The 109,132-nt window shown below is 39.3% G+C and overlaps 2 protein-coding genes across 4 annotated transcripts; one reads left to right on the top strand and one right to left on the bottom strand.

Annotated features, from left to right (window-relative positions):
• Positions 1-2,282: 2,282 nt before the first annotated feature.
• Positions 2,283-13,472, top strand: RAB33A (RAB33A, member RAS oncogene family). Of its 2 annotated transcripts, none has more exons than XM_039250784.1 (2): positions 2,283-2,802; positions 12,884-13,472. In XM_039250784.1, exons 1-2 carry the CDS (start codon positions 2,533-2,535, stop codon positions 13,337-13,339), a joined length of 726 nt encoding a protein of 241 aa, XP_039106715.1. In that variant the 5' UTR covers positions 2,283-2,532; the 3' UTR covers positions 13,340-13,472. The 2 variants fall into 2 exon arrangements, with proteins under 2 accessions (XP_039106715.1, XP_039106716.1); XM_039250785.1 differs by having other exon boundaries at positions 2,285-2,790.
• A 17,171-nt stretch (positions 13,473-30,643) lies between these two features.
• On the bottom strand, positions 30,644-88,377 carry ZNF280C (zinc finger protein 280C). Of its 2 annotated transcripts, XM_039250811.1 has the most exons (20): positions 88,265-88,377; positions 81,153-81,198; positions 80,987-81,033; positions 75,489-75,635; positions 72,827-72,892; positions 72,590-72,726; positions 67,546-67,660; positions 64,044-64,214; positions 63,793-63,902; positions 58,605-58,819; positions 55,716-55,873; positions 54,932-55,032; positions 54,020-54,166; positions 47,293-47,424; positions 42,585-42,898; positions 41,967-42,107; positions 35,275-35,337; positions 31,479-31,597; positions 31,301-31,337; positions 30,644-31,176 (listed from the first exon to the last, which is right to left on the bottom strand). In XM_039250811.1, exons 3-20 carry the CDS (start codon positions 81,015-81,017, stop codon positions 31,167-31,169), a joined length of 2,214 nt encoding a protein of 737 aa, XP_039106742.1. In that variant the 5' UTR covers positions 81,018-81,033; positions 81,153-81,198; positions 88,265-88,377; the 3' UTR covers positions 30,644-31,166. The 2 variants fall into 2 exon arrangements, with proteins under 2 accessions (XP_039106742.1, XP_039106743.1); XM_039250812.1 differs by lacking the exon at positions 64,044-64,214.
• Positions 88,378-109,132: the final 20,755 nt, after the last annotated feature.

Genomic DNA, 109,132 nt, shown 5'->3' with positions numbered 1-109,132 from the left:
TCTCTTTAATTAAAAATTATATCTCATCATGTTTTTTGCAAAAGCAATATACACACAACAACCTTACTCCAAAAATATAAGTGGAATTTCCCCGAAATCTCTCCCTGCAGAGGTAGCAAACACTCTTTACTAGGGTATGGAGCCCATTTTGAGATACCGTATTTCCAGAAATCAATGTTTCTACCTTACAAATATATAAATATATAAACTCTCAGACTCAGTGACAAGTTTTTTCTGGAAGCATACATCTAAATAGTCTTGTGAGGCTGTAACATTTTTATATCCCTCAGGAAGTGAGCATTGATTCTGGCTGTGAGTTGGCAGAGCTTCCTTCCACTCTACCTACTGGATATGCCTAATTAATACTTACTCTCCTTCCCCCCTGCTTTATAGCTACTCTTCTGTAGATAATGATCACCAGGAGCATTACAAATACAGAAGAGAATGATGCAGCAAACTATTATTTAGATATCAGCCAACAAAAAAACCCAAAATACTGTACATGAAGATTGCTATTCATACTGTACAATAATAATTGGTATTCATAATGGTGACCTTGGATTAGTCAACTAAAATTAAATCCTCGAGATGGTTTTAATATTGAATAGTTTAATCTAGGGTTTTAGAAATTAGTGACTCATATATATGAGAAAAGAGTTAGCTATAAATATATCTGCTAACTCATCTAAGAAAGGTTATTAACTAGAAGACCCAAGTTTTCACAGCCATTTTGAGTAACTTGAACTTGGCTGAGCAATCACATTCCAGTTCGCATATAGATCTATCACTGATGCACCCAATTGATTTTTTTCATAGTAGGAATGGATTTAGTCACGTCTCTTCTGCAGCTCAGCTTCACACATAAGGGCAGCTCGTGTGTACTGCTGGAATCCCTTACTTTGAAGGCATTAGTAAATAACTCATATGTCAGTGCTATTGACATAGGTCAATATTGCCCTAGCCTATGAAATGTGTGAGAGGAGGGACAAAGTCTTAAAAGGAAACAAAATGAGTGTATTTTATTGTATGTAAATTGTACCTCAGTAAAGTTGGTTTCAAACAAGCAAATTCTGAACCTGCAGATCACTCTTGGGAGATGGAATATAGGTCTCCACCAAGATGTGTGATGCTTAGTAAGCTTTGGGAAGCTGCCCCCTAATACCGTAAGAAAGTTCTGTTCATTTATCATCTTCCAAGCATAATCTAGGCCTCTGGCAAATTAGACCCAACCACTTTGTTCTACATTCAGTTGCAGAGGGGTGAACCCTCCTAGGGGTTTCCAATTCCTTTTGCAACTCCACCATTCTGGAAGGACTTAACATTATATGGACATTATTTCAGATGGCAGATACTGTGAGCGTCATGCTATGTCCCAAGATCCCTCCACCTGGGTCAGTAAGGGTTAGACCCGGAAACAAGGTTCCCTTTTGCTGGAGCTGCCCCCACTAGCTTCCCCCCTTCTCCAACCCCCTGTATGGCCCTCTCCGGCGGCGGGCCTTCCCCATTGGCCAGCCAAACACAACCGACAGCGACAGCCAATGGGAGCCGCTCTCCTGAACATTCAGAGGATGGGTGCTTGTGGTGTGATGAGGGGAGGTTGGCGCCTGGCACGCACCCCCCCTACATCTGGCAAGTCGGTGACAGAAAGAGTAACTCCCCCTACACACGCACACCCCGCGCCCCCAGCTCCCTCCTGTCAGCTGCGCGAGCCCCCACAACCCAAGGCGTGTCTTAGCAGCACCCTCCCCAGCTCCTTGGGGCGCGCGAGTGCACCTGCTTACTCATAACACAGTGCATCCCTTTATCTCCAGGCTTGGGAGGGGGCCGAGGAGGCGCACTCTGGAGGTGAAAGAGGTGTCTCTGCCCTTCCCCGTCCCCGCTGGGTACTGTCGCTCCGAGGCCGAAGTGCGCCCGAGAAGCCTTAGGGTGCAGCTGTCTTTGTCCTCTCCAGCTGTGCTTCCTGCCCAGCGACCCCGCGCGCTCCGAGAATGCGGGGGTGGGGAGGCCGCAACCTATAAAATCAATGGGGGCGAGGAGAAAGGAAGACCTTCCCCGGGCGGCGTTCGCTGCTCTCCTCGCCCCCTCCCTTCCCTCCTCAGGCTTCCACCCTCCGGTGTGTCCCAGGGGTCCAGACAGGGGAGGTTCTAGGCGGCGGCCGCCTGGGGAGCGTCGTAGGACCGCCCGCACGAGCGTCCGGTCGGGGGGCACTGGCGGAAGGAGAAGGCTCGCGGCCGGCCCACTCCGTCTCTCTCCAGCTCGCCAGCTTTTGTGCCGGTGCCTCGGAGCTGCAAGGAGGGTGCGCTGGCGGAGGAGGGGGGCCTGGGGTGAGAGGCACCCCCTTCACGCGCGCGCGCACACGCCGCCGGCGCACGCACACACGCGCGGACATACACTCACAGACACGCACGCACACACACACACACACACACACACGCACGCACAAAGCTCACTCGCCTCGAGCGCACTAACGTGCCCGCTCTCTTTGTGTGGAGCCCTCGAGGGGGGTTGGGGCCCCGGTCCGGTCCGGGGGAGATGGCGCAGCCCATCCTGGGCCATGGGAGCCTGCAGCCTGCCTCTGCCGCTGGCCTGGCATCCCTGGAGCTCGACTCGTCGCTGGACCAGTACGTGCAGATTCGCATCTTCAAAATCATCGTGATTGGGGACTCCAACGTGGGCAAGACCTGCCTGACCTTCCGCTTCTGCGGGGGGACCTTCCCGGACAAGACTGAGGCCACCATTGGCGTGGACTTCAGGGAGAAGACCGTGGAAATCGAGGGCGAGAAGATCAAGGTGATCCAGACGGTCAGGTCCGGGAAGGGAGGGATCTGGGAGGGGGCTTCGCCTGAGGTATCGCTCTAGAGGTTGTAAACGTCCAGCGCGTGGCCGTGGCCGTGGACATGTCGCCGCGTGCCGAGGCCAAGACCCTCAGCACCTCCTCATTCCTTTTGCTTCTTTCGGTGGCCTGGTCCCCACCTCATCCGTTTTGTTAGGGCTGGTGGGAGTGGTTGCACTCCTGCCCTTTGCCCCTGCTTGCCACCTGCCACAGGAAAAGCATGTTTGATCCCATCCTTGACCCTGAGCAGTGGCACCTGTGGGCAGAGGGAGGTATAAGGCATCTCTTGGTCTCAGTCTGTGGGATGGATCCCAAAGCACTTTGCACATCCTGAGGTCTCTTCTACCTCTTGGGTGCCGATGAGCTGCAAAAACCCACTTGAGCTAAGCCCTGAGGCATCAGAGAAGGGGAAAAGGTGGAAATCCACAGTGTATGAAAACCGTTTTATTTTAAACTACAGCTGATGGTTAAGATCAGGGCTGAGGTGGAGCAGGGATGAAGTGGGGTGGTTCTGGCACAAAGCCATGAGCCCTTTTAAAGCAATTGAGGTAGGGTCACCCACCAGCCCTTCATAACAGACAAACTTGTTCTTTTGGAACAGTCTCTCCCTCAAATAGTATCTTCTTTATTTGCCTCGGATACCTAATGAATGAACTGCCTCATTACTCATTCTGTTGGTATTGTCTTCAGCAGGCTTCTGTAAAAATGCAGAGCAAGTTATCTGAGGGCCAAGGAAAGTGTCTTGCTCCTCCCCCACCCCATTAGTTTATTTATCAAATTGGCTAAGTACAGATATTCTCGTCTGATCATTTGTGCTTACACTGGTTCAGAAAAGGCAGAAACTTGATAGGACAGAAATATTTCTAGGTGCAGAGGGAGGACATGGCAAGGGCAGCTTCATGTGTCAGGGGATCAGAGGGGGCAGGATTATGGGCAGGAACACACCTCAAAAGGCACTGGGCACTAAAGACCAACCCCACTAGATCCACAGCTGGGCTTTCCTTGAGCCTATGGTCTGATGCTGGCTGTCAAGTGGAAGTCAGTTTCCCTCCTGCTGGTCATGAGCCCAAATGACCCTAGGGCACCTCTTCTGAGTAATGTGGAGAGAAGGGCTGAGTAATGGGGGAGAATGATGAAACAGTAAACTGTGCACAACTCCAGATTCCTTGATTATTAAAACGAATGTGTTTTAAAATGGCTTTGGAAACTGGGCCGAGGCACTAGATGTCAGGAGGATGGGCAGCTCAGTACTGGTAAGGGAGAGTTCTGGAGAGCAACTGAGCCCCAGGGTCAGGAAGATGGGACAATGTTTTCTAATAGTGACCTTGTTTGTCCCTTGCATTTTGGGGGGAGGATTGCTACATTTCCTTTTTAAAGTCAAGGTAGCTATCTGTCTGTATCTTTTTCTAGGGCTCTTATGTTGAGGTTTGCTTGGTTAGGACTTTCTCTTGTGTGTCTAACTTATTTAATGTAAGGTTGTAAGATTCTGGAATTTCTGGGCACCAGGGTGCCTCAGTCCATTGAGCGTCTGACTTTGGCTCAGGTCATGATCTTGCAGTTCGTGGGTTCGAGCACTGTGTCAGGCTCTGTGCTGACAGCTCAGAGCCTGGAGCCTGCTTCAGACTCTGTGTCCCTCTGTCTCTTTGCCCCTCTCTTGCTCGAGCTCTGTCTCTCTCAAAAATAAATAAACATTAAAAACAGATTCTGGAATTTCTGAAATATGGCTTTTTATTTTATTATTTTCGTTTTTTAAAATGTGTATTTATTTTTGAGGGGGGGAGGGAGGGGCAGGGAAAGAGGGGGACAGAGGATGCAAAGCAGGCTCTGTGCTGATATCAGTGAGCTTGATGTGGGGCTCGAACCCACCCACGAACTGCAAGCCACGAACTTGAGCTGAAGTTGGACGCTCAACCGACTGAGCCACCCACGCACCCCTATTTTATTTTTTTTAATTTTATTTAGTTAGAGAGAGAAAGAGAAAGTGGGGGAGGGGCAGAGAGAGAGAAAGAGAGAGGGAATCCCAAGCAGGCTCCACACCATCAGTACAGAGCCTGATGTGGGGCTCGAACTCATGAACCCATGAGATCATGACGTGCGCCGAAGTCAGGTGCTTAACTGACTGAGCCACCCAGAAACCCCCTGAAACATGCCTTTTTAAATCCAAAGTAGAAATATGGATGTGCTCTTAAACCCTTAAAGACCTTAAAATTTAATGCTATTGGTTGCTTAAAGTCAAGTGTCACATTGAGCCAAAGAGTTCTCTGGATTTCAAAGAGGGAGAATAAGTCCACCTGAAATTCAGATGGAGAAAAAAGAAAGTGTTTGGGAGTTTGGGGGAAGAGCAAGGTGAGAGAACAGGAGGAGAGGAGAGGAGAAAGCCAGACATGGGAAAAGGGAGGTGAAAACAAGTGGAAGAGGGTCACTGCCCAGTGGCCTTGGGGACGTTTTTAAAAGACTCCTTCCTTTCTAACACCCCAGTACTTAGCTAAACTAGATTTTACAGTCTTTGCCAAAATTTCCAGACTTTTACCCGTAGGGCAGAGCCTGTGACAGTGTGACTCACTAGAAACAGACCTCAGCACAACACCATGTGCCGATAAGTGCTTAATATGGGCTTTTTTGGGAAGATGATATTTTCGAGAGGGCAAAGCCTTGTGACACTGCTCATGGAGGAGCCCTCTGAGTGCAGATTCCGAAGGAGCCCACGGTGGGGTGTGGGAGCGGGGAGATGGTGACCCTGCCTCTTGTAAAGCTGCCGCAACTTTCAGGGCCAAAGGCAGCAGGCGAGACCAGCATGTCTGGGGGGAAGATGGCGGAGCAAGGCAGCTAGCACATGATCTAGATAGGAGGAGATTTTGCCCCACACTCTGGCTGGCCTGGAGTTTTTCAAGGAGCAAATGCCAAATCCACGCTAGGAAGTGACTGCCAAAGGCTTCTCCCTTGGGGGAAGGGAGAGAAGTCCAATGTGACAGGCTGAAGTGGACCTAGACCAAAGCCAGCAACAGAAGGCCATCAGGGTACAAATCCCGCCCTCACAGGAGGATGGCAGAGAGGTCTGCGCAAGCCCTTCTCTCAGTCCAGGGGTAGCGATTGGCCTCTCCTGGGCAGCCTCTCTGTGTCCCAGGGTAGCACATACATCAACCCTTACAGGGGGGTGACTGAGTTCTCAGATTTGGGGCTACTCTTTTCATTGCCAGGGCCATCTCTAGGGCTTTGAAGCCCCATTTGGTGTCTCCAATCAATGTGTCCCACCCCCTCTCCATCACAACACGTATAATCCAGTGTTTCCTGGTTCACATGAACATCAAGAAAAACTTCCAATGAGTAGGCAGTAATAATAATAATAATAATAATAATAATAACTTCTACATATTGACTAAACCAAGAGCCCTGGCTAGGTGCTTTACAGGCACTATCTTATTTGATCTCCACAGAAGCTCTATGCAATTTGGACTATTATTATAATTCTTATTTGATAGATACGGAGATCAAAGTTAGAGAGATTAAATAACTTGCCCAGAGACGCATGGATCTGAGCTTCATTCTTTGAGCCGTGAGCCCAAGCACTTGTCTCTCTCACTACCTCGTGTTTCCTGTGACAGGGTCAGGACTTTAATGTGGATTCAGAGCCCATGCTCTTTACTGCCACTCTCTGCTCTAGGGGGGCAATTTCTGGCCTGGGGGGTGGGGGTGCGGTGGGGAGTGTGCTCCGTGGGAGGTGGCAGGCTGGACAGCTGGCCTTGTGGTCTCTTCTAGGCCAGGGGTCCAGGGTTAGAGCCCTGGAACTTAGGAGCCTGCAAGATGTGTCCTTCAACTGCACCCCAGACATTGAGCTGAGTACCTGGGTTTTACTTTCCGCATCTTGACTGTCTCCCTTTGGACGTGAGAATCTAAGAATGTTCAGAGATGGAAGAGACCTTAAAGAATCTCTAATCCAGTGTGCTCATTTAACAGAAAGGAAACCGAGGCTTGGAGAGGGAAAGTGACTTGCCCAAGATCACACAGGGACAGGCCTATCACTCGGGTCTCCCGATTCCCTTGTGGGTGCTCTTCCCTAGCAATTTGGGCCAGTCCCATGGTGCGTCCAACACATGCAGTTAACTGTGACAGGGACACAGAAGGGCATCATATGGGAAAGCTGACGGCCTTTCCTGACATCAGCCTAGGAAGTGTGGAGGCCTTCCAGATCTTAAAGGAAGGGTGGAGTTTCCCTTAATGACATGATGTGTCTATCTCCTACAGGTTTAGCTAAATCATATTAAGCCTGCCTCAGTCTAAAAGCACTGGAAAATGCCAAATAGGAGTGGATGTGGGGTGGGATGGGGGAGGTAAGAGAGGAGAGGCTCAGAACTAATTTTTGAGCCATTCTTTGTAAATTTTCATGGAAGCACCCCTGCTCCTGTCTAGTTTGGTTCCCCTGACAGCTGGTACCCCTCTGCCCCAGCCCTCCTGACCAGGCAAACTGCAAGTCAGCCATGGCTGTGGGCAGGTGCTGCCCAGGATTGTAGACTGTCTTCCTCTGCTGATTGCTTGGACAGACACCTTCCTGTGTTACATTACTGAGTGGACAGAGGCTGAGCTAAGTATTCCCTCAGAAGCTGCCTGCAGTCAGAATGACATCATGTCTTCCTTAGGGCTTCTGAGCTTCCATCTTATGCCAGTTCACTTAATGGCTAATTATCCATCAGTGTGTGTTTCTCCATCTGCCCTGCTGCCTCTCTTTTCTGCGCGTGAGTTTCTCTTTGTCTCTGTCCTCCTTTGCCGTTCTGTGTCAGCCTTGTGTGTGACTGTGTGTGTATCTTAGACGCAGATGGGACAGTTCAGCTAGCCGAAAAAAGACTTGTTTTTGACTTTTCCCATCATCCACTCGGGCATCCTCCAAAGGTTGTATCTGTCTCCCTTTTTCCACTTCTACCCTCCCCCGCCAGCCTCCAACAAAACGACATTCACTCCTCATCTATAGAAAGATGCCAGATATGTTCCCTGGGGAAAAGAAATACCCATATCAGCTAGGAGCACGTGCAGGGGTGAGGGACTTGCTGAAACTTGCTCAGGCAGTGGGAGCGCCAGGAAAATGGTTTAAAAGCCTAGATTTATCTTTGGCAGCTCCCCCCACTGTGCCCCTCTACCCTCCTCTGACACCTCTGTCACTCTGAGCCTGCCCCCAGCCACCCATGGCACATTGCTGGCATTCCTTTATTTTCCCCCTCCCCACTGACTGCCTTGGTCTTGGCTCCATCTCATCATTAAGAAGCCAGGCTTTCTGTTCTTTCCAGGAGGAGAATCAATGCGTCCAAGGAGCAGTGCTACTAGGACAGCTGATGGGCCCTCTGACACAATGGCAACAACTAGCACTTGGAGAGTACTGAGAGTACTTCTATTTTGCAAAAGTTCTTTCTTGTGTGTTACTTTGCCTCATCATTTACTCTGCTAGTAAGTAGAGGAGCTGGAACCCAGGTTTCTCAATTCCATGGCTATTGCTGCTGCATCTCTGAAAGCACCTGCTCAATTAGTTGTTGGGCCAGACTTGATGGTGGAAGTTTGGGGCCAGGGAGGGAGAGTGTGTATTAGGCACTGTGTCATGTACTTATAAGAAATGCTAATCCTCACAGCGTCCCCATGAGATGGCTGAAGTTATCCTCAGCTTCCAGGGGAGGACACAGAAGACAGAGTAACTTGCCTAAAAGCACCTGACTAGTACCTGGTTGTGTTGAGGTTTGCACCCAGGTGGGTTTGACTCCGTGACGCCCTCACTAGCCCTTGGAGAGAAAAGAGGATCTGGGGAGCATGTATGTGGCTAAGGGGCAGTCAGCAGCCTTGGCTACCATGTGGATGAGGTGCCCACAAGAAGGGAAGAGTGGATGAGAGGAGGGCCAGCTGGAAAGCAGGAGGAGATGCTTTCACTGGCAAGGATCAGGAGTTCGTGGGGATGCTATGAACAGGGACACCAAACCTCCCAAACAAAATGAGGTCATTTGTGTGCAGTGAACTGACTGCTGCACTCTCCCTCTGTGATGGCTCTGAGGCCACATCATCCATTCTGACTTTGTGCTGTGAGCAGCCTGCTTCCGGGCTCACTGCTTGCCATACACAGGGGTGCAAAGAACTTAGAGTGGGGTTTATAAAAAGCTGGAATGGGAACAGTGCTGCAGTTTAAATTCTGAGCCTCCAAATAAAAGTGTCAAGGCTCCTTGTGGCACTGGAAAGGCAAGGGAGATCTACAGCAAGAAGTATCCTCCCTGCAGCTCTCGCAGTTCGGATGCTGTATACAATTCTGAAGTCAAAGAAAAGCCAAACAGCCAACCCACTCAGCCCCAAACATCTCACACACTCCCACCCATGTTCTTGCTGGTGGCAGGTATTTTTAGAGTTATGAGCTCATGGTGTTAAAGCATCTGCCACATGCCTGAGGGCTGGTAGGGATTCAGCCTTACTCAGAGGCAAGAGTTAAGACTACCGGAGGGTGGGGGTGGGGATCAGGAGCCAAGTGGTAATGATATTCTTGTGCTATACCTGCTCTCTTCCCAGTGACCTCCATTCCTCTCCTGGCCTGCTCTCCTTTCTTCCTGCTCAGAGCACTGGAGAGGTGGAAGAAGTGAAAATCTTTTCTGTCTTTGCTTTCAGAAGCAAATCAGTGTTCAAGGACTTACATTTTTCTGTGTAACCAAAGTTGAATGTTCTCTCTGAAATTGCCTTGGGAGATACGGAGGATGCCAGACTGCTGGTAGTTTTGGTGGCTCAGTATTGCCTTTTGATGATGATGACGATGACGATGATGACAACGATGGTGACAAGGGATCTGATGCAGAAAAAGGGTGCTTAGAAATTTGGCTGGAGAAATGCCAAGAGCACCGATGACACAAGTAGACAACAAATAATACATTCTAAATGGTGTGGTACAGACTCAAAGTGCAATAGGAAGTTAGAAGAAAAGAGAGTGGAAGAGAAGGTAGAGAAGAATGGAGTTTTAGGAAGAAGGCGGACATGAGCTGAGTCTTGAAGGATGGGTGACATTGGGATAGGGCAACGAGGGGGCGACCCATTCTGCAGGGGAAAGACGGACTCACAGGACCAAAGGCAAAGAAGAGGGAATGAACCAGGTGTAGCTGAGTAGTTTGAAACCACGCTGGGCAGGGCCGAATGATGTCAGAAACTTTTCCATTTCGATGCCACATGCAGAAGAGGGCTGTCATAATTTCCTGAAGAGGAGGGTGTCACGCTGATGCAAGCAGGGATTTAGGACAAGCAGGGGTTTAGGAAGGCTAGTTTGAATGCAGGAAGCACTGGAATGGAGACAGCTAGAACCCAAAAGACTCTGTTGTAGTCCAGGAGTGAGGAAAGGAGGGTCAGGCCTAGGGACATGAAAATCAAAATAGAAGAAGGGGTGTGAATCTGACAGTTGTGCCAAGGTAATGTGGCAGTCATACCAACAGAGGAGATGAAGGGGAGTCTAGACAATGAAAATTGATGTTCAGAATGATGACGACTCCGGGGCCCTGTAAGATCTTCACTCAGCAAAGAGATCCAATTATATTTACTAGATTATACTTACCAACTGCTAACTGCAAATAAAGTTTATACTTAGTTTTAAGAGCCATAGTAGTCAATTAGTGACCATTATCAAATTTTCTTTGATAACTGAGAATTGCATAGGGCCTCAGGGTCGTCATTCTGGGTATACATTTCTCTTGTCCAAGACTTTGGATGTGTAAAGGGAAATAGATGGGGTGATTGTGTGTCAAATCCAGAGTATCCTTGGGAATTGTGTCTTTGTATGTGTTACTGATAATCAGCATTTTTTCCTTCATAATTTGGCTTTTATCCCAAAAGCTGAGATGCGGAAGAAAAATCCAGTGAGCTAAATTGGATTTTTCATATCAAAGAAGTGAACTTAGAATAGATTGAGCTAAAAGGTGAGATTTTTTTTTTGAGAGAGAGAGAGAGAGCTAGAGAGCAGGGGAGGGGCGGGGGGGGGGGACAGGGGATCTGAAGGGGACTCCATGCTGACAGTAGCGAGCCCAGTGCCGGGGTCGAACTAATGAACTGTGAGATCATGACCTGAGCCAAAGTCAGACGCTCAATTGACTAAGCCACCCAGGCACTCCTTGCATGACTTTTCAAAGAAAAGGAAGTGTTTAGGGGCACCTGGGTGGCTCAGTCAGTTGAACATCTGACTTCGGCTCAGGTGATGATCTCATGGATCTTGAGTTCGAGCCCCATATCTAGCTCACTGCTATCAGCACGGGGCCTGCTTTGGATTCTCTGTCCCCCCCTCTTAAAAATAATAAATAAACATTTAAAAAATCATTTGTCTAAAGGGGCACCTGGGTGGCTCAGTCACTTTGGTGTCTGACTTCGGCTCAGGTCATGATTTCATGGTTTGTGAGTTCAAGCCCTGTGTTGGGCTCTGTGCTGAGAGCTCAGAGCCTGGAGCCTGCTTCAGATTCTGTGTCACCCTCTCTCTCTGCCCCTTCCCCGCTCATGCTCTGTCTCTCTCTGTCTCTCAAAAATAAATAAACATTAAAAAAATTTTTAGGGGCGCCTGGGTGGCTCAGACGGCTAAGTGTCTGACATCGGCTCAGGTCATGATCTCACAGTTCGTGAGTTTGAGCCCTGCGTCGGGCTCTGTGCTGATGGCTGGGAGCCTGGAGCCTGCTTTGGACTCTGTGTGTGTGTCTCTCTCTCTGCCCCTCTCCTGCTCACGATCTGTCTGTCTCACTCTCTCTTAAAAATAAACATTAAAAAATTAAAAAATTTAAAATTAAAAAAATCATTTGTCTAAAAAAATTAAAAGTCATGGAAAAATACAAGACAAAGTGATATGTGTTTAGAAAATTTATAATATACAAAAAAAAAGAAGGAAATAAATACCACCTATAAACCCACTGCACATAAATAACTATTAATGTCCTAGTGTATACACTTCCAGTCTCTGCTAGGCATATGTCTGTTTTTTTCAAGTTTATTTATTTTGAGAGAGAGGGAGGGAGAAATGCGTGTGCCTATGTGTGTGTTTGGGAGGGGTAGAGAACAAGGAAGAGAGAGGAAATCCCAAACAGGCTCTGCACTGTCAGCACAGAGCCTGACACGGGGCTCGAACTCACAAACTGTGAGATCATGACTGGAACCGAAATCAAGAGTCAAAGGCCTAACCAACTGAACCATCCAGGTGCCTCAGCATATATCTATTTTTAATATTAAAAAAATTAAGGCCATAGCATATGAACAATTTTGTATCCTGTTTTTTTCACTTCCTGATATTTTATGAGAATTTCCTCTACTATTTATTCTTTGAAAACATTATTTTTAATGGCTACATAATAGTTCATTTTATAGATGTGTACATACACTTTTGCTATTCTTCTCTTAGTGATCATTTAGGTTGTTTCCTGTTTTTAAAAAAGTATAAACACTGCTATTAAGATCTTTGTACAGGGAGTGCCTGGGTGGGTCAGTCAGTTAAGCATCTGACTCTTGATTTCAGCTCAGGTCATGATCTCATTGTTCATGGGTTTCAGCCCCGTGTCAGTCTCCACACTGACAGTGCAGAACCTGCTTGAGATTTTCTCTTTCTCTCTGCCCCAACTCCATCATGGGCATGCACTCTTTCTCTCTCAAAATAAATAAATAAACTTTTAAAAAATTAAAAAAGATCTTTGTACACAAATTTGACCACATCTCTGCTACTTTGTATGGATTTCTGGAAGTGAGATTATAGGCTTGGAGAGTTTTGAACATTTTCAAGGTTCTTGATAATATTGTTAAATAGTCTTCCAGAAAAGCTGACCAAATTTACATCCCAGTTTTTCAACTAAAAGCTTTAAGATTTTTCAACTCAAGATTTTCAACTCAAATTTTTGAGAAGAATGTTACAAACCCATAGAGAAACTTCTCTGTATACTTTGAGAAGTCCATTCTGCCAGTCTGTCAAAGAACCCCTTCCTGTGTCAGGCCTTTCACCCCATTTTTATAATATCACAGAACCATGTTTTCTCCTATCCATTCACATTACCTTTTCTGACTCAAGATATGGGTTTTTGTATCTTCCAGGTTCAAGTATGGGACACAGCAGGTCAGGAACGCTTCCGCAAAAGCATGGTGGAGCATTACTACCGAAATGTGCATGCAGTGGTCTTCGTCTATGACGTCACTAAGATGACATCCTTCACCAACCTCAAAATGTGGATCCAGGAATGCAATGGGCATGCTGTACCCCCACTAGTCCCGAAAGTGCTTGTGGGCAACAAGTGTGACTTGAGGGAACAGATCCAGGTGCCCTCCAACTTAGCCCTGAAGTTTGCTGATGCCCACAACATGCTCTTGTTTGAGACTTCAGCTAAGGACCCCAAAGAGAGCCAGAACGTGGAGTCAATTTTCATGTGCCTGGCTTGCCGATTAAAGGCTCAGAAATCCCTGCTCTATCGTGATGCTGAGAGGCAGCAGGGGAAGGTGCAGAAACTGGAGCTCCCACAGGAAGCTAACAGCAAAGCTTCCTGTCCTTGTTGAAACCAAATAGTGTAAATACAAGATCAATTATTACCAGAGTTTTTTCGTTCCCTTTTTGTTCCCGTGCCTGCAAAATGCTGACACCTGCTTGTTTCCATACAAATTGATATGAAAATAAAATTTGTATAGATTATCACATGCCTTCATGTCTTGTTTTCCTGCAAGAAGACGTTTGTGATTGTGAGGAGTGGAAGACGCTTTGCCAGGGCACACTCCCTACCAGCCTTCTATGCCACCTGAATCATTTGAGCCACTTCTTCAGGACTCATTCGTTCTGTCACTCAGTATCATTAGTGGGCAGAAACACCCAGAGGGGGTGGGATACAGACCAGATATGTGGAAGGATAAAGTCTTGAAAGGAGATGTTTACTCATAAATATTTCCTAGGTTCCCTGGATGTTGAGAGTAGGCTACTCTCTCCTTATTTTCCAAAGTTTAAAAATAAAAAGTATAGGTTGCCCAGTTGCTTCCAAAGTGGTTAAATCATGCCTCCCTTCCCCCCCCCCTTTTTTTTTTTTTTACCAAGAAGTCTCTGACAGCCAGAGTGGTATTTTCCTCCTACCCTTTCTTGACGAGGGCAGGGCTCAAGCTGACAAATATCTGTTATGCCCCCAGATTCTTGCTGGGTGTAACGGGGAAGCATAACAAGGGGAGGATTTGTCCCCTGTTTTCAAAGACCCTCTGATCTTGTTGTGGAAACAATGTACATACTGAAACTACTTGAGAACAAAAATTAAACAATATTACCAAGTTTGCAGCTGTGCTGTGGGAATTGAGAGCAGTTCTGTACTCCGCGTTAGGGAGGAGACCCTGAAGAATAACTGAACTTATTTTGTATGTCGGATAAAGTGTTCCATCTGGATTGATAGACAGGAGGGGAGTGGGCCAAAGTAGGGAGGCAGGAATGACCTTGGGGTTTGAATGAAAGGACAATAGCTGAGCAGCCCTAGTGGGGGAGGTGAGGATGGGGAGGCCTAGACAAAGAGGCAGGACAGTCTGTTGCTCTTTGATGCAGTGGGAGTTTTTGTGGTTTTTCCAGCAGGAATCCTTTATGTATTTCTTAAATGTCTGGTCCTATGGATGTGAAAGTCCCTTGTCCAATTGGTAAAGTAATTAAGAGTGGCTATAAAGGCATAGCTACAACAGCGTCAGATAGATTTGTTTCAGGGGTGCTTTTTAAGGCTGCTCTTTTGTCAGAAGCCCATGGGGCGAGGGTCCCAGGCAGACAGCCCCTGAGCACTTTCCTCTGGTAGGTGAATCCAGGTCTGTCCCCTATCGTCCTCTCCAACCCCACCCCAGCAAAAGATCATACATAGCAGATGCACCTCCCACCGAAACAAATAGCCTGTCTGGTCCTGACTAGTTGTTCCTATGGCCTCTTCCTCCAGAACTGACTGACTCCCCACCCCATCCCCATCCCACTCCCACCTGGCCTCAGGCTGAGTCCCAGTCACAGGTTTGGTTTTCATCACTTGGCTTCTACCTCAGTCCATCTTTGGAGGCTGCCTAGTGCCTCAGTTATGGCTGTGGTTTTTGTTTTGTTTTGTTTTGTTTTGTTTTACTAGTTGTCCCCACCCAACGCCCTGCCGAATCTCACCCAAGGGGCTGGGAGCCTGTTTTCTGTTGGTGAACTGCGTGCTGAAACCTCTGTTGCTATACTTGTCCCCAGCAGACTTGGGCCTTGGGCCTTGTCTCAGACTTCAGATGCTGATTCCTTACCCAGGACACGACCTGCTGTTGTGTGGTGTCTTTTGGCTCTTGACCTGGCTGCAGGGCTGGGTCTCTCTCAGTGGCTGCAAGGTACACTTGTCCATTCAGTCCATTTCAGTCTGGTTCCTGGCCTGCCTTGGTCAGGGCCCTTCTCTGCTGTAACAGGGTCAAGACAACAATATTCCAAGTCCTCTAATCAGGATTGCCTCTTCTAGACCGGAATTGCCTCTGACATCTTTCAGGCATTCAACAAACATTTACTGACCATCTACTATGTGCCACTATGCTAAGCCCTGGGGATGACGTAGGTGAACAATTTAAATCTTGTTCTCACAAAAGGAGATAGATACTATACAAGAATTTGAGAGCAATAAGGACTCTAAGGGTCATAAAACAGGGTAAATGGATAGAAAGTTAGGGAGGTGGGGGGAGGGCAAGCTATTACATACAGTGATCACAACAGGTATCTTTGAAGAGGTAACATTTGAGCTGAGGCCTGAATGAAGAGGAGCAACCAGGTATGAGGTCAGAAAAAGAACTCCAAGCAGAAACAACCAGCAAATGCCAAGGCCCTGAGGCAGAAGTGAGGTTGGTGTGTTTGAGAAACAGAAAGGGGGCTAGTGCGATCAAGGGAGAGCATGTAGGAGATGAGGTTGAGAAGTAGGTGAGGCCAGGTCTGTTGGGTTAGGGTTTTATTTAAGAGCAGAGGGAAACGAGTGGAAGGTTTTATCATCACCTAGACTCAGTACCCTTTGGAAAGATTCAGCAGGCTTGCTAACCAGCAAGAGGGAAAAGCCTCTACTTTTCTTAGCTCTTCTGAGAGGAATAGACACCCTTCCTGGGTGACTCCTGAGTGTAGGCCTCAGGACTGTCATTTCCATGCTGGCTGGCCCACAACTTAAACACCAGACTCTGAACTTCCCTAAGACGATCATCTTTTGTTCCTGCTGAGGCTCTGGTAATTTTGCTCTGAATAAAAGCTGCTCACCAATCGTACCTCTGTTCTGAGCCTCACCTGCGTGATCCTGTCCTTGCCTGCAGTAATGACATTGCCTCTCCCTCAGGTGCCTGGGAACCGCCAAGAAGTCCTGGGGCTCCCCACTGTGACCTCAGGAATCCTGAGAATCTCTGAGCTCCATCAAGTCTCCTGGCCCTAGAGTTTGCTGCTGGTATCAGCAGGGTGGCACAATGGTGCTCAGGCCTCCATTAGATGGAGCGAAAGGATTTGGGAATGGGCTGATCCCAGAATGCACCCAGAGGAAGGGGATTAAAGGAGGCCAGAGAATCATGACGCCTGTATTGCTGTGAGGGTGGTGAGGAACCAGGAGAAGCAAGTGAAATGAGGTGCTTCCAGACCTCTCGTGCAGCCTATGTCTCTGGACTGACCCATGACAGTCAGTATGTCTCCTCTACAGATCCACTTCATTTTTCTGAGCTATACCCTTGAGTCTTTCCCTGTGTAACAGAGACAGGACCCAGAGAAATAACTCCCAACAGTTGAATGCCTATTATTTGCCAGGCCCTGTGCTAACACACCACATTTCTTCACTAGCTCATTTAATGTTCCTTCCCTATGAGGTATGGATAATGATTCCGATTTTACACATATGAATATAGATGCACTGATTTAGTGACTTGTCCAATATAGTAAGTGGTGAGGCGAGATCGGTCTCCCTTCAAGTCTAGGCTCTTTCTATGATATTATACTATCATTCCAGCTAGTTCCAAGCTCCAGAAACTGCAGGGATTGCAGGTTCACTCAAGCTAGTCCCCCTAATCCATGGGGGTTTGGCAAGCAGGTGGTTCAATAGCCAGGAGGCCAGCCTGGGACATTCTTCCTTCAACGGGATGCTCTTGGCCAGATTCTTCCAAGAAGCCCAAGTGGCTGACAGAAGTATCAGCTCTGGGACAAAGGACTCCCTAAGATATCCTTGTCCTAGACAATAGCTGAGAGCCACACAGCCAGCTGGACACTGCTGCTCAGCCTTTAGAGCAATAGGATATTGTCACTGGGTCCCCCAGAACTACCCATCCCCCAGTATCTGTGCATTTGCTCAGGCCCCTGGATTCAGCCTGATGACTTGCTCTGACCAAGTTCATGAGGCAGAGGACTATCTCAGCAGGATCAGACAGCCCAGGACCAAATCCTGCTCTGAGCACCACCACCTAGAGCATTGCCCAGGAGGGACACCCAGCCCAGAATCGCTGGAGAAGCCCAGCCCCCAAGTGAAGCTGACTGCAGATCACCCTGAGTATGGGGTGGGGATGGAGGGCATGGAGATGTGCTGAGAGCTCCCTGGATAGCAAGACATGGCTTCTCTAGCAGATGCAGAAAGAGGTCAATGATTATTCTCCTGTAACCTCTGAGGGGACAGGGTTGCTGCCTTAACTTCTAGAGGTTCTCCTCTACTCGCCATCCCTCATCCCCCAACTGGGAGAGGCCTTGCTCTCTGGAAGGGCTGACCTAGGTGCCACTGGTTTCAAATCTTTTTTTTTTTAAGTTTTATTTATTTTGAGAGAGGGAGAGAGACACACAGAGAGAGAGAGAGAGAGAGAGAGCATGAGAAGGGGAGGGGCAGATAGGAGAGAGAGAGAATCCCAAGCAGGCTCCACACTGTCAGTGCAGAGCCTGATGTGAGGCTCGAACTCATGAACTGCGAGATCATGACCTGAACCAAAATCAGGAGTTGGATGCTTAACTGACTGAGCCACCCTGGCACCCCTCAAGTCTTGTTCTGACTCCAAGTCCCCTTGAATATGCACGACCCTAACGATGGTGGTGGGGCAGTAGTACTGAGATAGGATCCCAGAAATTCCCCTAAATTAGAGGTTTCCAAATGCTGGCTCATAGACAACTGCATGAAAACTGTTGGCAACCTGTTAAAATACAGATTTGCTGGGACATTAGCACCAGACACTCTGATCTACTACATCTCAAGCAGGGCTCAGAAATTTGTCTTTTTTAAGTTTAATTTAATTAATTTAGAGTGAGAGCATGGGGCAGGCACAGAGAGACAGGGAGGGAGGGAGGAGGAGGGAGAGGGAAGGAAGGGAGGGAGAGAGAGAGAGACAGAAAGAAAGAATCCCAAGTAGGCTCCATGCTATGTGGGTCTTGAGCTCGTGAACCATGAGATCATGACCTGAGCCTAAATCAAGAGTTGGACACTAAACTCACTGAGCTACTCAGGTGCCCTGGAATTTGTATTTTTAAAATGTCCACAGTTGATTCTCATGTGCCTCCAGGTCTCCTCTCTCTGGCTCTCTATCTCTGTGGGTAAGTAGGTATCCTCAGGCTTTCTGATGAACTCTAAGATCAGAAACTACTTTTCCCAAGCCAAGGCTTCAAAATTAGTGGTCTGAGCAACCGTGGAACCCAGCCTGATAAGGTGGATCCTTTCAGAATCCTTTATTAGGATAAATGAAAGTGTCTCAGTCATACCAAATGTCCTTGCACTGTTTGTCTGAAATTACTAGGCAAGAGCCTTCTAACCCTGAGAGACTACTAAAGAACTAACCCAGAGTACAAACACCTCTTCTCTGTGAGGACCATGCTGGATGCAAGACACAGATTAAGTCAATAGAGAGACTGCATGTCTGCTGTGTGCCCTCTGCTGGTTAAAATGAATAAAGGTTGGAAAGTGTTTACCAGTAGTTTTTCTGACTGGTACCAACCATACAGAAGGAGCTAATCCTGGTCCCAGTCTCGGCATTTAGACACCTGAAACTAGAAGGGTTACTATTTTTTTTAAAAGCAGCTTTATGAAGGTATAATTGATATATAAAAAACTGAATTTATTTAATTTATACAACTTGATGAGTTTGGACATAGGCATATGCCCATAAAGTCATTACCATAATCAAGGTAATAAACATATCCATCACCTCCAGAAGTTTGTTTGTGCTTTTTTACGTGTGCTTTGTTTGTTTGTTTAAGAACACTTACAATTTGTTAAGAGGGGAGAGCTCATGTTAAGGTTACTCTTCTGTGTAAGTTACCTCTACCAAATATCTGGGGCTCAACTCTCCTAAGCGAAATATGTGAACCCTGGTAGGAACTACTAGATTGGCAGCAGGGAGAGGAGACACTGAGAAGCAGCTCATCTGCCCATGGAGAGAGGTTTTGAAGCTGGGTGGGTAAGGAGCACTGAGAGCCTTAGGAAACACCATTGAAGGCACAAGAATGCTCCTCTATGCCATGACATGGTCTTGAAATAGACTGAGAAATGGACTGCATGACCTGAGCTAACTCTCTAGCTGTTACTTAATCCCTTCCCTGGTGACAAAGTATGTATGTGATCCTTTGCATTTAATCTTAAAGTACTGGAGGAAGCACCAGGTAAAAGGATAGGTAAGAAATCTGGCCTACCTGTTCCTTACCCACCAATCCTAGGTGGAAATCTCAATGCTTCAGATAAAGAGGATGGACCCCAGCTGTTGTTTCACTTATCCTTCCAGGGAGATCATTAGATGGGAAGAATATCAGACCTAGCCTAGTTTCCAACCTCTATACGTCCATCTGAAATAGCGACAATTATTGGTGGCAGCTAACACTGTTTACAATGCACCACTAAGTACTCTGTTATGTGCCTAACAGGAACTATTCGTGTATAATCCTCACAACCACCTCTGAGACACAGAATGATCAAAGTAGCTTTCCCAGGGTCACGATGCTGCCCAGTGTTAGAGCAGGGTATAGCCCAGGTCCATCTCTAACTGCACAGCTAGAGCGACAATGCTAACTTCTCTTATTCTTCTCTATTTCTCATAAGCCTGAGAGAAGGATGTGCTCCTGGGCCCGAGACTAAGGGCTCCACCCCTGCTGCATTTAGACCAAGTAATAGATGAGCTGGGAGTTAATGCTAGACACTGGGTCTTGAGCTGGTGAGATCACTGTTAGCTCAAGTATAGGCCCAGCACCTGGGGGCGGGGACTGAGCAGGAGCCAAGGATCAAACTGTCCTCCTAGCAGGGAGGGCAGGATAGGGAGATGGAAAGTCTAGGAATGGGCTGGCTGTAACAATTGGAACTGTTTTCAAAAGGAGCATTTTAGAAGAGCTTCTTTGCACCATTTGAGATGGGACCTCTAAGATTCTTTCCAGTTCTCCATTCCAATGAACAGTGTGATTATGCATTAGCTTTTTTTTTTCAAGGTCCACATAAACCTTTTATGAAGACAATGCAGTTTTAGGCCTCTGAATAAGGATTGCTTATTTGTCTACAGATCAGAAGTCAGCGCTGGGGCGCTTGGGTGGCTCAGTTGGTGGAGCATCCGAGTTCAGCTCAGATCATGTCTCACAGTTCCTGGGTTTGAGCCCCATGTTGGGCTTTGCACTGACAGCTCAGAGCCTGCTTCAGATTCTGTCTCCCCCTCTCTACCCCTTCCTTGCTCATGTGCGCGCGCTCTCTCTCTCTCTCTCTCAAAAATAAACATAAAAAATTTTAAAAAAAGAGGTCAGCTTTGAAATTGTGCATGTCTTTCATTAATGAAAATGCTCAGATCTGACTAAAACCAGGGCAGGGAGAATGATGTTTCTGTAGTACAAACAAGACGGAGTGCCTGGCTGGGTGGCTCAGTCAGCTAAGTGTAATACAAACAAGTCAGTACTTTTTGATACCCTTTTATTTTTAGAATGGCAAGTGAACTCAGTTTGCCTATCTGTAAAATGGGACTGAAAATCATCTTTACAAGACTTTTTTTGAAGATTTAACTAAGATAACATATGTGAAATGTAGTTTATGGAAAAACATTCATATATTATACTTATCCAATTTCCTGATACAAAGGGCACTGGGAAAAGATGAAAATGGAAGACCATTCAGGTTTTTCCTGATCATTCAGTTTTGAAAATAAAGTGGCATTCAATATATTCTTCTTTTAAGTTATTCAGAACTGAGATAATTTGACCACAAAGCCACTTGAAAGTCACCAAAAGAATGAAATAAACTTTGAAAATCACATCACACCATGGTCTTTAGGACATTCGATTCAATCAATAATAGGCAACTGGTTAAATAGCCTAGTTTTCTAAGCTTGAGATATTTACTGATTCACTCAAGAATTCTTATGCTCTGAGGCTCCAAAGATTTGCTAAATAGAATTACCTCATTCTATTCTCAACATTTTGTCAAGAAGAGAAACTTGTACAACTTAAAATGTTCCTTCTATAATGAATCTAGTCAGGTAGATATACTGGAGAATTGGAGAAGGGAGAAGGAGATAAGGGGCAAACAGAGCAATTCCAAGATTGAGTGACAATATTCTTTACCTCTGAAAAAAAGATACTTTTTAAAAAAATGTTAATTTTGAGAGAGTGAGCACAAAGGGGGGAGGAGCAGAGGGCGGACAGAGGAACCAAAGTGGGCTCTGTATCAATAGCAAGCCCAGTGTGGGGCTTAAACTCAATGAACTGTGAGATCATGACCTGAGCCAAACTCGGAAGCTCAACCAACTAAGCCACCCAGGTGCCCCTGACAAAAGGATACGTCTTAATCATTTCAGGAAAAAAAAAAAAAAAGGTACTGCTTAATCATTTCCAAGTTCTGCAAAAGGCAAGGCCACTTTACTTCTGGTATTTACAATTACACTTTTCCACAAAATTAATAGTATTGGTTAAGTAGCTGAGATTCCTGGAAATGAATTCCTGGTAATAATTAGTTAAAAGTTTCCTGCAAGGGGCGTCTGGGTGGCTTAGTCGGTTAAGCGTCCGACTTTCGCTTAGGTCATGATCTCGCGGTTTGTGGGTTCGAGCCCCGCGTCAGGCTCTGTGCTGACTGCCAGCTCAGAGCCTGGAGCCAATTTCAGAGTCTGTATCTCCCTCTCTCTCTGACCCTCCCCTGCTCACGCTGTCTCTCTCTCTCCTAGAAATAAATAAAAATATTTAAAAAAAAAGTTCCCTGCAAGGAAAGGATTCTCTAAGCACAAAAGAAATGTTTTCCTCCAAAGCAGACTGGGTTCTATACTGGTTTTCAACAAGACAGTGTTGTTTCATAACCTTTAGACAGAACTACACTCATTTCCAATGTTAGGGAATTATACCACATGTAATTGAAGCACTGTGATAAAAAAAAAAAAATCACCCACCCAGCAGTTTGGAGGAATGTATTACAAGACCTGGGAACTCTAAGACAAAGTTACAGATAACCACAGTGTTGATGGATTGCCACTAAAACTGTCAGTGAGAAGAGCCCACTTACGAGTAGCTTCCAGGGTCTTCTCTCAGCAGTGGTAATAGTAGCAACAACAATGAAAGCAATAACAGCAGCGGCAGCAGCAGCAGGAATAGCACTAACATTAGTGGTAGTAGTGTAAGCGGCAGCAGTTACTGGATGCCTACTTTTCATCAACACAGTGCCAGATCTGGGGCGCCTGGGTGGCTCAGTTGGTTAAGCGTCCAACTTCAGCTCAAATCATGATTTCATGGCTTTTGGGTTTGAGTCCCACATAGGGCTCTGTGCTGACAACTAGGAGCCTGGAGCCTGCTTCGGATTCTGTGTCTCCCCCTCCCTCTGCTCCCACCCTTGCACACTGTCCCTTTCTCTCAAATACAAATAAACCTTAAAAAATTTAAAAAGACAGTGCCAAATCTTACACACACACACACACACACACACACACCCTTATAGAAAATTTGTGAGGAAATTGTCATTACATACTTTTCAATGATTAGAAAGCTGGGGCTTGAGGTTGTTTATTTGAGGCTCCACAACTGGTTAGACACAAAACCAGGATTTAAACCTAGGACTGTCTTATTTCAAGCCTTAGCTCCATTTACACCACCATACATTATAGTGGTATAGATAAATACGTGTTTCAGCATGAAAAATTAAAAACAGTAGAAGAGATCCACAGTAGCCTGAGTTTATTGATGACAGCAAGCTCTTCTAGGTGGTCGAATAACAGAGTGACAGGAGTGAGGCTGCAGAAGGATCTCAGAATCGGAGAAGTGAGGAGTGGGAGTTTGTGTGAGGGAAACCGTGCTGTGGTCAAGGGTAAGGCAGTATAATTTAAGGAAAATACATCAATACTATTTAAAAAAGCAGTTATGACTCAGATGAATTTAAGAGTACTCATAGACATTCCATAAAAATAGAAGTCTGGTGTGTTTGCAACACCAAAAATCTAACGGCATGCCCACCCAGTACTATGTGCTTCAACAATGACTCTCAAGAAAGACACACTGGGTTAGGAAAAGAAGGTTATTAGAAATGATTGTAGAAAGGTCGTAATGAAAAATAGGGTGAAGATCTATCAGAATAAAGTGAAAACAAAAACAAAATCTTGAAGGGTGGTAATAAACTAACCATAATAGTAACAATGGAGACTTCTATTCCTCTGTGCCAATCACTGTTCTAAGTGTGTTTGCTCTGGGGTCGGGTATTGAAGCTCATAATCTTAATATCAAGGAAGATATCTTGGAGCTGTGTAAGCAGGAAGTAAACTTCACAGAGTAAGAAACTCCTTAACAGATAATAAATAGTAATGGTTGCAAGAAAACCATTAATAGGCTAAAAATAGTAATGGTTGCAAGAAAAGTAGGCAAGTGGGTAGATTGATAAGCTTAGCATAACAAGTTATAGAGAGAAGCTAGACATTATTATAAGAATCTGAAGCTTCTTGAGTTTGAAATAATTTAAAATGACCACACCTGACAACACAAATTACTGGTCTGTTACAGTTATGGATTTCTTAGTTTTTACATACATCATAATGAGCATATGATATAATTTCTTTTTTCTTTTCAAAAAAATATTTTTTCTTACAAATAGTTTATTGTCAAATTGGTTTCCACATAACACCCAGTGCTTATCCCCACAAGTGCCCTCCTCCATGCCCCTCCCCCCTCCCCCCCCGACATCCATCAGTCCTCAGTTTTTGTCAGCATTCAAGAGTCTCTCATGGTTTGCCTCTCTCCCTTTCCCCCACCATTTCTGCCCTTCTTCTCCCCCTTGTTCCTCCGTCAAGTTCCTCCTAATCCTCCTATACGTGCAAACGTATGGTATCTGTCCTTCTCTGCCTGACTTATTTTGCTCAGCATAACACCCTCAAGGTCCATCCATGTTGCTACACATGGCCAGATTTCATTGTTTCTCATTGCCATGTAGCATTCCATCGTATAGATAAACCATATCTTCTTGATCCATTCGTCCGTTGATGGACACTTAGGCTCTTTCCATGTTTTAGCTATTGTTGAGAGTGCTGCTATGAACTATGATAATTTCTAAGATTATGAAAATGGAAATTGCTAGCCTCTTGTTACATACTCCACCTTATAAATGATTTATGAATATGTATGAAATGTCTAGAAGTTCATCTTGGTCGGCAACCCCATTCAAGTATTTTTTATTTTCCAGTTCAGAAAATCTGACTAATAACTAATCCAGGTCAGCATTCTCCACACTGTACCTTATGGAGATGAATTTTTAGAAGTTATTACATATTGGGGGGTAGAAATTCCAGGGTCAAAATAAGTATTCACTGAATTCTCTTAGAACCAAACACATGTAGCATGAACAACCCAATAATAGTCTATACAACTGTAAACCAGTATTTCCTAAACTTATTTGACCATGGCACCTTTATGTTGCAGACCATTTATAAATTATGGACATTCACTCTAGATCTAGATACTTTCTTTTGCAAAAGTGAAAGAGTATTTTACAAAAGTCCATGTGGGGAGTTAACCATGCCTAGGACTAACAGGGGAGTTTTATTCTATTAATTTTGAAAGTGTACCTGTTTCTGCTATTGGGGATAGTGGTGAGTGGCATTCTGAATTCATTTTCTAAGAACAATTTATAAGTGATGTTTAGGTATAACGAAAATAGCATCATAGAATCCAAGGATGCTGTTACTCCCCTGGAGTTCCTCTCACACTACCTGCAACTCCTGAGTCTCTCCTCTGCTGATCCCCTCTCATCTCTTTAGCTTCTCGCTGTTGGAATGCCCTGGAGCTCCGTCTGTGGACCTTGTCCTTACTCTATCCCTATTCTATCCCTTGGTGATCTCATAGTCTTCTAACTCTTTAATAAATTTAAGTGTTATTGACAGTTTGTACTTCTTCCAAACCGCAAACTCACACATCAGGATGTCCATGACATCGACACTAGCATATCTAATAGGAAAATTTCAAACATGTCTCAAATCAGAATCCTCATCTTCACTTTCAAATCTACTCCTCCTTTAGTCTTCTCCATTTCACTTAACAACATGACCTTTCCTGTTGCTTAGGCTAATGTCTGTGCTGTCCTCCACAACACTTTTCCTCTCATACCACATACCCAAACCACCAACAAATTCTGTTGGCTCAACCTTCAAGATATAACCCCAATTGAGCCACTTATCACCTACACTTTCACCCATCCTAATTAAACCTCTATTATCTTCCATCTGGATTATTACAACGGCTTCCTAGCTGATCTCCCTGATTCTGCCCTTGGTCCCCTGTAGTTTATTTTCAAGACAGCAACTAGAGTGATCTTGTTAAGACTGTAATTAAGAATTTTTGTTTTTCTTTTTTCTATTTTTTAAAAGGACCTCTCTCTTTAAGTGTATTTATTTGAGAGAGAGAGAGAGCGCACAAAAGAGAGAGAGAGTTAGTTCTAAGCAGGCTCTGTACGGTCAGCACAGAGCCTGATGTGGGGCTTGAACTCATGAACCTTGAGATCGTGACCTGAACTGAAACCAAGAGTATGCTGCTTAACCAACAGAGCCACCTAGGTACCTCAGAATTTTTGTTTTTCATTGATGTATAAAAGACTTCTCCATTCAGAATCCACTAATGGCTTCCTATTTCTGAGTGAAAGCCAAATCCTTACAATTGCCTGTAAGTCTCTATACTACATGGTCCACATCACCTCACAGGCCCCATCTTCTACTACAAGCTCCCCTGTCCAACCCCCTCCACTGCAGCCCGATCAGTCCTGTTGCTGTCAGCACAGAGCCCGACGCGGGGCTCGAACCCACGAACCGCGAGATCATGACCTAAGCGAAAGTCGGACGCTTAACCAACTAAGCCACCCAGGCACCCCTAAGGGGACAAAAGTTTTAAGAGCAGTTAGAGCAATGAAATTAGAATAGGTTTGATAGGGGGGCATGATCTTACTTCAGGACTCATTATTTCACCTTGCATCACATTATGGTAGCTGATTTTTATTAGGTTTGGTTAAAAAGGCTTCCTTCATATTCCTAATTTGCTAAACTTGTTTGTTTTTGTAGAGGTGAGATTCACATATTTTAAAATCAGAATTTAAAAAGTCAACCATCTTGAAGTGAACAATTCAGTGCTGAATTGTTCGTTATGAATTTAGCTCATTCATAATGTTGTAGAACCATCTTTATTTAGTTTCTAAACATTTTCATCACATCCCAAAGTAAACCCTGTACCCATTAAGTAGCCACTGCCCATTCCCCCCTCTCCTCTCGGCCTCTGGCAACCACCAATCTGCTCTCCATCTCTATGGATGTATCTATTCTGGATATTACACATAAATGAAATATGTGATCTCTTGTGACTGGCTTTTCTCACCTGGCATGCTTTTTAAGTCCATCCACACAGGAGCACGAATCAGTACTTCATTCCTTTTTTATCCCGTTATATGACTAGACTACAATTTATTCCTTCATCTATTAATGGCACTTGGGCTGTTTCTATCTTTTAGCCATTGTGAAACAGTGCTACTATGAACATGCATGTACACATATCTGAGTCCCTGCTTTTGATTCTTTGGATATATACCTAGGAGCAGAACTGCTGGGTCATATGGTAATTCCATGTTTTAATTTCTTGAGGAACTGCTAACTGTTTTCCACAGTTGCTGAACCATTTTACATTCCCACCAGGAATGTATAGGGGTTCCAATGTTCTCTTCAGGGCTTTTGCATTTGCTATTCTCTCTCTGGATTGCTCTTCCAATAGATAATCAAGTGGCCGACTTCCTCAGTTCCTTCAGGTCTTTTTTACTCAAGGTCCTCTTCCCACAGAGCCCTATCCTGACCACCAGATTTAAAATGGCAACCTCTCAACCCCAGCCCATACTTATCATCCTCCTTGCCCACTTTATTTTTCTCCGTTGCACTGATCATCATCTAACATACTATTTAAATTCCTTATTTTTTATCGTCTTGTCTTCCGCCACTGAAATATAAGCTCCACCACGGAAGAGATTTCAGTCTGTTTTTTCCAGTACCTAGAATGTTGTTAGGCACATAGTAAGTGCTCAATAAGCACTTGCTGAACAAGGAGGTGTGGCCCAAAGAGATGTTTTGGCAAAGTGTGACAAAAAAGGACAAGAAGCTAAGTCTCTGTAGTTTGAAGATTATTTTTCTTTTTTTAAATGTTTAATTTATTTTTGAGATAAGAGACAGCGTGAGCAGGGGAGGGTGAGAGAGACAGGGAGACACAGAATCTGAAACAGGCTCCAGGCTCTGAGCTATTCCTCAGCACAGAGCCTGACACGGGGCTTGAACCCACGAACCGTGAGATCATGACCTGAGCCTAAGTCAGACACTTAACCGACTGAGCCACCCAGGTGCCCCTTGAAGGTTATTTTTCTAATAATGGTGATGGATTGAAGCTGAGCCAATCACACCTTTTATTCAGCTGTAACCTTTTAAAAAGGACACATGCAAGAGATGGCTATTTCTAAATCAAGTGAAAGAACTATTTAGAATACCCTGACGGTAATGGGATCAAAATATAGAGCTAAAACTCATTTGCACCAATTAACACTCAACTAACTGCCTGTAATAAGTAAGCTTAGTATTGACTGAAATGTTTTATTGAAACAAAGCAAAAAAAAAAAAAAAGGTGCTATACAACATAGAACCTTAAGAGTACTATACTTTAGGAAAATGAGCCTATACAAACTGTAGGAAACAGAATCCTACGGAAAAACAAAACGCTGTACCCTGCCCTAAAATATTGCTATAGCAACGAGGTTTATTATATTCTTGAACTATAACAGAGCCAGAGAAAATATCTGTATATAAAAAGAGAATCTATGTTGAAACCACAAATCAGGTATTTATAGGCAGAAGTTTAAAACTTAGTGTTTAATTTTTCACTTGAAGATGGTTAAGGTGGCAAAACTTATATGTTTTCATTACAATTTTTGAAAAGTAAAAAAAAAATGGAGATGGTGCATGAAAAAACATTCCAGAGTGACAGTCATGGAAATAAAGACTCGAATACTGTCAAATCTACTACTAAGAAACAAATAGTAGTAGAAACACTACAAAGAAACCACACTTTTGGAAATTTTGGAAAATCATTTACAGCAGAAATCAGTCTGGGGGGTGCCTGGGTGGCTCCGGTGGTTAGACGTCTGACTCTTGATTTTGGCTCAGGTCATGATCTCATGTTTCATGAGTTTGAGCCCCGTGTTGGGCTCTGTGCTGGCAACGCAGAGCCTGCTTGGGATTCTCTCTATCCCCCTCCCCTGCTCATGTTCCCTCTCTCAAAATAAATATATAAACATTAAAAATTTAAAAAAGAGAACTGTCTGGCAAATGAAAACTAATAGATTCAACGCTTTTGACTGAATTACAAGAAGTAGATTACATAAGTCATTGAAATTGGCTTTCAATGAGTTTCTGCTATAGGCTGAATATTTGAATGTGATGGCATTAGGAGGTGTGGCCTTTGGGAAATGACTGCATCATGAGGGTGGAGCCCTCATGAATGGGATTAGTAACCTTATAAATTAAAATGTTAATTTATTTTGAAAGAGAGAGTCTGCAAGCCAGCTGTGCACAGGGGAGGGTATAGAGAGAGGCAGAGAGAATCGCAAGCACTGATAGCACGGAGCCCAACACAATTCATGGGCTCATGACCTGAGCCAAAATCATGAGCTGGATGCCTCACTGACTGAGCCACCCAGGCGCCCCAATACCCTTATAAAGCAGACACCACAGAACTCTCTCCCCACTTTTGCCAGGAGGATACAGCAAAAACATGATGTTCTATGAACCAGGAAGTAGGTCCTCGCTAGATACTTAATCCACCAGTGTCTTGATCATGGACTTCCCAGCCTCCAGAACTATGAGAAATACGTCTCTGTTGCTTATAAGTTACCTACTGTATGATACTCTTACAGCAGCCTAAAGGGACTAGGACAGTTTCAAAGTGCCAAGTACAAAGTACAAGAAGTTCTGATGTCAAGATGAAAAAAACCACTCATGATAGAGTCTAACAACTTCAAAGCCTGACCACCTTAATGGTTATTGAGATTACAAAGGGACTTTGTCAGCCTCTAAAGTCCAAGAAATTAGTAAAGTATAAATAGTGAGCTTTTACCTGTGCTGGAAGAAAAACTGCAAGATGCACTTGGTGAAGGCTCTCAGTCTGTAGGCCAAGGAATCAGGCTTCCATCTAAGAAGCAAAACAATGCTCCTAGCTACCCGATAAAATATACAGCTTTTATATGAAGTTATTTATGAGAAAATGACTCCTGAGGCACTTTAACAATACAAATTTTATTAAAAAAATAAGTAATAACATCAAAACTGTTCAGCAAATCTATATTCAATGTAACCAAAATAAACAAACAACAAATTAAAAAAAATATACATCTATATATATATGGGCAAGAAACAAGTGCATTTTTTGGTCCCAATATTTTCTGAATATATTATCTTTATCCAAAGGAATTACATTAATGGCTAAGAAGATATTATGTATTAGATGTACAGAAACATAACTTTAAAATTTGTTTTAAGGTCTGTAGGAAGTGTTGGGGTTTTTTTTGGCCAATTGTTTATGTTTTTGAGCTCCTAATCACTAAGATAATTTTAATGATAGTCCCAAGATAGACAGAAGATGTAATCATGTCTAGTGGTCTGAACAATTACCAAATCTAGAAGCTATCAATAGGTAGCTACATGAAATTTGTAGAGAGATCTAAAGAATTTCTTGGAATTCTTACAAAACAAAACAAACACAAAACAAAAGTTTTAAAGAAAAGAGATAAAAGTAGACATAACAAAACACATATCAATAAATTTGGTGAAGAAAAACATAAAATTAAGATAAAATTAAACTTAAAAAAATTGAATATTAGTATTGCTGAAAACTCCTAGGATTAATACTGGATAAAATTTTAAATGACAGTACAAATAACTATAACTTTGGAACTGTAATTTTAGAAACTTGTTTTCCAAGAACATGAAAGTAACCTTGGTTCCCTACACAACCAGTTTTTATATTCCTTGGACTGCATGCATACTAGACGAAGATTAAAGGGCAGCAGCCAAAATGATTAAACTCCAACTTGGACGTTGAAGTATTGATTTGATGGGCCTTTCTTGGTCAGAAGGAACCCATAAGTGTAAGATCAAGAACCTAAGCCCCCAGTGGGAAGTTGTGCTCAATTTGGTGGGCCTTGAGGTCATCTCTGGCCAAATTAGCATCAGCCTTATGGGAGGCCAGTCATGAAGGAAGGGACTCTCCCCAAGATCTGATTTCTTAAGGCCACAATCTAGAGGAGGTCTCACAGTCAAATAATTCACATTCCTTGGAAAGAGAGAACAGGCATCAGTTGTGTCCATCGAAGGGGGACACTGACCAGGAGTATCCTGGACATTTTTTGAAATTTCTGTGTTGCTTCTGCATCTGAAAAATATGAAAAATAGAACAATGACAGACAGTAAAAGAAGAAAAGGACAGCTATCTGACCTAAAAATGTAAGACTTATAAGAAATTAACTAAGAAACCAGACAAAACAGACAAAGAAAATGAATAGCCATATCATTTGGAATGCAATATTCTGAAGGCAAGTACAGCAGAGAAAAACACAAATTATTTTAAGCAAAGCAAAAACGACCATGGCAACAAAAGTTATTTTTGGAGAGAGCCAACTGGAGAAAAAAGCTTATGTTAAGATATGTTAACCTGACACAAAGATAAGGTGGAATAAGAATCTAGTGCCATCTGAAAGCTGAAAAGAGCTGAATCAGAACTAGTGTCATGAACTGCTTAACCGCCTTCATGTGAGAAAACACTTCAGAAGTTTGAACTTAGGAAACTGCCTTTGTGTAAGAAAACACTTCAGAACTTTGAACTTAGGAAATTCCAACTTGTCTTGCACCAGGTTGCACGAGCTCCATAGAGCAGGAATCTATTTCAACAAGCGCTTTAAAAACAAAAACAAAAACAAAATACTTTAATATTTTTCATTTCTATTAATGGTACATTTAAAAATGCAACAGTGCTAAAATCCATCAAAGAAAAATGCACAAAATGGAAATTAAACTTACTCAGACAAGGGTTCAGAAGTTGAGGTACTTTCAGGAACTGAAATTAGAAGAGGTTTACATTTACAATAGTATAGGTGATGAGTGATCCTATCTAGTACGTAAGAGCCTATATTGTGGCTGACCAAAAATACTGGACTAAATATCAGAAATTCAAAGTAATACAATTATATATACATACCATTCTCTATTACAACTTGGCAAGTATGAGTTTTACGTTGACTTAGGTGTTTAGCCATACGATCTAAGCCAGAAGAATCAGTTAGGAAGTCACATTTAAGGCACACCAGAGTAATGCCCCTATGAAGAAAAAGGAAAGCAAAGGTTTTCATCTTTTATCAAAGTCCATAGGCATATTCAATAATTATTTTTCCACGTAATAACTTTTGATTTGCTTTTTATGTGTCATGACCATCAATTTCCAATTTTGTTATACAAGCCTGATTTATCTGAAATGGTACTCTAGAAAATGACATAGCCACATTTAAGTTATGGAAACATTTAGTGCTTTATAAACTGCTCCCTCTCATCCTGGTTGCTAAAGGACAAGAGTTAAGAGACCTAAAACCCAATTGTGGCTCCACTAACAATTTGTGTAGCTTGGGCAAGTCACATTCTTTCTGTGCCTTTGCCTATCTGGAAAGCAAGGATATAATACTCATTCAATACACACTTTCTGAGACCTTTTTTCCACACTCTACTGCAAACGTTGTGGATACACGAGTGAACAAAAGAGGGTAAACTCTGTGGAGACTATACTCTAGTGTCTTATTTTAGAAGTGATGAAATTAGAAAATAAAACGGAAGGCTTTAAAAGTAAATCATATAATTTAATTATTGTTATTATCAATTAAAGAGCATAAACATACTTTGTTCACTGGATGTTTTTAAGTATTTCAACTTGTCGAGGAATAAAAACCAGTAGCACACCTTAACTGATGGCCCCCCTGCGGTTCTAGTCTTAACAGCCTGCTGTATATGAATACCTGGCTGTCACGTTGGCACATCAAAAATGATCTTCATACACTGAAATTGTGCTTTCCTCCCCACCCCCAAAAACCATTCCTCCTAACTAATCTCTCTTATGATGTCATGCTCCCAACACAATGGCTCAAAATTACCTGATTCTCCTTTTTCTTAAAACAGTCAATATTTCAAATATTTTATATTATTTTAATTTTTAAAAAAACTTCTCATGTTTATTTATTTTTGAGAGAAAGAGAAAGAGAGAGAGAGACACACACACACACATACATAGTGCAAGCAGAGAAGGGGCAGAGAGAGGAGGAGACACAGAATCTGAAGCAGGCTCCAGGCTCTGAGATGTCAGCACAGAGCCCAGTGCGGGGCTCGAACTCACAAACCTTGAGATCGTGACCTGAGCCAACGTTGTATGCTTAACCAACTGAGCCACCCAGGCGCCTCTCAAATATTTTATATTATTAACAATTTATTGAGCATTTAACTCTGTGCCATGCTGAGGGCTTTAGATATCTCATCTAAATCCTATAACAAACCAAGGAGGTAGGTATTATAATTACTACTTTTTAAATAGAGGACTCAGTCAGGTTTAACAACCTATCAAGGCCAAGATTAGAATTGAAAGTGAGCCCTTTGATTTCAGAGCCCATGTCGTAAACAGTGTGATACTACTTCACCACCGTAACTCAGATTCTTATTAAGTCAATGTTGGCTACCATAATAATCTTAAACAGTCCATGTACCTCATGCAATTGAATCTTACCTTGTATACCCTCCAAAATGATCTTCCTTGATTCTACACAAAACACCAATAGTTTCCCCAGTGGGTCCAAACTCCCTGGCCTAGTTTTCAGGGATTCCACAATCTGGATCTCAGCTCAAAACTATTCTGCTTCAAAAGCCAAACTACACTGTATGTTACCTAAGTTGAATTTAAATAAAATAAATAAATTAAATTTAAAAAAAACCTAGTCCCCAAGACTATGACCTTAATACTATGTTACATAAACTACATGCTCTATCTAAATTGCACTGCTAGTCATTCTCTGTGGACACCTTTGCTCTCTCCATTCTGTACTTTTATTTATACGATTTCTTCTAATTAGAATGCCCTTGTGCCTCTTCTTATATGTAGAAATCTCTCCTTTGAAATCAATAACTCTCACTGCACTTTTATAAACATTCTTAAAATTTTTTAAAATGTTTTATTTATTTACTTTTGAGAAAGAGATAGAGAGCACACAAGCCAGGGACAGGGGCAGAGAGAGAGGGAGACACAGAATCTGAAGCAGGCTCCAGGCTCTGAGTTGTCAGCACAGAGCCCGACACAGGGCTCAAACTCACGAACTGGGAGATCATGACCTGAGCCGAAGTTGGATGCTCAACCAACTGAGCCACCCACATGCTCCTACAAACCTTCTTATGTTACTGTAGTTACTTATATTCACACCTTAACATATATTATACATTCCTTGAAGGTTGGACAAGCCTTCTTCATCAGTGTCATCTTTATGGGAACTGCTACAATGTGTTATACATAATAGGTGCACAATAAATAAAAAATGAGCATTGCATTTTAACAAAACAATAATTACAAAATTTATTGTTCTATAGAATTATAAATATGCTAAGTCTCATATACAGAAATTAATCAATTTTCTATTTAAATCTGAGGCCTATCCAAATTGAGAAAAAAGCATCTCAGATCTTTAAAGTCATAGAATCAATTTAAGAATCAACCATACAACTGAGCTTGATAAATAACAATGATGTAATAAATTAAACTCTTATCTTTAGAATTAATAAATCTTTTTTAATTCTTAAAAAATTTTTCAGTAAAATTCTATTTCCTTAAATTTAGTAATATTTTTTAAATAGCATGAATACATTTTTAAAATAGTAACAAACTTTCCTCGCTTATGAGCTGTTGGTCCAACACCATCCACACCATCCATATATGTAATTTTCAACATGTACATTAATTTACTCAAATATTTACAGAATGCCTACCATGTGTCAGGCACTATTCAATTCTCAGTAAACATACGGCATAGACAAATATCCAAACCACACACATTCTAGTGAGAAGACACAGTCAATAAATAAAAGAGTAAAGTATACAGTATGGTGGAATGTAAAAAGTGAAGAAAAATAAAGGGAGATAGGGAATGGTGGAGATGGGGCCTAGGGGAAAGAATGCTATTTTAAATGGAGTGCTCAAAGAAAGCTTCACACATTGGATTAGAGATTTGAAGGAAGTGAGGGAGCTAGCCATGCATATATCTGGGGAAGAGTGAACAAAGCAAGGAATAATGAACACAAAGATCCTGAGATGTATTATCTCCCCCTCCACCTTTCCATTAACCCAAAGAATCAAAACAAGTACTGGCTAAACTTAAGTCTATGTCTTAGCCATAAGACATCTTGATGCTACTAAAATCTTGGCACTGATATTTCAAATAGCAATGATAACATGAACAAAATAATTAAACAAAGGAAGATGAAGTAAAAAGAAAGCAGAAGAATGTGGAAAAAAATGGATGCATAGCGGATTCTGAGCCAAGTGTGTGTGGTATAATTAGGGTTAATATTCAATGCCTTTTGAAATGTTCATCAGCAATTCCTTTTGTAGAGTAAACAAGTTATGTACTTTTCTTTATTTCAAAGGGAAAAAAAAAACCCCTAAGAATTATGAAGGCTATATATTGCTCAAAACCAAGAAAGTGTTAGTCAATTTACTAAATATCTCAAACATCTTTCTAATCTTCTTTTATAATGCAAATCCATGAAAATTTCATCTTATTGCCTAACACCACTGAAATAAAGTTTAGTCAGAGAATACAGGCTAGTTCTACTTTGTTCTATGGTATAATGAAGAGAATTGTATTATGTCTAGTAGCAATCACTCCATTTTCCAAACAAGGTACTCAAGAATCAGGTTAAAGAAGTTAATACAATTTTTCAATAGAGAAAATGGAAAAAGATCAACTAGTTACCTGAGAATTCCAGAATGCTTCTTAAAGATATAAAACCGTTTACTTGGATTGTTGCTATGAGAGCTGAAAAACAAGACAGATGAGATGCTATTATACAGTAATTCATATCAATTTTATTGAACATATTTCAAGTGCATGTTTAGTTTCTTAGTTTTGAAAAAAAGATCATGAGCTAAGTTATTAAATTCTATTATTCATCTGTTTAATTCAAGACTAAAAAATGTTTATTTTGAGACGGGGGGAGGGAAAGAGCATACAGGTGAGGGATGGGCAGAGAGAGAGGGAAGAATCCTAAACAGGCTCAGTGCTAGCAGTGCAGAGTCTGATGTGGGTCTTGAACCCATGAACCGTGAGATCATGGCTCAATCCAAAACCAAGAGTCAGATGCTTAACTGACTGAGCTACCCAGGTGCCCCTAATTCAAGATTTTTATTTTACATTTCATTTTACCCATGCATTTTCTTTTTTTCTTTTTAAAAAAAATGTTAATTAAGGGGCATCTGGGTGGCTCAGTTGATTAAGTGTCCGACTTTGGCTCAGGCCATGATCTCACAGTTTGTGGGTTTGAGCCCCGCATTGGGCTCTGTGCTGACAGCTCAGAGCCTGGAGCCTGCTTCTGATTCTGTGTCTCCCTCTCTCTCTGCCCCTTCCCTACTCATGCTTTGTTTCTGTCTCAATAATAAATAAACGTAAAAAATTAAAAATGTTAATTAATTGAGAGAGTGTGTGTGCATGCAGGTGAGCAGGAGAGAGGGGCAGAAGAAGAGAGAGACAGAGAATCTCAAGCAGACTCAATGCTTAGTACAGAATCCTACACAAGACTTGATCCCACAATCCTGGGATCATGACCAGAGCCGAAATCAACAGTTAGATGCTCAACTGACTGAGCCATCCAGGTGCCCCTTCCTGAGACTATTTAGATGATCAATACCCTCACCATTATTTTAAAAACTTACATAAACATCATAAAAGCCATCTATGAGAAGCCCTCAGCTAACATCATCCTCAATGGGGAAAAACTGAGAGCTTTCCCCCTGAGATCAGAAACACGACAAGGATGTCCCCTCTCGCCACTGTTGTTTACCATAGTGCTGGAAGTCCTAGCATCAGCCATCAGACAACAAAAGGAAATCAAAGGCATCAGAATTGGCAAAGATCAAGTCAAACTCTCACTTTTTGCAGATGACATGATACTCTACATAGAAAACCCGACAGACTCCACCAGAAGCCTACTAGAACTGATCCATAAATTCAGCAAAGTTGCAGGATACAAAATCAACGTACAGAAATCGGTTGCATTTTTATACACTAACAATGAAGCAACAGAAAGAGAAATCAGGAAACTGATCCCATTCACAATTGCACAAAAAACCATAAAATACCTAGGAATAAACCTAACCAAAGATATAAAAGATCTATCTGTATGATGAAAGCTATAGAAAACTTATGAAGGAAATTGAAGAAGACACAAAGAAATGGAAAAACATTCCATGCTTATGGGTCTGAAGAACAAATATAGTCAAAATGTCATTACTACCCAAAGCAATCTACACATTCAATGTAATCCCAATCAAAATTGCACCAGCATACTTCACAAAACTAGAACTATCCTAAAATTTGTATGGAACCACAAAAGACCCTGAATAGCCAAGGTAATTTTGAAGAAGAAAACCAAAACGGGAAGCATCACCATCCCAGACTTTAGCCTCTACTACAAAGCTGTCATCATCAAGACAGTATGGTATTGGCATAAAACCAGACAAATAGACCAATGGAATAGAATTGAGAACTCAGAATTGGACCCAAAAGTGTATAGCCAAGTAATCTTTGAAAAAGCAGAAAAGAGTATCCAATGGAAAAAAGACAGCCTCTTTAAAAGATGGTGCTGGGAGAAATGGACAGCAACATGCAGAAGAATGAAACTAGATCATTCAAAGGAAACAATCCCTAAAACTAATAGGAAACTGACGGAACGGGAAAAGATAGTTGCAAATGACATAGCAGATAAAGGGCTAGTATCCAAAATCTGTAAGGAACTCATCAAACTCCACACCCGAAAAACAAACAACCCAGTGAAGAAATGGGCAGAAGATATGAACAGATACTTCTCCAAAGAGGACATCCAGATGGCCAACAGACACATGAAACGATGCTTAGCATCCCTCCTCACCAGGGAAATACAAATCAAAACCACACTGAGATACCACCTCATGCCGGTCAGAGTGGCTAAAAGGAGCAAACCAGAGGACTCTAGATGCTGGTGAGAATGTGGAGAAATAGGCACCCTCCTACACTGTTGGTGGGAATGTAAACTGGTGCAGCCCGTCTGTAAAACAGTGTGGTGATTCCTCAACAAATTAACAATAGAACTCCCCTAGCACTCAGCAATAGCACTACTAGGAATTTACCCAAGGGATACAGGAGTGCTGATGCATAGGGGCACATGTACTCTAATGTTCATAGCAGCACTCTCAACAATAGCCAACACATGGAAAGAGCCTAAGTGTCCATCAAAGGACGAATGGATCAAGAAGATGTGGTTTATCTATACCATGGAATACTACATGGCAATGAGAAAGAATGAAATCTGGCCATGTATAGCAACATGGATGGACCTTGAGGGCGTTATGCTGAGCAAAATAAGTCAGGCAGAGAAGGACAGATATCATATGTTTGCACACACAAGAGGATTAGGAGGAACTTAACGGAGGACCATGGGGGAGAAGGAGGGGAAAAATAGTTGGGGAGAGGGAGAGAGGCAAACCATGAGAGACTCTTGAATGCTGAGAACAAACTGAGGGCAGATGTTGGGCGGGGAAGAGAAGGGGGGTAATGGGCACGGAGGAGGGCACTTGTGGGGATGAGCACTGGGTGTTATATGGAAACCAACTTGACAATAAACTATTAAAAAAATTTAAAAAAATCTCCAAATAGATTAAAGACCTAAATGTGAGACCTGAAGCAATAAAAATCCTAGAAGAAAATATAGGCAATAATTTCTTTGACATCAGCTCATAGAAACATTTTTCTAGCTATGTCTCCTCAGGTAAAGGAAACCAAAGCAAAATTAAACTACTGGGACTACAATAAAAGACTTTTGCAGAGCAAAGGAAATCATCAACAAAACAAAAAGGCATCCTACTGAATGGGAGAAGAAATTTGCAAATGACATATCTGATAAGGGGTTAATATCTAAAATACATACACACACACACACAGAGAGAGAGAGAGAGAGGAATATTATTCAACCATAAAAAGTATGCAATCTTGCCATCCACAACGATGTGGATGGAGCTAGAGAATATTATGCTAAGCGAAATAAGTCAATCAGAAAAGATACCATCTGATCTCATTCATATGTGGAATTTATGAAACAAAACAAATGAGCAAAGGAAAAGAGAGAGGGAGAGAAACCAAGAAACAGACACTTAGCTGCAGAGAACAAATTGGTGGTTACCAGAGGGGAGGTGGGAGGGATGGGTGATGGGGATTAAGGAGTGCACTTGTCATGGTGAGGACCCAGCAATGTATGGAATTGCTGAATCACTATCTTGTACACATGAAACTAATATAACACTGTATGTTAACTATACTGGAATTAAAATTAAAAACTTCGAAAGTAAAAAAAAGTTTGAGGCCAAAAAAGAAAAGGTAGTGAAATAAAGGAGTAACCAAAAGGGAAGAAAAAATAAAGTGATGGTAACAGTTTAAGTTGACAAGAAGGTTTTCAAAAGTGAGTGATCAAATATTCTAAAGTATCAAATATTCTAAAGAAGTCACAGAAAGGTAGGGTGCCTGGGTGGCTTAGTCGGTTAAGCGTCCGACTTTCGCTTAGGTCATGATCTCGCGGTTTGTGGGTTCGAGCCCCGCTTCGGGCTCTGTGCTGACTGCCAGCTCAGAGCCTGGAGCCTGTTTCAGTCTGTGACTCCCTCTCTCTCTGACCGTCCCCTGCTCACGCTCTCTCTCTCTCTCTCCTAGAAATAAATAAAACATTAAAAAAAAAAGAAGTCACAGAAAGGTAAAATTAAAAAATAATGAGTATGTTTAATAATTAGGATATGACTGACAATCTTTAAAGGGGTGGCTTTAACTGATAGGTGAGGGCAATACTCAAATTGCAAAGGGTAAAGAAATAGCAAATAAGATAGTAAATAAACTCTTTAAAATATTGACAGTAAAGACAAGAAATGCAAAGAAAATGCAAATCTCCTTCGTTCTAGAAAAATGCCTGAAAATATTAGCAGGAGAAGGAATGTGGTAGAGAGAAAGAGATGAAATGAACGTACAAAATAACGGAGTAAAGTTGTGGAGCAAATGGAAGAGATAAAGTGCAGGATTAGCTTTCAAAAAGTGAGAAATGTCTTTTTCTGAGATGTCTGCATGAAGGGAGAAAAACTTGTGGGGGAAAGAAGTTAATCTTAGGAAAAATGAGAAGGATGACCTCGGGGTAGTTAGTAGGAAAGAGACGAACAACTAAGAGACTAGAATGAAACCTTGAGGGTATCGAAAAGGATTTAAACAGGTGTTGCAGGAAAAAAAAAGAGGTCTTTTTAAAAACACAGAACCAAATTAAAGTTAAAAATCATGAATTCAGAGAGATGCCTGGGTGGCTTAGTTGGTTAAGTGTCAGACTTTTTCAGCTCAGGTCATGATCTTGCGGTTCATAGGTTTGAGCCCCGCACTGGGCTCTCTGCTGTCAGCTTAGAGCCTGCTTCGGATACCCTGCAATGCCTCCCTCCATCCTTCCCTACCCTGCTTGTGCTCTCTCTCTCTCACTAATAAACCTTTTTTTTTTAAATCATGGATTCAGAGCTAATTAAAGCAAACACAGTTTGGTAGTTTGGAAAGCAGCACAGAGAAAGATCAAAAAGGATAAAAAATTCAAGGATAGCAAGGTTAAACATGACTGAAAATATAAAATATTCTAGGACAAAAAGCAAGCAACATTCAAAACAGATGACCTGAAGGGTGAGGATGATATAAAGTTTGGTGCTGCTGGACTGGAAAGAAAGATCAAGACTCAAAATCATCATATAATGAGAATTCAAAATGAATAAATACTATATATGATGAGGTACATTGGGACAGAGGTAAGGAAGGGGGTAACATGTAACAGAGGGTTTGTTACGATCTGCAAGAAAACCACTTTATTTCTGACTGAAAATACATGTAACAACCTCAGTTTGAATAATCAACTTAACATATTTATATCTGAACAATTTTTACATATTTTTAAGAATCCTTCCTGAAAGAATAAAGCTGCTACTAATGAGGTCCAAATGAAAGTCGTGAAGTAGTGTGGTCTCTGAAGTGTTTCTCTAGTACAGAGTACATGGTAGATGCTCAAGTCGAACTGATGCCTATAAAAAGGAACTCTAACAGTAGCATCATGACTGGAATATCCCCTATAGTCTCTCATTTCACATTTCATTCATTGAATGCAAAGATAAATGGCTTGAAAGACTAATGGACAAAGATGGATGAAAGGAAGGGGCAGAAGGGAGGGAGAGAGTGCATTCATGTGAGTGCCAATATTGTTCTTAGCATCTCTGACAAACCTGCAGTCTCTCAAAGTGACTCGTTTGAAGACGCTAGCCCTCTTGTGGTTACACATATTTATTTGACAAATATTTTAAAAACATTAAAAATTTTATGTTTGAAAGTACTTTAAAAAATTTTTTAATGTTTTATTTATTTCTGAGAGAGAAAGAGAGACAGACAGACAGCGTGAGCAGGGGAGGGTCAGAGAGAGAGGGAGATACAGAATCTGAAACAGGCTCCAGGCTAGCTGTCAGCACAGAGCCCAACATGGGGCTCGAACCCAGGAACCGTGAGATCATGACCTGAGCTGAAGTTGGACGCTCAACCAACTGAGCCACCCAGGCGCTCCAAAAATACCACTTTGTAAAAGACTTAGAAAAACAAATTTCCTATCAAACCTATTATTTTTTTAAAATTCTTTAATGTTTTAATTATTTCAGAGAGAGAGAAGCATGAGCATGAGAAGGGGAGGGTCAGAGATAGAGAGAGAGAGAGAGAGAGGGAGAGAGACAGAGACAGAGACAGAGACAGAGACAGAGACAGAGAATGAATCTGAAACAGGCTCCAGGCTCTGAGCTAGCGGTCAGCACAGAGCCTGACGTGGGGCTCGAACCCATGAACCGTGAGATCATGACCTAAGCCAAAGTCAGATGCTTAACCAACTGAGCCACCCAGGTGCCCCCCTATCAAACCTATTCTAATTTCACTGCTCTAACTGCTCTTAAAACTTTTGTCCCCTTAGTGGCGCCTGGGTGGCTTAGTCTGTTAAGCGTCCGACTTTTGCTTAGGTCATGATCTCGCGGTTCGTGGGTTCGAGCCCCGCTTCGGGCTCTGTGCTGACTGCCAGCTCAGAGCCTGAAGCCTGTTTTGGAGTCTGTGTCTCCCTCTCTCTCTGACCGTCCCCTGCTCACGCTGTCTCTCTCTCTCTCCTAGAAATAAAAATATTAAAAAAAAAAAAACGCTTTTGTCCCCTTAATTTTCATGAGTTATTACACTGGAAAATAATATTAAGTAATATCCTAGATGTTCCCTATTGCTAGATCCTTTTAGCTCCTATGTGACAAACTGACTTCTAAAAAAAACAACTTTATTTTTAAAAAACAAACATGTTAAATGGAAATTTTTATTGGTGGCGTACATGTTTAACTTACCTCACCATATGATTTATAAAGGCTTTGTTGCAATTAGTGTTGTATTTGCAAAAATTGCAGTGGATATATATTGAAAAGTGGCTTGCAAAATCTTTTATTTTGGAATGACACTCAATGCACTTGTGAATTCCCCGACGGCACCTTATGGAGACAGAAAAAAAAAAACAATGAAAATTTCTCATGAAACAAAAATAATAAGGTAAAGCCTTAACATTTTATTAATTGAAGCTAAGATGTTTAAATTAGCATCATTAAATAGAGACATAATTTGAAAATGTGATTGGACACAACGAGCTAGAATAAGTGTCAAAAATCAAACACCATTTAATGTTACCCTGGAATAAAAAACGATCGCATTAATCAATTCAATGATTACAAGATATAAGCACAAAACAGAGGACTAGGGTAAATGATGAAAACTTTACAATGAACACTAATTCTAGTTCTGCCCCGCAGTTGTAAAAAGTACCTTTTTATTATCTTCTTGGCCTTTATGCCAGACAAGTGATTATCATGTCAATGAGCAAGGGAGCTCTGTGATATGGTCAATTATACTAAAATAAACCTGTAATATTTAATATTCAATGAGTATTATATATCAGGAATAAAAGATATTACCTTAAGTTCTTCAAAGCTATGCTGATTTTATTCTTTCTGTTGCGTTGTCTCTTTTGTTTAGAAGAGGTTTTTCTGGTCTTGTATTTAGATGTACCTCTACCCTGCCTTTTGGCATGAGGTTTATTTGCACGGGGTACACCTGCATGAGGCTTACTTGTCTTAGATTTACTTGTGGTAGATTTTATATTTTTAGCAGATGTACTTTTAGACCTTGGAGGTGTGATTTGCAAAGAAGAAGTGCTTGGAACACTGCTACTGGGAGATGTAGTTACTGGTTTTGAATAAAGAGGTCCAACTGAGGCTCGAATAGTAACCTATAATAATGAGGACAATACATACATACATATTTTAGAAAATTAATCATCACATTAACATTAAAAAGATCACTGCATGCCTTGACATTATAGTCAATTAGTTTTTGACAAGGGTACCAAAACAACTCAGCGGAGGAAACAATATTCTTATCAAGCAAATGGTGTTAGGACAACAAGATATGTAGATGCAAAAGAATGAATTTGGAACCCTACCTCATACTAGATACTACAAAACTCTCAAAAGAAAGCAAAGGAGTAAAGATCTATGATTTGGGGTTAGGCGATGACTTCTTAAATATGATAACAAAAGCATAAGCAACCAAAGAAAAACAGATTAACTGGACTTCATAAAAATTTTAAACTTTTGTGCTTCAAAGGACACTGTTAAGAAAATATTAAGACACCCCACAGAATCAGATAAAATATTTGCAAATCATATTTCTAATAAGGGACTCATGTACACAATATATAAAGAACTCTTACAACTCAATAAAAAGACAAATAACTGAATTTTAAAATGGGCAAATGATCTGAGCAAGCACTTCTTTAAAGATATACAAATGGCCTGTAGCAACATGGATGAAACTTGAGGGTGTTATGCTGGGCGAAATAAGTCAGGCAGAGAAGGACAGATACCATATGCTTGCACGTATAGGAGGATTAGGAGAAACTTTACGGAGAACCATGGGGGAGGAAAGGGGGAAAAACAATTGGGGAGAGGGAGGGAGGCAAACCAGGAGAGACTCTTGAATGCTGAGAACAAACTGAGGGTTGATGAGGGTGGAAGAGAGGGGAAGGGGGGTGATGGGCATGGAGGAGGGCACTTGTGGGGATGAGCACTGGTGTTATATGCAAACCAACTTGACAATAAACTAAGAAAAAAAAAAGATCTACAAATGGCCAATAAACACTTGAAAAGATACTTAACAATCATTAGTCATCAATAAAATGCAAATCAAAACTCCAGTGAGGTAGCACTTTAGACCAACTAAAATGGTTACAGTAAAAAATAAAATAAAATAAAAGGACAGATAATAACACGTATTAAAGATGTAGAGAAATTGCAATGCTCAGCTCATATATTTCTGGTAGGAATGTACAATGGTGCAGTAGGTTTGAAAAGCAGTTTGGCAGTTCCTCAAAATGTTAAAATTAAGAGTTACCATGTGGGACACCTGGGTAGCTCAGCTGGTTAAGTATCTGACTCTATTTTGGCTCAGGTCATGATCTCCTGGTTTGTGGGTTCAAGAACCATGTTTGGCTCCATGCAGCATGGAGCCTGCTTGGGGATTCTCTCCCCCTCTCTTTGCCCTTCCCCTGCTCTCTCTCAAAAAAATAAAAATAAAAACTTAAAAAAAGAGAGAGTTCTCATATGACCCAGCAATTCCACTCCTTAGCAATTCCACCTAACAGAAATGAGGAAGTATGTCCTCACAAAAACTTGTCCATGAACTTTCATAAGAGAATTCTTTATAATAGCTAAAAAGTGAAAACAACCCAAATGCTCATGAAGTAATGAATGGATAAATCAAATAAAAAAGAATAAATTGATGCAAGTTTTAATATTGATGGATCTCACAAATGTGAGGCTAAGTGAAGGAAGCCAATCATAAAAGACAACATACTGTAGGATTCAATTAAAAAATTTTTTTAATGTTTACTTATTTTTGAAGGAGAGACACGAGCATGAGTGGGGAAGGGGCAGAGAGAGAGGGAGACACAGAATCTGAAGCAGGCTCCAGGCTCTGAGCTGTCAGCACAGAGCCCAATGCAGGGCTTGAACCCACGAACTGTGAGATCATGACCTGAGCTGAGGTTGGACGCTTAACTGACTGAACCACTCAGGGGCCCCTGAAATGATTCCATTTTTATGAAATGTCCAGAACAGGAAAATCCATAGGAACAGAAAATAAAGTATGCCTGGGGCTGGTAGAGAGGAAATAGGGAATGACTCCTAACAGGTACAGGGTTTCTTTGGGGGGTGATAAAAATGTTCAAAAATAGGTTGTAGTGATGTTTGCACAAATCTGTGAATATGCTAAAAACCACTGAATTATATCTCAATAAAGTTGTTTTACAAAAAAATCACTGCAATTCAAAATTTAAATATCATTATTTTGAAAATGGTAAATACAAACTACAATCAGTTAAGTCTCCTATTTATTCTAAATGGTCATACCAATTTAATGAAATTTACCTCGTTATTTATTTATTGTTGTAAATTACAGTTTTGTACTAGCATTTCTATGTCAACAGATATTAATGGATAATTAGGAGTTAGTGCAAATTATATGAATATCAAAAAAAGCACATTCTATGGCTATTTTATGCTCTGATATAACTAAGTAGCTTTCACAAACCTAGAAGTCAAAATTTAAATCTCAAAACCAGAAATAACCCTGGAAAGTCTTGCATTACTCTTTAGTAACTATATAAACAGATCTCCAGTAAACATGACCTGCTGTATCTGGGGGCTCATTGGTCAGGATTTATAATTCCAAAGGTTACTGTGGAGGTCACATCAATTCATTATACAGAATGAAGAGTTTAAAAATATTCAGAATTACCCTAACTGGGGCTAACATAACATTTATCATTTAGTATTCAAAAAAGATGATGTTCAGTTATACCCAATGATTAATAATGGAAAACACAGTTGCCTATTAACATTCTCTTTAATCACCTGATTATACTACTCCCATGTACTTGAGGACCACCAATGAGGAAGTCCTCTGAATGTTTTTTTAATGTTTTATTTGTGAGACAGAGATAGAGACAGTGTGAGCAGCGGAGGGTCAGAGAGAGAGGGAGATACAGAATCTCAAGATAGGCTCCAGGCTCTGAGCTAGCTGTCAGCACAGAGCCCGACGTGGGCTCAAACCCACAAATCGTGAGATTATGACCTGAGCCAAAGTCGGATGCTTAACTGACTGAACCACCCAGGCACCCTGGAAGTCCTTTGAAATACATGTGATCTGGTATCATAAAAAAGCACTGAGCTAGGGGTCAAGAGACCCAGGTTAAATCTCAATACTACCTCTTACTAGCCATGTGACCTTGAGTACGTAATCCTTAAGCCTCATTGATAAGATGGAAATAATACCTGTCTTGTCTACCTCACTAAATTGCTATTGGATTAAATAACAGAATGTATGAAAAGTCACATAGCTTAATTCTAAAGTGTTACAAGACAGCTATTACTATGATGATGATGGTCATTATATACTTGTTATTATTATTAATAAGAGAAGATATGGGAAAGGACTGCACTGCTTACACTAGTCTTTTGCATGTCTAGTCCCAGCATGGAATGAATGGATTATAGGGAAGGATACTGGATAGCTTCTCTCACTCTAGATCTTCAGAGCACTGCTTTACATTGTTTAATTAACTCAAATAGTAGACATATTTACATTCAAAGGTAAGCACTCAAAGCCAAATATAAATGTTTTGGAATTATTTCACTTTGGATTGTGTATCCTTCCACTGGAGCAAATAATTAAGAGGTGACTTTACTTACATAAAGAAGTCAGAGAAAACAGGTGTACATAAGGCAAATAGGGAAAAGGAAATTTGTAGTCAGAAATGTGTGTTTGCTCACTTACTATAGCAATGCTACTTTAGAGCACTGCTATTCAAGAACAATGCTTTTTTGACAGTAGATTCAGTAATACCAACTTCAACAAAGTATAGCATTCAAGGCACTATGACAGATGCTGGGGGACACAAAGATAAATTAAAGAGGATTCCTAACCTTACAGTCTAGCAATTGAAGCAGACATTTTTGCTGCCAACTGGAAGAACTTAGAAACAGCCTACAGAATATTGAAACAACTCAGTGATTCAGCCTACAGTTAATCTAGTTGCAATCACTACAAAGGAATATGCTCTAATATAGCACGTCAATTAACTAAAAAAAAATGGATAGGTTTCTTCCCAACCAAAAGTATGATAAAACCTAAACTAAAATCTTCATGACAAGCAGAAATTAACTTTTAATATTAGAGTCAATAGATAAACCCAGGCAGGGGGCACCTGGCTTGCTTAGTCAGTAGAGCATGTGACTCTTGATCTCAGGGTTGTCAGTTCGAACCCCACAGTGGGTATAGAGATTACTTAAAAATAAAATCGGGGGTGCCTTGGTGGCTCAGGCAGTTGAGCATCTGACTCGGTATTGGCTCAGGTCTTGATCTCGTGGTTGTGAGATCAAGTCCTGCATCGGACTCTGTGCTGGCGTGGAGCCTGCTTGGGATTCTCTCTCTCACCCTCTCTCTGCCTCTCACCCCTGCTCGTGCTCTCTCTCTCAAAATAAATAGACATTTAAAACAAAACCAGGCAGGAATATACTTCTATTATCACACAAGATGTTAAAATGAAACATATTTAAAGCTCACTTTTGTACCAGGAGGCAATCCTTCTAACTCTTTAGGCTTTATAAATGTCCGATGCTGGGTCTTGTGATCCAGTTTCTCTTTGCAGGTCAAAAATTGTAGTCTGCACTTTGTACAACGATGAACTCCTTTTTTCTGTTTATAAAAAACATTAAAAAATACTATGAGAAATAATAATTTCTATCACCACAAATCCTTGAATTTGAAATTGCTCTTAACTGCAATAGCTAAATAATTTTTAAAAACCAGTATTTTAACATATCCCATCATAAATAATGCCAGACTATTATTTCATTTTTTAAAAAAACACTGCTTGCATTAGCATTTGTGTTTCAAAAGTATTTGTGGGGCACCTGGCTGTGCAGTTGGTAAAACATGGGAACTCTTGATTTCAGGGATTTAAAAGTTCAAGCCCCACACTGGGTGTAGAGATTACTTAAAAATGAAATCTTAAAAAAAAAGTATTTGTTGCCATAAAGGTAATCAAAACAAAAGTTATATCAGTTAGGTTCAAATGTGACAAGTTCTACACCTTTGTAGTATGAAAGCTTTTTAATTATAAATTTGAGTATAAATCATTCAAGCACGTGATGTGAAAATGAGTTATACTGAATTTTTATCCTAGAAAAGGTGAAGTATTTTTAATTTTTAAACATTTAAAAATGTTATTTATTTAACTATTTTTGAGAGAGAGGGTGGTGGGGGCAAGGTGAGGGAAGACAGAGAATCCCAAGCGGGCTCTGTGCTGATAGCTGGTAGCACAGAGCCCGATGCAGGGTTTAATCTCACGAACCTCGAGATCACAACCTGAGCCAAAATCAAGAGTCAGACACTTAACTAAACCCCTCAGGCGTCCCATTTTTTTTTTTTAATTTCTATTTGTTTCACAAAAAAAATTGAGCTTTCTAGGAACACCTAGGCGACTCAATCAGTTAAGCATCCGACTCTTTTTTTTTTTTTTTTTTTTTTTTTAAGCATCCGACTCTTGATTTCAGCTCAGGTCAAGATCTTGGGGTCTGTGAGATGAAGCCCTGCATAGGGCTCTGTGCTGACAGAGAGGAGCGTTTGGGATTCTGTCTCCCTCTCTTTGTGCCCCTCCCTCACTTGTTCATTCTCTTTCTCTCTCTCTCAAAATAAACAAACATTTAAAAAAATTTGAAATTTCTAAAACCAAAACAAATTTAACCAGACATTCCCTCCAAAAGTGCTGTTATAGAAATGATTGTATAAAGCAGTGCTGTCCAGAAGAACTTTCTACAGTGTATGATAATGTTATATAGCTGCACTGTATAATATGGTATTCATCAGCCACACGTTGTTATTGACCACCTGAACTGTGGAAAGTTCAACACAGGAACTGGTTTTTCAATTTTAGTTAACTTTAATTAACTTAAATTTAAGTAGACACAGATGGCTAGTGGCTGTTATATTGGACAGCATGGCTATAGAAGTACCAATCAGAAAAACGGATCCCAATCTATTGTCAGAGAACTCCTTGACTACATCCCTTCTCAAACTTAGGACTATTATTATTTTATCCATGAGAAGAAACAGGACCTAAGAGAGATCTAAGTCATTTGCTCATAGCTAGTTGGTGTTCTATTATACATTATTAATTACAATCTTTATGCATGTGCTTTCATTAATTAAAAAATATATTCTATATTTATAAATTTACAACAACATACAAATGCAAAAGAATGTTTTCTCCAAAGCTGTATCTCCACAGGCCCATCACTATTTTCATGTAAAGCATAATCAATCATTTAGGAAAAGCAAATGAGTTAACATATATATGTAAGTACTATTGGTTACAGGTGTACAGCAGGCATTTGATAAATAAAAGTTCTTTAAAAAATTCAAAGCAATATATAAATATAGTATGTTTGTATTACTATTTTAGTTTCATTTTTAAGGCAATTTTAGAAGTATGGTGCATTGGATCATATCCTAGATATAGGCAATGTAAACAGATTCAGCTAATACGTGCTCGAGAGAGAGAAGGAAAGAGGGAAAAAGATCTCAGTCAAGAAACAGATAGCAAGGTTACAGGACAGAGATTCCCCAGAGTACAATTCCTAGAAATCTTTTCTCTACCTGTGTATATACCTCATCCAGTTTCATGATTTTAAATACGATCCATCCAACTGCCTACTTGCCATCACTAGTTGATACCTAACAGGCATTTCAAATCAACATGGACAAAACTGAACTCTAGATTTTCCCCCATCTACCCTGCAAAAAAAAAAACAACAACAAAAAACAGAAACAAACAAAAAAGCTGTTCCTTCCCTAGTCTTTCCAATATCTCAGTGTATGGGAACACCATTCTTGCAGGGGCTCAGGACGAAAGAACTCAGTTACACTTAACTCATGCTTTTCTTTCACATCCCACATCCACCAACCCATTAATAAAACATGTCAGCTCTACCTTCAAAAACAGTATTTCCACTCTTTATCATCTGTTCAGCCACCATGCCAGTCCAAGCCACTCACCCGGGCTTTTCCAATAGTCTCCTGCCTTCTCCTTGTTTCCACCCTTTCATCCTAACAGTCTATTCTCTCTATAGCTGCCATAGTGATCTCTCACATGCTTAATGCTTCCAATGGTTTTCCACACCACGTCAAAATACTAACTCTGGCTCACAAGACCCTATGCCATCTACTCTGCATTCTATTGCTACAATCTCATTTTGACCTACTTTTCCTCCCACTTGTTTGCCATACTCCAGCCTCATGGGCCCCTTGCCCCTCCTTGAACATCTAGATATATGCTCACCTCACTGCCTACTTACTGTTCCCTCTCCTTGGAATGTTCTCTCTGAGATATCCACATAGCTAACTCCCTTATTTCCTTTGGAGAGACTCTCTTTGACCACCCCATATAAAAAACAGAAACTGCTGGGCGCCTGGGTGGCTTGGTCGGTTAAGCGTCCGACTTTCGCTTAGGTCATGATCTCGCGGTTCGTGGGTTCAAGCCCCGCATCGGGCTCTGTGCTGACTGCCAGCTCAGAGCCTGGAGCCTATTTCGGAGTCTGTGTCTCCCTCTCTCTCTCTGACCCTCCCCTGCTCACGCTGTCTCTCTCTCTCCTAGAAATAAATAAAAAATATTAAAACAAAACAAAACAAAACAGAAACTGCTTCCTTGACATCCTAAGCACTGGCACTCCCTAACCTCACATGTTTTCTTCCCATGGTACTTATCATCAGCTGGCATATATATACATTCAGACATAATACACATACTCTTTCTCAGCTACCATGCACATTCCAGAAAGTACAAACTATTTTGTTCACTTCTGTAAAACAGTCCATGCCATATATTAAGCACTCAATAAATATTTGTTAAATAAATAATGAGGAAGACAACAAGAGTTTGACAGAACATGTACATGAGAAGCAGGCACAATTTAACTAGCTCAAAATGTCTGCCATGCTATTCAATGAGCATTTGCCCAGAGTCCTGGGATGGGAGACATTAATCAACTATTCCCTTAGTTAGACTCGAGTCTTGGATCTCTCTCTTATGCATGTATGATTGAGATGTGAAAAGGAGAATAATACAGAGGGGCGCCTCAGTGGCTCAAGTTGGTTAACCATCTGGCTCTTGATCTCAGCTCAGGACTTGATCTCAGGGTTGTGAGCTCAAGCCCTGCACTGGGCTCTGCACTGGGCATGAAGCCTACTTAAAAAAAAAAAAAGGGATAATAGTATGCAGAGTTTTAAATAATATGATGTTCAACCAAAAAATTGGTGATTTGTTCCAAGGATAGAGAATAACCTGTCTGTGTTGAACTTTCTGACAAACATACCATTTTGTTTGGGTGATTTGAGGAATTTTCAAGGCTAATTCTGACTATCTATAATATCTGCTTTTAGACCTAATGTCAATAAAGGATATGACTCAATGGTAAAACCTTGGGCTCTAAGTCAACTTTTGGCTCTGCCATTTATTACGGAATGTGGCCCTGGGGAAAGTAACTTACTCTCTACAAAGCTTTGTTTCCTCATCTATGAAATGAAAATGATCACATACCTGCTTTGTAGGCTGTTTGTGAGAATTAAATAAAATAATGCAAGTAAAAACAATGACTGTCATATGGCAAGTGATTAGTATATATTAGCCACTTGTTATTTCTATAAAGATCTAATAAGAATATCTAACACATATAAAATCCTTCGTTTCTTAAAAGTTGTGCAAACCATATTGTTAGCTCTTAAAATCACTCAACTCATGCTAATATATTCTTTTTAGGAAAAAGTTACAACCAAAGTCTTCAGAAAGAATAAAATGAGCCATAGATTTAACAATTCCTATTATATAAAATCTCACTAATATAAGCTCAATTACAAGTTTATAATCCTGCTTAGCTATGGTTTTTGAGTCTTTTGTGGACAACTGTGTAAATTGCAAGCACTCTGAAAAATGCTTGATGATCCTATTATTAGATTATTTTCTCTGTTGACTGCTCACTGACTACCTCTTAGGTACTCCAAACTCACAAGAATTGGGCACCAAGTCCTTAAGACTCCTCCCAGGTTTGATGAGGTAGAAGAACTTATAAGACTTAGAAACTGTTATACTCATAGATATGATTTATTACAGTGAAAGGATACAGAGCAGGATTAATAAAGGAGAAAAAATGCACTGGGTGGAGTCTGGAGGATACTGGTACCAGTTTCCAAGTGCACTCTTCAAACATAGTTGCATAGGTCATGCTTAATACCTCAGCAACTAACTGCAGCAACATGTATGAAGTGCTTTTTACCAGGAATGCTCTCTTGAGTATAAGAAACCAGGCTGTTGTTTTTTGTTTTTTTTTCATAGGGTTCAGTCACCAAATCTTCAGACTCCCAGAAGAAAAGCAGGTGTTCACCATAATCATATCTTTGTACAAATGATCTAGAAAAGCTGGTATAATATGGCTCAAGGTTCCAGACATGTAAAACACTCATCAAATATTAACAAAGGCTCAATTTCCAGGAGTTAGCCAAGGGCCAATTATGCCAATATGCAAGTAGACCCGTTTGAAAATGTACATGATTTGAACAACGCAGACCTGGTGGGTTAACTCTTTTCTATATACATGGCAAGATAAGACATAATTTAGGGCATGAAGAGTGACTATAGACCAGGTAAACCGCTTAAGAGACATGGTCCACATGGCAGGCCCATCCATCTCTTTACCTTTCTAAGGATATTATTACTCCCTCTGCATCTGTACCTCACTCGGGAGCTTAGTAAAGCATGGTAGGAAGAATTATGTTAAAAGCTTCATAATGAAGTAGTTAGAGCTAGTATTTTACATCTCATTCTTCCTTTCAAAATCAAAGGTCAAAACATGAAATAAAGCACCAAGACCAGTGTTTTCCAAACTATTCCTCAAGAAATGTTAATAGGTATTGTGCAAATAAATGGTTAAATAAATTTTGGGAACAGTATCTACAATATCCCTTCCTTGGATATTTATAAGGGTTTCTAGTGTATTAAAAAGCTCTATTTTCAGTCATGACATAGGTGATCCTGAATGTATTTGGATATTTTACTTTTTATAATTTTTTTTCAATTAACAAGTACAAGTTGATTTCATAGTCATCTAATGACTGAAACTGAAAACAATGCTGAGTAAACAATGCTGAGAAAACCAGTGCTGAGTAAATTGGCCAAGACAATCAATAATTATACAATGTAATGAGCTGATGAGCAAGAAGACAAAACTTTCATTATATAATTGCATTCAATAAACTCATTGACTTGTAATTTTGTCAAAGGTACCACTGCTCTTTCAAACACTCAAGAATAGGCTGTTTAGGGGTACATGGGTGGCTCAGTCGGTTAAGTATCTGACTCTTAATTTTGGCTCAGGTCATGATCTCGTGGTTCATGAGTTCAAGACCTGCATTGGGCTCTGTGCTGACAGCTGACAGAGCCTGCTTGGGATTCTCTTTCTCTCTGTGCCCCTCTCCCCACTCTTAAAAATAAATCAATAAACAAACAAAAAAAAAGAACAGGATTACTGTCTCATCAAAGTTTTCAGCCTAAATAAAGGATGGTCTAATTGTGTCAGGAAAAGACCCAGCAAAGTCAAGACTGGCAAAGTCACCCAGGAAACAAGTTCTAACCTAAATTCAGGCCTCTGGCAGAGTTCACATATCTAGAAATAAGTGTCATTGCTATTTCCTTTGTCACTAGCTGCTGCAAAAGACCATTCTGGGTTGCTAATAACAACCACATGTCTTTTCATAATAGATAGTGAGCTAGAAAGTAGAAATGAAATTTGAAGAGAAGGAGAAAAAAAAAATGGAGTCCTCAAGCTTATCTTCCTTGGTTCAAACATACCCTTTTCCCTGCTCTTGATTTATTACCTTCAAAATCATTCCTGTTTTCACCACTTGTAGACTCCTGAAATATTCAACTTCATTATTTCCCTCATCTTTCCTCTTCCCTCTGTTCTAGGGCTCCTATTTTTACCTCAGAACTCTCCCTATTTAAGAGCCTCACCACCAACATGAAGTAGATAAAGGAGTGGAAATTTCACAAGTAATTCAGCATAAATTATAATTCAGCATAAATTATAAATTAATTGTCATTTGGAACCACTTAACTTTCCTTTTAGAACAAACATAACCAATACTCTAAGGTGTGTGTATATATGTGTATACACACACACACATACACACACACGTCTTTTTACTACGACAAAATGAACAAATAACTGCTAAATCTCACCTGATGCTTCATGTAATGATTCATGTAGGGAGTTGCCATTCTACTAACTTTGAGGCAAAATGGACACAGCAAGTTCTTAGTGTTTTCATGAGATGCTCTAAAATGATTCTCTACATCAGAAAATATTGAAGATCTAAACTGGCAAACCTAGAAATATAAAGAAGGTTTAGTTTAACTTAAAAGTTTATAATGGACATGCAATTATATCAAAGTAGCAATGATGAGGCATTTATTTAGAGGAATATTATGTAACGCTAATTCAATTCTGCTGCCTATACAACCAAGAATTCTATTACTGAAAATAATAAGTATAATCTTTAAAACAGAAAAATTATTATTGAAAGTTTAGGGATATGTTCCTAAATATAACCAGTTTTTCTTTTTTTTCAGACTTAGTATCCCCCCACCTTGCTTTAATTTTCAAATTTTGACACCTCTTGTCTTAGAAAGTTTTCCCTGCTATATAGAATAGAGCATTCTCTTCTTTGGATTTTAAATAGCACCCAGGCTATGACAAAGGAAATTTATCTCATCTTGCTATCTGATTGGGAAGCATTTCAAATTCTGGAAAAATACTCGTCTCAAAGCATTTATTTGAGTTCCCCATAACTAATAATTTCTTATTTTTCTGTCATGTCTATATTCTTCTCTACATGGTAAGAAAATCCATACACTGTCTTTCTGCAGCAGGGCATTTTGTTTGTCTAGCACAGGGGTCAATAAACTATGGTTTATGAAGTCTAAGCCACCATTGCCCATGTATATGAGTTACATCAAGGGAGTATCCACTATTGAAGAGTGTCTTCAATTTTAGTAACTCGTTTTATTCAAACAGTTAAAAAGATCAATAGGATACGATTTTGTGGCACATGAAAGTAAAATAAACATCTAAGTACATGATAAAATGTGTACCTGGCAAATATATGGCATTTCACCAGGTTTATGAGTGTCCTTCATATGTTGCAAAAGAGCATGTTCGTTTTCAAATGATAATTCACAGATTTTGCAAATAGCTGAAAGTGGAAAAAACACATTATACCATTTTAAGGATGTATATAAATAAAAGATTCATTTTGTATATCCATAACAATGGCAATAAGTAATAACAGTTATAGTAATAGTGACGGTGACTCCAGCAGTTCTAGGGTTGTTAACTCTGTAATGCTGTTCTATGGACTTTACTTATATGCCATAACTGAGAGAGGTACTGCTATTTTTGTCCCCATTTTCCAGATGACGAGCCTGAGGCACAGAAAGATTAAATAACTTACCGGAGGTCTTAACAGCTATATTAAGATGCAGAACTGGAATTTAAATCCTAGTGAACTCCAGACGCCATGAGTTTTAACTATCATCACAGTTACTTTTCTTATTAGGGTGTAAATCAAGGCTATGGATTCCATAATTGCAAACCGGGGCATCGGAATTTTCTAACTTAGCCCCCTACGTACAACACATGAATTATGCAAAGGAAGTTTCTATTTACAAGATGGACTTCAGTTTCGGAAAGCAATTCTATCTAAAAGCTTATACAAGTTAAAGCTTGTTTTTTTTAACTGTGCCATCCTTTTAACTGTGCCATCCAATCTAAAGTCTATTTCTTATTCTTATGTTTCTTATCAGAAATTATAAGGACTCCTCAGTTTAGATGACCAAAATTATGGATGTTCACGACTTCAGCAAAATGGTGACTTACTAGAAAACTCATGCGGAGTGTGTGTACTCTCAATGTGACACTGCAACTGGAATGGTGTTGGGTACTGACGGTAGCAGTGCTGGCAGGTGGTGTGGTTTTCCCAACTCTCACTGTTCTGCTTCTCAAGTTCCAAATGATGCTTCATGTGGTTCATAAACCTGTAAATGATTGTCAACAGGTGTAAGCATTCAGATCGATAACCAAGGAAAAAACTCACAAATAAGTACTTGAACCTAAATGTTAAAAATACAATTGTATTACTCAAAATAATATCTCGAACCCCCTCAACAAAGCCATTCTCAGAATAAAATAGCCCTAACTGGTTTTGGTAACACTTAATGTAGAAAAAAAAAATCCTACAGTATCTTGACAGGACAGAGAGTAGAAATCTTGACCTATTAGCTTCTATCACCCTCTAAAACCATCAATTTGCCATCCTAGACTTTACTGATAAGGTAAAATGTTACTTAACATCTACAACATCTTTGGTTATCCAGTGTTTACAGTTCAGGTTTTATTTATTAAACAACATGTCAAAATGCTACAAGATTTCTAAGTGTTATAAAATATGGTTAGCTTAAAATTTCTAGATATTCTAATAATCTAGAGATCTGTAACTAGTCTTTTGAAATGAAACAAAAAGGAAATATCATGTTTAATATCAAATGGGCTAATCTTAAAGGAAAAACCAAAAGGCTATTGCTGAAAGAACTTCCAATATCATATGCCTAACGTTTAACTATAGTAAGTATATTAAGTATAGTAAAGAACTTAACCAGAGACCCACTTTCCTATGCATTTGACCAAAGTTACTACTATTATTTTCTGGTGTATTTTACTGTAAAAATGGTAAAGATATGGAAGGAGGTCACAGAATTCTCATCGTAACATTGTTTCAGTGTCATATCTCAAAGCACAATTCTCAGGGCGCCTGAGGGGCTCAGTCGGTTAAGTGCCCGTCTTCGGCTCAGGTCATTATCTCACGGTTCGTGGGCTCGAGCCCCACATTGGGCTCTGTGCCAATAGCTCAGAGCCTGGAGCCTGCTTCAGATTCTGTATCTCCCTCTCTCTCTGACCCTCCCATGGCTCACACTCTCTCTCTCTCTGAAATAAATAAAAATATTTTTAAAAAATTCAAAGCACAATTCTCTTCTGTTAAACTACTGGGCCACTAGCAATTGATGGCTGTTAGGACTTCATAAAAGGAGGTAAAAAAATGTGAAAACTCATATGAATCATATATGTGAAAGGTCTTTGAAAACTAGAAAGCACTGCCACAAATGTAGCATTCACATAATTGTTTTAGGTTTATATTACAGTGCATTTCAGGGGTTTTCCAGGCACTTCATTCTGGATCTTAGAATTCATCAGAAAATAAACACTAGGCTTAAAATGACCTGCAGGATACTTAAGAATGCTAGTTACAAAGAATAGTTACCAAGGGTAAATATTTTTAAGAGTTTACATACACGTGTGTGTGTGACAATATATACATATATACACATGACTGTCTCATCTAAGGGAAGGGCATTGATGTCTGCGATTTACTCTGAAAAGTAAAAAAAAAAAAATCAAATGGAGTCTATGTGGTAACACAAGTGAGGTAAAATGTTAATGGTAGAATCGAGGTGGTAAATATACAAATGTTCACTGTAAAATATTTTCAATTTTGCTGAATATTTGAAAATTTTTATAATAAAATCTTGAAAAAACAGTAGACTATATAACCAATGAAAAATACCAGTCAGTGTGTCTTGCTTGTTACTCTGTTCATACTATCTATCTTAGGATGACAGATATGTAATATGCCATATTACTCTAAGACTGCAAGATATTAAGCTCCTAAAATGTAAAGCATACATGTATAAACCTTCAAAATCGAGAATTAAATCTCTACTTTTAAAATATGTTAAATTATAAAATCAAAGTTTCATAAACTGGTACTTCTCTAAAGAGGATCTCTAAAGAGGATCATTAAAAATATCACTTTCTGGGGCGCCTGGGTGGCTTAGTCGGTTAAGCGTCCGACTTTCGCTTAGGTCATGATCTCGCGGTTCGTGAGCCCCGCGTCGGGCTCTGTGCTGACTGCCAGCTCAGAGCCTGGAGCCTGTTTCAGAGTCTGTCTCTCCCTCTCTCTCTGACCCACCCCTGCTCACGCTGTCTCTCTCTCTCTCTCCTAGAAATAAATAAAACATTAAAAAAAATTAAAAAAAAAATAAAAATATCACTTTCTAGGGGCGACTGAGTGGCTCAGTCGGTTGAGAGTCCGACTTTAGCTCAGGTCATAGTCTCGTGGATAGGGAGTCTGAGCCCACATCGGGCTCTCTGCTGTCAGTGTTGAGCCCGCTTTGGATCGATCCTCTGTCCCCCTCTCTCTTTGCACCTTCCCTGCTCGTGCACTCTCTCTCTCTCAAAACTAAACATTAAAAAATATTTTAATATCACTTCTTCTGCAAGGTAAATGTGGTAAAAATGATACCCATGAGTTGAAAAACTAGAGCATTAAATGAGGCTAATATGGAGGTCAAACTGGATAAAATAGTAGTTCTTGTGATAGGACAAGTAGATTCAAAAGTAGCTAAATAATAAAAATATCTCATTGAAAATTCCTAGTTCAATGATAAATAGACAAATGTGATTTTTCTCTAAGTTAAAAGAAATTTTGACCTTTCTTAAGCTTTGTTAAAAAAATATAACAAAGTGGATCCAAGTGTCAAACACCTAAAATACAGTAAAAAACAAAAACTTTTCAACACAATAATCTGCCTTTATTCTTAGTAGAAAGTGTTAAAATTGCTTATCTAGGATAGCACAGGAAAATAAAGGTACAATATTTACATCACTAGCATACCAATTTTCAAACAGAAATAGAAATAAATATTTACATACCTAATGTTATTTTTAAGAACTTTCAAGCAACTGAAGCATTTAAAGGTTGTATAAGTCTTCTGTTCTTCATCAACAGCCCCTTCATGTTTTCCATAGTAAAAGTCACTAACTAACATTATTAATTTTCCTTTTTCTGCACCAGTCTTATTTTCAGTATGTATAAGTTCTGCTTTAATCATTTCCAAGAATTTATTTACCATGTCTGGACAACAACGCTGAAAGAGAAAAGATATATGTATGCTTTAGTTACAGCTCTCTAAAAAAATTAGGTACCATGAATGATTCTGTGTTTATAACTAGGGCCAGCTTATGTAAAAATATGCTTGGCAATATATCTGGAGACATAGTCACCAAAATGTTCACTTCTTTCTTTATATAATCTAAAAAATTCAAACAATAAACACCCATTATCCTAATAATTTCAAAAACAAATTAAAAACTTTAAGACCAGGGATGGCTATATACCTAATACCATATTCCTCATAAGTAAAATTTTCAGATGCAAATATTTAATAATAATTTGATCCTTGGCCTGAAGTCATTCATTTCATATTTGTCATGGTATAGCTTAGGGGTACCTGGGTGGCTCAGCTGGTTAAGTGTCTAACACTTGATTTCAACTCAGGTCATGATCTCAGGTCATGGGTTCGAGCCCCACAACAGGCTCCATGCTGCCTGCTTTGAATTCTCTCTCTGCCCTTCCCCTGCTCGTGTGCATGCTCTTTCTCTGTCTCTCTCTCAAAAATAATAAACTTAAAAATTTTTAATGTATATTTTTGAGAGAGAGAAAGAGACAGAGAGAGAGGAAGAGCATGAGCAGGAGAGGGGCAGAGAGAGGGGGAGACACAGAATCTGAAGCAGATTCCAGCCTCCGAGCTGTCAGCACAGAGCCCAACACGGGGCTCAAACCCATGAACTGTGAGTTCATGACCTGAGCTGAAGTGGGAACTTAACCAACTGAGCCACGCAGGTGCCCCTCAAAATAAAAAAATAAACTTAAAACCTCGAGACTTCATATAAACTGATCCTAATGTGGAATACTTACATATGTAAAATTTTAATTTTCAATGAGATAAAACTAATTCATTTATTGTACACAGTTTTCAGTTTTGGAGTTTCTCCAGAAGAATTCTTTATGAATAACCAGAGAGCAAAAATATAAACTTTTCTAATAACTCAAACTACATACTCACAAAGCAACCATAAAGTGAAAAACTTAGAAAAATAAAGTACAAAAATTGTGACAGAATCAAAACCAATTAAACCTATCAGATCAATTAAATCTATCCTGTTAACAATACAAATGGGTGGGTTTAACCCAACTACTGAAAACAGAAATTCCACATAGGATAACAAAAGAAAAAACAATTCTGTGAAAGAGATGTACTAAAAACAAAGTGATTTGGAAGGGGTGAAAATAAAAAGATAAAGAATATAAATGTCAAACAAAATCATCCAAGCCAAAAAGGGAACACTTCATAAAAATGCTATAGGATACATTCACAATGAAGTTAAAAGAGATAGATCCATGTATATATATCCTAAATAGCGGCAGTCATCAAACAGAATTGGAAGTACCAAAGAAAATAGTATTAATTTGAAACTTGGAGACCAATTTGAAAACTGGCAGAGCAGGTAGATGAATATAAATGAAGATATAGGAACCTAAATAACATATTTGTATGTTAGAACTGACTGGTAACTATTAAATTCCATACTCTAAAAACAAATAATACCCCTTATTTTCAAGTTTCTATGTAACATCCCAGAAAATAGCCCATACAATTTTCAAATTGGGGAGAACAGTGTGAGAACCTGTACTTTGTCATCAATGAGAAACATCAAGTATCTCTATATTACATGGATAGGAAGACTGAAAATGCTGGTAAAAGTTAATTCTTATATAAAAACCAAAACCCAGAGTCCAGATCATGGGAATCACACTAAGGGAGGTGGAAATAATCATATATCAAATATAGTTTTGTCCAAGAATAAAAATTCTACTTGTAAATTTAGGACACTTCTACATTTTTTATAAAATGCTGAATTTCAGTAGAAAAACCTGCCAATCTCTGAAACAGCAAGCAATAGCTTTTCTTAAGTTGTTTCTTCGCTTTGCACTCTTCTCATGCCCTCTTTCCTGAATATAATCTACGTGGCCTTTTTTCTTGCCTCCTTTCCCCTGGCCTGCCATTTGTATTGGGCATGCAAGAATACAGACTATCTTTCCACAGACACACAGAACACTGCAGTATCTACTGAAATATTTTAAGTGGAGTAATACCTAGACCTCATACTCATTAATATTTTGAAAATTACCTAAACGGTGCCTGGGTGGCTCAGTGGGTTAAGCATGACTCTTGATTTCAGCTCAGGTCATAGTCTCCCAGTCATGAGATTAGGCCCTGGGACAGGCTTTGCACTGGGCATAGAGGCTGCTTGGGATTCTATTTCCCTGCCCCCGTCTCTCTACCCCTCCCCCACTCTTTCTTTCTCTCCCTCAGAATAAATGAACATTTTTTTAAAAAGAAAATTACCTAAAACCTAATTTCAAAAGCTTCCCACATCACAATAAAGCTAGAATTTGTAACAATCATACAAACTATACCATTACTTATGAAATGTTCCTCAATTAGTTTATGCCTGACGACTAAACATTGAAATGCAAGACTAAGGTTTTCATTGAGTAATGTGACATGCATATGTCACCAGACAAAAAAAATAACATAAAGAAAGGAATTTTTTAAGTACCATGAAAGATAAGCACCTAACAAAATGTCTGCCTTACGAGAGATTTGAAGAATGGCATGACCTAGTCAATAAAATATCCTGATTTTTTATTTTTTGAAAATTTTTTAATGTTTATTTACTTTTAAGAGAGAGAGACAGAGACAGAGCACGGGTGGGGGAGGGGCAGAGAGAGGAGGAGACACAGAATCCAAAGCAGGCGCCAGGCTCTGAGCTGTCAGCACAGAGCCTGATGTGGGGCTTGAACCCACAAACCATGAGATCATGACCTGAGCAGAAGTCTGGTGCTTAACTGACTGAGCCACCCAGGTGCCCCTAAAACACTCTAATACATTATTTTCATTAAAAGTTAAAATACAGTATGTAAAGAGATTCAAGCACCATGTGCCCAGCTGCCCAGGAATCTCCTGGGCCTACAGACCGAGCTAGGGGTGATTCGGCCCAGGGCCCTGAGGGCCCTACCAGTCAAAGGCTGCAGCCCCTGCGTGACTTGGTAGCTGTCACGGGACTAACTTATCTGGGAAACGTTTGGGATTGAATAAAGCAATGGGACTGAATAAAGCAATTCGATTGGAGGCTACTCCTGAGCAGAAGATTCTTCCACCCATGAACCATTTTCATAGGTAGGGGCAAATGGTTTTGCAAATGAGATTTGACATAGACATTTGCCCTGCAAGTGGTAAAATGCTAGAAATGATGGGCACCTGGGTTGCTCAGTCAGTAGAGCATCCAACTCTGGCTTAGATCATGATCTCACAGTTTGTGAGTTCAATCTCTGCTTCAAGTCCGCTGCTGTCAGTGCAGAGCCCACTTCAGATCTTGTCCTCCCCCTCCCCGCCTCTTTCCTGCTTGCAGTCTCTCTAAAATAAATACATCTTTAAAAATTTTTAAATTAGAAAAATGCCAGAAATGAAGAGAAAGGAATGTTAAGATCTGAGAAATAAATGATTAACCTGGGAAAGCTCCAACACCTGCAAACACTCTGAGGGCTGTCACTAAGAAAAACACTGGACTTTTTACAAAGTCTTCTATACATAATATTTTTAAAGAGATTGGAGTGGGGGTGTGCCTGGGTGGCTCAGTCATTTAAGCATCCGACTTTATCTCAGGTTCATGATTTCAAACCCCACATCTGGCTTTGCACTGACAGTGCAGAGCCTGCTTCGGATCCACTGACTCACTCTCTGCCCCTCTCCAACTCTCTCTCAAAAATAAACAAACATTAAAAAAAATTAATAAACAGGTCAGAGGTAGGGAAGATCCTCACCTCATTTGGGACTATTCTATTTCTTAAAGTGCTACATACTGTGTTTAATGTATTCATATATTCTAAAGCCTTAGAAAGAGATCCATGACAATCACGTCTCTTAGAAAAAACAAGAGCTAATGCTTTGGTCTAGCATCCTTAAGTTTTAAAGCAACTCCCAAACATTGTCAATTTCACCTTACTTCAGCATCCAACTCCAGAAAATGGATATTTTTATTGATAATTTTATGGCTGATAAAGCCATTATCACCACTAATAAAATTATCAAGGATTCCTTGTTATCCTCTAATACCCCCATCTCCCGTAAAATACAATATGCATATACTATAGTATACATAAGCTAAATTTTAAAAATTTTATGATTGGGAAATATTTTTAAAAATTGTATAAAGACAATCATCATAAATATCAATTAATAGTTTATTGTCAAGTTGGTTTCCATATAACACCCAGTGCTCATCCCCACAAGTGCCCTCTTCCATGCCCATCACCCCCCTTCCACTTACCCCCACCCCCATCAGTCCTCAGTTTGTTCTCAACATTCAAGAGTCTCTCATGGTTTGCCTCCCTCCCTCTCCCCCACGGTCCTCCGTTAAGTTCCTCCTAATCCTCCTATACGTGCAAGCATATGGTATCTGTCCTTCTCTGCCTGACTTATTTCGCTCAGCATAACACCCTCAAGGTCCATCCATGTTGCTACACATGGCCAGATTTCATTGTTTCTCATTGCCATGTAGTATTTCATTGTATAGATAAACCACATCTTGATCCATTCGTCAGTTGATGGACACTTAGGCTCTACTTAAGTTTTATGAAAAAACCAAAGAGAAAATTTCTTAATAAATACCCAAACTATCATTTACTATATACAGATCCTTAATGTTTCCAGAGATTTGTCAATATTTTTAAAAATCAAATTTTGCGGGGCGCCTGGGTGGCTTAGTCGGTTAAGCATCCGACTTTCGCTTAGGTCATGATCTCGCGGCTCGTGGGTTCGAGCCCCGCATCGGGCTCTGTGCTGACTGCCAGCTCAGAGCCTGGAGCCTGTTTCAGAGTCTGTGACTCTCTCTCTCTGACCCTCCCCTGCTCACGCTGTCTCTCTCTCTCCTAGAAATAAATAAAAATATTTATTAAAAAAAAAATTATAAAAATCAAATTTTGAAAAAACTTTACCTTCATGTGATATTTCAGAGGATCCAAAAGATCAAACTTTACATTGCACCTCGGACAAGATCTTAGAAAAGCTGCTCCAGTTTTATAGTGAGGTGACGAGGTATTTGTACCTGAAAGAGATTAAGGACTTTTATGACTCAAATTATTTTGTAAACATTAAACAACCAGTAATAAAAGTTTAAAAATTCATTAGAATGCCTAAACTTTATGTATAATATAATTTCTATTTCATATGCTAGATTCATATTTACCTTTTGATATCATAACATGGGGAGATGCCACCGAAGGAGAGTTAGTTAAAGACAATGAAGCACAAGGACTTAGGTCAGAACCACTTTCACTGGTCTTTGGCTTTTTTGGATTAACACTGTTTACTTTAGAAGTAGAAGAACGTTTTAATATAGGCAGAGTTTCATCTATACCTACAATGATTTAAATAGTGGGAAAAATATGTGTAAATACTTTAATATAGAACATTGCTTACAAATGCTACTAAAATTGCTTTACATTTAAATTTAAGTAAAAATAACTGGAAGCTAAAGATGATATGATTGAATTATAGTATACAAATGACAGGAAAGAATGATCAAAATTTATATGCTCAATAGATAGAAATTGTACAAATAGCTATGATGAACTCCATGCATTTGAACAATTCATGTAATAAAGTTTTTATGCAAGAAAATTCTAAGAATACTTCCAAATAAAGAAATATGTATAGATAGGTTAACATAAAAGAAGTCAGACCAAAAAAATCCTAAGCAAAAAAATAGCTGAAGCACAGAGAATATTCTAAGCTCAGTTCTCATGAAAAAGATTTATCTTCAGATACTTACATACCTTTGGGTTTGTAAACAAAAACAACTTTTATTTTAAAAATTTAGAGAAAACCTCTAAGATACTTATAAAAAAGCTTAAGATGTCTAATGGAAAACCCAATTTGGTTCTTTTTCCACTTATTAAGAACCTGATAGGGAATAAACAAATAATTTAAACCCATTAACAAAATATAAACAACTAATCCTGAATGATAATACCTTGCACATTCATATGAAAAGGCTTAAATAGTATGACAGCGTTCAAACTATATACTCCTGAGGCTAATGGTTTTGTCTTGGGAATGTAGAATGCAAATCAAAAAAACTCTCCTTTTACCTTTTTAAAGAAATTAGACTTTTACATAAAATTTTGTTTGAGGAGATTTCATTACTAAAGACAGTTTTTAGTTTGAAAACTATCACCTTTAAAGGCTAAAGAATCATGTAATTCACGGCATTTGCAAGACAAGTGGCGCTATTTAGGCTATAACCAGATCCAGCAAAAGTCCTCTTGAAAGAACTCACAACTGTACTTTGTGATAAAGATTCTAAAACTGCACATCCTATTTTAATGCTCCCAACTGTACAGTAAAAGGAGAAGCAGTAGAATAAATAACAGGAAAATGAGAATATTGCATTAGTGGGCTCCTCTGTCAATTATGTGTTTCATTCTTTAAGATAACATAGAAATGATTTTTGCCATCTTCAAGCACATGCTTACTGACAACCATACTGTAGGCACCTGGGACCGATTTCTGTGTAATGATTAATATTCTTCTCAGATACTTAGGTTACTTGAACAACCAATCAGTGCTGGTAACTGATTATGTAGCAGGCTGTACAGTAAATATAGACTGTTTCATATATAATTTTTTAAAGCATGAGTAGTTTTAAATTCTAACTCTTTAACTTGTTTATTTCTGCTGTCTTTGGCTTATGCTGTTCACTATCTTCAACAATGCCAATAAAAATCCTATTCCCATTCTTCAAAATCAAGTTCAAATCCGGGGCGCCTGGGTGCCTTAGTCGGTTAAGCGTCCGACTTTCGCTTAGGTCATGATCTCGCGGTTTGTGGGTTCAAGCCCCGCGTCGGGCTCTGTGCTGACTGCCAGCTCAGAGCCTGGAGCCTGTTTCAGAGTCTGTGACTCCCTCTCTCTCCGACCCTCCCCCGCTCACGCTGTCTCTCTCTCTCCTAGAAATAAAACATTAAAAAAAATTTTTACAAAAAATCAAGTTCAAATCCAACCTTCTCCAAGACCCTTCTATGATCATTCTAGACAAGAGGCCATTAATCAGGCTTCTGAACACATAATACATATTATTATTCATAATTATCATTCTAACAACTGTTTACTGTCAAGTCCTTTAAAACTTTAATGTATTAACCATTTCTCAGTTATCTCATTTGAGCCTCAAAAAGGCCCTTAAATAAGTAGAGCAAGAATTAAATTTCTATCTCCAAATGGCTGACTTCAGGTCTGGAGAAAGAATGTATTATCTGAGAAAAATAAAAGTATATATTTCAATAAAATGAGAAAACTGAAGTATAAAGAGGTGACTTGATAAACACCACAAAAACCTTGGAATACAGGCTCAAATCTATACTTTCTTAATCAACTATAACCCCAATTACCATCAAGGCAAAGTTCCACTCCCTCTAGTACAACAAACTTTACAGGGGGAGTAGGCATCACTGTCTATACCCACTAGAAGCTTCAAGATTTCAGACATTTTCTATGAATAAAGACCATGTGCTTTATAAAATCAGACCTCAGACAACTATTTTACCTTCTCATTTATTTTGGTTCGTGGCTATTTTACTAACTAGATAAGTGACACCTAGATTGATGAATAAACCAAGTATTATCAAAATGGGAAAAATATTTTTGGCACACATATTACTATAAATGTTTTCCTATTTTGGTTTGGTAAATGGGCATGAATTTGTTAGTAAACAATTTAAATATTAAAAAAATCCTACATACCTCTGTCCATTTAGTAAAATATAACAAATTTACTAATATACAAACAGTAACTGCTATGATTATAGGAAATTTTTCAACTAAATAAAATTCATGGCATACTAATTTATTTCAAGTTAATGAAGAACTTTGTTGTGGTACAGAATCAAAGAACTGTAGTACTTCAAGTGAAAATTATCATTATTCCTACAATGGGTATTTACTAAGCACTTACTATGTGCAAATAACTATTTTTTAAATACTGCCTTTTTATAATAATCATATTTAACTATCACATTAATATGATTTACTTAGAAAGAAAGACAACTAGCCTATTTAAAAAGTCAACTATAACCATGTACTTTTTCTCATACTAATGGCCTTCCAAATGCTTAATACTTTTTTTTTTTTAATGATAGTATCAGGACATCATGGGACTTTCTTGACTCAGAATATATTAAGATTTTTCAGGCCATGGCTGGTTCCAAGTAAGAATGAGCTCAAAAAATACATGTTAGCTAACTTAATAGAAAGAAATACAATATTCTATTATTAAATACAAATGTATACTCACTCAAGAGAGGCAGTCAAGGATTATTAGCTTCTATCTTACGGTATATAAAAAACTTAACATGGGGGCGCCTGGGTGGCTCAGTCAGTTAAGCATCTAACTTGGCTCAGGTCAACTTCAGCTCAGGTCAGATCTCACGGTTCGTGGGTTCGAGGCCCTCATCAGGCTCTGTGCTGACAGCTCAGAGCCTGGAGCCTGTTTCGGATTCTGTGTCTCCCTCTCGCTCTCTGCCCCTCCCCCACTCATGCTCTGTTTCTGTCTCAAAAATAAAATAAACTATAAAAAAATTAAAAAATAAATAAAAAACTTAACGTGAAAGTATGGGTTTCAAAATAGAAATTCATTCCACATGTATATTCATTAAGTTTTTTTTATTACAGTCTTAAAATGTGCTAAGCCAAACCTTCTATATAAATTGTTGATCCCTCCTGGGACAGGGGAATTGTATCCTGGGTCAAGTCAAACAGCAAATCTGAAGAATCATCCGATTCAACTTGTGATAAATTCTTTGTAAAATCCTGTAAAAAGTTATAATTATTTGAAATTATTATATATTATTTCATAAACTTTTATAAAGGTAAATATAACCAATAATGTGTGTCTATTTATTTATAAAACACCTTAATGACTTAAATACTAACAAGCAATAAAATACAAAGATAATTATTACTATCTGTCAAAATTAGCACCTATTGGGTAAGGGGTATATGGGAATTCTCTGGATTACTTTTATAATTTTTCTGTAAATCTAAAACTATTTTGAAATAAAAAGTAGAAATTAAAAAATAATGACAATATTATTGGCAAAGTAGACCTATTTTGGTAAAACTTTTCTGCAAGAAAATTTTGGCAGTATCTATCAGGGGCTTTAAAAAGTTCAAATGGGGGAACCTGGGTGGCTTAGTCGGTTGAGCATCTAACTTTGATTCAGGTCATGATCTCACAGTTCGTGAGTCCAAACCCCACATCAGGCTCACTGCTGTCAGCCTGTCAGTGCAAAACCTGCTTTGGATCCTCTGTCCCCTTCTCAGTCTGCCCCTCCCCCTTTTGTAAGTGCGCGCAAAAAGTTCAAATCCTTTGATCCCAATATTCTACTTACATGGATTTATGCTAAAGAAATGAAAATACTCAATGGAGAATTATTTATAATAGCAAAAAGTAAAATCTGTATGCAACATCATGCTTTTGAAAAATATTCAATGACAAAGAAAAATGTTGCTAATATAAAGTTCAGTGAAAAAATTAACAGATGGGGGTGCCTGGGTGGCTCAGTCGGTTAAGTGTTGGACTTCAGCTCAGGTCATGATCTCACGGTTCGTGGGTTCAAGGCCCGCGTCGGGCTCTGTGCTGAGAGCTAGCTTAGAGCCTGGAGCCTGCTTCAGATTCTGTGTCTCCCTCTCTCTCTCTGACCCTCCCCTGCTCACTCGCTCTCTCTCTCTCTCTCTCTCTCAGAAATAAAAACATTTAAAAAAAGAAAAATAACAGATATCTGTGTATGAAATATAATCTTGACTGATATATTCTTTATACCATACTAACCATCTGCAAAAAAACAAACAGTACAGTATGTATTTTTTTTTGAAAGAGAGCAAGAGAGAGAAGAAAGAGCAAGTGCGAGCATTAGCACAGGAGAGCCGACGAGGAGCAGAGGGAGGGGGAGGAGGGAAAGAGAATCTCAAGCAGGCTCCATGCCAAGTGTGGAGCCAATGAGGGGCTCCATCTCATGACTGAAATATCATGACCTGAGCCAAAATCAAGAGTCAGATGCTTAAATGACTGAACCACCCAGGTGCCCTGTTTCTATCTAACTACCACCCTCATACATGTTACCTTTACAATAGGAATATAAGGATCTTGCTTGCATATTTAGTGCTTACAAGTTAAAAGACAACCAGGTTTTTAGAATTCTACTTTCTTATTACATTTTCTGTTTACATGGGTCTATTAAGAATTTATGGAGACAGATATTGAAGCGACTCAAACCATTCCATTCCTAGAATTCAAGGCATAACAGGCAGATTTTTGCATTTGAGCCTTAACGTGTATTATGCAAAATGGCTCTAGGACTCAGTAATGTCTTTATGACTTAACTGTACCAAGCATACTCTTACTAAAAGGTAAGTATTTTCTCCAAACATTTGCATGTACAAACGGAAAATATTCACTAGCAATTTCCTGAACAGTTCTTTAACAGAAGTTCCTCCCAAATAAAGTTATTACTTTAAACCTTTTCCTAGGTGATACTCTGACCAATTAAGTACCACCACTTCAGAGAGCAAACATATTATTCAACAAACAACTTACTAAAATAATTCTCCAACTGGGAATTTTTTACATCTCAAAAAATAGTTCAGAAAGATACCAAATACAATAGTGTGGTGTACAATAGGCAACAGACTGGGATTTAAAAGACCTCCATTTATTTAACTGTGGAACCTTGGGCCAGTAACTTTTGAGATTCAAGTTTTCACCTTTCCAAGTGAAGTAATAGCCACTAATTATTATCTATTTAAAATGTACTTGACTCTTTTACAGTATATGTATTATAGCAAGTAGTTGTCACAACAGTACTAATAAAAACGTAATATTATCTCCCACTTTATAAACAGATCAAGTTCAGTATACTTAGTTAAGTAAGGTTCCCAATGCAACCCAGCTTATTATTGATTCTGAAGTTGGATCAGAACCCAGGTCAGCCTGATTATAAGCCTGTGCCCTTAAGCTACATCACACTGATATTAAAAAGGACAATCACGGGGGCGCCTGGGTGGCTTAGTCGGTTAAGTGTCCGACTTTCGCTTAGGTCATGATCTCACGGTTCGTGGGTTCGAGCCCCGCGTCGGGCTCTGTGCTGACTGCCAGCTCAGACCCTGGAGCCAATTTCAGAGTCTGTAACTCCCTCTCTCTCTGTGACCCTCCCCTGCTCACACTCTCTCTCTCCTAGAAATAAATAAAAATATAAAAGAAGAAAAAAAAGGACAATCACAAGGGTGCCTGGGTGACTAAGTCAGTTAAGCATCCTACTCCTGATCGCAGTTCAGGTCTTGATTTCAGGATCAGGAGTTCAAGCCCCACGTTGGGCTCCACACTGGGTGCGAAGCCTACTAAAATATATATTTAAAAAAAGACAATAATCATTATCTTCTAGACTGCCTTAAAGAATTGTGGTAAGAAAAAAATGAAGCTTAAAATTTTCAGAGAAAATTCCCTAACATCGGATTCTCAATATATTTGAAAATATATGTCATTCTCTACCCTGGCTCACATTTAGAATCACCTGGAGAGTTAAAACAAAACAAAACAAAAAACCATGCCCAGGCCTCACCCCCAGATCAAATGACAAAAAAACTGGGGTTGTTTTTTTAAAAAAATAAAAAAGAGCAGGGGAAGGTCAGAGAAAGAGGGAGACACAGAATCTGAAGATAGGCTCCAGGCTCTGAGCTCTCAGCACAGAGCCCAACATGGGGCTCAAACCCATGAACTGTGAGATCATGACCTGAGCCGAAGTCGGACGCTCAACTGACTGAGCCCCTGAGGTGCCCCAGAGCTGATGCTCTTAACCTTCTGTGTTCATAGTAATGCACCAACAGTTTTACCCCCCTCCCCCTGCACTGCTTTTGCATCATTAGTACAAATGCCAAAAGTGAAAAGAAAAATGTCTCAGTGTAATTTAAGTTTTAACTTCACCAACCCCTGAAAAGGGTCTCGGGGAATGCCAATGATATGACTATAACATTACTCTAAGGCAATGTTTCTATGTATAGCAATGCTAAATGGATGGATGGATGTGTATATGTGCATATTTTAAAACCTCTGGGCTAGGGGTGCCTGGGTGGCTGAGTCAGTTAAGCATCCAGCTCAATGTCAGCTCAGGTCATGATCTCACTGTTTGTGGGATCGAGCACCGTGTTAGGCTCTGCTCTGACAGTGCAGAGCCTGCTTGGTATTCTCTCTCCCCCTCTCTCTCTGCCTCTTCCCTGCTTGTGCTCATCTGTCTCTCTCTCCCTCTCTCTCAAAATAAACAAACATGAAAAACAAAGCTTTAAAAAAAAAAAAACCTAAAAAATAAAAAACAAAACCAAAACACCTCTGGGTTAACCTGGATTGAAATCCCAGATCCATCAACTATATACCAGCTATATGGCCTTGAGTGAATTACTTCCTCTACTATAGTTTCCTCAACTATAAAATGGGGACGATAATCATGTCTACTTTATAGAGAAATCATAAGAATTAAAGGAGACTAATTTACATACAGCATTTAGAATAAGGACCCATAATAACAGAATAACAAATATTAAATATTACCATTATCTATTACTTCTGTTAAAAGTTTTAGGGGCACCTGGGTGGCTCAGTTGGTTAAGCATCCGACTCTTGATATCAGCTTGTGGCCTTGAGATTGAGGTCCATGTCAGACTCTGCGCTGAGTGTGGAGCCTGTTTGGGATTCTCTCTCTCTCCCTCTCCCTATGTCCCTTCCCTGCTTGCACGTGTGCTCTCTCTCAAAATAAATAAATATACTTTAAAAAAAATAAAAGCTAAGTCATGAAAGTATATCTTCAGAATAAACAGGAACAATGACCTCAGATCAATCTTCCCAAATAAGAATACTTGGTTCAATTTACTATCTTAAGAATTTTGCCATTATGCATACAGAAATGCTGATGGATAGGAGCACATGTACCCCAATGTTCACAGCAGCACTCTCAACAATAGCTAAAACATGGAAAGAGCCTAAGTGTCCATGAATGGACGCATGGATCAAGAAGATGTGGTTTATCTATACCATGGAATACTACATGGCAATGAGAAACAATGAAATCTGGCCATGTGTAGCAACATGGATGGACCTTGAGGGTGTTATGCTGAGCGAAATAAGTCAGGCAGAGAAGGACAAATATCATATGTTTGTACGTATAGGAGGATTAGGAGGAATTTAACTGAGAACCATGGGGGAGAAGAAGGGGGGAAATGGTGGGGGAAAGGGAGAGAGGCAAACCATGACAGACTCTTGAATGCTGAGAACAAACTGAGGACTGATGGATGTGAGGGGAAGGGGGGAGATGGGCATGGAGGAGGGCACTTGTGGGGATGAGCACTGGGTGTTATGTGGAAACTAATTTGACAATAAACTATTTGTAAAAAATAAAAAAAAATTTTTGCCATTATGCAACAATCATCACTGATTTTTTTACTCACCTTTAGATAGCATAGTTTTCAATATTCTACCTATTTAAGCACATTACCTGATATTGGCGAGTTGGCTAGTTCCCACAGTTATTACTGCAGGTACTGATTCAGCTATAATAAAGATAGTGACATTCTCTGACTGTGATTATGCTTCTAGTGGAATGGTGATTAGCTATGAATAACCCACAATTCTAACTGGATATTATAGTACCCAATGTGTCCTTGAGCTAATTGTATAGTTTCAGAAACACTTACAGGTTTAGACACATTCTGAACAATAACAGAGTTATGTGAAGATTTAGATTCAGGATGAAATCTAGGCAAGGCAGCCACTGGAGATGATGCTGGATCTTTGTAGTGTTGACTTGTAGGCTTGAGTGCATCAGTGACACCTGCATTTTAAAATTACACAATATATTGAATATTTTCCCATATAACCAATTTTGTCAAAATATTTCATTTAAAAATTAAAATAGTACAATAATACTATACCTTGAGTAAGTGTCTCATTCTTTATTCCCTTTGAAGATGAGCTGGGGTTACCTCTGTTCAAAATATCTACAAGTAGAATTAAATATATATTAAGATAATAGAAAAATCTTTCCCAATATATCCATATACAACTAATAATTTAAGTATATACACCTAAAAGCCTGGAAGTTTCATTATGGGCAAACTGACTAGATTATCTGTACTGCTGCTCTTGAGTTCTGAAGGGGACACTACTGAAGACCGCAGACTAAACTTAACCTAGAGTTTGTACCAGGGTATCTCAAATCTACTACTATATCAAAAGTCAATCTGAGCCTGACATGACCCTCTGAATCAGTTTAAGATTGTTCACTCCTGTACTGATGCAAACCCATAACTTCTAGGTTATTCAGGAATGAAATACATATTTGGAAGAGCAGACATTTGCCTAAAATTGCTAATCAGGAAAAGGTATAAAGCATTTTCAAATCACATAAAACCTCAAAAAATTTTCTTTTTCCCCTCCTACTAGAAAAGAGCTAGATTTTATAGAATAATTCTATAAAGTAAAGGGTCACACAAAAGTAGGGCTGTTTTAGGAAAATGGAAATTCAGTTCCCTAAGACTAGGTACCACAAACGCCTTCTGGGAGAAAAATCTGCTCAAACAACTTGATACTGTTTTCCTTCAGAAATTAAGGTAGGTATTTACTCAAGCCATTAAAGAGTCATTCCTACAGTAGTTTTTGGTGACTGTAGTCTATCAAACACAACTTTTTACCACCAACCTCAACTTTATGATGGTTCTATATCAATATTTAGCCCATGGTCCATATGCCAAAAATATTTTCTGGCTCAAGAATAAAACATCAATAAAATCACTTAAATTCTAAGTTCATTTAGAAAAGAAATTTCACTGAGGTCAACTGCCTTTTTGATAGAATTACTCAAAACTAATACACATTATTCTAGTTGGATATTGTCAACAGTTACCTACAGTTGATATAAATCTGACTTGAACTACCATGATTTCAATAAGATGATCTGAATAATAATTTTGAAATACTGTAATAGTTCAGGATAAAAATAGTCACAGCAACCGGAAAACAATAATTATAATATTCTGTTCCACTGTCAGCAACCAACATGCTAACATACTTATTTAAGTTTATGATAGAAGTGGCATTCCACTTAGCACTTCTCAATTTGCCACAGGAAATTGAGAATTGAATTAAATTAAATTATCCTATCTCTGACGAAACTGAATAGTTCTATACCAAGTTTAGAGTCAAGAAAAGGAAGAACTGGGCTTTCAAAAAAATTAAAAGCTCATCTCTTAACCACAAAACTATGTACTGCCATTGTAAGTAAGAAAATACTGGTATGCTAGCTACATTCTTTGCGAAATTCTCCTGGCTTAAAAAAAGTAAATATAAAGGAAAAGAATCTATTTCCTCTTTCTCCCTTGAAATTCAGTATGTTGCTCCTCTCACTTTACGCATTTTTGGTTGGACATTTTAACAAATGTCATCAACAACCTCACTATAACATTATTATAGCATCAAGTCTACTCTAACTGAAATCTAATAATCCAAAAAATTCCTGGACATGTTCCGCTAGAAAGCCATGAGGATTAAGTATGCAAACTGCCTGCATTGTTCAAGTACAGTGGCTGAAGACCAGCTCCTACTTCCTTCATGAGTATAATCAGGAGTTGCTGGAAGATGGATGTGGCCAAAAACTATAGCCCATGTTGCTACAGAAATGAGGGACTGGATAATCATGCAGTGCCTGTTCATTTTGTAGCTGTGAATCAAGATGACACTGAGATAAGGCAGTTGCTTGTATGTGAGAAACAACATCAGAGACTAACACAAACTTATTTAGTATTCTGATATTTTATTTAGTTATTAAATGTTTTATTTATTTATTGAGAGAGAAACAGACAGACAGACAGCAAGAGCAGGGGAGGGGCAGACAGAGACACAGAATCTGAAGCAGGTTCCAGGCTGTGAGCTGTCAGCACAAAGCCCATAGCAGGGCTCGAACTCACGAGCTGTGAGATCATGACCTGAGCCGAAGTCAGATGCTTAACTGACCGAGCCACCCAGGCGCCCCTATTTTTTAATGTTTTACTTATTGTTGAGAGAGAAAGCGCATGAGCAGAGAAGGGGCAGAGAGGGGGATAGAGGCCCAAGAGGGCTCTGTGCTGACAGCAGAGTTCAATGTGAGGCTCAAACTCATGAACCATGAGATCATGACCTGAGCTGAAGTTGGATCCTTAACCGACTGAGCCACCCACGCACCCCAGTATTCTTAAATTTCAACAAAACATTCCAAACACTTTCTTTTCCAGGTGTATTTGGGCTTAAGGGAAAAAACAAACAGGTGAATAAACTACTTAGCTCCACTAAAACCTACAATTTCCAATTTCAGAAGACCTAAAATGCTGTTAGGTAATCTTAACCTTTAGTTAACTTTGTTAACATTTCCTTTTTCTCAAATGATATTTTAACCTCTTACCTCTTTACTCAAGTCCCCACACACATCCTCCCTCTGATTCTTACTGACCTGTGTGCTCCGACTCCTTACAGAATAACAAGGACAGATAAGATAACCCACAGGTTTTTCTACTAGAAATAGCATCCTCTATAAAACTTTCCTTCACTGAAATAAATGCTTACTTGAAATGGCTGGTTTTGAACTTGATATCTCTCCAACAAAGATCAGCTCATCATCATCTTCATCCAGAATTTCTTCTACTTTCTTCTGCCATGGTTCCAGCTCTTCTTCTTCACATTCCATAAAGAGTTCTGCCATTTTTGAATTATCTAAATGTCAAAAGGAGAGAAACATATCTTATTTATTAAGTAACTTTTTGCAATGCATAGTATGATATTTAATATATACTTTAGTAATCCTAATATTAATTACTGAATTGGTATTTACAGTCAACATATGGTAGCAAAAGTTAGAAACTCAGCTCAATCTCTAAGACCTAAAGTAGTAAAATTAAGCTAGCTGGTTAACTAACAGATAACATGAGTCCTTAGTAGTGGTCAATAAATTTTAAGAATAATCAAATATAAGGGGAGCCTGGATGGCTCAGTGGGTTAAGTGCTGGGCTTTGGCTCAGGTTTGTGAGTTCAAGCCCCGTATCAGGCACTGTGCTGACAGCAGAGCATGCTTTGGATCCTCTGTCTCCCTCTCTCTCTAAAAAATAAATAAATATTTAAAAAAGAATAATCAAGAAAAACTTGAAACATAAAAAAAAAAAATCAAATCCAGGGAAGAATATCCAATGAAAGAGATGGTCTCTTCAATAAGTGGTGTTGAGAAAACCGGACAGCAATACGCAAAGGAATGAAACTGGCCCACTTTTTTACAGCACACACAAAAATAAATTCAAAATGGATTAAAGGCCTAAATGTAAGACAGGAAGCCATCAAAATCCTAGAGGAGAACACAGGCAGTAACTTCTTTGACGTTAGCTGTAGCAACTTCTTACTAGATTATGTGTCTTGAGGCAAGGAACACAAAAGCAAAAATAAACTATTGGGACTTCATCAAAATAAAAGCTTCTGCAGTGTGAAGGAAACAAAACTAAAAGGCAGCCTATGGAATGAGAGAAGAAGTTTGCAAATGACATACCTAATAAAGGGTTAGTACCCAAAATCTATAAAGAACTTATCAAAACTCAACACCCAAAGAACAAATAATACAACTAAAATATGGGCAGAAGACATGAATAGACATTTTTCCAAAGAGTATCTATAGATGGCTAACAGACACATGAAAAAGTGCTCAACATCACTCATCATCAGGGAAATACAAATGAAAACTACAATGAGATATCATACTTGTCAGAATGGCTAAAATCAACAACACAAGAAACAACAGGTGTTGATGAAGATATGGAGAAAGGGGAACCCTCATGCACTGCTGGTGGGAATGCAAACTGGTGCAGCCCCTCTGGAAAACAGTGTGGAGGTTCCTCAGAAAGTTAAAAATAGAACTACCCAATAAGCCAGCAATTGTATTCCTAGGTATTTATCCACAGAATACAAAAATACTAATTCAAAGGGATACATACACCCCTATATTTATAACAGCACTATCTACAATAACCAAATTATGTGAAACAGCCCACATGTCCATCGAGTGATGAACAGATAAAGAAGAGGTGGTATATATAGCTACAAAGGAATATTGCTCAGCTATAAAAAGAATGAAATCTTGCCATTTGCAATGGCATGGATGGAGCTAGAAAGTATTATGCTAAACAAAATAAGTCAGAGAAAGACAAATGGCATAGGATTTCACTTAGATGTGGAATTTCAGAAACAAAAACAAACATAGGGGAAAAATGAGAGAGAGGCAAACCAAGAAACAGATTCTCTACTATAGAAAACTGATAGTTACCATAGGGGAAGCAGGTGGGGATATAGGTGAAATAGGTGATGAGAATTAAGGAGAGCACTTGTAATGAGCACTAGGTGTTGTTTGCAAGTGTTGAATCACTAAGTTGTACACCTGAAACTAATATTGCACTGTATGTTAACTAATTTCAATTTAAATAAAAACTTAAATAATCAAATTCAGTAAAAATGAGTTTCAGTTTTATTAACAAAATATTATACCTATTAACTAACTATACCTGAAAAAACCCATAAACTTTTATATTAACAAAAAGGAGATAAACTAACAATAAGAAGCAATAGGTTGGATTTTCATAAGAAAACCTGAACCAGGTTCAGAAACACTAGGCACACAGCAAAGCAGGGATGAGGTACTACAATCAAAATAGGGGACATAAGTGAGGCTTATTCCATCCCAGGAAAGATTAGACATTTCTCACCTGGAGAAACTAAGCAAAGAACATACTGTGATTACCACCAGCCTACAAGTGTTGACCAAGCACTCAGAGTTCCAAGGAAACATTTTAGGGCCTCATTCACCAAGAGCACCAGAAATAGGACTAAACCTCCAACTTGAAAGACCTAAACAATAAAACAATTTAAAAGATCTTTTTTTTTAATGTTTGTTTTTGAGAGAGCGAGAGAGCAGGACAGAGGGTCTAAAGCAAGCTTCACTGCAGAGAGCACAATGTGGGGCTTGAACTCATGAATCGTGAGATCATGACATTAGCTGAAGTCAGACGCTTAACCTACTGAGCCACCCAGGTGCCCCCCAGATTAAAAGATCTTTAAAAACAACAGGGATAGTACAGAATGCAAAAGAAAGTTATTAGAGGGAATGTAATTAGCATTTTTAGAGAAACAAGACACGAATGTTCTAAAAAGTAACATTCAGAAAAACAAAAAGATTTAAAAAACAGTGAAAATTCGGTAGAAGCCCCCAAACCCAAATACCAAAGTTGAATAAATGTCCCATAAGTGGACCCAAAAGACAAAAAATATATACACACTAATAAATTTCACCTAATAAAAGTTTCCAAAAAATTAATAGAGAAAAAGGAGAGGAGATGTAATCAAAGGAAAAATACAAAAGAAACTTCTAGTTCTAAAGGACATAAATGTCCAGATTGAAAGGAAAAAATCTACATTATAGGAATATATGAAGAGATTTGAATATTTATACACAGAAACTATCCTAAAATCAGAAAGTTAGAATGCTTTCAAGAGTATTAGTAAAAATAATTTTCAATTTAGAATTCTGTCCCCTGACAAGATTTTCATCAAGCATGAGGTACATATTCTATCATCAAAATAAAAGATCACTAAGATCACAGAAAATTACCCCCCATTCACCCTTCCTTTCTTAGAAAGAATCCACTAAAATATGGGACGTAGGAAGGAGGAAGATACAGAATGCAGAAATCATAGCATTCAGCACAACATCAAGACAAAGGAAAGTCCCATGATGATAGCTGTTCAATAGGTCTAGATAACAACCAGCCAGAATAGACCAAGAGAACATTACTCCCAGGAGTAATGTCTCCAGGAGACCACACGTGCGCGCGCGCGCTCACACACACACACACACACACACACACACACACTTAAAAAGTAAAGTGTTAGATTACCGGATGAGTTTTAGCATATAGAAAACTGAATTACGAGGCTACAGAAGGGTGTGAGAAGACTTTGCTGTAGACTTTAACAAAATTTAGCAAATTTAGTCAACTATAATACACAAAATAACATTTAGCAAATTTTTAAAAATGAAATATTTAAATTTCTGAGTATAAAAAAGGGGAATGTATGCATGGCATATTAATACCATAGTACTATGTTCATCAGTGAACAATATTATGGTCATCATAATAAAAATATTTAATGATTTAACTAAAAACTGAGAGTTATAGAACTGTAGTGAAAGATGCTTGGAGATAGGGCTAAGTGTAAGAAAACTAAAATCCTTATGTTAGATAAAAAAAATTATCAGATAATGGCAAAAAATTGACGATTGAAGAGATAACAGTATGCATGTGCTAAAAATGTACAAATATGGAAACAATTATGAGGAAAAAAAGCTAACCTATTGAAATTGAATGCCTGAAAAAATAGGGACTACATAAGCTCAGACACACACACCTGTCCCTCTTACCCTTCAAAAACTGTGGTTATGCAATTTATAACTTTCAGATTGTTTTTTAAACCTATGCATGTATTGTTATGGTTTTTAAAAAGTACTGTGGGAGCACCTAATTTAATATAATAGCAAGGGGGATGGATACAAGTGGTACTAGATAAGTGGAGTGAGATATGGATGGGGGGACAACTAAAAAGTAACAAAACAAAATAATAACTCCAGGATCTGGCTTAGATGATGATTATCCATTTTTTAAGACAATATCTTAATCTTTTATTTATTTACTTCTAATGTCTTTATTTTAGCTTGAGAGACAAAGACAGAGAGTGAGTGGGAGAGGGGCAGAGAGAGAGGGAGACACAGAATCTGAAGCAGGCTCCAGGCTCTAAGCTGTCAGCACAGAGCTCGACACGGGGCTCAAACCCATGGACTGTGAGATCATGACCTGAGCTAAAACCAAGAGTTAGACACTTAACCACCTTAGCCACCCAAGAACCCCACTTAATGTGTATTTCTTAACTGTACGCATGTAACTCCAAAATAAAATACAAAGAGGGGCTTCTGGGTGGCTTAATCGGTTAAGCGTCCGACTTTCGCTTAGGTCATGATCTCGCGGTTCGTGGTTTCGAGCCCTGTGTCGGGCTCTGTCCTGACTGCCAGCTCAGAGCCTGGAGCCTATTTCAGAGTCTGTGTCTCCCTCTCTCTCTGACCCTCCCCTGCTCACGCTGTCTCTCTCTCTCTCTCCTAGAAATAAATAAAAATATTAAGAAAAACAAAACAAAATAAGATCCAAAGTGAGAGTGAAAAACATATTTTCTTCTTCTTTTGTATCTCCTCCTATACATAGTAGTCTCCTGAATAAGCATCGGCACTTAACATGATAATCAATGAGCTAAGAAACTAGGCACAGGTAATTCCAAGTTTAAAAAAATGAGGGACACTCATGTATGCAGATAATTAAAAAATCATTTTTATCTATGTTGATACCATAGTCTTGATACCATGTCTAACACATATATCTTCCTCATTCTTTTTAACAGGGTACTACCACTGTCAATACATTCAAGATATACTGTGGAGTAAAAAAGTAAAAAAAAATTATTATTATTTTAATTTTAGAGAAAGAGAGAGACAGACAGTGAGTGAGTGCAAGTGGAGGAGAGGGGCAGAGGGAGAGAGAATCTTAAGTAGGATCAATGCTCAGCATGGACCCTGACATGGGGCTTGATCCCACAACCTTGGGATCATGACCTGAGCTGAAATCAAGAGTCAGACACTCAACCAACAGAGCCACCCAGGTGCCACAAGTAAAAAATTTTCAAAGCCACAAAAGAGCATAAATAGTATGATCTTATTTAGAAATAATTTATTTTTTGTCTATACATAGAAAAAATTGTGATTATGTATATCAAACAAATATTAGTAATTATTTCCGGTCTCTTCTTTCCTGACATTCCTATTGTATATTGTTCTTTTTCACTATGTGCAAGTATTACTTAATCAATTTAAGTGTTTTGGTATTTTTAAAAAATGTGCCTACCTCTGCTTTTCTCACCTTTTCCTATGAAGCAAAGTTATCAGTACAAAAGCCATGCACGCTAGTATCACTTGCAGCAACAATACTTACTTTTTGATGGAAAAGGGTTGTCGTCATCCATCAAGTTGCAGAGTCACCTAAGACACCAACACATGACATCAATCAATTTTATGAATTACTTTAACACCAAATATTGAAGCATGAGACTTGGGATTCAGAAATCTTTGGGTCTAATTTTGATCTCCAGCAAACTTACCATATGACTCCAGACAAGATAGCAAGTTAGGTCTTAGTTTTATGCCCTATAAAAATAAAGATAACTACTATTAGTGTGGATCTGCTAAATGTACATTTAATCTTGTTCTCCTACAAAACTTACCTTTTGAGTTTGTTATGTTTGATATACACATGCTACTCACTTTCCATAATTGGTTCATTCCTGAATGAATATTAATTTAATAAATAAAATGCTGAAAGTTTTAAGCACTTATTGCTTTAAAAAAAACCTGATGATTGTTAAGTTGCAAATAAATTTTGAAGTATTAGGATGAACAGAGTTGAGTCTTCACATGTGTCCTGATTTTCAGACTGGCAAAAGCAAGCTTTCCTGCTTTTTCCAATTCAATATTATTTACACTGAATTAGACCAAAGGAAAACACCTACTTTCACTCCAAAAGTTGTTACTGGTATAAATGTTTGAATTACTATCACAAAGATCAAGTGAATTCTGAACTTAAGTTTACCTAGTTGAAGTTTGACTACTGAAATCTCTTTAACTCAATTACTTGAATAGTTACAATTTCTCCCTAGACTAAAATTAAGGTAATGCATATGTCAAGTAGATAAATACATGTCAATTCTTGCTCAGCATTAAAAACCTACTGCTACCAGAAATACAGTTTTTTTTGAGTCACAACTACATAGCCTATGAAGACTCATTTATAACACTTTTATTAAATGCTCACATAAACCGTCTATTCGCACAAATAGCCTAAAATTAGTACTAAATGTACAAGTAGTTTATATAAACAAGTCATATCTACTCCCTATAACTACAGAGATGAATTTTGAGGCCCATAACAACCTCCATGGAGCTTCAATTGGTACATTCCTAAATACTCAAAAAAGTAAAAAATCCTCAGATTCCATTAGAACCATAGCTTCATCTATGAATAAAGAAGTTGTGTTATTCAGTAAGATAATCATGCCCTCCAAAACTATCACCACAAAAAAATTCTCATCACTTCAGAGTTTTGGTGGAAAGGCAAGGAATTCTATGGGAGGTTAAATAATCTGTCAGAGAAATGAAAAACCCAGCCAAAACATGTAATGAGGATCTTAGAGCTCCCATAATAGCAACTCCAGAGGGTCTCTAGGTTCTGCAACTCAGAACTGGCACCAAAACAGGCAGAACAGAAAAGAACTCTCCACTTCAGCTACTGACTCAGAGTTACTATGCCCAGAATACACTGGTCCTATGGGGCAAAAATGAATTCCAAGTAACTAAAGAAAGATCTCCTGGAATATGATCCAGTTTTTGGAGACTGCCTGTATAAATAATTACTATTTAGATATTTTACGGTTTCAACTTCTATACATTTAAGACTTAGCTTTTAAGAATTCAATTCTATGATATTTTCAAAATACATTAATAAATTAATAGGTAAAATGGTAAATTGTATGCTATGTGCATTTCACGCCTACTAGGATGGCTGTAATAAAAAAGACAGATAATAACAAGTGCTGGCAAGGATATGGAGAAATTGGAACCTTCATACACTGCTGGTAGGAATATGAAATGGTGCAGACACTATGGAAAATACTTGGCAGTCACTCACAAAGTTAAAAATAGTTAACCATATGACACAGCAATTCCACTCCAAGTGAGAGAGAATTGAAAGCATATGCCCACACAAAAACTTGTACATGGGAATGTGTGTGGCAGCATTATTTATAAGAGCCAAAATTGGAAACACTCATAGGCCCAACCAATAAATAAACAAAATGATATACCTATGCAATAGGATAATATTCAGTCATAAAAGAAATTAAATACTGATACATACTATAATATGGATGAACCTTGGGAACATATTAAGTGAAAGAAGACAGCAATATGACCATGTGTTAATGACTTCATTATATGAAATATCCAGAAATGGCAAATTCATAAGGAGAGAAAGTACAGAAGTGGTTGCTTAGGGCTGGAAGGTTTGGAGGGAAATGGGGAGTACTCCTATTGGATATGGGTTTTCTTTTGGGGTGATGAAAATATTCTAAATTAACTGTGGTGATGGTTACATGACACTGTAAGTATACTAAAACCATTGAATTATATACTTCAAATGGGTGAAGTATATGTTATATGAATTTTATTTCAATAAAGCTGTTAAGAAAATAAGAAGCTGGAAGGATATAAGCCTGGGAGTGATGGAGTCACTATGTGGAGAAAGAATGTCTAAGAAAGAAACCAAGGAAGAAAATAGCAAAGCTTTAAGATTCTGGGAGTAGAGGGGCACCTGGGTGGCTCAGTCAGTTAAGTGTCTGACTTTGGCTCAGGTCATGATCTCACAGTTCGTGGGTTCGAGCCCCACATCGGGCTCTGTGCTGACAACCAGCTCAGAGGCTGGAGCCAGTTTCAGATTCCGTATCTCCCCCTCTCTCTGACCCTCCCCTGCTCACATTGTCTCTCTCTCTCTCTCTCAGAAAAAAAAACATTAAAAAAAAAAGATTCTGGGAGCAGAGAAAGAGGATAGGGTAGGGAAATATTCAAGTTCTGATGACACCATTTAAACACCTGAAGCTAGCCATGCTTGAAGTAAATTAACTATTAAGCCTTTTCAGTTAAAAAAGGGAATACTTGTTCACTTACGGTTTAATATACTTTGAGGTAGGTTTCTGGTACCTGTAATAAAGAGTTATAATACACTTACCAATGGCTTATTACCACAATATTTTTCAAACTAATAGACCTCTGGGGACAATAGATACATTGCAAATGGTGCATGAAAGCTCTAAGACAATATATTGTTCTGGGGTTCAGTCGGTTAGGTATCCAACTTTGACTCAAGTCATGATCTCATGGTTCGTGAGTTCGAGCCCTGTGTTGGGCTCTGTGCTGACAGCTCGGAGCCAGGAACCTGCTTCAGATTCTGTCTCTCCCTTTCTCTCTGCCTCTCCCTCCCCCACTCGTGCTTCTCTCTCTCTCTCTCTCAAAAATAAGTAAACATTTAAAAAAATAAAATAAAAAATATATTGTTCTGCTATCTAAAAACTTTCAAATATACAATACAGTCTTATTAACTGTAGTCGCCATGCTATACATTACATCCCAAGACTTTTGGCCATCTTCACCCAATTTGCCCATCCCACACTCCCAACCAACTTGTTCTCTGTAAGTTCCTTTGTTTTAAGATCCCATATATAAGTGAGATCATACAGTATTTGTCTTTCTCTGATTTATTTCACTTAGCATGAAGCCCTCAAGTCCATCCATATCACAAACAGTAGGATTTCCTTCCTTTTTAATAGTCCATTTTATATTTATACACCACATTTTCTTTATCCACTCATTCAATGAAAGACACTTTGGTTGTTTCTATGTCTTGGCTATTGTAAATAAAGCTGCAGTGAACATGGGGATGCAAATATCATTTTGAGTTACTGTTTTCATTTCCTTCAGATAAACACCCAGAAGTGGAATTGTTGGAGCATACCAGTACTCATGTTTTTGTCTTTCTTTACTACAGCATGTTCATCAAGCACTACTACTTTTAATGCTGCTGGCTAATAACAAATTCAAGAACATAGGAAGAAAATATCTAAATGAATTTGCACCAAATGAATGGCGAATGACAGTATAGTTAGCTATAGAAATGATGGTATTGAAAAGATTCAAATAGAAAAATCTTGCTGTTGCTTAAGATAGGTATGAAAAATTCAATAAGTAGACAATGACTTTGTTTCATCAAAATTTATTATCCATTCAATGCATTAAAGTTGACTCAGATAGCATTGATTTTGTAGTTTTGTAGGATTATTTTGTTTTATGATCCTGTAAGAGCTCTAGAAACATTTTAAACATTTTTAGTAGGAAGATATCTGTGAAAATGTTTTCTTATAATAGAAATTAATTGGTACGGTACTCACATGCAAGAAACACTGGATTATGCCTTGTTTCCTTACACAATTTCATCGGCACCTAAACAATTCAAACTCTCAAACCAGGTTTGGGGAACAAATCATGTACAATTTAGAAGGAAAACATAGGCTCATCTTTTTTTTATTTAAGAAATTTTTATATTATGGGAATAATTTTTTTTGAAAGTCTGAACCCATTTAGTCCAGGCACATTTTGAGAATATATTTCTTTAATAACTTTACTATTTTCCCCCTAATTTTATTTAGGTTTTCAAGTTTTGTATCTGTTGATTTTCATATTTCAGATATTTGTAGGAAACTGCTGGTTGACACTAAGATTAAAGTTCATTAACATAATACTTTGCAAAGATTGCTTATATTTTAAAAGTTTCTTTTAACATAAAACTAACATAGTTTTTGGGATGGGACACAATAATGAAATTTACTTTCTGCAAAGTAATTTGTATATCATACCTAGAGAAAATATTTTACCTAAAAGAATGTGTTTTTATTATAATGCAGATGTAAAAGGCACAACCTGGAAAAAGACTCAAATAATTGGCTTTCAAAGCCAAATTATATATTTTATGTAAGCTTCATAAGATATTCTATAATCACTAATTACTAAAGTAACCTCAGGAAGTATGCATATTAATTAATGTACATTTTATAGGAGTAAAACTTATCCACTAGGGAAAATATAAAGAAAAAAAGTAGAGTACAATGATGAAACAACTCGACATAGGGGTTGAATAACTGGAAATTTTGAATCCACCACTTTCTGATTGCCAAACCTATAGGATTTTTAACCAACCTCTCTGAGCTTAGTTATTCTACCTATGAAATAAAAACAGTAATACCTTTCTTGCAGCACTATAGGGAAGATTAAATAAAGCATGTGAAAAATTATTGTACGGTACTACTACAAGTTGATCTCTGTACTGAAAGTCATACTTCAAGTTAATGAATATAAGCACTAAAAAGAAAACATATAAAAACAAATTGATCCATTTTATCCAGATGATACACAGTGATGACTATTTTTCTGGACATATTGAGGGTTAATAAACCACTCCCTAAACGAAAACTGCTTTGCAGAGAATGAATCAAAAACACATTTTTGATACAAATGACTGAGTAAACTACGTCTCCCTGAGTCATTATTTAAAACCTTACTGAAAGCCAAACATTTTTAAGTCCCTCTCTGAAGCAGGAGGACAGAAAAAAATATTCAGAGCTATATTAATTAATGAATACATCATAAATATTTCTGTTCTTTGAAAAGTTATTTGTGGAATAACAAAATGTTTTCAATATAAGTTCCCTATATCCAGTCACTAAAACTATGGATTATTATTTATAACAATTGTTTTTCATTTGAGTAATTTTCCTGTCCAATTAGTATGACAAAAATTTTTTGGTATGGTTCTAAACGCCCTCTTGAATAAAGAAAACAAATTGGAGAGAAGCAGGGGTCCAGAATTATATACTCTTTCTGCTTACTCTACTTTTCTATTTAAAAAGCTGGTGCTGGGTAGTAAAACACTGGGCTAAAGAAATCAGATTGGACTGGAAAATTTAAGTGAGGAAAACGGGTTGAACATGGAAGTTGAAATTTGGAGCCCTTCAACATCAGAACTTTTTCTGCTGGAAAAATGGGCTATTGAAAAATGGGCTGTTCTTCAACTTTTCAACATGACTGGAAATAATGATATTATTTAATACTACAAAATTGAAACGATATGAAGTCTTAAAATGAAAATGCAAAGGAAAGGGGAATTGAAAAATATCTCCTATATTTTTTCAAGTGAGTGTCCTTGCTTATTCTCCTTGACCACCTCATTCCCATGAAAAGTGGTGCATGTTATAGTGAATTGAGCACTGGAGGAGTCAGAAGACCTAGGTTCTATCACTTCCTATCCAAAGTGACCTCAGGGAAAGTCTCTCCTTGAGGCTATTTTCTCACTTTCTAAACAGTTCTACCACCACTCCACAGCTCACCTTAAAAGGACTGTCAATGAAATACACAAATGCAAGATGCAAGGATGGAACTTGTACCGAAGTTAAAGCACCAAAGGCACACAGCCCTAACTTAATTTTATAAGCAAACCAGTTCCCTCAACAGCTCAGTAAAGTTTCTCCTTAAGGAGACAGCTTGAGTTTTTACGCTAACCTCCAAAACAGGACATCTCACAAATGCTAAGAGAAGACTTTTGCAGTTTGAAACTATATTTCTTGGTTTAAAATTTGTGTTTAATGGCACTAAAAGATACTTAAATTCACAGTTCAAATCTGAAAACAATAAAAGCAAATTTTAAGTTCACAGATTTTTTTTAAACTCAAAAATCTTTGCAAACAAAGAGAATCCCTTGGATGAAGACCCCCCGTGCTTGCAGAAGCTGGTTCACTTGACATTTTCTTCTCTGATTTATCCTTTTAAAAAGCATTAAAACTTAAGAGAAGTTAAGAGGTACTCCGGAGAAGGCTAAGTCCCCAAATTGAAACATTTGTTTCCATGTCTGCAAAGGTACAAGCTGTACTGGTAAAAACTAGGTATGTAACTCCACGTTTTTCCGTAGGGCTCTTCTAAACAATAACTGAACGGCGCACGATTTCTATGACGAGGACCTTTGCAAGAACAAGGGTATCAGCACTGAATGAACAGTAACCTGGATGAGGGGAACAAGGACTGAAAGGAGGGGCCCGAGGGGCCCTGAAGCCAGAAAGTTCGGTACCTTCTGTGGTCTCTTATGACGGAAGAGACTTGAGGGTGGGTGGGTCTCCCCAAACATTAGTATCAAATATACAAAAGACCAAAGGGAGTTGCCGCCAGAAAAAAAAAAAAGGCGAAAACCAGGCTGAGCGCTGACAGACGCACAGGCCCTGGGCTGTGAGGAGGCAGTGGCGGCGGCCCGGCCGGCCGGCCATGGCGTGAGCGGGCCTCTGAACCGGGCCGCCGAGCAGCCAGCTACCGTTCCGTGATCCCTCCCGCGCCGGGGCTGGCGGCAAGATGGTGGCCCACCCGCCACCGCGCCGCCAAATTCGTCCCCTCCCCCGCTCCCTGGGCGATCCCAGCAACACACGCCGGCAACCGGACCCTCAACCTGTTCTCGTCGGAGCCGGGCCGCTGCCGCCACCCTCGGAGCAATGCGGCCACCTTCAGAGAAATGCGGCCACAGCCGTGTAGCGAGCCGCTGCCTAAGCAGGCGGAGGCGGGGGACACTTACCGCGAGCAGCGCAGGTCGCCCAGACTGGGACTCGAAGGAGGAGGAGAAACAGGAGGAGGAAAGGGAGGAGCGCGAAAACACTAGGCGGCCGCCGCCGCCGAAACAGCGGCAGCCGCGGCGACTCCCAGCACGGAATGAGCGGCTCAGACCACGGCAGAAATTTATAACTACGCGCATTGCCTCATGGGTAGACGCAAACTTCTCCCCGCCCATGCACATCCGGGTTTCTTTCCTAACCTATTGGGGAGGGCGTAGCGGACATGTGCCTCGAAGTGGATACATTCTCGAAGGCAGAGGGACAGGGTGAGGGTCCCACGCTGATGCCAACCTCCTCAGGGAATCCACTCTTCATCCTAAGCTGCATTCTTGAAATTTGTGCTGCACACGATGAAAACGTCTTCCTTGTGTGTAAGAGTTAGGAACACCAATAAAAAAGAAATTTTGTGCCTGAGAGGCAAAGACATAAACCAGATGCATAAAAGGAATAAAATTTAGATTATTTAATATTATTGGTTAGTTTCGCCAATAAATTTGTTTTAAACCATACAACTTTTCTTGCAATTCTTTGTTATTCCTGTCATATAGATAAATATAATAGTTATTAAAATGTGAAGAAAAATATACATTTACGAGAAAAACATTGCCAAAGTACTGCTTGCACATTTTCTAAATATGTGTGCTCTGAAGAGTAAAGAAAGTTTCCTCTCCCAATAGACCTTCAGAAAGTCTGTGGCTCTAGTGGTACTGCTCTCAAGAGTCACCCAGGCTTACAATCTTGTTAACCTAGTTCCTCAACACACATAAGTTCAGTCAGTCACTGAATCCTACCAATTCTTCTATTTAAGTTAGTTTCTTCTTTCTCAACTACACTGCCCTTTTCTACTGGTCCTGAAAATAAGCTTTACAGAAAAGGACAGAACAATCAAAGTAACAAGTATGGAAAGTTAAAAGTTCTAAAATCTTGAGGCATTCATAGATTGCTCCCCATTTCTAGAGAGGCTGATAGGAAAGCCCAGTGCTTTCTCATTTGTTGTCAGTGGGAAATTTAAACTAGCAAATTTACAGCCCTGGCACTCCTGCCCTTGGTGCTTGTGGGAAATTTAAAACTCAGCAACTCTCCAGCCAGTTTCTTCCTTTGGTGCTGATGGGACACTTAAAACTGGCAACTAGAGGCGCCTGAGTGGTTCAGTCGGTTAAGTGTCTGACTCTTGGTTTCAGCTCAGGTCATGATCTGATAGTTAGTGGGATCAAGCCCCACATCCAGCTTTGTCTGACAGTGTGGAGCCTGCTTGGGAATCAATCTCCCTCTCTCTCTCTCTCTCTCTCTCTCTGTCTGTCCCTGTCCCTCCCTTCTCCATCTCTCTAAATAAATAAATAAACATTAAAAACTTGCAACTAACTGCAGCCTGCCCACCATATCCTTTGGCACAGGTGTGAAATTTAAAACCTGTAATTCTACAGCCCATGTGGGGAAGCTTTCCCCCAGTCCAATCCCTTAGACACTATAAAGGTCCAGCACACTCTCTCTGCCTCTCTCAAGCCAACCCAGGCCTGTTTGGCCCTCTTGCTCTCCAGGGAGGTTCCTTGAGTAATAAAACTTCTAATTCTCCCAGTGTATAAAGTGTCATGAGCCTCCACATACAAACTAAAATTAGTAGAGGGGAGGGTCAATTTCTCCTCAGTGGGATGATAAGAAAACATTTATTTTATTTTTTTATAGTTTATTGTTAAGTTGGTTTCCACGTAACACCCAGTGCTCATCCCCACAAGTGCCCTCCTCCATGCCCATCACCCCCTTTCCCCTCTCCCTCACCCCCATCAGCCCTCAGTTTGTTCTCAGTATTCAAGAGTCTATCATGGTTTGCCTCTCTCCCTCTCCCCAACTATTTTTCCTCTTCCCCTCCCTGATGGTCCTCTGTTAAGTTTCTCCTGTTCCACTTATAAATGAAAACATATGGTATCTGTCCTTCTCTGCCTGACTTATTTCGCTCAGCATAACACCCTCAAGTTCCATCCACGTTGCTACATATGGCCAGATTTCATTCTTTTTCATTGCCATGTAGTATTCCATTGTCTAGATAAACCACATCTTCTTGAACCATTTGTCAGTTGATGGACACTTAGGCTCTTTCTATGTTTTGGCTATTTTTGACAGTGCTGCTGTGAACATTGGGGTACATGTGCCCCTATGCATCACCACTCCTGTATCCTTCGGGTAAATTCCTAGCAGTGCTATTGCTGGGCCATAGGGGAGTTCTACTGTTAATTTTTTGAAGAACCTCCACATTGTTTTCCAGAGGGGCTGTACCAGTTTACACTCCCACCAACAGTGTAGGAGGGTGCCCATTTCTCCACATCATCACCAGCATGATTAGAAAACATTTATAAACCAAATAAAAATTTCAATGCAAGTTATTCTGTTTTTGTGGAAAATATAATAACCAAGAAGACCAGAAAACCCTTGTCAGCAAATTTTCTCTCAAAATAAAATGTACTCAAGAAGCCAAACTATAATACAAAGGATGTCTGGTGAGAAAGAATGTACTTAACACATGGGAAATTGTATGAATGATTGACTCTACTTAAAACCCCTCCCCAAGATTCTAGAAAACCACTCTGTTGGTACTATGATGAACTGGCCACTGTTCCTCCACCCAGGGCTACCATTAAATGAGGATTTACTGCTATATAGCCTTTTGGAGGGGCAATTTTTAAAATTGAGATACCCGCATAAAAAACTCACCATTTAAAAGTGGCTTCTAATATATTCACAATACTGTGTAGCCATCACTATGTAATTTCAGAACATTTCCTTCAACCCAAAAAAGAAACCTCATACTTGTTAATAGCCACTCCCAATTCTCTTCTACCCACATACCCTGGAAACCTTTAATCACCTTTGTGTCTGTACAGATTTGCTTATTCTGGACATTGCATATAAATGGAATCATACAATATATAGATTTTTTTGTCTGTCTTCTTTCACCTAGAATAATGTTTTTGAGGTAGGTTCATCCATGTGGTAGTATGTATCAGTATTTCATTCCTTTTTATGGTTGTATAGTATTCCATTATATAGATTATACCATATTTTTGTTTATCCGTTATTCAGGTGATGGATATTTGGGTTGTTTCCACTTTTGGAAGGTGGGAAATTTGGGGGATTTTTTGAGGCTATATACATAGGGATAATGGTCTGCAATTTTTATTTCTTTTTCTTCTTTTTTTGTGATGTCTCTCTCTAGTCATGGTATTAGGGTAACACTGACCTCATAGAATGAGTTGGGAAGCATCTCATCCTATTTTCTGGAAGCATTTGTGAAACACTGGTATCAATTCTTCTTTAAATATTTGGTAAAAGGGTTTATCCACCAAGAAGATCTAACAATTATAAATATTTATGCTCCCAATTTGAGACACCCAAGTATATAAATCAACTAATAACGAACATAAAGAGTCTCATTGATAATAATACAAAAATAGTAGGGGACCTCCCCCGCTTGCACATTCTGTCTTTCTTCCACAAAAATAAATAAACATTAAAGGGGCGCCTGGGTGGCTTAGTCGGTTGAGCGTCCGACTTTCGCTTGGGTCATGATCTCGCGGTTCGTGGGTTTGAGCCCCGCGTCGGGCTCTGTGCTGACTGCCAGCTCAGAGCCTGGAGCCTGTTTCAGTCTGTGACTGCCTCTCTCTCTGACCCTCCCCTGCTCACGCTGTCTCTCTCTCTCTCTCCTAAAAATAAATAAAACATTAAAAATAAATAAATAAATAAACATTAAAAAAATGCAGATCAGTACCTTTCATGAATACAGAGGCAAAGTTCTTTAGCAAAACATTACCAAATCAAATACACAGCATAAAAAGAGAATTATGCTTCCAGACTAAGGAGGATTTATCCCAGAGTTCAATGTCAATTTAATATCCAAAATCAATGTAATTCACCATATTATCAGGATAAAGGAGAATACCCATACAATCATTACAATAGAGTCAGGGTGCATGTGACAAAATCCAATATCTATTCCTGATAAAAAATTTTTAAAAAATAGAAACAATTAGAAACTTCCTCAAATGAATAAAAAGCATTTATAAAGCATGTAAAAAAGCAGTATTGTATTTCCATACAATGTAGCACTTTTTGTGAAAAATTGCTTTTTTCTAAGAAAATATGATAATGATTAACTTGGGTGAAGTTTGAAACATTAAAATAGAAAATTAAATTTTATTTTACCACATATTCTCCAGTAAGTGGAGCCAAAGGAAGGTGGGTAACAGCAAATATTTTATCTCCTGAAAATGCATTTACTAGCTATTCTGTTGAATAATCAGATCAATTCCTGACTATGAGAAGAGAAAGGGTAACAACTCTGACGGTACATAAATTTGGATCAGTTACTGGCTCCATGTTTGCTGTAATCTCTATCCTTGGCCTATCCCACTCAGATGACCAGCATACTGTTAATAAAGCATACTATACTACAAGTACTTTGTCCTACATTATTTATCTTGTTGGAATCTATAACTGACTGAAACAATATCCTCAGTGAAAAATGTGATAAGAATTGTGTAAAGATCAAAATACTTTATACTAATAATAGTAACCGTTTGTGAAGGATTTGTTGTACTATATAGAGTTAATAACTCAATATTGCTGCCAGGTTTTGTTTCCATTCTGGTCCCTGCCAGAGACCCATGAATTTCAAGCCAAGTCTTGTGGGAGAAACAGCTTCCCACACCAGAATGTAAGATCCATGAAGGTTGGGAACCCTGATTCATTCACCAATGTCTCCCTAGCATATTGTTCTTGGAACAGAGTTTAATATTTGTTGAATGAATAAATGCATCAATGGCGTGTAAGAAAAGAGAACAAGTTTTGAGTTCAAGCCAAGTCATTCTCAGTCATTCTCAGATTTCCTCCAGGATAAATTAGAAAATTAGATTGAAACTCAATTTCCAGGGGATTGTGGCTAGTGGGGAATGGAAGTGGACCCCCAAAATACCCCAGTCAAATGGCTGTGGATGCCATATGGCACTCCTTTTAAAAATTTTTTTAATGTTTTTACTTATTTCTGAGAGAGAGGGAGAGAGACAGTGTGAGTAGGGCAGGGTCAGAGTGAGAGAGAGACACAGAGTCTGAAGCAGACTCCAGGCTCTGAGCTAGTTTTCAGCACAGAGCCCGATGCGGGGCTCAAACCCATGAACCGTGAGATCATGACCTGAGCCAAAGTCAGATGCTTAACCGACTGAGCCACCCAGGCACCCCGCCATATGGCATTCCTACATACCAGAGTGGGACAGAGAATTTTTGGGTATAGAATTCTGGTAGGACACAATAAAGCATGTTCTTGGTCTTTGCCTCTCCACCACCACTCCTGCCCCATCTCATAGGGTTTGAAAGTGTTCTCAAATCTTTACATCTGTACTCTCCTGGGAGAAAGAAAAGGGCTTCAGATCTACTGGAACCAAATTATCACTTTTATGTTAACAACTTTCACCACAATATAGCTTTCCTAAAAAGACCCCCAAAAATGAGAACTTGCATTTCCCTTACTGAATTTAACAATAGAATCTGATACTTTCTGGCTTTAAAAAACTTCACCTCTTTTTTTCCAGTAGGAGCTATCTACACAGCACAGTGCTACAGACAATTATTATTCCAGTGAGATGTATATTTAGATTTACAATATGATCAACACAGTAGTGCCATAAAAGTTTTTCTGCAGGTAAAAATGCTAAGAAAGGCCACAGTGGACAGTGCTAGACACTGAGAATATGGTAGATTACAGGTACCACTGAGGTTCAGAGGAGACCACAAGTTTCTAATTTTTTTTCAGTTTTTTTTCAGCAATGGAAAAAGGAAAACATTTAGAGAAACATAAGAGTAAAAATATGTAATTCCACTGTCAATAATGTAACTTTTCAGAAACTGCTTCCTGTAATTATACAGGCAAATTAGACGAACTTTAAGTTAGAGAAAGTGAACAAGAGCAGAATAAGAAAGATGTTCATTGTTTTTGCATCAATGGAATGCACTAGGATTAGCACGAGGATCTTTCTGGTTCCTGTAACTGTGGGTCACCAAAACACCCGGAAACTCTATAAAGCTGAATAAGAGGCCAACGCCCCTGACAAATCTCAAAACCTCCCGACATATTTTCCTTTTTTTCCCCCATATTTTCCTATTATTGGAGCACATGGTGGGCATGGGTGGCTGCTTTCCACATAGCTAGCCAGACGGGTGTCATTTGGGTTAAAATTTCGAAACCCACATCAGTTAAATTTCTCTGAATGTCATTTCTTTTTTCTTTTTAAATAGTTTATTTATTTTTGAGACAGAGAGAGACAGAACACGAGCGGGGAAAGGGCAGAGAGAGGCGGACACACAGAGTCTAAAACAGGCTCCAGGCTCTGAACTGCCAGCACAAAAGCCCATGCGGGGCTCGAACCCACGAACCGTGAGATCGTGACCTGAGCCGAAGTCTGACGCTTAAGGGACTGAGCCACCCAGGCGCCCCTGGATGTCATTTCGAGCACTTGGTATATTGTTCTAACCAATTTGCAAAAGCTGACCTGTGTACAGCAGGTTGAGCGCTGCACAGGCAGTTCTTGGAACCTGAGAAGCCCCCCCGCACACCATCTTGGAGCCGGCAGTTCCCCGAGCTGCAGGTAAGCCCGGCTCCTGCAGAGCCCCCGGGACACCCTCTTTGTACTTGCCTTTGGGGCCCGGCGGAGGCCGGGTAGGTGGCCCTGGGTTGCGGCTGCAGTGAGCTGCGCGCCTGCCACGGTTCAGCCCGGACGGAATCCGCTCCGCGTTGAGTGATTTATTTTTAAATGTTGAACCACCTTTGCGTTCCTGCAGTCAATCCCACATGGTCATGGTGTATAATTTTTTTTATAAACTGTTAGATTCTGTTAACTGGTATTTTGCTGAGGATTTGTGTGTGTAAGTTCATGGCAGATATATCTAAAGGTTTGTGGGGGGTTTTGTTGTTGTTGCTTTTCGGAGGGTTTTTGTTTTGTTTGTGTTTTGTTTTGTTTTTGGTACTTTGTTGTCTTCCTATTCTATTTTCGGAAGAGGCTGGGTAGAGTTGGTGTTATTTCTATTTAAATATTTGGTATAATTATTCAGTAAAACCACATGAGTCTGGAGATTTCTTTTTAAGAAGGTTTTAAATTATGAATTAATATTATTTGATAGTTATAGGAACATTCAGAGTATCCTTTTTGTCTTAAATGAACTTTATTAGTTTTTTTTATTTTCAAGCAATTGGTCTACTTTATCTAAATTGTAAAATACATGTGTGTAGAATTGTTTGTGATACTCCTTTTCTATCATTTTGGTGTCTACAGGATCTATAATGATAGTCCCTGTTTCATGCGTGATATTGGTAGTTGTGACTTTTTTCCTTTGTCAAACTTGCTAGAAATTTGTCAATTTTACTGATCTTTTCAAAGATCCAGATCTTTGTTTCATTAATTATTGTCTTTCGGTTTTTAGTTTTGTTGATTTCTTCTCTTAGACACAGGTCTTTTGGGAATGCATATATGGCAGAGAAAACTGTGTAGCAAATAATTATGATTGTATGATCCTATTTATTTGTAATGGCCAGAAAAGCAAATCTATATACACAGAAAGTAAATTAGTGGTTGCCCAGGCCTGAGGGTAGATATGGGCACTAATTAATTGTAAATGGGCCTGAAGGATCTTATTGGGATGACAAAATGTTCTAAAACTGGATTATAGTGAGGGTTGCACAACTTGCCAAATTTACTAAAAGTTATTAAATTGTACACATGAGGGGCACCTGGGTGGCACAGTAAATCGAGCATCTGATTTTTGATTTCAGCTCAGGTTATGATCTCACGGTTCATGGGTTTGAGCCCTGCATTGGGCTCTGTGCTGACAGCTTAGAGCCTGGAGCCTGTTTCAGATTCTGTGTCTCCCTCTCTTTCTGCCCTCCCCTGCTCACTCTCTATCTCTCTCAAAAATAAATAAATAAACTTAAAAAACAACAGCAACAACAAATGCAGAACCTCTGGCCCCCCTCCAGATGCGCAGAATCAGAATCTGCTTTTTAACAAGTACACCAGATAATTTTGTATGTACATTAAAGTTTAGAAGTGCCACTTTGCATTATACAATATGTAGTCCTTTTTTAAAAAAAAATTTTAATGTTTTATTTATTTCTAAGAGAGAGAGAGAGAGACAGCGTGAGCAGGGGAGGGTCAGAGAGAGAGGGAGATACAGACTCTGAAACAGGCCCCAGGCTCTGAGCTGGCAGTCAGCACAGAGCCCGACGCGGGGCTTGAACCCACGAACCGGGAGATCATGACCTAAGCGAAAGTCAGACGCTTAACCGACTAACCCACCCAGGAGCCCCAATATGTAGTCCTTTTTAATTTACAAAGATCAGTCACTATTACTCTCTACTCATAAGTAGGCTTGTCAGATTTAGCTAATAAACATACAAGACTCCCAGTCAAATTTGAATTTCAAGATAAATAAGTAATAATTTTTAGTATAAATATGGCCTGTATTTTATCTGACGACTCTACTCAACCATATACCCTCTCCCCACAATTAACAAAATGAACAAAAATAAAAATTGACATAGCCTACAAGAATGCATGCAAACTAGTTTTTTGTTTTGGCAAGATTATAGACAGCATGACAGCAGGATATGTAAAGTCCACCCAGTCTCAAGCACACTGGGTTCTGTTGAACGCATTCCATGTTTGGGATCTCTGTAATTTGAAAGGCGACTGGCTTCTCCTATTAACTATTTCATAGAATGAAGCCCCCCCCCATACACTGTGAGTTCCAACTGCTTTTACTTAATTAAATTTGACCAAAAGCACCTTTATCTCATAGAACCTCACTTAAATTTCTTTCAAAATATGGATGAAATGAGTCTTAGAGTAAGTAAAGAAAATATACAGTAAGGGCCCCTGAGTGGCTCAGTCAATTAATCCTCTAGGTTCGTCGGTTCGAGCCCCACAGCGGGCTCTGTGATGACAGCTCAAAGCCTGGAGCCTGCTTCGTATTCTGTGTCTCCCTCTGTCTGCCTCTCCTCTGCTTGCTCTCTCTCTCTCACTCTCAAAAATAAATAAACATTAAAAAATTTTTAAAAATACTCAATAAATTAAAAAGTGCGAAAACATGTACTGGCATATCTGGAGAATGCTTTGTTTTCTTCCTAAAGAGTTGTTGCCCATGTCTGGGAGTCTTAGAAAAATAGGTTTCAAACATTCTGTCTGAGAAAGGGAGAGATTCTATAGGAGTTAGAAGCATCATGTTCAAAAATTGAAGAAAATTTTTAGTACTCCAAAATATATACCAATTGCCTTGACATATATACATACACACATGCCAAGTATGAGATGGCTTAATTCACTCTAACATTTAAGCCAATACAAAAATTGCCAAGCAACCAAATAGGGAATTTTGGGTGGTTGGGAGACAGTGACTTTCTATTTATAGCTCTTAGGGGTAAGTGAGTAGTTTTCTAGATAAAAGAATCTTGCAGAGGTGAACAAGAAGTGAGCCACCTCCAATGAAGCTTAACAAAAACCTTTCAGTTAACTTATTCCCACCAAGTCTTATCTTCCTGGCTGTTGCCCAGGAACTGTCAGAGGGATTATAGTTCCAGGAAGCAGAATATTGTTAAGGGCTAATGAGTATTAGAGACTAAATATACATACTTTACCCTCCAGAGATTTTATTTCATGTTCGGTGCCACTTTTTATTTTTTTAATTAATTTTTTTTGCTGCCACATTTTAATTCATTGTTTGCAAGCCCCGCTCTAGAGGCAGATGTTCTTAATAGGTTAATGATGCACACTAGTTTAGAAGTCAGGCCAGAAATGAATCAAATGACTAGGCTTTCATTAAATATTAAATAATAAAGAAAAATATAAGCATGCTGTTAGTCATCTTATATATACTATTTCTATAAAATACTTCAGTATTTGATTTATAACGTAGGACATTTAGGAACTATTTAAAGTCCTTGCCCTCCAGGGGCGCCTGGGTAGCTTAGTCGGTTAAGCGTCCGACTTTTGCTTAGGTCATGATCTCACGGTTCGTGTGTTCGAGCCCCGCGTCGGGCTCTGTGCTGACTGCCTGCTCAGAGCCTGGAGCCTGTTTCAGTCTGTGACTCCCTCTCTCTCTGACCCTCCCCTGCTCACGCTGTCTCTCTCTCTCTCTCTCCTAGAAATAAAATAAAAATATTTGAAAAAAAATTTTTTTTAAAAGTCCTTGCCCTCCAAAGAGTGGACTGGTTAAGTAAATAATAGCACATCCATAACTTGCAGCCCTTAAAAGCTATCTTGTCCAGGCCTCCTTGGAGATATAGCTGACTTTAGGATTGGAACAGAAAATTACAAGATGATCCTGGAACATCATGTTATATCAGAAGTATCAAAGATCACTGGCTCATGCTAAAAAGGACTCAGGAGCCACCTTGAAGATACTCCTGCTGCTCAAAGAAGGGACAATTTGAGTAGCAATGAGAAGAATAACTCTAATGGATTGAAACATATCAAATCTATTTCAGTGCATTAGGTCAGGCTGACACTCTAAAAGCAATACTAGGGAACCAACTCATAATTTTAAAAACTGGAAAATAAAAAAGAATGAAGTATTTTATCTTGCCTTTCACATGTGTACGGTACCAAAGGGTACCCACAGAGTTAATAAGGGGACATTTCTTTTTACAGAAATATTCCAGTTAATAAATGGAGATGAAATGATAGAATTTCATAATTTTATTACCTTTAATGAAAAATTACAGCTAGGACAGGATCTTGACTGGCTGTTAACTTTCCAAAAACAGACAAGCAGACATTACTTGCCTCCTGATGGCATGTATACTACACCACATAATAAGTATTCTTGTGAAAAATCACAGTAGGAGTGCCTGGGTAGCTCAGTCAGTTAAGTGTCCAACTTGGGCTCAGGTCATAATCTGGCCGATCTGAGTTTGAGTACTGCATTGGGCTCTGTGCTGTATGGCTCAGTGCCTGGAGCCTGCTTCAGATTTTGTGTCTCCCTCTCTCTCTGCTCCTCCCCTACTCATGCTATGTCTCTCAAAAATGAATAAATATCAAAAAGTTAAAACAAAGAAAAATCACCCTAAAGTCGATGAAGCCTCTAAATCTAAATAATAGTTCACAGAAAATACAGAGTATAAAAAACACCACCAAATGACACAATGCAAAAACCCAGACTATGGAAAACTATATAGAACAGACAACCCAAGGGTGCCTGGGTGGCTCAGTAGGTTAGGTGTCTGACTTCATTTCACCTCAGGTCATGATCTCAGGGTTTCACGAGTTCGAGCCCTGCATTAGGCTCTGCACTGACAGTGCAGTGCCTGCTTGGGATTCTCTCCCTCTGCCCTGCCCTCGCTCATGCTGTGTCTGTCTCTCTCAAAATAAATAAATAAACTTAAAAAAAAAGAACAGAACACCCAGTATTGCTTCAGCAAATACATTGAAAGAGGAGAGAGAAGCTCTAGATTAAAAGTCACCTAAGATATATCAAACAATTGTAGTGTGTAGAACTTATTTGGATCCCAGTTTGGACAAACAAAGTGTAATAAAAACATCCATGATGCAAACGGGGGAAATCTGAATACTGACTGAAAGGTTTATGTTATTAAAATTATTATAGGGATGCCTGGATGCCTCAGTCGGTTAAGCGTCAGACTTCGGCTCAGATCATGATCTCAGGGTTCATGAGTTAGAGCCCTGCTCAGGCTCTCTGCTCTCAGCATAGAGCCTGCTTCAGATCATCTGTCTTCCTCTCTTTCTGCCTTTCCCCCCCACTTCTCTCTCTCAAATAAATTAAATTAAATAATTATAATTTTGGCATTCTTGTTACAGTTTTAAGAAGTATCCTTACCTTTTATATATGTATGCTGAAATACTTATGGACAATATAAACTGATGTCTGGAATTGGCTTTCAATTAATCAGGAAGTGAGGATGAAGGAAAATTGGCCATGAGTTTAATATTTGTTGATCCAGATAGTAGATTCATGGAGGTTAATTATACTGTTCTATTCATATTGTAAGGATATGAATTATTTTAAAGTTTTATTTATTGGGGTCCCTGGATGGTGCAGTGGGTTAAGCATCTGACTTTTGATCTTGGCTCAGGTCATGATCTCACATTTCGTGAGTTTGAGCCCACATCAGGCTCTAAGCTGATGGGGCGGGGCCTGCTTGGGATTCTGTCTCTTTTTCTCTCTGGACCTCCCCTGCTTGTGTGCACACTCTTGCTGTCTCTCTCAAAATAAATAAATAAATAATTTTTTAAAAAATTTTAAAAGTTTTATTTAAGTAAAAATAAATAATTTTTTTAAAAAATTTAAGTTTCATTTATTTAAGTAATCTCTATACTCCGTGTGGGGCTCCAAATCACAACCCTGAGATCAAGAATCCCGTGTTCCCCTGACTGAGCCAGCCAGGTCCTGGGGTATGAATTTTTTATAAAATATAATTAGGTTGTAAAATTATATTTGAATATGATCTCACTTTTAATTTTGAAGTATATGTTATGTATGTACACACACACACACACACACACACAGATTAGAAGGGAAAGACACATACCCAAAAGTCCTTATTAGCTGTTTAGTGGGATTAGAAGAGAAATATAATCTTTTAATTTATTTCTGTATTGTTAATTTATAGAAAACATAGTTTTAATTGAGTTGTAATTCACATGCCACAAAATTAAAATTAAATTATAAAAATTAAAATTAAAATGTACACTTTAAATTGTAGAATTCAGTGTTTTTAGTATATTCAAAATATTGTGCAATTATCACCAATCTAATGTCAGAACATTTTCATCACTCTAAAAAGCAGAATATTAAAAATTTAAAAATGTAAGGCTGCTATGAACATTCATGGACAAGTTATTGTATGAACATATGTTTTCAGTTCATTAAGTATAGACTTAGGAGTGGAAAAAAAAACCTGCCTATTCCAGGAGTACAAGGATTTACACCTATGGTTCCTTGCAAGAATTTAAGATTTTGAAGTCCTATATTTAAGTCTTGAGTTAATTTTTGATTAGGGCATGAGATAGGGGACAAAATCCTTTTGCATGTGGATATCCAGTTCTCCTAGGACAATTGGTAGAAAAGATTATTGTTTTCTCATTGAAAAAGGTGGCATCCTCGTTGAAAATAAATTTATTACAGATGTGTGGGGTTACTTCTGTTAATTTCATTCTATTTCATTCCTCTATATTTTCAATATGATGTTTGCTCTTCAGGGTACTTTTCAATCCCATATGAATTCTAGGATTTGTTTGTCCATAACTGCAAAAAACAAACAAACAAAAAGAGGCAGGTTCTGATAGGGCTTTCATTCAATCTTTAAATCAGTTTGGGGAGTTGGCCACCTTAACAATATTATGTACTTTAATCCATGAAACTGAAATGACTTTCCCCTTATGTTTTCTTTAGTTTTCAGTGTATAAGTCTTTCACCTATTTAGTTAATAATATTCCTAAGTATTTTTTAAATGAGCATTGACTTTATTTAAATGCAATTATTTTCTTATTTGTTTTCAATTGTTCCATGCAAGAATATAGTAATATAATTTATAAAAACTGGGGCACCTGAATGGCTCAGTTGTTGGAGTGTGTGACTTTTGACCTCAAGATTGTGAATTTGAGCCCCACATTGGGTGTAGAGAGTATTTAAAAATAAACTCTTTATTCCATTGTATATATAAACCACATCTATTTGGCAATGAGAAAGAATGAAATCATGCCATTTGCAGCAACATGGATGGAACTGGAAGGTATTATGCTGAATGGAATAGGTCAGAGAAGGACAGATATCATATGTTTTCACTCATATATGGATGTTGAGAAACTTAATAGAAGGCCATGGAGGAAGGGAAGGGGAAAAAATGTTACAAAGAGAGGGAGGGAGGCAAACCACAAGAGACTCTTAAATACAGAGAACAAACTGAGGGTGTATGGGAGGTGGGGAAGAGGGAAAAAATGGATGATGGTCATTGAGGAGGGCACTGGCTGGGATGAGCACTGGGTGTTGTATATAAGCCAATTTGATAACAAATTATATTCATAAAAAATAAAAAAAATAAAGGGAGAATATTTACTATAAAAAATGAAATCTTAAAAAACCAGCTTTATTAACATATAATTTGCAAATATACAATTCACCCTTTTAAACTGTACAACTCAATAATTTTTAGTATAGTATAGTCATAGATATGTACACCATCACCACAGCCAATTGTTATTACCATATTTTTGTTACCTCAACAAAAATCTCATAGTCTTTAGCAATCGTTTCCCTATCCTGCAAAACCTTTACCATAATAAACAACTAATCTACTTGCTCTCTCTTTAGATTTGGCTAGTCTGAACATTTCATATAAATGGAATAATATAATGTCTCCTTTGTTTCTAGGTTCTTTCACTTGGCATAATGTTACCGAGTTTCATCCATGTTGTAGCATGTGTTAGAAATCATTCTTTTTTAAAGCTAAATAATATTTCATTGTACACATATACCACATTTTGGTTATCTATTTATCTGTCAATGGACACTAGAGTTACTTCTACCTTTTAGCTATTGTGAATAATGCTGTTATGAACATGGGTGTACAAATACCTGTTTGAGTCCCTGCTACAAATTCTTTTGTGTATATAACCAGAAGTGGAATTGATAGGTCATATGATATTGTTACGGACTAAATGTTTGTGTGTCCTCCTTAAATTCCCATGTGGAAGTCCTAACCCCCAATGTGATGGTATTAGAATTTGGGGCCTTTGAGAGGAAATTATGTTTAGATGAGGTGATAAGGTATATCCCCATGATTAGATTGGTGTCCTTATAAGAAGAGACAGGAGAGACGGGTGCCTGGGTCTCAGTTGGTTAAGCGTCCTACTACTGATTTCAGCTCAGGTCATGATCTCACGGTTTGTGAGATAGAGTCCCTGTGTTAATCTCTGTGCTGACAGTGTGGAGCCTGTTTAGGATTCTCTCCCTCTCTCTCTTTGTCTCTCTCAATCTCTCTCTCTCCTCCTCTGCCCCTCCCCCCCAATGTAAATAAACTTAAAAAAAGTGAGCATTATTATATCAAAAAAGAAGAGACAGGAGAGAAATAGAGCTGTGTGGAGATACAGCAGGAAGGCAGCCATCTGTAAGCCAGGAAGAGGGCTCTTACTAGGAGTAGATTTGGCCAGCACCTTTATTTTATTTTATTTATTTATTTATTTTTAATGTTTTTTAATTTATTTCTAGGAGAGAGAGAGAGAGAGAGACAGCGTGAGCAGGGGAGGGTCAGAGAGAGAGGCAGTCACAGACTCTGAAACAGGCTCCAGGCTCTGAGCTGGCAGTCAGCACAGAGCCCGACGCGGGGCTCGAACCCACGAACCGCGAGATCATGACCTAAGCGAAAGTCGGACGCTTAACCGACTAAGCCACCCAGGCGCCCCAGGCCAGCACCTTTATTTTGGTCTTCCCAGACTCCAGAACTATGGGAAATAACTATTTTCTGTTCTTTAAGCCAGCTAGGCAGACTGAAACAATAATTATATGTATAACTTCTGAGGAACTGCCAAATTGTTTTCTGTAGGGTGCACCATTTTACTTTCCCACCAGCAATACACAAGGGTTCCAATTCATATTCTCACCAACACTTGTTATTTTCTCTTTTTTCAATACTTATAATGGTGGGTGTGAAATGGTATCTCACTGTAGTTTTTCTTTGAGAGAGAGAGAATGAGAGACAGAGTGTGAATTGGGGAGGGGCAGAGACACACACACACACAGAATCCGAAGCAGGCTCCAGGCTCCCAGCTGTTAGCACAGAGCCCGATGCAGAGCTCAAACTCACCAACCGTGAGATGATGACTTGAGCTGAAGTCAGATGCTTAACTGACTGAGCCACCCAAGCACCCCTCATTGTAATTTTTATTTGCATTGGAATGATGTTGAACATCTTTTCATATGTTTGTTAGCCATTTTGGGAGAAATTTCTGTTCAAGTCCTTTGCTCAATTTTTAACTTGATCGTTTATCTTTTTGTTGGTGAGTTTGGAAAGTTATTTATGTACTCTGAGATAGATCTGTATGAGATATAGGATTTGCAAATATTTTCTCCAATTCTGTGGGTTGCCTTCTCACTTATTAGTTTCCTTTAAGGCACAAACGTTTTTAATTCTGATGAAGTGCACTTTATTTTCTATATAGTTTATTCTAAGAATATCATAATTTTAGGTCTTTGACCCATTTTAATTTTTGTAATATGGTTTGAAACATGGAACAAAATCATTTTTTTGTATGTGGATGTCATGTGTCCCAGAAGCATTTACTGAAAAGACTAATGTTCCTCATTAAATGGTTGTGGCATCCTTGTCAAAATCAATTGGCTATAGTTGTATGGGCTTACTTCAGGACTTTCATCCTATTCTACTTGTCTAAATTTCTTTTTTTTTTTTAAGTAAAAAAAGTTTATTTTTGAGAGACAGAGCACAAGCAGAGGAGGGGCAGAGAGAAAGGGAGACACAGAATCTGAAAGCTCCAGTCTCAGAACTGTCAGCACAGAGACTGATGCAGGGCTTGAACTCAAACCATGAGATCATGACCTGAGCTGAAGTCAGACGTTCAACTGACTGAGCCACCCAGGTGCCCCTGTTTATTTCTATCTTTACAGCAGGACCACACTCTTCTGATTACTATAGCTTTGTAGTATGTTTTGAAATGGAGAAATGGGACTCATTCTACATTGTTCTCCTTTTTCAAATTTGTTTTGGCTATTTGGGATCCTTTGCAATTTCATATGGATTTTATGACCAGCTCATCCACTTCTGCAAAAATAAAAAAGAAAGCAGGTGATGTTTTGACTAGCCTTATGTTCAATCTGGAGGTCAATTTTGGAGAGTATTGTCATTTTTTTTAGAGAGCGCATGAATGGGGGAGAGGGGCAGATGGAGGGAGAGAGGGAGAGAGAATCTTAAGCAGGCTCCATGCTTAGCTTGGACCCTGACACGGGGCTCGATTCCACAACCTTGGGATCATGACCTGAGTCAAAATCAAGAATCTGATGCTCAACTGACTGAGCCACCCAGGCACCCTGCGGAGTATTGCCATATTAACACTAACACCCCTCAACACTAATAAACCCTTAATCTACTTGCTGGCTGTCTATATTTGGTTATGCTTGACATTTCATAAAATTTAACCATACAAAATGTGGCTTTTGTGCCTGGCTTCTTCACTTAACATAATGTTTTTAATGTTCACCCATGTGGCAGCATGTATCAGTACTTTATTCTCTCTTATGGCTGTATAGTATGCCACAGTATGGATATACAGGATTTTATTTATGTGCTTATCAATTGATGGCTTTTTGGTGTTTCCATTTTTTACTTTTATGAATAATACTCTTATGACCTTTGGTGTCTAAGTTTTTTTATGAACACATGTTTTTAATTCTCTTGGGTTTATACCTAGGAATGGAATTGCTAGATCATATATTAAGTCTATGTTTAACTTTGTAAGGTATGCCCAAAATGTTTTCCACAGTGGCTGCACCATTTTACATTCTTACAAGCCTTATATAAGGGTTTGGTAATGGTTTCTTCGATTGACACCAAAAGCACAAGCAACCAAAGAATAAATAATTTGGATTTCATGAAAATCAAAAGCTTTTGTGCCTCTAAGTACATTATCAAGAATGTGAAAAGACAGGGCCTTGGGCGGCTCCGTTTGTTAACCATCTGACTTTGAAGTTTGGCTCAGGTAATGATCTCCAGGTTCACAGGATTGAGCCCTGTCAGCATAGAACCTGCTTGGGATTCTCTCTCTCCTCTCTTCGCTGCTCCCCTGCTTGCACATGCGTGTGCACACGTGCTTTTTCTCTCTATCAAAATAAATAAATAAACATTAAAAAAAGAATGTGGAAAGACAACTTGGAGAATTGTAGAAAATACTTAAGAATCATATTTCTGATAAGGGTTTAACATTCATAATATGTAAATGACTGTCACAATTCAGCAACAGATAAGCAACCCAATGAAAAATTGGTGAAAGACTTGAATAAAAGTTTCTCCAAAGATGTCTTACAAAAGGCCAACAAACACATGAAAAGATGTCCATAAGGAAATGTAAGTCAAAGCCATAATGTGATACCACTTAGTACACACTAGGGTGGGTAAAAAAAAAAAAAAAAGGATAATAAACATCTTGGTGAGGATATATGGAGATGGGAACTCTCATACATTCAGTGGTGGGTATGTAAAATGTTCCAGCTGCTGTGGAAAACAGTTTGGCATTTCTTCAAATAGTTAAACATAGAATTACTATATGATCTAGCAGTTCTAGGTATATTCCCAAGAGAAATGAAAACATGTTCATACAAAAGTTTGTACATGAATGCTTATAGCAGCAATATTCATATTAAGCAAAAGGTGGAAACAAACCAAATGTCTGTCACTGGGTGAAAGGATAAACAAAATATGGTGTAATCATAAAATGGAACATTATTCAGCCCTAAAAAGGAAAAATGCATGCTACAACATTGATGGACCTTTATTTTTAAAAGATTTTCAAATGTTTATTTATTTATTTTGAGAGAAGTGGGGGGAGGGACAGAGAGAGAGAGGGAGAGAGTGGATCTCAAGCAGGCTCTGGTGCAGGGCTCCATCTCATGAACAGTGAGATCGTGACCTGAGCCGAAATCAAGAGTTGAATGCTTAACCGACTGAGCCACTCAGGTGCCCCCATTAATGGCCCTTTCAAACATAATGCTAACTTGGGCACCTAGTTGGCCCAGTCCGAGGAGCATGTGACTCTTGTTCTCGAGGTCATGAGTTCAAGCCCCACCTTGGCTATAGAGATTACTTACATTAATAAACTTAAAAAAAAAACACTAAAACATAAGTCTACTTGAGAGAAGCCAGACATGAAAGGTTGCATATTGTATGAATTAAAATTTTTTTTAAATGTTTATTTATTTTTGAGAGAGAGAGAAAGAGAGAGACAGACACTGTGCAGCAGGGGATAGGCAGAGAGAGGGAGACACAGAATCCGAAGCAGGCTCCAGGCATCAATCTGTTGGCACAGATCTTGACATGTGGTTCGAACCCATGAACTATGAGATCATGACCTGAGCCGAAATCAAGAGTCAGATGTTTGGGGTGCCTGGGTGGCTCAGTTGGATAAGTGTCCGACTTCGGCTCAGGTCATGATCTCATGATTTGTGGGTTCAAACCCCGTGTCGGGCTCTGTGCTGAATGCTTTCTTTCTCAGAGCCTAGAGATTGCTTCAGATTCTATGTCTCCTCTCTGCTCCTCCCCGCTCATGCTCTGTTTCTACCTCTCAAAAATAAATAAATGTAAAAAAAAAAAAAAAGAGTCAGATGCTTAACTGACTGAGCCACCCAGTTGCCCGTATGAGTTTTTAAAATGTGAAATATCTAGAATAGAGATAGATAGATAGATAGATTAGTGGTTCCCTCGACATGGGTCAAGGGGTGAATGAGGAGGGACTATTTACTGGGTATGGAGTATGCCAGGATAATGAAAGGATTTGAAACTGGAGGGACAATTATGAATGTATATGATGCCATTGAATTGAACACTTTAAAATTGTATGTGCTGTGGATTTTACCTTAATAAAAATAAATAAGAATACTAGCAAAGTTTAGAGAAATCTTTGTATTTACTAATGTTCAGAGAGTAAATTTAAGTAAAATTTCTACCAAGGAATCCCAGAGGTGGGATATTCTTGCTGACTGATAGAGAAGAATAGCAGGAGTGAGCTGTTGGTAAATGCTGAACATGCTTATGATAGAGTAGATCTCAATCTTGGATTTTAGTTCAATGGTGATTGGCATGCCATGAACTAAAAGCATGAATTTGATCATTAATTTTTTTAAAAAGTTTTATTTATTTCTGAGAGAGAGAAAGAGAGAGAGACAGCATGAGCAGGGGAGGGTCAGAGAGAGAGGGAGATACAGAATCTGAAACAGGCTCCAGGCTCTGAGCTAGCTGTCAGCACAGAGCCTGACGCGGGGCTCGAACCCACAAACCGCGTGATCATGACCTGAGTCGAAGTCAGACGCTTAACCGACTGAGCCACCCAGGTGCCCCAATTATTAATTTTTAACGTTTATTTATTTTTGAGAGAGAGAGAGAGAGAGGAGAAAGATAGGGAAAGGCAGAGAGAGACACACAGTGTTTGAAACAGGCTCCAGACTCTGAGCTGTCCGCACAGAGCTCAGTGCAGGGCTTGAACTCACGAACTGCAAGATCGTGACGTGAGCTCAAATCAAAAGGCAGATGGTTAACCAACTGAGCCACCCAGGTGCCCCATTTTGTTATTAATTTTTATATCACATTGTTCCCTTTTTCCCAAGTGGACAGAACTATTATAAGCAATCCACTGGTGGGAATAATAAAATGTGTCATTAAAAACATTAAAAATGACACATGAAAAGACTGCATTACAGCATAAAAATTACTTCTGTTATAATGTCAAGTGATTGATAGATAAGATTCTAGCCCCAATTTTTGAAATGTCTACTGCATTAGGTATATGTTGTAGAAAGAGGCCTGACAGCTCCAACCCTGATGGAATTTGCAGTCTAACGAGGAAAAGAAAATACAAAATAAAATATCATGGGCCATAATAGATATGAAAAATTCCAGTATTTGGGGATCAAAAATGGAACCTATATCAGATTTCTTTATGCCTATGCTTTCTTGATATCTGCTTTATTTTCAACTTGGCTCTTTGTTATGGTTGATATATGGCTGCCCACAATATCAGGGGCTCCTGTTTCTTTGAGCACATGCAGAGGAGGGGGTTGCC

The sequence above is a fragment of the Hyaena hyaena genome, unplaced genomic scaffold, assembly GCF_003009895.1.
Source record: "Hyaena hyaena isolate Hyena2069 unplaced genomic scaffold, ASM300989v1 scaffold_383, whole genome shotgun sequence".
Taxonomy (NCBI): Eukaryota; Metazoa; Chordata; class Mammalia; order Carnivora; family Hyaenidae; genus Hyaena; species Hyaena hyaena.
The sequence above is the reverse complement of the archived record's forward strand: the minus strand, read 5'-3'. Positions and strand labels throughout refer to the sequence as shown.

Bases quoted from the DNA above. Each gene is read 5' to 3' on its own strand.
- RAB33A (XM_039250784.1), top strand. From the start codon at position 2,533: ATGGCGCAGCCCATCCTGGGCCATGGGAGCCTGCAGCCTGCCTCTGCC. The intron at 2,803-12,883 runs GTCAGGTCCGGG...TGTATCTTCCAG, and splicing joins AGATCAAGGTGATCCAGACG to GTTCAAGTATGGGACACAGC.
- ZNF280C (XM_039250811.1), bottom strand. From the start codon at position 81,017: ATGGATGACGACAACCCTTTTCCATCAAAAA. The intron at 54,167-54,931 runs GTACACATTTTA...TTATATTTCTAG, and splicing joins AAATGCCATATATTTGCCAG to GTTTGCCAGTTTAGATCTTC. The intron at 31,338-31,478 runs GTATGTATATAT...TTCTAATTTCAG, and splicing joins CCAAGTTGTAATAGAGAATG to TTCCTGAAAGTACCTCAACT.